Source organism: Talpa occidentalis, unplaced genomic scaffold (genome assembly GCF_014898055.3).
Source record: "Talpa occidentalis isolate TD23 unplaced genomic scaffold, MPIMG_talOcc4v2.1 talOcc4.3, whole genome shotgun sequence".
Lineage (NCBI taxonomy): Eukaryota > Metazoa > Chordata > Mammalia > Eulipotyphla > Talpidae > Talpa > Talpa occidentalis.
The window spans coordinates 54496937-54641115 of NW_023603184.1; the positions used below are offsets into that span (position 1 = coordinate 54496937).

The 144179-nt window shown below is 41.6% G+C and overlaps 2 protein-coding genes and 1 long non-coding RNA gene across 7 annotated transcripts; all 3 read right to left on the reverse strand.

Annotated features, from left to right (window-relative positions):
* Window positions 1-9189: 9189 nt before the first annotated feature.
* On the reverse strand, window positions 9190-46437 carry LOC119255709 (igE-binding protein-like). 2 transcript variants are annotated; one of them, XM_054699608.1, is made up of 5 exons: window positions 41292-46437; window positions 41043-41178; window positions 12843-12915; window positions 12328-12439; window positions 9190-10627 (listed from the first exon to the last, which is right to left on the reverse strand). In XM_054699608.1, the coding sequence occupies exons 2-5, from the start codon at window positions 41068-41070 to the stop codon at window positions 10361-10363; spliced, it is 480 nt and encodes a 159-aa protein (XP_054555583.1). In that variant the 5' UTR covers window positions 41071-41178; window positions 41292-46437; the 3' UTR covers window positions 9190-10360. The 2 variants fall into 2 exon arrangements, with proteins under 2 accessions (XP_054555583.1, XP_054555582.1); XM_054699607.1 differs by having other exon boundaries at window positions 9190-12439.
* Window positions 46438-48447: 2010 nt separating this feature from the next.
* IWS1 (interacts with SUPT6H, CTD assembly factor 1) lies at window positions 48448-99281 on the reverse strand. Of its 3 annotated transcripts, none has more exons than XM_037523127.2 (14): window positions 99192-99281; window positions 97501-97616; window positions 73962-75099; window positions 72189-72381; window positions 71656-71713; window positions 67278-67375; window positions 66012-66162; window positions 64898-64980; window positions 63155-63284; window positions 62190-62307; window positions 60567-60678; window positions 59978-60034; window positions 56423-56534; window positions 48448-51837 (listed from the first exon to the last, which is right to left on the reverse strand). In XM_037523127.2, the coding sequence occupies exons 1-14, from the start codon at window positions 99223-99225 to the stop codon at window positions 51706-51708; spliced, it is 2532 nt and encodes an 843-aa protein (XP_037379024.1). In that variant the 5' UTR covers window positions 99226-99281; the 3' UTR covers window positions 48448-51705. The 3 variants fall into 3 exon arrangements, with proteins under 3 accessions (XP_037379024.1, XP_054555577.1, XP_054555578.1); XM_054699602.1 differs by having other exon boundaries at window positions 97501-97619; XM_054699603.1 differs by lacking the exon at window positions 48448-51837 and adding an exon at window positions 53918-55985.
* A 21613-nt stretch (window positions 99282-120894) lies between these two features.
* LOC119254717 (uncharacterized) lies at window positions 120895-125684 on the reverse strand. Of its 2 annotated transcripts, none has more exons than XR_008553519.1 (4): window positions 125559-125684; window positions 122884-122979; window positions 121980-122055; window positions 120895-121881 (listed from the first exon to the last, which is right to left on the reverse strand). It is a non-coding gene; the product is annotated as an uncharacterized LOC119254717 (long non-coding RNA). The 2 variants fall into 2 exon arrangements; XR_005127326.2 differs by having other exon boundaries at window positions 121980-122209.
* Between the last annotated feature and the right edge of the window lie 18495 nt (window positions 125685-144179).

Below are 144179 nucleotides of genomic sequence, written 5' to 3' on the forward strand. Positions count from 1 at the left end.
GCCATATGCCTGGTGAACCCCAATAAAAGACCTGCAAAAAACCACTAAGGACTCTGATTCCTCCTTTACCCGGTCTGCATGGGATCAGAAAACCTGCACTGGTCCAGTCCTGGCCCTTACAGTTGGTTATACTTTCCTGTTTCTTTGCCTGTCCTGTAATCCTATTTACATAAAGGAAGCATAGCAACTGAGGATTGTATTTTTTTTCCTGTCAGAAAATGTTTCCCCTTTCTGGTTTAATCAAAAACTAATTTTGGACAAAAATGAACTGCAGCTTTAGTTGGAATTAGAGTCCCTCTATTTTCAAATGTTTGATGGGGAGTGTAGGGTAAGGAAAAATGTCAGGTTTTTCTGCCCTCCCGCCATCAGGTTAGATGATGGATCCTTGCGGTCCTGAATGCATGCCTGATGGCAGCACCTGGAATAGGGTGTGGGCATAAGTAGATGGGATTCACCTGGGCTAAGACTGTGCTTTTTAAGGGCGGCGTCACAGGGACGCCAGCAGCAGCAGAAGCCGAAAGAGAAGCCGAGAGAGAAACAGAGAAGAAGCAGAGAAGAAGCAGCAGAAGCAGAGAAGAAGCAGCAGAAGCAGAGAACGCCAGAGAGCCCAGATAGAGTGAGGATTTGCTGGGGGCTGGGAGGACTGCCAGCTTCCCGGCCCCCCAGTACCCCTGCCTGCCGTATGCCTGGTGAACCCCAATAAAAGACCTGCAAAAACCCACTAAGGACTCTGACTTCTTTACTCGGTCTGCATGGGATCCTAGAAAACCTGCACTGGTCCAGTCCTGCCCCTACAATTGGCGTAAGTCGGCAAGATGATCCATGTAGACGGGTATTGGAACCCTTCGAAGACCTGGAGGGACTAAGGAGTAACAGACTGTGTGAGCCTATGATGATGCTGGAGGCGCCATGGCGGCACAGAAGGTGGACACCGTCTGGGAGTTGCGGGATGAGACCTCAGCTGGAGGAGGAGATGCCTGAGAGGACCAGCCAATGACCCCTGAGGCAGCAGAATCATCGGGGAAAGAGGACCATGATTCGGAGCTCGCCAGTGCTGATGCAGGGAGAGGCCTGATGGACTTGGACCAATGAACTTGGACTGACAATCCCACCAGAAGGTGGAGGACCTTGGCAGGTGTAGGGTAAAGAAAATGTCAGACTTTTCTGCCCTTCCGCCATCAGGATAGATGATGGATCCTTGTCCTGAATGCATGCCTGATGGCGGGCACCTGGAATAGGGTGTGGGCATAGGTAGATGGGATTCAGCTGAGCTAAGACTGTGCTTTTAAGGGCGGCGTCACGGGGACACCAGCAGCAGCAGCAGAAGCCGAAGCAGAAGCCGAAAGAGAAGCCGAGAAGCAGCAGAATGAACGCTAGAGAACCCAGATAGAGTGAAGACTTGCTGGGGGCTGGGAGAATTGCCAGACTGCCAGCCCCCCAGCCAGCACCCCTGCCTGCCATATGCCTGGTGAACCCCAATAAAAAACCTGCAAAACTACTGAGGACTCTGACTCCTCCTTTACCCGGTCTGCATGGGATCAGAAAACCTGCACTGTGGCCATTCCTGACTTTACAGCAGGTTATGTTTTTTTTGAGAATCTGGGGGTGGCCAGTGGGCCTTGATGGTCAAAAGCAGCCTGTGTATGCCCAGCAGCCAGGCAGAGGAGAAAAGCCAACTGAGAAGGCAAAAGCTGGTGCTGATGCTAAGTTGAGAAGCCCTGAGCGGCTGTTAAGCAGCCTGAGTATGCTGAAGCCCTGTGAGTCTCGTAAAATCACCTGTGGGGGATGCCCTGCTCATTCTTGAGTGAGGGTGAGGAGCTGAGGAACCCGTCCTTGGGGGACGGGTGGGGAACGTGGCTTGGGGTGGAGCCCAAGCCGAATGTAGAGTTTGGATCCCCGACCCAGGTGCTTGTGCAGTGGGTTGGCCTGAGTGCAGGGGTCTGCAAATGGCATGGGTGGCTATGAAGGCCGAGTGTTGGAGCGACTGCAGACAGAAACCCTGAGGGTTGGCGATTACCCCCAACAGAAGAGAATCACCAATCCCAGAGTGAGTGCATCCTGGGGGTGGATGCGGTGTGTGGCTTGTAGCCGAGACTACAGCCAGAGAAGGCCAGGAAGCCTGATGGCTCCTGGTGTGTTACAGTAGATGCCGTGAGTGGTTCCCCTCCCTCATATGAAAAGTGCCTTCGGCAGCAGATTTGGTGGCTCATCTGCTGGTACCAATAATTGTCTTTTGCACTAGGTTGAGGCCATGCCTGGACTTACTTGTGTTCTGTTGTATTTTGTTATATTGTGATGTATTTGCTTTTGTGGGCCATGGCTGCATTGTTTATGTCGCTAAGAAAATTGTATGTATATATGTATATTATATGGCAGAAAACCCTGAGGGGGTGGACTGTAGGGTAAGGAAAAATGTCAGGCTTTTCTGCCCTCCCGCCATCAGGATAGATGATGGATCCCTGCGATCCTGAATGCATGCCTAATGGCGGGCACCTGGAGTAGGGTGTGGGCAAAGGTAGATGGGATTCCCCTGGGCTAAGACTGTGCTTTTAAGGGCAGCGTCACGGGGACTCCAGCAGCAGCAGAAGCCGAAAGAGAAGCCGAGAGAGAAGCAGAGAAGAAGCAGCAGAAGCAGAGAACGCCAGAGAGCCCAGATAGAGTGAGGATTTGCTGGGGGCTGGGAGGACTGCCAGCCTCCCAGCACCCCTGCCTGCCATATGCCTGGTGAGCCCCAATAAAAGACCTGCAAAAACCCACTAAGGACTCTGACTCCTCCTTTACTCTGTCTGCATGGGATCCTAGAAAACCTGCTCAGTGGTCAGTCCTGACTCTTACAGGGAGACACTCTGAGTTCTGGACTGAGAGAGCCTGACAGGTCTGCTTTGTCCACCCCAAAGATGCAGGAAATTGTTTTTCATCCTTTTACAGTTTAAATTTTGCTCTTCAGCATAAGGAGATGGAAGCATACCCCATGTTCATGGATGGGGGAAATGAATATAATAAAAATAACTGTCTTTCCTAAAATGATAAACAAATTCAACACAATTCCTATAAAAATTGTAACAATATTTTTCAAAGAAATTGAACAAAAATGTTGAAATTTATATGGAATCACAAAAGGCTTCAAATTGCAAAGCAACCTTAAGAAAAAAGGAGAGGAATGGGAAGATCATGTTACCTGACTTCAAACTTTACCATAAAGCAACAGTATTAAAACCAGCATGGTATTGGCATAAAAACAGACACAGGCACCAAAGGAACATAATCAAAAGTCCAGGAGTAAATTCTGTGCATATAGTAGCACCGAATCTGAAACACCATACAAAAAAGTAAATTCCAAATGGGTTAAAGACTGAATTATAAGACCTATAACAACAATAAAATACATAGAAAAAAACACTAGTGATACAATCCATGATTCAAATAATAAAGGGTTCTTTTTTTTTTTAAGTGACTCACCCCCCTAAGGGAAAGGAATTAAAAGAGTAATAAACAACTGGAATTATCTCAAGTTAAGGAATCTCCTCTGATACCATCTTGGCACTGTCCTCCCTTCTTTTTCTAATTTCCTTGGTAGAAGCTAGATTGATTTTAGATCTTTATTTTTGAATATATGCATTCAGTGCTCTAAATTTCCCTTTGATACTATTTTCACAACATCCACAAATTTTGTTAAGTGGTGTTTTTATTTTCATTTATTTTTTAAATTTCTCAAGACAGTTTCATTGACCTATGTGCTATTTAGAAACATTTTGTTTAATTTCCAAATATTGCAGGGGTTTCCAGCAGCTAGCTTTCTACTATTTATTTCTTGTTTAATTCTATCATGGTCTGAAGGCTTGCTTTATATGGTTTCTATTATTTTAAACTTTTGTTAAAATGTTTTATCTCCAAGAATGTGGTCTATCATGGCATATGTTCTATGTGAGCTTGGGAATAATGTATATTCTGCTGTCATTGTATGAATGACTCTATAAAGGTCAATTAGGTTTAGTTGATTAATGGTACTGTTCATTTCATTTGTGTCCTTACCAATTCATTGGCTGTTGGTTCTGTCAGATAATGATAGAAGGCTACTGAAATGTCCAATCATAATAGTGGATTCTTCTCTTTCCCTTTGCATTTCTATCCATTTTGCCCCACATACTTTGATGTTCTATTGTTTTGTGCATGTTAGATGTTCTTAGGAATCCCTTAATCATTATATAATGTTTCTCTTTATCCCTGATAATTGTCCTTGCTCTGAAGTCTGCTTTATCTGAAAGTAATGTTTAATTTCAACTCTTTTTTTAAAGATTTATTTATTTATACAAGCACTGGGTACAGTCAGAAGCACGGGAGGGTGAGAGAATTCACCAGAGCCAGAGCAGGGAACCGAACAGGCAGACTGACAAAGTACACTGCTGAGGGGAGAAGTAGGCGGGAGGAGAGGTCTGTGCGCCATGTAGGACCCTTGCCCGGCGGCAGGGGATCGAACCGGCGCTGCAGAGGCTGCGGGCAGCTTTGCAACCCAGCGCTCAACCGCTGTGCCACCGGGGAGGCCCACTGTTTATTTTAAATCTATATCTTTGTAGTTAAGTTAGATTTCTTCAAATCACATCATGGACTTGGCTGAATAGGTTGCAAGCCAGCAGCCCTACCCTCTAAAGAATAACCAGACATCACCTACAAATCAAACAGAAACATTACCATCTCATAGCTTGTGTTGCCTGAGAGGGTCAATGCATCTGTGGACCTGCAGGTCATTGGCTGTGGCTTATTGAGTTGGAGAAGCAGGGAGAGGCAAGAGTTGCAGTGGTAGCCATTGATGTTGTTGACCAAGCTGGGGGAGGACAGAGACTGTAAAGACATATAATCCTGACATCAATGAAATCTTGAATGGGGGTAGAATACTACTCTTCAGGAAGAAACTAAGAGCTGAGAGAAAATGCTGAGTCCTGGTAGGTTAGGCTGTTGGGAGCAAGTGTGACAAGTCCTCAGTTTCTTTCCCCAGGGGATTTGAGAACTTCAGAGATTGGAGTTTTGTTGGAGGCAGAATCTGGGAATACAGGTTTTTTGTATGGATAGGGACATGGTCTGGCCATAGAGACAGTGTGGAACTCTACTTGGGATTGTAGCACAAGAGTGTGATTGATATTGTCCTTCTCCTTGTTCCCTTCCCTCCGTAGCCATATAAACAAAAGAGAATCCCAACAAAAAGCCATAACATCACCTAGGGGAAAACAAATGTAGTTAACTCAAATGCAGAAGCATGAAACATGAACAGGAAAGCATTTAAAAATAACAAAAAGATGAAAATTCTTACAAAGAATCTCCAGAAATCTAACTTTTTTATCTTCAAAGATTTATTTATTTATGCATACAATAACTGGGCTCTAGGCTAGAGGATTCACCAGAGACAGAGTGGGGAGCAGAACAGGTGGACTTAACTGAAATACACTGCTGAGGGGAGCAGTGGGCCAGACAGGAGAGGTCTGCTGTGCCATTATGTGGGTTAGCTCCCTGGCCAGGGATCAAACTCATGCTGCAGTAGCTAATGATAGGTTGATAGCACTGAGACTTAACCCCTGCACCACCATGTATGCCCCAGAAATCTAATTTTTTAAAAAAGATTTAGTTATTTATTTATAAAAGAACTGGGCCAGATTCGTGGGAGGGTGAGAGGATTCGCCAGAGACAGAGCGGGGAACAGAACAGGCAGACTGATGAAATACACTGCTGAGGGGAGCAGCGGGCGCGACAGGATAGGTTTGCCATGCCATGTGGGACCCTCGCCGGCAGGCCGGGATTGAAACAGCGCTGCAGAGGCTGTGGACAGCTTCAGAGCACTGCGCTCAACCACCTGGCTACCAGGAGAGGCCCAGAAATCTAACTTTTCAAAGCACAGATTTGGAAGCTATAACAGACACAGAATTCAGAATTATAACTGAACTTAACAAAATTAAGGGATTTTAACTAAACACAGAAAAGTAGGTCTATATGCTCAGAAAAGGGGAAAGAGATACAAAAATCAAAGGAATTCTTCACCAAAGAGATCAAAGCTATAAGCATATTTCAATCAGAGATGCTGCATATGAAGAGCATCATTTATCATTTCATTCATTAAATAAAATGCTACAATGGAAAGTGTAAGAAGTAGACTCAATCTTGCAGGGGGGAAGAATTAGTGAAGATGGAGATAAAATTACAGAATGACTGAAGTGGAAGAGGAAAAAGAATTAAGATTTAGAGGGGAAAACTATGAGAAATATAAGGCTCCCACATAGTGGGTATCTCACAGAGTGAAGAAAGAGAGGGAAGCAAAGACTCTATTCAAAGAAATAACTGGGAATTTCCCAACCCAGGAAAGAACATGAATGTCCAGGAAGCTCACACAACACCCAAAATTATAAATGCAAAATACCTACAACAAAACACATTGTTAAATTATCAAAAGCACTGGTGAAGAAGAAATATTAAATGCTGCTAAGGGTGGGGGGGGAGCATATAACATACAAAGTATATATAGCATATAACATACACCTTTCATCATACTTCTCAGCAGATACTCTACAGGCAAGGAGAGCATGGAATGGAACAGTCACAGTACTAAAAGACAAAAACTACAATGTAATTCAAATATGATGGAGAAATAAAGGCTTCCCAAACAAAAACTAATATAATTTACTACCACCAGACCTGCCCTACAAGAAGGAATGATGAATGCTCTTCTACATAAAAAGGCAAATGAACACAAAACTTTGAGCAAGTAGTAATATATAATAAAAAGCATATAAAAGAGTAACATGGGCAACAAAAAAATATTAAAGAGAGAAAGAAAAGGGTGGAATCTTTAGAGTGAAGTGACAGTAACCTGATAGCAGCATAAGACTATCTTACAGATGAAAAGTTTGATACAACCCTCATAGCCGACCATGAAACAAAAATTTGGAGCAGAGATATTTAGAAGAAGAAATGAAGAACCTAAGAAAACCATGAGGGAAATCTATCCAAATGAAATGGTAGATAGAAACACATGGAAAATGAAACAACAGTAAGAAAAAACAACCAGAAAACAAAAGATTGAATGGCAGCAGTTAAACCCCAAATATCAATAATTACCCTAAATGTGAATGGTCTAAACCCTGAACAATCAAAAGACAAGTGGAAAGTTGGATAAAAAAGCACAATCCATCTATAATATGCATACAGGAGTCTTACTTCAGGTCTAAAAGACAAATATAGACTTGAAGTGAAAGGCTGGAGAAAGGGGTTTTAACACATCAACAGAGAAGAAAAAGTAGGAACTGCTGTATTTATATTTGATAATTAGATTTTAAGCCCAAAAAAGGGAATGAGTGACAAAGATGAGCACTACATAAGGATCACAGGGACAATCCATTAAGAAGATATAATTGTCATTAATATCTATGTACCCAACACACCTAAATATATAAAACAACTATTAACAGACCTAAATAAAGTAATGGATCAGATGGACTTCATAGACATATATAGAACTTTCTGTCTAAAAGAAATGAATACACATTCTTATCCAGCACACATAGACCGACCACATACTGAGAGGCAAAATCAGCCTCAATACATATATAAGAATTGAAATCATACCAAGCATCTTTTCTGAACACAATGGTAGGAAGGTAGAAATGAAACACACACACAGAGAGGAAACTGAAAAAAATCTAAATATGTGGAGACTAAACAAAACACTTCTAAATAATACTTGGGTCAATAAAGAAATCAAAGGAGTAATAAAATATCGTCTGGAAACCAATGAAAATGAATAGAGGAGGGCCTCCCTAGTGGCTCAAGTGGTTAAGATGCAACCTATGAAGCTTTCGGCAACTATTGCAGCATGAGTTCAATCCTCACCCAGGGAGTTACCCACATGGCATGGCAGACCTCTTCCTGACTCGCCCCGCTGCTCCCCTCAGTGTTATAGAGCAACCCCGATATTAAACGGGTTCCTGGCTGTGGGTCCTCACCCGCGCGCTTTAAAGGGACTTATGAATACTCTACTACAGACACACGCAAAAGGGTTAATAAAAGGTTTATTTACAAGAGAAAAAGAAATAAGGAAAATGTACAACTCAGGGAGAAAATAGGGAAATAAAGTCTTTAATGCGTCCTACCCGATCCGACGACCTGGAAACCCCAAAGTCACTCTCAGAGCTAGACGGACGCCGCGAGCTGGCCGAGGGCCCCAAAATGGAGAGACCCCCAAAGCCCACGTGTCTGCCTTTTGTATCCACCTGGCTGCTTAACCCCACCCTCAGGTCCCAGCCACCTTCCCTTTGGTGGTGATGGGATTTGGAGTTCCCAGTGTCTTTGGCTTTGACCTGGGGTGGGGGTGGAGTCCACAAAGCCTGTATGGAATTTGCTTTGGGGCAGCCTTTTCCCCCTAACACTGGGGTGGGGGTGGAGTCCACAAAGCCTGTATGGAATTAGCTTTGGGACTGCCTTTTCCCCCTAACAATTCCCCCCTTTCACTTTTTGCCACCATTTCCATGGTCTAATTGTTGCTTCTCTTACACACATTGTAACCCTGAAAAAAGACTGTCTCCTAAGATTGCACCATGACATCTGTGCCACCATAGATATGGTGGAATAAAAATTAAAAGGGGGGATTGTAACAGGGTGGTCCCCAGGAAAGGGGGAGGTTCCAGGTTCCCTGCCCCACCCAAGGGAGGGTGGAGCTGAGCAGGAAGAGGGGAAGCTGCAGAAGAGACTGAGGAAGGAAGGAGCAGGATGGAGCCAGAAGACCTGGAGGAGGTGCATGGAGCCTAGAGACACGTGAAGAAACTGCGCTTGTCTTTTGGTCATGGACTAGGTGACACAGATGTGGGTGAGACCCGTGGGGAGGTGACAATGGCAGCTTTTATCTTGATGTTGATTTTGCTCTTTTCCTTCCGGGCTTGTCTGGTTGTTTGTGACCCTTTTCTGTGGGTCCCCACTGGAAGATGCTTTAGACTTGTGGCAGGCTTTGGGGCCTTGCTCTGCGCCATTCCCATATGGATGGACTTTTACCCACGAGGGGACGGGTAACTTTGGGTGCTTAATTTAGAAACTAGATTCTTTGCCTTTCCTGTATTGTTTCCTAGTTTTATTAAAGTTCCTTCCCATTAAAGTCTCATATGTTTTGTGTTGATGCGGCGGATGGCAGAACCCATTTAGAATAGGCAGGTTTGCGGGGTTTGGGCTGCCCCTCTCCCTGTCCTATAACATCAGCAGTGTATTTCAGTCAGTCTGTTTGTTCTGTTCCCCACTCTGTCTCTGGTGAGTCCTCTCACCCCCTACACCTCTGGCCTGTACACCAGAGGTACATATTATGTATGCATAAATAAATAAATCTTTTAAAAAAGGATTTTTTAAAAAAGAAAATAAATAGAGTAACTACCAGACCGTGAAATGCAACAAATGTGCTATTAAGAGGGAGGTTTGTAGCAATACAGGCCCACATCAATAAACAAGAAAGTTTCAGTAAACATCTAAGCTTACACCTGAAGAAACTAGAAACATCCAGCCAAGTATCAGTAGAATGAAGGTAATGATGAAAATTTGAGCATAAATATAGAAAAAAAAAAAAGACACAAAAGTTAATGAAAACAAGAGTGGTTGTCTCTCTCTCTCTCTCTCTCTCTCTCTCTCAGAAAGCCTGCGCATGCGCTTTACGTGATTTGCAACATCCAGTTACTGTTGCATCAGCCTCAGCTTTGGGCGGAAGTGACTCATCTTTGGGCGGAAGCGACCACCACCCCAGGTCCCCCTGCTGGTGTAAGCCTGGTACTGACATCTCCCCCGTTTTTACTTTAGTGATGGGGGGGGACACACACTGGGCCTGTCTTAGGTTGTGGCAGTCGTACTCACGTGCTTACCCGTCATAGCCACCCACTACCAGGGTCCTAGGTAAGGTAGTGGAGCTGTGTTAGGTTGCTACATGTACACCACCATCTTACCCATCATTGGCCTACAGGTGGTCAAGGGCAATGTTTATCCACACCCTGGGATTTTCAGTGGGCTGTAATGGAGAAAAGTGCACGTTTTGGAGAGCTACTTGCAGATTTTTCGTCTATTCCACTGGCACCACAGGATGTAGAAAATGATTTCCAGGCAGAAGAGGATTGTACCTAGGAGTGATATTGCTTCCCCCAAGGATTTTGTACTGAAGCATGGATGTTGTTAATGGTTAGAATTTGATTAGCCAATTGTGCAGTAAATTGAGTAAGTTTGGTTCCACGGGCCGCGCAGGTAGGCATTAAGGGTAAGAACTTGAAAGGAATAGTTGAAAAGGATGGCAGTTGTAACACACATGAAGGCATAGGTAGGAATACAAGGGACATGAGCAGTTAAAGTCAGTAAGTCAATTTCTTCCTGTATTAAGGAAACTTGTGGATTCAGCTGGAGTAGTCCGACTGCGAGATGGTTGTTGATGGAATTTTGTGTGAGAAAGGTGCTGGAGACTCTGGAGTAGTCCGACTGCGAGATGGCTGTTGATATCTGCGTTGAGTACAAAGTTGGATAGATCTAGGCCGCCGACCACCATGGCTGCAGCTGCCAGCGTCGAGAAGATGGAGATCAAGGCGCCAACAACCAATGCCGGACCTGCTTGTCGATTTCGGATGATTACCTGAGAAGTAGACTCAAACACATTGACAGGCATAATAATGACCTTAGGGAAACGCATGACAACAAAGGAATTGCTGAGGGTTCTGGACCAACAAGAGGAAAGGTGACAGGTACAATTGAGGGAGGATTGATTGTTGAACGATAGATTGAAAAACACTATAGAAGGGAGTCCAGTGGTGGAATTGATAGACAAGAATGACAGGAGAATACCCCCCTTTCTGGAAACTGGCAGAAGGAAAGGGGGATTATTAACTATTGTCCAATGAATCATGTTGCAAAGGAGGGGGGGTGCTGGGCTGATGGCTGCAGAGCCGCCGCCATGATGGTGCCTGTAACGGTAGCCCCGTCAATATCCTTACACAAGCGTATGTACCCAGAAATATCCTGCTTATCCTTCCATGGGCGAATGGCCTCCTGGCACCATTTGTTAGCATTTTCAAATACCAATTGTTTGACTAGCATAGAGGTAGGCTCGCCCTCACCCATAATTCTAGAGGCTGCTGTTAGAAGGCGAGCTACAAAGTCAGCAAATGGCTCTGAGGGGCCCTGAAGGATTTTTGTAAGGGATTGGTGAGGCTGTCCCCTGGATCCCAGTGCCTTTCAAGCTGATTTTACAGCCAAGGCTACTTGTGCAAAAACAACAGGATTATATAAACATTGTTGCTGATTAGTACTATCATTGGGACCCTCCCCGGTTAACATTTCTTTAGTTTGTTGGGGAAAACCTCTTTGAATATTGGTTTGAGCATACTGGTCACAGAGTTCTGTAAACTGACCCTTCCACAAAAGATAATCCCCCGGGCTCAAAACCGCACGGAAAGTGTCCTTCCAGTCATTGGGTGTCATAATAAAGGTTTCAAAGGTGTCTAACATTTGGTGAACAAAAGGGCTCTGAAGTCCATAGTCTTTGATAGATTCTTTTAAGTGCTTGAGGTCTCGGAAAGGCAGTGCCGAATGTTGCCGGACCTGCTGTCCCTGATCATTTTGAACAACTGAGACCGGGCAGGCCAGAAGGGATTCCCGAGAATTTTCAGAGTTGGAGGGTACAAATCTTGAAAGAACAGAAGTTAGGGACTGTATAAGCCCAGGAAGGTCTGGGTCAGAGCCATGGGAGTTAAGTGGAGGGGCATAGGGGAGAGTGGTGGGGGAGGGATGCCACCGATTTTTGGTTGATGCATTTTTGGGTGATGGGGGTGGTCTATCATAGGGAGGTGGATAGTTTGTATTGTCCTCCACATTCCCCTCGTCTGAAGAGGAATCTACCCCGGGATTTGAGGATTGAGAAGGGGGGGTTTCTGTGGCTGAGCTTGCTGCAGCCGAGTATGTGGCAGGCTTTTTGCTTTCGGACTGAGCTGCAGAGTGCAATACCTCAGCCACTAGTTCATAAGCAGCTGCTCCCCCATCACTAAGGGCATCATGTACTAGCTGCCACACAGAAAAAATACAGGGGGGGATAGTTTGGGGTCCATAAAGGTCCCTGTAAAGAAGGAAGTCTGCTTTGACCTTTTCCCAGTTTCTTACTGAGACGGTGTCCTGCTGAAAGAACCATTTGCTGGTATTTGCGAGGACTGAGACTAGATTATGAAGGGTCTGAACCTTAATGGGAGTTCCATAATGTTTAAGGAGAAGTTGCAGGGCTCTAACAAGTTGGCCCTTGGACATGGTATTGCCCATGATGCCGATCACTTACCTAATCCTTACCTTACTGATTGATCGGTCCCTCAGAGGATCCCTCGTACTCGTGTCCCACGTTCGGGCGCCACTCGCCGGTCCTGCCTGCAGGCCGACGGGGTTCAGGAACACGGCGGAGGGGCTGGGGATGAAAAGACGCGTGCACTCTCTTGGCTGGAAGCAGGAACTCTCTTTATTTTAGGGGAGGGGCTATATCTCAGAAAGCCTGCGCATGCGCTTTACGTGGATTTGCAACATCCAGTTACTGTTGCATCAGCCTCCGCTTTGGGCGGAAGTGACTCATCTTTGGGCGGAAGCGACCACCACCCCAGGTCCCCCTGCTGGTGTAAGCCTGGTACTGACAAAACCCTAATCAAAAGGATCAGAAATGGGCCCTCCCTGGTGGCCTAGGGGTTGAGTCTCAGCGCTGTCACTGCTGTGGCTTGAGTTCAATCCCAGGCCGGGGAGCAAATCCACATAGGGCAGAACAGACCTTTCCTGTCTCGTCCACTGCTCCCCTCAGCAGTGTATTTCAGTAAATCCACCTGTTCTGCTTCCAACTCTGTCTCTGGTGAATGCTCTCATGCCCCAGGACCTCGTGTCTACGTCCCAGTTCTTCTACCAAAAAAAAAAAAAAAAAAATCAGAAATGAGACAGGTAATGCAGAAATACAAAGGATCAGAAGAGTTTGCAATTCCAAAGAGCACCTGCACCCCTATGTTTATAGCAGCACTGTTTATAATTGCTAAGCTTTGGAAACAACCCAAATGCCCAAAAATAGATGACTGGATCAAGAAGATGTGGTACATATATACCATGGAATATTACTCAGCATTCAAAAAAGATAAACACATGCAATTTGCAGCAACATGGATGGCGCTGGAAGGGATCATGCTCAGCGAAATAAGCCAGAAAGAAAAAGAAAAATACCAGATGGTCTCACTCATAGCAGGAATCTAGAAAACTTAAATAAGGGACCAGGAAAATGAATAACTACAAGAAAGTGAAAATCAAAATCAACAAAAAACTATGAACCAGAGACACTCTATGGGGGATGGGGGGGCGGGGAAGGGAGGGATTGGGGTCAAAATCAGGTGGTTGCAATTGTATGGGGAACATAAAAATAAAATTTATTAAAAAAATAAATAAATAAATATGTATTGCTTTCAGCAATAATAGCTCATTAACGTAATTTTACAAATGTTCTGAATATCTTTCAGAAAGAAAACTTTTTCAATGTAAATGTTTCTAAGCAGCAAAATAAAAACAATCTCATAATTTAACATTTAATATATAAAAATCATTGTAGATACTCAGTGAGGTCTTATAAGCAGAGAAAAAACAAATAAGAAAATTAACCATTAGAAAGTTTTGTTATGTCTATGTAAAAAGATAAAAGAATAAATGTAAAGCAATGAAAAATAATTTATGAAAAAAAAAGAAGAGTTTTCTATGAACAACTGTCTGTGAACAAACTGGACAGCCTAGAAGAAATGGATATGCTGTGCTATGTGAAAATGAGCAGAGGTAAATAGGACTTTATTTGATGTTTTTTGTATCTGGCTACAGATTAGGATGTTTTCTGGTTTATTGTTTACTGTGTGTGTCAGAGCACAAAATTTCCTCTGGGGGCCTTGTTTTTGTCTTTCCTGTCTTTGGGTTTCTCTAGGACATTCTTAAGTTAGATCTGAGATACATAGTTTTTCCATTGTATTGTCCTGTTGGTGTGCAGAAGCCTGACTGGTGTGGCTGTAAGGTGTTTGTCCTGTGTCACAAGCACTTTTCAGTTGCTTTTTCGCTTTTAGGTGATCTAGGAAGGTCAGAGGAAACAACTGTTGTGTATTTTCCTCCTCCCACAAAGAAGACTATAAGAGGTTGGAGCTTATAAGGCATTTCCTTCTGCCAGATCAGTCAGGCTGATCATAGCAAACACGATGCATCACCACAGTCGCTTGTGCTCTCCCCTACCCTGTTTGACTCCTCTCCCACCCACTCACCTGCTGGATGCCTCAGATCTATGGTCAGCTTGCAGGTTTTTCTATAGTCATCATACAAGTGAAACTATCTGATATTTCCTGTTTTCCTTCTGACTTATTTCACAGAGCACAATCTTTTCCAGCTCCATCCATGTTGCTGTAAATGGCATGAGCTTGTCTGTTTTTATTGCAGAGTGGTATTGCATTGTGTAAATATGGTCCTTCTTGACCCATTCACCTGTTTTGGGGTATTTGTGTTGTTTCCATATCTCAGCTATTGTAAATAGTGCTACAATAAATATAGAGTGCAGGTTTCTTTCTGAGTCTGTGTTTAAGTGTTCTTTGGGTAGATTCCTAGGTGTGGGGTTGCTGGATTATATGGTAGATCCATTTTTAGTGTTTTGAGGAATCTGCACACAGCTTTTCACAGTGGCTAGTCCAGTTTTCATTCCCCCAGTGGTGTAAGAGGATTTCTTTTTCACCACATCCTCACCAGCATTTCTTGTTTCAAGTTGTTTTTTTTTTTAAAAAAAATGGGCCATTCACATTGTGGTTTTCATTTGCATTTCCCTGATAATAAGTGATGAACATTTATTCATATGCCCGTTGGCCATTTGTATTTCTTTTTTGGAGAATTGTCTTTTTAGCTCTTCTGCCCATTTCTGATTGAGTTGTGCAAGCTCCTTGTAGATCTTTGATGTCAGCTCCTTATCCATTGAGTTGCACAGTGTGCAAATATATTCTCCAACTTAGCAGGGAGTCACTTCTCTATGGTCGATCCCTTGCTGTTGAGTCTCATGTGGCCCCAGCTTTTAGCATTCTCCTTTGTTTTCCTTGATCCCGGATATGAGTCCTCGGAAGGCTTATGTCATGGCGTGTTTTATCTACGTTTTCTTCCAGATATTTTAGGGTTTCAGGGCTTACATTCACCTCTTTTATCCATTTTGAGTTATTATGTGTGATGTGAAATAGTAGTTTCATTCTTCTGGATGTGGCAGTTCAGCTAATCCAGCACCATTTTTTTAAGATTTATTTTATTTATTTATGCATATAAGAGCTGGGGTGCAGGTCAGTGGTGCAGGGGGTGAGAGGATTCACCAGAGACAGTGAGGAGCAGAACAGGCAGATCTACTGAAATACACTGCTGAGGGGAGCAGCAGAAGAGGCAGGAGAGGTCTGCTCTGCCATGTGGGTCAGCTCCCTGGTCAGGGATGAAACTCGTGCTGCAGTGGCTGCCAATAGCTTCATAGTGCTGAGACTTAACCCCTTGAGCCACCAGGGAGGCCTCAAGGCACCATTTACTGAAGAGGCATTCCTTGTTCCAGTTCTTTGCTCTTTTGTTATAGATTAGTTGACCATATATATGTAGTTTTATTTCTGGACTCTTAATTTTATTCCATTGGTCTGTATATCTGTTTTTGCTCCAGCACCATGCTGTTTTTATTATTATGACTTTGAAGTATAGTTTGAAGTCTGGGTGTATGATTTTCCCCTTTTTTAGTCAAGAGAGTTTTAGCTAGTCAGGTTTTTGTGTGTGTGTGACACCATATGAATTTCAGCAATATTTGTTCCATTTCTTTTAAGAATGCCATTGAGTTTTTTTTGTAGGAATTGCATTGAATCTGTAAATTGCTTTGGGTTGGTTGGCCATTTTTATAATATTGATTCTTCTGATCCACAAGCAGAGAGTGTCTTTCCATTTTGTTGTGTCTTCTATTTCTTTTTTTTTTTTAAAGATTTATTTATTTATACAAGCACTGGGTACAGTCAGAAGCGCCGGAGGGTGAGAGAATTCACCAGAGCCAGAGCGGGGAGCAGAGCAGGCAGAAGGACCGAAGTACACTGCTGAGGGGAGCAGCGGGCGGCAGGAGAGGTCTGCGCGCCATGTGGGACCCTCCTCCGGTGGCCAGGGAGCAGCCAGGGATCGAACTGGCGCCGCAGAGGCCGCAGGCAGCTTCGCAACCCAGCGCTCAACCGCCGCACCACCGGGGAGGCCCGTCTTCTATTTCTTTTAATAATGTTTTATTAAAATTTCCTTGTATAGGTATTTCACCTTTGTAGGTTTATTCCCACGTATTTAAATTTTTTTTTTACAATCGTAAATGGGGTGCTTTTCTTAATTTCTTCCTCTTCAGACTGTTTGCATGTAGGAGAGCTACTGATCTTTATGTATTGACTTTGTAACCTGCTACTTTACTGGTTTATTGTTTTAATTAGCTTTTCTGGGGATAGTTTAGTGTTCTTTATACATACTATTATATCATCTGCAAATAATGATAACTTTACTACTTTCCCAATTTGGATTACTTTTATGTATTTCTCTTGCCTAATTTATCTAGTAAGGACTTCCAGTATTATATTGAAAAGCAGTGGTGAGAGTGGACTTCCTTGTGTTGTTTCGGATCTTAATAGAAAGGCTTTCAGTTTTTTGCTATTGAGAATGATGTTATCTGTGGATTGTCATATATGGCTTTTATTATGTTAAGATATATTCCTTTTAATCCAAGTTTTTCATGGGACTACATAATAAATAGATGTTGAACTTTATCAAATGCTTTCTTGGCATCTATTGGTATGATACTATATGTTTTCTATTTTTCTTTTTGTTGGTGTGAATTATGTCAATTGATTTTTGGATTTTTGAATCATCCCTATGTTCCTGAAATAAATCCCACTTGGTCATGGTGTATAATCCTTTTGATGCATTGTTGGATTTGATTTGCTAAGATATTTTTTTAAGATTTATTTATTCATTTTTACACTAGACCTTAATAAATTGAGAGATATGCTATGTTCATATTTCTGAAGCCTTGCTTTTTTTAAAATTTTTTTTAAAGATTTATTTATGCAAGAACCAGGGTACAGGCCAGATGTGCAGGAGGGTGAGAGGATTCACCAGAGACAGAGTGGGGAACAGAACAGGCAGATTGATGAAATACACTGCTGAGGGGAGCAGCGGGCACAACAGGAGAGGTCTGCCGTGCCATGTGGGTATCTTCCTGGCTGGCCAGGAATGGAACCCGAGCTGCAGAGGCTGCGGACAGCTTCACAGTGCTGCATTCAACCGGCTGCACAACCGGGGAGGCCCCTGATTTGCTAAGATTTTAATGAGGATTTTAGCATCTGTTTTATTTAGGGAGACTTGTCTGTAGTTTTCTTCTTTGTGTGTTGTCCTTCTTTAGTTTTGGTATTTGTGTGATGTTGGTTTTGTAAAATGTATTTGGTAGTATTCCTTCTTTCTCTACTTTTTGAGAGAGTTTTAGCAGGATAGGTATTAGTTCATCTCTGAATGTTTGTTAGACCTTGCTTGTAAAACCATCTGGCCCTGGGCTTTTGTGTTTTGGTAGGGTTTTGACTACTGTTTCAATTTCCATGCTTATAATTAAGATTATTCAAGTTTTCTATTTCTTCTTTGTTCAGCCTTGGGTAACTGTATAACAATTTGTTCTTCTCATCTAGATTACTGAACTTGGTTGCATATAAATGTTCATAGTAATGTCTAATTCTTCTCTGTATTCCTGCCATGTCTGTTTAATTTCTTCTCTTTAAATTATGATCCCATGTTTCTGAGTTTTCCCCCTCTTTTACTTGTGAGCCTGGCTAGAGTTTTGTCTCTTTTGTTTATTTCTTCAAATAACCAACTTTTGGGCTTATTGATCTTTCGTAGTGTCTTTATTTCTATTTCATTTATTTCTGCTTTAATTTTTATTATTTTCTTTCTTCTACTGGCTTCTGTTTTTTGTTCTTATTTTTCTAGTTACTCAAGTTGAGAGATTAGATTTTTTGGGGGGTTCTTATTTCTTAATGTGGGCTTGTATTGCTATATACTTTCCTCTTAATATTGCCTTTGTTGTGTTCTATACATTCTAGAAGGTTGTGTCCTCATTATCATTTGTTGTATTCTTTGATTTCATCTTTGATTTCTCATTGACCCAGTGATCTTTCAGTAGTGTGTTGTTCAGTTACCACATAATGGGGAATCTCTTTGCTTTCTTTTTGTAGTTAATTTCTAATTTGATACCTCTGAAGCAGAGAAGAAGATATTTGGTATTCCAATCTTCATGTACTTGATGTTTGCGACGCAATTTCGGGTCAATCCCGGAGAAAGAGCCATGTGCACTTGAGAAAAATGTGTATTCTGTTTATTGGGGGTGCAGTGTCCTATAGATGTCTGTCAGGCCCTAATCTTTGTTTAGGGCTATTGTGTCTTTATTTATTTTCTGTCTCATTGAGCTGTCCATTGGTGACAGTGAGATGTTGAATTCTCCTACTCTTATGTATTTTCTCTAATGCTGTTTTCAGAGATGATAGTAATTGTCTGATGTATTTTGGTACTTCCTCATTTGGTAAGTATATAATGATGAGTGTCATGTCTTCCTGGTGTATTGCTCCCTTTATCATTATATAGCAACCATTGCCACCTTTTTTTTTATTTTTTTTCTGGAAGTCTATTTTAGATGAAAAAAGTATGGCTGTCCCTATGTTCTTTTGGGTGCCATTTGCTTGTATAATAGTTTTCCAACCCTTTACTTTCAACCTATGTTTATCTCTGGAACTTAATTGTGTTTCCTGGAAGCAGCAGAAGGTAGGATTCTGTTTTCTAATACAACATGCCACTCTGTATCTTTTTATTGGTGAGTTTAGTCCACTAATGTTTCGGGTGATTATTGGTAGTGGAAGTCTGTTACTGCCATTTTATTCATATTATATGGTTCTATTTAATTCCTTATTGAGCACTTCGTGTTCATTCCTCTGTTGGTTCAGATCCTAAGGCTTCTTGTAGTATTAGTTGGAGTGGGGGTTTAGTTGTAGCAAATTCCTGATGATTTTATTTGTCTGAGAAGGTCTTCATTTTTCTTTGCAGGATAAGGTATTAATAGCTAGCATTTTTTTCCATCAGAGTTTTTTTTTAATTAATAAATTTTATTTTATATTCCCCATACAATTGCAATCCCCCCATTCTGACCCCAATCCCTCCCCTCCCGACCCCCCCCAAAAAAAAGTGTCTCTGGTTCATAGTTTTTTGTTGATTTTGATTTTCACTTTCTTATAGTTATTCATTTTCCTGGTCCCTTATTTAAGTTTCCTAGATTCCTGCTATGAGTGAGACCATCCGGTATTTTTCTTTTTCTTTTTGGCTTATTTCACTGAGCATGATCCCTTCCAGCGCCATCCATGTTGCTGCAAATTGCATGTGTTTATCTTTTTTGAATGCTGAGTAATATTCCATGGTATATATGTACCACATCTTCTTGATCCAGTCATCTATTTTTGGGCATTTGGGCTGTTTCCAAAGCTTAGCTATTGTAAATAGTGCTGCTATAAACATAGGGGTGCAGGTGTTCTTTGGAATTGATGTTTCTGTGTCCTTTGGGTAAATTCCTAGGAGTGGAATTGCTGGATCCTGTGGAAGCTCTATGTTTAGTAGGTCCAGAAATCTCCACACAGCTCTCCATAGTGGTTGGACCAGTTTGCACTCCCACCAACAGTGCAGAAGAGTTCCTTTTTCTCTACACCCTCGCCAGCATTTGTTGTTGCTAGATTTTTTAATATGTGCCATTCTCACTGGTGTAAGATGGTATCTCATGGTAGTTTTGATTTGCATTTCCCTGATTGCAAGTGATGTTGAACATTTTTTCATATGCCTGTTGGCCATTCGCATTTCCTCTTCAGAGAAGTTTCTTTTTAGCTCTTCTGCCCATTTTTTGACTGGATTATTCTCTTTGTTGTTGTTGAGTCTAATCAGCTCTTTGCAGATTTTTGTGATCAGTCCTTTATCATTAGTGTTGGGTGAAAAAATGTTCTCCCAGTTGGTGGGGTTTCTCTTTGTTTTTGTTATTGTCTCTTTTGCTGTGCAGAAGCTCTTTAATTTGATGTAGTCCCAGCTGCTGATCTTTGCCTTCACTATCACTGCTTTGGGTGATGTGTCTGTAAAGATGTCTTTGATGTGCAAATCACGTAGTGTTTCGCCTATATTTCCTTCTATGTATTTTATGGTTTCAGGTCTTATGTCTAGTTCTTTAATCCATTTTGAGTTGATTTTTGTGTATGGTGTGAGGTAGTGGTCAAGCTTCATTCTTTTGCATGTAGCAACCCAGTTTTCCCAGCACCATTTATTGAACAAACTTTCTTTGCTCCAATGCATAGTCTTTGCTCCTTTGTCAAAGATTAGTTGACCATAAATCTGTGGGTTTATTTCTGGATTTTCTATTCGATTCCATTGGTCTGTATGTCTGTTCTTGTTCCAATACCATGCAGTTTTGATGATTATGGCTTTGTAGTAGAGTTTGAAGTCTGGGAGTGTGAGGCCTCCATTCCCTTCTTTTTTTTCAGGAGAGCTTTGGCTATTTGGGGTTTTTGGTGATTCCATATGAATTTCATCAATAATTGTTCTATTTCTTTGAAGAATGACATTGAAATTTTGATTGGAATAGCATTGAATCTGTATATTGCTTTTGGTAGGATGGCCATTTTAATAATGTTTATTCTCCCAATCCATGAGCAGGGGATGTTTTTCCATTTCTTTGTGTCTTCTTCTATTTCTTTTAACAGTGTTTTATAGTTTTCTTTGTATAGGTCCTTTACCTCTTTTGTTAGATTTATTCCCAAATATTTGATTTTTTTGTTTCAATAATAAAAGGGATTTTTTTTTGATTTCTTCTTCTTCAGATTTATTGTTTGTGTATAGGAAGGCTACTGACTTTTGTGTGTTGATTTTGTATCCTGCCACTTTACTGAACTGATTGATGAGTTGAATTAGTTTTTCTGTGGAGTTTTTGGGGTTCTCTATGTATATTATCATATCATCTGCAAATAGTGATAGTTTGACTTCTTCTTTTCCTATTTGGATTCCTTGGATGTCTTTCTCTTGTCTTATTGCTCTGGCTAGGACTTCCAGTATTATATTGAAAAGCAGTGATGAGAGTGGGCATCCTTGTCTTGTTCCAGATCTTAATGGAATTGCTTTCAGCTTTTCACCATTGAGAATTATACTGGCTGTTGGCTTGTCATAGATGGCCTTTATGATGTTGAGGTATGTTCCTTGTATCCCAAGAATTTCAAGGGCTTTTATCATGAATGGGTGTTGCACTTTGTCAAAAGCTTTCTCAGCATCTATTGATATTATCATATGGTTTTTATATTTCTTTTTGTTGATGTGTTGGATAACGTTGACTGATTTTCGGATGTTAAACCGTCCTTGTGTCCCTGGAATGAATCCTACTTGGTCGTGGTGAATTATCTTATGGATCCATTGTTGGATTCTGATAGCTAAAATTTTATTGAGGATTTTTGCATCAGTGTTCATTAGGGAGATTGGCCTGTAGTTTTCCTTTTTTGTGTTGTCCTTGTTCGGTTTTGGTATTAGTGTAATGTTGGCTTCATAGAACGTGTTTGGTATTGTCCCTTCCTTCTCAATTTTTTGGAAGAGTTTGTGAAGGACAGGCACTAATTCGTCTCTGAATGTTTGGTAGAATTCATTTATAAATCCATCAGGTCTTGGGCTTTTGTTTTGGGGGAGGTTTTTGATTACCATTTCAGTTTCGCTGCTTGTAAATTGGTCTGTTTAGGTGTTCTATTTCTTCTTTATCTAGCTTTGGGTGATTGTAGAGTTGTAGGAATTTGTCCATCTCCTCTAGATTGTTGAACTTGTTTCCATATAACTGTTCATAGTAGTTACTGATTATTCTTTTGATTTCTGCTGTGTCCGTTGTGATTTCTCCTCTTTCATTTATGATCCTGTATATTTGTGCTTTCTCCCTTTTTTCCTTTGTGAGCCTGGCTAGGGGTTTGTCTATTTTATTGATTTTTTTTTCAAAGAACCAGCTCTTGGTTTCATTGATCTTTTGGATTGTTTTTTAGTTTCAATTTCATTTATTTCTGCTTTGGTTTTTATTATTTCTTTTCTTCTACTGGTTTTGGGGTTTGTTTGTTGTTCTTTTTCTAGATTTTTGAGCTTCGAGATTAGGTTGTTTCTTTGAGTTCTTTCTTGTTTCTTGATGTGAGCTTCTATTGCTATATATTTTCCTCTTATTACTGCTTTTGCTGCATCCCATACATTTAGGATATTGGTGTCCTCCTTGTCGTTCAATTCAAAGAATTTTTTAATTTCTTCTTTGATCTCCTCATTAGTCCAGTGGTCTTCCAGTAGTGTGATTTTTAATCTCCATGAGGTAGGAAAGTTCCTTGCCTTCTTTTTATGGTTTATTTCTAGTTTGATGCCTTCATGGTCAGAAAAGATGGTTGGTATGATTTCAATCTTGGTGTATCTGTTGATATTTGTCTTGTGCCCCAGTATGTGATCGATCCTGGAGAATGATCCATGTGCGCTTGAGAAAAATGTGTACTCCGTTTTTTTGGGGGTTTAGTGTTCTATAGATGTCTGTTAAGCCCAAATGCTCTAGGTCCTTATTTAGAGCTTTAGTTTCTTTACTTATTTTTTGTCTTGTTGATCTATCCATTGTTGATAGTGGTGTGTTGAAGTCTCCCACTACGTATGTGTTTTCTCTGATGTCTGTTTTCAGAGAGGACAACAATTGTCTGATATATTTTGGTGCTCCTTCGTTTGGTGAGTATATGTTAATGAGTGTTATTTCTTCTTGAAGTATTGTCCCCTTGATCATAATGTAGTGACCATTGGGGTCTCTTTTTATTTTTTTGAGTTTGAAGTCTGTTTTATCTGATATAAGTATAGCTGTTCCTGCTTTCTTTTTTGGTCCATTTGCTTGTAGGATTGTTTTCCATCCTTTAACTTTGAGCCTATTTTTATCTTTTGTAGCTAAATGTGTTTCCTGGAGACAGCAAAAGGTTGGGTTTTGTTTCTTAATCCAGGCTGCAACTCTGTGTCTTTTTATTGAAGAGTTTAGTCCATTTACATTTAGAGTTAATATTGATATGTTAGTATCTGTATTTGCCATTGTGTTTGTCTTTCTTTGATTTTATTTATTTATTCTTTTAATAACTTTTTTTTTTTGGCCTTCTTTCGTTGTTATTTGTCCCTCTGAGGTTCTGGCTTTAGGGTTCCTTATAGTATTTTTTGGAGTGGGGGTCTAGTCGTAATGAAATTCCAGAGTTTCTGTTTGTCTGGGAAGGTCTTTATTCTTTCTTCATAGAGGAAGGAGAGCTTTGCGGGATAGAGTATTCTTGGTTGGCATCTGTTTTCTTGGAGTCTATTGACTATGTCCCTCCACTCTCTCCTTGCCCGTAGTGTTTCTTCAGAGAAGTCTGATGTCAGCCTGATTGGTTTTCCTTTGAATGTTATCTGTTTCTTCCCTCTTGTCAGCTTCATTATTTTTTCCTTGTCCTGGATTCTTGGGAGCTTTACTATTATGTGTCTTGCTGTATTTTTCCTTTCATCGTGGAAGTTTGGTGTTCTTCTTGCTTCTTGTATATCAATTTTCAGCTCCTTCTTTGCGTTTGGGAAGTTCTCTTCAATTATCTCCTGGAATATTTTCTCTGTTCCTACATCTCTCTCCTCTCCTTCTGGAATTCCTATAACTCTTATATTTCCTCTCCTCATGGAGTCAGATAGTTCCCAAAGTCTTTCTTCATTCTTTTTCCTTCGTACTTCTCTTTCCTTTTCTGTTTTGTTTCTTTTTATTTCTGTGTCTTCTAGAGTACTTACTCGTTCTTCCATTTCATCTATTCTGCTTTCATTGCTTTTCCCAGAGTTCTTTAGTTCTTCCATTAATTCTTTGATCTCCTGCGTTTCTTTTACTTCCCTCTTTAGGGACTCAATTTCATTCTTCTGACCATTGTTTTCCCTCTTTAGGGACTCAGTTTCCTTCTTCTGATCATTGTTTTCCTTTATGAGTTCTGTCATTTTTTTAATCACAGCAATTTTAAATTCTCTTTCTGGAAGGCTCAGAAGTTCTTCCAAGTTACTGTCGTTGCAATCTGGGGGGTGGTTTTCTTTTTGTGGTGTGCTTTTTTCCTGAGGAGTTGTTAGGTTGCTTGTGGTTCTTCTACTCCCTACTGTCTGTTTTCTAATTTGTAGTATGCATTGGGACACTGGCCGGCATCTTGGGTGAGCTTCTCTGCTCCCCTCTAGCTCCTCCAGGAGCCATCTGTCACTTTCAAGCAGTCTTTGCTGAAGAAAGGTCCCTGTTCTAAAATGCCAATGTGGGGACACACACCCCTGTGCGCTTGGTCTGCCCCGGCGGTGGGTTCCCGCTCCCCCTCTGGGTTTGGACTGCAGGCCAGAAGTGGCCTGGCGTGGGCGAGCTTCCCCACTCACCCCTGGCTCCTGTGGGAGCCTTCTGCAGGCAGCCTTTCCTGAAGAAATATCCCTGTTCTAAAATGGTGATGCGGGACGCACTCCCTGTGCGTCCGGTCTCAGGCACACTCTTCTGCGCGCCCAGTCTGCCCTGGCTGTGGGTGCCCGCTCCCCCTGTTTGCTCAGACTGCTGGTCTGAAGGGGCCTGGGGTGGGCTAACTTCCCAGCTGGCCAGGGGTTCCTTCAGGACCCTTCTGCAGGTTTCAAGAAAGGTCCCTGGGTGTTAGTGATTTTTTTTCTGGTCGCTAGGTGGCGCCAGAGATCTCTCCTAGTTCATGGGGGGCTGTTTTTCTTCACCCCATGGGACAGGGAACAGAGCAGGAATGGTAGGGGAAACCTCAATGGCTTTGGGGTGCTGTGTCTGCCTTGTGCCCCACCGATGTGGAGGACCCACGCTCCGAATTTCGTGTCCCGGGTCTCAGTTCCAAAGCCCTCAGGTCCAGGACGCGGGCTGTAGCCCAGTTCAGTGACTGCAGCAATGGCGCCTTTTGCACCCCGCTCCTGTGTCTGGGCGCCTGGTTCCTGCTTACTCAGTGAGGGACTTTCACCTCAGTGAGGGCCTCCGTGCGTCTCCCTGTAAGCCTAGGTCGCAGGCGCGGGGACCTGGGCAGCCGCGATCCTGATCCGCGTTTGCTTTTCAAGCGTGCCAAGCGCGCTGCTTTTCCGCACAAGCTTACCGGCCGGCCCGGGCTGTGTGCACGTCTCTGTCTCCAGAGTCTCTTTGTTCTTCTCTAATGGTGCCCGGAGCTGTTCGCTCACCGCCGCGGCGAATCCTGCAGGGTTCTCCACAGCTCACGTTCACGGGGTGTGGTGGCTGCAATAGTTCCTTTTCACTCACAGTCCCGCTTGCTGCGTAGTTTGTTCTTGTTGGTTGTTTTAGTTTGTTGTTTCCCTCCTCTCTGTTGGTCGGAGAGTGCCGACTCTGTGGGTGGGGGAGGGGAGCAGGGTTCTGCGCTTTCCTCCCTTCTAGTCCTCTTTTATGGCAACTTTCTTCTTCAGGTAGTTTGCTGGAGTCGTCCGTTTATCTTCCCTGTCCCAGTTCTCACTGGGACCTGCCGCTTTTCCTCCCTATTAACTTTTTTTAATGGGAGATCTTACTCGCAGCGTCTCCTCACCGCCATGTTGCTCCGCCCTCTCCATCAGAGTTTTTTTGAATTTGTCACTCCATTTTCTTTTGCCAATAATGTTTCTTCAGAGAAGTCTGATGTTCTTAGTCAGTGATCCTTTATATTTATCTGTTTCTTCTTCATCAGATTCATTATTTTTTTTTCTTTGTCTTAGACTCTTGGAGGCTGTGGGTCTTGCTATAGGTTTCCTTTCTTTCTTTCTTGTTTTAAAAAGATTTATTTTATTTATTTATGCATAGAAGAACTGGGGTATAGGCCAGAGGTGCAGGGGGTGGGAGGATTCACTAGACACAGAGTGGGGAGAAGAACAGGCAGATCTACTGAAATACACTGTGATGGAGTAGCAGGTGAGACAGGAGAAGTCTGCTGTTCCATATGTGGGTTAGCTCCCCAGCCAGGAATTGAACTCAGGCCGCAGCGGTGGTAGCACTGAGATTTAACCCATAGACCACCAGGGAGGCCCCTGTAGTTTTCCTTTCATTAAAATAATTTTGGGTCCCTTTAGCTCCCTGTATGTCTATTTTCAATTCCTTCTGCAAGTTGGGGAAGTTTCCTTCAGTTATTTCCTTGAATAGATTTTCAGTTCTCTGCTCACTCTCTCTTCTCCTTCTGGCATTACTATGACTGACATTTCCTTTCCTCCTGGGATTAGATCATTCTTGAAGTGTTTCTTCATTCTTTTTCTTCATATCTCTCTTTTTTCTTTCTTGGTTCTTTTCAATCTTTTCAATCTTAACTGATACATTCTTCCATATCTTTTATTCTATTTCCACTGCTTTTTCCAGAATTTTTAACTTCTCCATTGATCTTTTTACATCCTCCAGTTCCTTTACTTTCTTATTTAAAGTGTCACTCTTGACCTTCTGTTTGTTGGTTATGTTTCTTATAGCATTCTTTTCCTTTTCTGCAATTTCTTGTATGTCTCTGGGTATGTTTTTTCTGAGTTTTGCTTGTGTTGTTCAAATTCTTTTACTTTCTTAATTATGGTAATTTTGAATTCTTCATCTGACAAGAGTAATTCTTCCATGTTTTCTTTCTTCTCCTCACTTGCTTTCAGGTTTGCTCTGCTATAGATGGGGCTTCTGCTGGGCATGAGTTTGCCTTTCCCTCCATTCTGGGTGCTTACCAGGCTGCTACAGAGGACTTCCAGGCCGCTGGTCTGAGTGTGGGTCAACAAGTTCTCTCATGGAAAGTTGCAAGTTCTCTGGGTGCTCTGACTCCCTTCCTGAGGTCAATATTGCAACAAATTTATAGAAGAATTAGGGGGATAATTGGTATCTTAAAAATAGCAAGGCTGGGTCTCCCTGGTGGCGCAGGAGACTGAGGGCAGTGCTGTGAAGCTGTCCGCAGCCTCTGCAGCGCTGTTTTAATCCCGGCCAGCCAGCAAGAATCCCACATGGCGCGGCAGACCTCTCATGTCTCGTCCGCTGCTCCCCTCAGCAGTGTGTTTCATCAGTCTGCCTGTTCTGTTCCCCGCTCTGTCTCTGGTGAATCCTCTCACCCTCCCACGAATCTGGCCTGTACCCTGGTTCTTGCATAAATAAATAAATCTTAAAAAAAATTTAAAAAAAAGCAAGGCTTCAGAAACATGAACATAGCATATCTCTCAATTTATTAAGGTCTTATTTAGTGTTTCTCAGCAGGGTCTCCATCTGCTGTTACCTGGCTGTGGTTCCCCCGGGTGGACGTCTGGGCTGCTGGAGCCAGTCAGTGTGTCTCCAGGTGAGCTGCTGCTTGGGTCTTACAGGTGGTTGTGTGGCCTCTGGCTACTCCCTGATGTGAGTCCAGGGCCTCATGAGTCTGTGCAAGTGCCAGTAGGGACCTCATGGGAAGTCACAGGCTTTTGTAGGTTCAAGCAGGCCTTGATGGGGGCCTGTACTGGTTCACAAGGCTTCTGCTGATCTGGATAGGTGCTATCTGGGTCCTTTTTGTCCAGGCTGGGGCTGGCAAGGTTTTGTGGACCCTCTGCTGCTCTGAGTGGGGCCTGTGAGTTCTCTCATGGAAAGTTGAAAAGTCTCTGGGTGCTCTGGCTCCCTTTCTGAGGTCAGCATTGCAACAAATTTATAGATCAATTAGGGGGATAATTGGTATCTTAAAAGTAGTGAGGTTTCTGAAACATGAACATAGCATATCGCTCAATTTATTAAGGTCTTATTTAGTTTCTCCCAGCAGTTTAAATTTCAATGTATAAGACTTACTCATCTTTTCATAAACACTAAATAATTTCAATGCTGTCTTTAAGATGCATTTCTTGGGCCTCCCCGGTGGCGCAGCGGTTGAGCGCTGGGTTGCGAAGCTGCCCACAGCCTCTGCAGCGCCAGTTCGATCCCCGGCTGCTCCCCGGCCACCGGAGGAGGGTCCCACATGGCGCGCAGACCTCTCCTGCCGCCCGCTGCTCCCCTCGGCAGTGTACTTCGGTCCTTCTGCCTGTTCTGCTCCCCGCTCTGGCTCTGGTGAATTCTCTCACCCTCCCGCGCTTCTGACTGTACCCAATGCTTGTATAAATAATAAATAAATAAATAAATAAATCTTTAAAAAAAAAATTCTCCTAAGCTTTAAAAAAAAAATAATAATAAAATAAAATGCATTTCTTAAAATTCCATTTTTAATTGTTTATTCCTAAAAAGGCAGGGGGGCTTCCCTGGTGGCACGAAGGGTTAAGTGTCAGCACTATGAAGCTATCATCAGCCACTGAAGCATGAGTTCCATCCCCGGCCGACCTCTCCTGTCTCGCCCGCTGCTCCCCTTAGCAGTGTATTTCAGTCAGTCTGCCTGTTCTGCTCCCCACTCTGTCTCTGGTGAATCCTCTCACCGCCACCCCCCCTCTGGCCTACACCCCAGCTCTTATATGCATAAATAAATAAAAATAATTTTTAAAAAGGCATAATTTTGATATTATATCTTGCAATTATATTAAACTCACTAGTTCTGAAAGCTCTTCTATAGAGTCTATAAAATTTCCTACATAATTTTATTATTCTTTTCCAAGCCCTGTGACAAAAATTTTATAAATCTTATTTTGCTGACTGGCACCTTTAGCAGAATGTTGAACAGAAGTGATAAAACAGGTATCTTTGCCATGTTGTCGATCTCAGGGGAAAGCATTCAGTCTTTCATCCTTAAGTAGGATGTCAGCTATATGTATTTGATTGTCTATCAGCTTGAGGATGTTGTCTTCTTTTTCCTGATTGCTTAGAGTTTCCACTGGGAATGGGTGCTAAATTTTGTCAGATGCTTCTCAGCACCCATGAGAATATCACATAGCTGTTTTATTTCAGTCTATTAATTCAGTGATTTACATTGATTTTGAAAGGCTAGCACTTCCACTTCTGGGATGAATTCCACTTGGTCATGATGTAATATCCTCTTATACATTGTTAGAATCAATTTGTTAATATTTTTATATGAAATTTTGCATTTAGTTAATGAAGGGTGATGTTTAGTTTTTTTTTTTCAAGTTTTCTTTTATGCTTTTGGTATTAGCACAATGCTGTCTCAAATGAGTTTGCAAGTGTTCCTTCCTCTTTGATTTTCTGATAGTTTGTGGAGAACTGAGATTTCTCCCTTAATGTTCAGGAAAATTCACTTGCAAAAATGTCTTGGCATGGAATTTTCTTGTGGAAAGATTTTTAGCTGCAATTCAATTTTTAAAATAGCTATAGGACCATTCAGGTTATGAGTTAGCTTGCTAGTTTGTGTTTTTTAAGGAATTTGTATAAGTTGTCAAATTTATTGGCATCAAATTGTTCATATTTCCTTCATCTCCTTTTAGTATCTATAAAACAGTGCTATTTCTTTTTTCATTTCTGATATGGTTGCTTTGTGTCTTTTTTCTGTTTCCTGACCAGGCTACTCCATATAGTTGAGCCACAGACAGCTTCTGTATTGACCCTGTATAATTTACTTCTTCAGAGAAAACTGGGACCTGTTAGCTAAAAAGCCTGTTGGTATCAAACTCAGATTTTATAGTTCAAATGAAATATAGTTCAAATAATGATTATGGCTTTGTAGTAGAGTTTGAAGTCTGGGAGTGTGATGCCTCCATTCCCTTCTTTTTTTTTCAGGAGAGCTTTGGCTATTCGGGGTTTTTTGTGATTCCATATGAATTTCATCAATAATTGTTCTATTTCTTTGAAGAATGACATTGAAATTTTGATTGGAATAGCATTGAATCTGTATATTGCTTTTGGAAGGATGGCCATTTTAATAATGTTTATTCTTCCAATCCATGAGCAGGGGATGTCTCTCCATTTCTTTGTGTCTTCTTCTATTTCTTTTAACAGTGTTTTATAGTTTTCTGTGTATAGGTCCTTTACCTCTTTTGTTAGATTTATTCCCAAATATTTGATTTTTTTTGTTTCAATAACGAAAGGGATGGTTTTTTTGATTTCTTCTTCTTCAGATTTATTGTTTGTGTATAGGAAGGCTACTGACTTTTGCGTGTTGATTTTGTATCCTGCCACTTTACTGAACTGATTGATGAGTTGAATTAGCTTTTCTGTGGAGTTTTTGGGGTTCTCTATGTATAATATCATATCGTCTGCAAATAGTGATAGTTTGACTTCTTCTTTTCCTATTTGGATTCCTTGGATGTCTTTCTCTTGCAATGGAATCGAATAGAAAATCCAGAAATAAACCCACAGATTTATGGTCAACTAATCTTTGACAAAGGAGCAAAAACTATGCATTGGAGCAAAGAAAGTTTGTTCAATAAATGGTGCTGGGAAAACTGGGTCGCTACATGCAAAAGAATGAAGCTTGACCACTACCTCACACCATACACAAAAATCAACTCAAAATGGATTAAAGAACTAGACATAAGACCTGAAACCATAAAATATATAGAAGGAAATATAGGCGAAACACTACGTGATTTGCACATCAAAGACATCTTTACAGACACATCACCCAAAGCAGTGATAGTGAAGGCGAAGATAAATAGATGGGACTACATCAAATTAAAGAGCTTCTGCACAGCAAAAGAGACAATAACAAAAACAAAGAGAAACCCCACCAACTGGGAGAACATTTTTGCACCCAACACTAATGATAAAGGACTGATCACAAAAATCTGCAAAGAGCTGATTAGACTCAACAACAACAAAGAAAACAATCCAGTCAAAAAATGGGCAGAAGAGCTAAAAAGAAACTTCTCAGAAGAGGAAATGCAAATGGCCAACAGGCATATGAAAAAATGTTCAACATCACTTGTCATCAGGGAAATGCAAATCAAAACTACCATGAGATACCATCTTACACCAGTGAGAATGGCACATATTAAAAAAACTAGCAACAAAAAATGTTGGCGAGGGTGTGGAGAAAAAGGAACTCTTCTGCACTGTTGGTGGGAGTGCAAACTGGTTCAACCACTGTGGAAAGCTGTGTGGAGATTTCTGGACCGACTAAACCTAGAGCTTCCATATGATCCAGCAATTCCACTCCTAGGAATTTACCCAAAGGACACAGAAACATCAATTCCAAAGAACACCTGCACCCCTATGTTTATAGCAGCACTGTTTACAATAGCTAAGCTTTGGAAACAACCCAAATGCCCAAAAATAGATGACTGGATCAAGAAGATGTGGTACATATATACCATGGAATATTACTCAGCATTCAAAAAAGATAAACACATGCAATTTGCAGCAACATGGATGGCGCTGGAAGGGATCATGCTCAGTGAAATAAGCCAAAAAGAAAAAGAAAAATACCGGATGGTCTCACTCATAGCAGGAATCTAGAAAACTTAAATAAGGGACCAGGAAAATGAATAACTATAAGAAAGTGAAAATCAAAATCAACAAAAAACTATGAACCAGAGACACTTTTAGGGGGGCGGGGGCGGGAGGGGAGGGATTGGGGTCAGAATGGGGGGCTGCAATTGTATGGGGAATATAACAATAAAATTTATTATCTAATAAAAAAAAAGAAAAAAAAAAGAAATATAGTTCAAATAAATATATTTTTAGACATTCAGAGCCAATCTGCTTTGCGTAAACAAGGAAATTGTATATTTCATCTGTTAGCCATATAAAAGATAATACAAGTGCCCTTTGGAAACCTCTGATTCAGGGACTCAACAAGCACTTCAATCCTTCTTTCCCTTGGAACTTTCTTTCTTTTCTCCCTTTCTGGGATGCTGTGTGGGATTTCTGCATACTCCCCTGTCACGTTGCTGTTCAAGTAAGGTGCTTGTGCTGCCTCTCCACGGCCATACTTTTTCTTCATCAGTTCCCAAATTCAAATTCCTCAACCTCAGTACAAACAATGATGAAGAAAGGGAGGATTTTGCAAATGATGAAGAAATTGGTAATCAGTAGGACAATCAATCAGTAGGACAATTGTCAAAATAATTTAGGATAGTGTCTCAAAATTTGGAACATCCCCTTTCAGTTTGATGTGGCGTAGTTCTATGCTCTACTGCACGGTAATTTGGTGGTCTCTCACAATGCCTCACTAGCTTGCAAAAATGTACCACAAGTATGTGAGTGATCTGAAACGAATGGAAGTGACTTCAGGTGCCAGAAGCACAAAGCTGCTCCAAAAGCGATGTCAGTCTGTACACCTGTTCTGCGACTAGGTAGGTGCCACACAATATAAGATTTCTGGGTCTGGTAGGAAAAAAAATGAATGATTTCCTCTAGAAAGAGGGTGAATGCTTCTGGCTCCATTATAGGCCATAGCAAGAGGAAATCCCTATAGCCAAGCTGGCGATTTAGGGAATTCTTGAGATGGGAAGCAGATAAATGAGCTGATGAGTCATGTCTGTTCATGCACAGTTAGGGGAGAGGCCTTTGTCTAAAGATCCAGCATGTCTCTGCTCCTGGAATCTGTGGTGTGCAACTCTTGGGCCCAGCCAGTTAAAAAATCATTTAAAGTGATTAATGCAAGAAAGTTTATATTCCTGCTCCTTGTAAGACTCCAAAAAAGTTGGGTGTCCTACTGAGCAGGTGCTCCAAACTGCAAGATGAACCCTTTATTGGCTTTTTGTGCCGTCCTCTCCCTTCCTCTCACCAGCATGCTCTTCAGGAGTGGGACGTCAGAACCGTGAACTCCCAAGAGAGACAAGACCTAGCAGAGGGCTCTGGGGAAGTGGATGGGTGCCCCGTAGAGGATAAGGCAGGGCAGTAACACATGATGGTCCCAAGAAGGGTTCTGCTCTGAAGTAAAGGAGTCAACTATGAAGGGTAGATTAAGGCATTAGTGGAGATGTTGGGAACTCAGCTAGGTCCTCCCCATTCTGGTGTTCCCAGAGTAAAGGCTAACTCTTGCCTCATGGCTCTAAAGCAAACCTGCCAGTCAACAAACTGCCAATGCATTCTTATTACCTCTTTCTTAAGTTTAAAAATAACTGAACCCGGTACTTACAGGAACATGAATGCATGGTGTTAAAATTATTTTTTAAAGAAACAATTATAATTAATCAAGACAGTGACTAGCAGGTTTGGGAGGGAAATTAGTGTATTATGATAGACAACAAGCTTCTGGCGGTGCTGGCAATATATCATTTCTTCTAGACAAAAATTCATTTAGATGAATATTTGTGGGTTTTTAATTTTTTTTTTTTGGTGGAGGTGTATGTGTTATTTATTTTCCATAATAAGTTTTTTTTTTTTAAATATGAATTAAGTCTCACTGGGTATTTGAAGAAAATCCTTGATAAGAAAAAAAATAGGGGGCCTCCCTGGAGGCGCGGGTGGTTGAGCACCGTACTGTGAAGCTGCCCGCAGCCTCTGCAGCGCAGGTTTGATCCTTGCCAGCCAGCGAGGGTCCCACATGGTGCGCAGACCTCTCCTGCCGCCCGCTGCTCCCCTCAGCAGTGTACTACGTCCATCTGCCTGTTCTGCTCCCCACTCTGTCTCTGGTGAATTCTCTCACCCTCCTGCACATCTGGCCTGTACCCCGGTTCTTGTATAAAAATAAATAAATCTTTAAAAAGAAAAAAGAAAAAAAAATAGGGCCTCCCTGGTTGCGCAGAGGTTAAGTCTCAGTGCTATTAAACTATCACCAGTCACTGTAGCATGAATTCTATCTCCAGCCAGGGAGCTGACCCACATGGCACAGCAGACCTCTCCTGTCTCGCCCACTGCTTCCCTCAGCAGTGTATTTCATCAATCTGCGTGTTCTGTTCCCCACTCTGTCTCTGGCGATTCTTCTCAGCCCCACACACACCCCCACCCCCGGCCTACATCCCAGTTCTTGTATGCGAAAATAAATAAAATACATAAATAAAATAAAACATAGCAATTCTGATGCTGCTGTGCATGTATACTGGAATCAAGCCATATATGGATGGCAGAGGGTAGAAGCCAGGTTTCTCACTGCTGGAGTGGGATTGTACAAATAAACAAGGAAAAGAGGCTAAATAATCCATATGGTAATAGATTAGAGTTGAAAATATCACATTAATGTTTAGCTTAACATAGATACAGATAGTTACATGTAGAAATAATGGGTTAGTACACACACGTCTGTGTCAGCTGAGAGGGCCTAGATGCAGTAACACTGGTAGCAACAAGCACACCCAGTACCCAAACCCACTGTTCAATAAAAGGAACCAGGGCTCCCCAAAGAAATGGCTGATTCTAGGACTAAGGCAGCAAATAAATATGATATTGGAGTCATGTTCTACAGTGTTCATAGCAACATTATTTATAATAATTATAAATAATAGCTAGGAAAAGAAAGCAGGGCAGGGTGAAGGGCACCCCAAAACCCCAAACCTGCCCTCTCTAAATGGGTTCTGCCATCTGCCACATCAAGACAAAACATACTCTAGTGCATAAAACCTTTAACAGAAAGGAACTTTAATACAATCAGTGTGAAATGAAGAGATGAGAAGGGAAAGATAAAGAACATAGTTTCCAAATCAAGCACCCAAAGTTACCCATTCCCTCGTGGGTAAATGCCCATGAGGCATTTGGGCCAACATGGTTGGCCTGCTGGTGGGGACGATAGGAAAGGGGCAGAAGGGGCCCAGCATGTCTGGGACAGAAGGAGCAAAATCAAAATCAAGACAAAAGCTGCCATCGTCACCTCCCCATGGGTCTCCCCCACATCTGTGTCACCCCATCCAGGACCAAGAAGCAAGCACATCTTCTTATGTCTCTCTGCTCCACGTGCTCCTCCAGGTCTCCTTGTTGCCCCCCATCTCTTTTCCTTCCTTCTCCCAGTCTCCTCTCCTGCTTCTTCCTCCTCCCTGGTCAGCTCCACCCTCCCATGGGTGGGGCAGGGAGCCTCCCCTTTTCCTGGGGACCACCCTGTTCTATTAGGTCTTTAACATATGAATTTGGAGGGGGACATAGCTCCAGCCCATAGCCCCCAGATAACCATGAGTGCAAGGTCCTCTCCTCCTTTCTGCTTTCTGCCCCCCTCCTATATTCCTCTCTTCTCTCCTCCCTCTCTTCACCCTCCAAAAGAAACCTAACAACTACTGGTGGCTGAGCAAGTGAAAAGAAAGTGATTTTAAAGTGAGAGCTGGCAAACACAAAGGTCAGGGTGCACGTGGCATTTAAGAATCTGAGGAGTTCCAAGGGCCTTGGGCAAGTCTCAACTACCATGTGTCTCTCTGTGCAGAGCGATTCCTGAAAGTCATCCCCTCAGTGAGCTTCACTGGAAGTCTCTGGGGAGTAGGAGGAGAAAGGTGGTGAATAACTTGCATGCTGGGCCATATCTACTTTTCTAAAAGGGGGTCATATACTGCTTCATGTGTTCAAGTGAGACAATGGAAACCATGATTGCTTCTGTGTGGCAAGAGGAGCTTTCACTAAGCCTTTGAGCTGTTTCTTTTTTAACCAAGGGCAGGTTGTGCTTTCCAATTAAAAAGTAAATAGTGCAAAACCACATAGGGGAGGAATAGGGGCTGAACGAAATGATGCCCCAGAAGCTGTGTGATCTTTCCCATCCCCTGTATGTCAGGTGCTGTCCTAACTGCAGGAAGGTCTCTTCTGGATATATCTTCATAAGTTACTAGAAATACACTGTTTTTGAGCAGAAAAGTAATAATTGTGGTCCAACAGCCACGTCAATCAGATTGGCTTTGAAGAACTCGTTCATCCTCCAAATCTGCTTTCTTTTCTTTCAAGTTTCTTACCATTATAGATATTGAGAGGCCTATGAAAATTATCTTAAGGTTTGTCAAATATTTCAGGCAGGGGTAAGTGTTCATTGTTAGGATAAGTACCTATAATAAATACTTGTACCGAGTAGTTCTCATGCATGATCAAATCTTTTTTGTAACAATATGTCTACAATAGGGGTGCCATTGTTATCTACACAGGGACCCATTAGGAAAACTACTTTTGTAAAGTTAAAAGGTTAACGAATGAGATGGTAAAGCCAGGATTTGAGACGAAGTTTGATGAAACTCTAGAATTCTAGAGCATAATCCTCATGTCACTACTGACGGAAGGAAAGGGCTACAAAGTCACACAACACCTAATCCAGGACTCAATTAAGTGGCTAGATTGACAACGCACAGATGAGTGGGGAATAATCACAATAAGGTCGCCCAAATTCTTAAGTCTCTACTGTGTGCTGGGCATTCTTCTCCCATCCGCTCTCTGCACTAGGCATGGAATTCCTTCTCAAGAAAATAACAAAGACTTAGAAGAGTGCAGTGACTTTCGCTCTAGACCACATAGCTGACAGGTGGCAGAAAATGGAGTAAGACCTTGGGAGTCACATGACCACCAAAGCACCCTGTCTTGCCACTTCCATTCTTCACTGTAAGTGGTCCCAGTTCCCTGATGGTCACCATGGATGATGGTCACCACGCAGAGTGGCCAATTCTCTTCTTCACTACAACCACGCTGTGGCCCAAGACTATCTGAGCAGGAATGGGACCTGGGGTAAATATATAGTCTTTCCCCCGCCTGCCCAACCAGAACCTATGATGGGGCTGACCAAAGACGGGTTAATAAAGATTGTGAGTGGTCAGGATGCTCCATCTTACCTTGATCCTGGCTCCTAGTTTCTCCTGTGTATAGGAAAAACCTACTCTTTGTAGACACAGATATTTGGCAAAGGTCAACAAACAAGATCCTTGCCAACAGCATGCTGTGGGAAAGGCACCATTCTGAGAGCACAGGGTCCCTGCAAGGGCAACAGTTAGGTGGCACTGGCTGGGTTCCCCCAGGACACTGAGTCCCTCATGAGTATGGGAGCTAAGAAAAGGCTCGGCGGAAATGAGTCAGTACTCAAGTTTCCAGTTACACTTCGTGGATAATGCAAGCCACAGAGGCTGTGATTCTATGGAAACTACTAGGAAATAAAGGATCAGCTGGGTCAGGGGTGACAGAGACCCCTGCATTACTTCTAATTTGCCATTTTGAAACCATGCAAAGCCCACAGCTCGTGGGTCCTCAACTGTGAGCTTACAATTGTAAGGCATAACTCAGGCTCAGGGTGCAACAACAATGGGGTTTATTTACCATGGGGAAAATGAGAAAAAGGATAAGATTTCTAAGGCCAAAATGGCCATTTGTCCTACTCCAGATAGTGTCCACAATGTCCAGCAGTCCAAACCAAAGACTGCATTTGCAAGATGCTGTCATCTCTTAGACAGCAAGCGCATGTGCTGGTGGCACATTGATACATGGTAGACCAGAACCCAACTCTCAGTGGCAGTTGGAGGTAGTCTCAGGTGATACCTCTGTAGCACCACAGTAGGGCAGCAGAAATCTGAAGGCCAGGCTGGGCAGCACCAGATGCAATAGCACCAGGAGGTGGTGTCCTATGTGCTGGCAGTAGGGGCAGTGGTCAGGCAGTGGTGCTAGAGAGTCAGAAGTGGTGGACAGCCCTAGGGGTGGCTAGGCACAGGCCAGCAGGGCCGGTCAGGTCAGCAGTGCTGGTAGGCGCTGGTAAGCAGGTGGTGAGATCAGCCACCAGTGTTACAGCTCTTAGAGATGCACCATGCACAGACGAATGGTGCCAGTAAGCAGATGATATCAGAGACAGGTTGGAGGCAGGAGCAGTGGTCAGGCAGTGGTTTGAGGCAGAGATCAGATGTGAAGGTCTCAAAGGTCTGTCAGGAGGGTTGGACGAGAGTCAGAGGTCTGAGATGAAGCTTTCAAAGGTCCACCAAAGTCTCAAAGAGACTTTGAGACTGGATGAGTGAGAGTCTGGATGAGTGTGTGTTTGAAGCCACCTAAAACCCTGTTTATATCCCCTTCAGGGTACCCATCTTTTAAACCTGATGGGTCCATTTCCAAATGGCTTCAAAACCAAAACCCCCATCAGCAGGTGAAATCCGACCTGCACTGAGTTCCTGAGGATTCATACCTCTGCTGGGAAGGCAGGCTCTGCTGTATCTGAATGGAGCAGGGCAGGTTCAAACCTGGTTGGCATATCTCCAAAACTGGAGTAGGATCCATACTCCAAACCCAACCTGCACTGAGGTGAGTATACTCTCGCCAGTGGTGAGCCCTGCAGTGTTGTGGGGGTGTAGGTCAAAGCAGCCAAAGCACAGGCTGCCATGATGCTGGTCATCATCCAGGCTGATGCCACTGGACCAGGCACTGCCACCGCCATTGGAGCCCACCAAGCTGGCCTGCAGGCTGCCCACAAGGCTGCATGTTGAGCTTGGGGGTCTCAACATGCCAGGGGGTCTCTCACCCCATGGTTCGTACAAGGGTGTAGCGGAGTCAGGCAATTTACACTGCACCAGAGAACCAGGAGCCTGGGGCAGGGAGGCAGTGGGGAGGGGTCAGGAGGGGAGCACGGGGAATTTGGCTCAGACATCTACAGAAGAAAACACCACAAGGAGACCTCTTGGCCCCAGGTAGTTTTTTAAACTAAGAACATTGCACAACATCCTCTGGTTTAGATATCTATTTATCAGTTATTTGTACAACAAATGATCTGTAAACAGACTAATACACATTCAAAGATGTGAGTACGAGATCTCTAGCTTTCTACAGCTGGTCTTCCCAAAGGTTCTAGCCACTTCCATTGCTTATCTTTCTCGACAATAACTTAAAGAAATACCCAGTAGCTGATGTTGTCAGTTATGTGTCTCCAACCAGAGCTCTAGCCTCACACATCCAAACCAGGACTGGCATCACCCTCACTCAGTGAGTCACACATATTTCAAACAGGCCTTCTTCTTCATCTTCTCCACTTCTTTAGGGAGTCTCTTGCAGGCCCTGTCCCTGTCCATTATTCCACTAACGCCCTGTTCAGACTCCTCCTCTTCAACATTAACAGTCCAATAGGGACCACGTTCTAGCAGTTCTGTCTCTCAGGATCTTACCTGCTGTTTCTCCTCTCACTCAGACCCTCTCCTATCTGGGCTATCACAACCACGTGGCCCAACCTACTACTTCAATCATGGAATTTTTACTTCATATCCAAGCATATTCAGATGCTTAATTATAATAAAAACAAGCAAACTACTCTGGAAGGAGGAAAGAGAAAGAAATCAGGAGGCACAGGTATGAAAACTATGGCCTATAAGGCTACCTTCTAAATGAAGTACACTATTTTTTTCCTAGAATTTCTACCCTGTCTTGAAACACACTATGGAGTTTGAATCCTTAGAATCCATTGTTTCTTCGGCTTACTATGTCTCCTCTCCTCCCAGCACATGGTCACAAAATTTGAGATAAAGAACCAGAAAGAACCAAGTTTGCTCTGAGTTCCACCAAGACACCTCTATGACTTTGGTCCTTTTTGAGCCAGTGTCCTTTCTTAAGATAAAGGAGGTATCAGCACTTAACAATACTAACAGCATTAAATGATACTATCTGTAGGTTGTTTAACAGCATTCAATAAATGTTAACAATTGTAATCATCCTCAGCCTTCATGAGTCAATGCAATACTGCCTCCTCCATGAAGCTTTCCTTGGTTTCCTCCAGGGCACTCCCAATGAGACCCCCACACTGCATTTATAGTTAGGTTTGCTTTTCTGTGACCTTCCTCACATTGTGACCTACTTAAGAGCACAAGTGATCTTCATCTTTGGCTCTGCTATTAACAGTACCTGGTACCTAGTACAGCCAAGTGTTTGTTGAATGAATGAATGAATAAAAAAAGAAGTGCGAGTTTTTATAAAAGCACTGGGTACAGTCAGAAGCGCGGGAGGGTGAAAGAATTCACCAGAGACAGAGCGGGGAGCAGAGCAGGCAGAAGGACCGAAGTGCACTGCTGAGGGGAGCAGCGGGCGGCAGGAGAGGTCTGCGCCCCATGTGGGACCCTCCTCCGGTGGCCGGGGAGCAGCCAGGGATTGAACCAGCGCTGCAGAGGCTGCGGGCAGCTTCGCAACCCAGTGCTCAACCACTGGGCCACCGGGGAGGCCCTCATTCTTCAGCCCAATTTATTGAGTGTGTACTACGTAACATTGTTCTGGCTGCTGGGGATACATAACTGAATAAAACAGGAAGTTTCTGTCCTCATGGAACCTCTAATGAGGAAGATTCACTCAATAAACAAACAAGTAAATACACAGCAGCACTTCAAGAGAAAGAGCATAAAGCAAGAAGTGGGTGTTGCTTTCTTATATAAGCAGCCACTGGTATTGGCCTTCCCAGTGTCCTGAAGGCGGCAGGAAAAGCCTCACGGATAAGGTGATGTTTGGACAGAGGCCAGAAGGAAGCAAAGGAGGTGAGTGTGTGGGGCATCTGAGGAAACAGGGCTTGGGCGTGTGCTCCAGATTGAGGGACGGGCCAAACCCAGGATACCCGAGGAGAGAACATGCTGTGTGGGCGCGAGGAACAGAGAGGCGGCCGGTGGGCACAGTGATGTGGAAAGCAGTGGCGCGCAGACTATGGGCCATGCGCAACCATTCCTTAATGACAACGCAAGCACTCACTGCTTGCTTTCTTTATAGCGCGTCTTAAAAATCCCGTCCATTTACCTATTTCACAATGGAGCAGAAAGGAAAACTTGCCTGGTCTTAAGTCGGTCATGAGTATAAATTAAGTTTTTTTATCTTAATATCTGCATGTCATGGCTTTGAGTCATCACCTGCAAAAAATCTTTCCCAAGTATTTTTAGGGATCTTCAAGGTGTGCACATGACCCTAAATGGGCTGCTCTGGTTGCTGAAGCTTTTGCAACTTCAAGCCCTCACAGTTCCACAGACCAGCCCCCAGGCCAGGAGGTCCACTTCTGTCACCACTCTTGAGGCTCTCTGGTCAGCGGAGCTGCAACTCCAGGGTTCTAGAGGCCATGCCAGTGGATCCGGGCCACCACTGTGCTTCAATGCTGGACACTTATGCTTGTGAGGTGAGAACAGTCCTTCTGGGTGCAGATGTGTGGGACTCAATTCCACCGTTACAGCATCTACTGACACAGCTTTCGGTTCACAAATACAACTCTCTTTTCCCCCAAGGTGCAACCTACCTCCAACTTGGCTGGGTCAGGACATACCTGAGACTAGTTTGCCTCCAACATTCATCTACTTGGGAAGATGGGGCTTGCTCTGTCAGACTGGTCATTCTCTTAAGGTGAATTTTCTTTCCAGGCTCCCATAATCTCTGCAAGTTGGCCCCTCCAGTCCATCGTCCTATTAATAATCAAACCCAACAATGGACAAAGTTCAAGACTTTTCACCAGAATCCTTAGCCCTGACAAAAATCAATGCATGTGATATCTGAAGGTCATCACCACACTATTTACCAGTTCGGCTGCACCTTATCTCTTACTCAGCATGACCCACTGAGGCTCTTCACTAGAATATTAGCTTGATCAATGTCCTGAAGTCTTCCATTTATTATTCAAGGTGTGGCTGTCAAGCTGTGTCAGCACAGTCTGGAAAAGAAGGGACACAGATGTTCATTTCAGATGGTATAAGTTTAACAAAGTAACAACTTTAACAGCAGCTACAGATGATACAAAAACTAAGCATGTGATTTCTCTCAGGAAACTCTATAGCATAACTGAAAGCTTTGGAGGCAGAACCTACTTCAGGTACCCGATGGCTTCCTATTAACTGAGTGACTTTGAGCAGTTGTCTAAATGAGAACACATCCTTTGTTATTGAGGGGTGACGATGTGATAGACTAGACACTGGGGCCTTAGCTCCCTTTCCCATCTGGCAACATGACAGGTGAAAAAGCTGAGGAGGCAGCTGCTGAAGTGAAGAAACCCGAAGCCAAGAGAGCTGATGCCGGTGGCGAGGGTAAGAAGCCCAAGAAGGACACCGTAGCCGAAAGCCCGTCCCAGGGAGAGGACTCTGCAGATATTCCCGACTTGTCATAGACCCCACACAGGTCAGGGACAAGCAGCTAAATCCAGGATTGAAAAGAAAAATGAGAAAGTTCTTGCTACTGTCGCAAGACCAGCTGGCGGCAAGAATGGCCGTGCACAGGCGGCTGAGCTTGGCAGAACGCCTGACCTTCTCCACTGACGATGTAGCTCGAGAGCTGCTGAGACTCGGGGACAAGCCCCTCGTGAGAAGATCGTGAGGTGCATCACTCCCGGGACCATCCTGGCTGTCCTAGCCCGGCAGCGCAGAGGCACAAGGGTAATTTTCTTGGAGCAGCAGGGCAGCGGCTTGCTACCTGTGGCTGGACCACTGTCCCTCCGTCGAGTGTGTCTGCTTAGGGCACACTAGAAATTGTCATCGCCACCTCCACCAAAATTCATATCCCTGGTATGAAAATGCCAAAATGTCACTGATGCTTACTTCAAGCAGCAGCAGCGTCAGCCCCGGTGCCAAGAAGGCGAGATCTACCACAGAGCAGCGCAAGGCAGACCGGAAAGCTGCGGACCCAAATTCTGTGCAAAACCAAAGCTGTTCCGTAGCTCCAGGACCACCGCCACTGTGTGCGCTCACCAATGGAATTTACTCTTACAAGTTGGTGTTCCCACTTTCCTACAAAGAGTCTAATTAAATAATGAGCTGCTAAAAGAAAGGTAATGATGATTTTCTGTAAAACTTAAACAGGATCATTAACCTAATTAATCTAGTAGGCACAGAGCCACTCCTAGCCTTGTTTTTTGGTAGAGAATGTATAGAACAGTCCTTATAATGCCATCTGTGCTGTGCGATTGACTTACAAAGTTTAGTATTTTTACTTTAAAATGCTTTTAAAAAGAAAATTGGCTGACATGAGATCAATTTTGTTGAATTGATTCTGCTCTGAGCTTACTAGGATTATGCTAAAATTCTATTGTATTTGTATTGTAGTGTATTTGATGACCCTTTAAATTTCAGATTGAACATTATTTCTCAAGAAACCCTTTTTAATGGCATTACCCACCTCATGGTTTTCTAATTTCCTCAATAAAAAACAGAATAGCACTAATTAGAAACACTCAGAAAATAAAAGCCAATGCATGATAAGCCATCACAATAAAAAGCCATCGCACATTTCCTATGGAAAACTGATAAGGTGGGCGCAAAAGCACACAGGATCTGGAACTTGTACACCTGAACTTGAATTCTGGCTCTGCCAGTCAGAAGGTAGGTGGCACCTTATTTTCTTTGTGCCATTTTCTTCTTCTTTAAAAAAGGGGAAATATTATCTCAGAATTAAGTACTATCAATGTAAAAATGTGAAGTGCATGTATCAGTTCAGCTCAAGCTGAACAGAGACAGCCCGATGGGCCTGATCCCTGGCCCCTGGGAGCTGACAGCCCATTTGAGCTACACCTCCTCCTGACATGGGTTTCAGAAGAGGCCAACTTGGAAGGGCTACAGGACTGCATTGGTTAATTACTATGTAAACTCCTCAAAAGAAGAATGTGTCCTGACCTCTGCCAGTCTCGCATAGAGCTGGTCTGGGAAAACACCTCTAGACAAAATAATGTAACTTCCTGCTCAAAAAGCATGTAAGAAGAATTACACCTCTCCAGGTGTCTTTATACTGCCTCTTAAACCTGCCATTATCATAAAAAATTCATTCACTGTTTTACTTAGAGCCCTCACTCTTTAGTCACATAGGCCCAAGAACTATGACTCTCCTTTCTTGCATTCTTAACTGCAGTTACATCATGGGAAGAACTAGGTCCCCACCCTCAGGTTTAAGGACAGAGCTAGCCTTTGGGAATAGATTCTAACTGCCCCAGTTTAACTAGTTGCTCCTGCCACAGTTTACAATCCATGTACACAGCCTGTTTTACCCTCCAGTCTTAAATTGTAATCAAATAACCTCCAGTGAGAACAGAGGCCAATTACTACCCTTCCTTGTAATAAAAATTAACAACTAAGGAGAGTAAACACACCCTGCAGCCAGCCCCTCTTGTGAGGGCCGGTGCCTCTCAGTGGGGGTGGCCACAATCTTGGGGGTAAATCACCACTTCAGTCCCAGCCAGCAGCTACTCTTGAGCAAGAGTACTTGATGGTTTCAGCTACTGACATAAGGCACGCGCCACACAGGCTGCAGTCATGGCATTGATCTGCACCATGGCCAGCTCTCACATAAAGGCCTCAAAGTTGTCAGCAATGTCCTTGTTGATGTCCACCCCATACCGCGTGCCTCCTTGGGCATGCCAAATCTGCAGCTTGTGATATCAAAGCCAGCATAGTCATGGAGCCGGAATGGGATCATTTCCAAGACCGCAGAATGCCACAACCAACAGCTGCTGTTTCCCTGGAGTAGTCCTTGAATAATCCCACAGGTACGTAGGGAGCTGCACCTCAGTGGCCTCACCGCCAGTCACTCTACTTGACGCCATCATGCATGGCCAGTTCTTTCCTCCATAGGTTGATGATGCAAGTCTGCAGTCAGTGAATTAACTGCACCTCTTGCCTCTTGGGTTTCTTCAAAGACCTGGCAGTGGCAAGGCACCTCTGCTAACAGTATTCACACTGGTCTGGATTGAACCTCTACATGTCATAATTATTGTCTTCAGATCCTTCAGCACAGAACATGTCCCTGTCAGCAAAGTACTGGGTGGCCATAACCCTAAGGGGAGTTTGGATAAGACCAGCAGGCTTCAAAATGATACATCTACTCTAACTTGTCATAATGTACCTTAATAATAATAATGTATCAATAATCCTTGACTATGTGGACTCGGTCTTCAGCTTTATCTTTCTCAGTTTGAACTTAATATTAAAAGGGTAACCATTGGATTATTGTACTTTTGGGGGTTGCAATTCAAACCCAGTGTATTAAAGTCTTTTTGAATGTGATGCCAGCTACCAGCTACCTCAAAGATTCCACCTTGCACTTTCTTGATTTTAATAGTTTTAAGCTTCAGCAAATCAACCATATGACTGCATCCACTAGCATCTTAGCAATTGTTTTCTGCTAGGAAATCAGCTTGGAGCTCAGCGCAGTCGTGGCACACTTTTCCAGTAGCTTTCTCTGCTTTGTCTTCCTTCAGTCACAGCAACTGCTTTGATCTTGTTAAATGCCAACTGGGTGGCAGCGCACAAAGTTTGGAGGTTGTGGGTTTAAACTTTCCTGCTCATGTTTCCACCTGCTTCAGAAATTCTGCAGACAGTAGTCACTGAGGTGGTGCCATCACTGACCTCCACATTTGGGATTTGTCAGTGTTTCCTGAGGTCTTTGCTGCAGGATGGATGACATCAAAGGAGTTTCAAAATTGAAAATTAGAAATTAGAAACCGCTGCTTTACCTCTGCCATTCACAAAGAGCTTGCCCATGCCATGGGGGCCCAGCACAGTTCTTATAGCCTTAGTAGTCAAATTCTGCTTTAAAGCTCCAAGAATGTTTAAAAAAAAAACAAAACAAAACTACTACATGGTAAACTCTGTTAAAAACGATTACCTCCAAATTTTGGTTAAATATTCACATTTATGTGTTGAACAAGACATTAAGGAAATTCTGTGACATAGCCCATCTTTGAAATTGATGAACATAGAAGTATACGTCTATAGCATAATGGTACCAAAGTAAGCCAATCCAAGACAACTCTACAGGAATCCATGCATTTTTGCAACATTTCTAGCTCATGACTATACTAGGCAATTCTCTTTGGGCTTCTCTAGTATCTCAGCGATCCTTTCACACACAGGTAACATGCATTCACACGACTCCAGACCGCACAGTGACTGTCGCTGATACGTCTAAAGACGCAACATGGAGCTTGATTTCACAATTTCTTCTGCCTGAGAGAACAGTAGCATGTAGGTGGGCAAGGAAAATATTTGAAAGCAGTGGTTCATCTAATGCCCTCCAAAATTATATAGTACTTTACTTTTTTCCCTCTGCTCTAGGACGCTAATCTCAGCAGAAACCTTGCAAGCCAGAAGGCAGTGGGAGTATATATTTTAAGTAATGCAAGAAAAAAAAAATACCACCTATCACCCAACAACACATCACCCAACAAGAGCAGAATACATATTTTTCTCAAGTATACATAGAACATTCTTTGGGTTGAACCATACCTAAGATCGCAAAAAGTCTTAATAAATTAAAAAAGATCAAAATCACGTATCTTTCTGATCACAATGGAATGAAACTAGAAATTGATAGCGCAAGCTGGAAAATTCACAAATATGCAGAAATTATATATAGCACATTCTTAAATAACCAATGCATCCAAGAAGAAAAAACAAGGGAATTTAGAAAGTACCCTGACACAAATGAAAACATAACAAAATGTATGGAATGCAACAACCAGTTCTGAAATTTATACCTGTAAACACATTTCTAAAAGCTCTCATATCAACAATCTAACTTTATATCTTTTAAGGAACTACAAAAAGAACAAACTGAAAGCCAGAGCTAGCAGAAAAATGATGAGAGCAGAAATAAACAGAAAAAAAGCAACTGTTGGTTCATCAAGAAGATGAACAAAACTGATGAACATTTAGATTAAGAAAAAGAGAATAATTGTACTAAAATGATGAAAGGAATACTACTAATCTTAAAGAAATATAAAGGATTATGAGTACTATGAACACCAGTATGATAAAAAAAATTGGGTAACTTAGATAAAATAGACAAATCCCTAGAAACACAATCTACTAAGAAAGAGAAATAACAGCTAGAGTAAGATTAGGTCAGCAGTCAAACCCACCCACACCCAACAAAGTAAAGTTCAGGGCCAGATGCCTTCACTGAAGTCTACCAAACATGAAAAGAATTATCATTAATTATCCTCGAATAATCCCAAAACTCAGTGAGGGGAACATCTAAAACATTTTGAGGCCAGCATTGCCCTAATACTATAAACAAACTACGAATAGATGGAACTACATTAACATCATAAAGTCCATGTGTGAAAAGCTGTTAATATGATACTCAATAAAAGATAAAGCTTTTACTCTAAGACCAGAAATTAGATGCCCATTTTTGACACTTCCAGTCAACACAGTGCTAGAAATTCTATACAGAGCAACTGGGCAAGAAAAAGACATGTCTAAAGAAGGGAATGGAGGCATCAGACTCCCAGACTTCAAACTATACTACAAAGCCATAATCATCAAAACTGCATGGTATTGGAACAAGAACAGACATACAGACCAATGGAATCGAATAGAAAATCCAGAAATAAACCCACAGATTTATGGTCAACTAATCTTTGACAAAGGAGCAAAGAATATGCATTGGAGCAAAGAAAGTTTGTTCAATAAATGGTGCTGGGAAAACTGGGTCGCTACATGCAAAAGAATGAAGCTTGACCACCACCTCACACCATACACAAAAATCAACTCAAAATGGATTAAAGAACTAGACATAAGACCTGAAACCATAAAATATATAGAAGGAAATGTAGGCGAAACACTACGTGATTTGCATATCAAAGACATCTTTATAGACACATCACCCAAAGCAGTGATAGTGAAGGCAAAGATAAACAGCTGGGACTACATCAAATTAAAGAGCTTTTGCACAGCAAAAGAGACAATAACAAAAACAAAGAGAAACCCCACCAACTGGGAGAACATTTTTGCACCCAACACTAATGATAAAGGACTGATCACAAAAATCTGCAAAGAGCTGATGAGACTCAACAACAACAAAGAAAATAATCCAGTCAAAAAATGGGCAGAAGAGCTTAAAAGAAACTTCTCTGAAGAGGAAATGCAAATGGCCAACAGGCATATGAAAAAATGTTCAACATCACTTGTCATCAGGGAAATGCAAATCAAAACTACCATGAGATACCATCTTACACCAGTGAGAATGGCACATATTAAAAAAACTAGCAACAAAAAATGTTGGCGAGGGTGTGGAGAAAAAGGAACTCTTCTGCACTGTTGGTGGGAGTGCAAACTGGTCCAACCACTGTGGAAAGCTGTATGGAGATTTCTGGACCTACTAAACATAGAGCTTCCATATGATCCAGCAATTCCACTCCTAGGTATTTACCCAAAGGACACAGAAACATCAATTCCAAAGAACACCTGCACCCCTATGTTTATAGCAGCACTGTTTACAATAGCTAAGCTTTGGAAACAACCCAAATGCCCAAAAATAGATGACTGGATCAAGAAGATGTGGTACATATATACCATGGAATATTACTCAGCATTCAAAAAAGATAAACACATGCAATTTGCAGCAACATGGATGGCGCTGGAAGGGATCATGCTCAGCGAAATAAGCCAGAAAGAAAAAGAAAAATACCGGATGGTCTCACTCATAGCAGGAATCTAGAAAACTTAAATAAGGGACCAGGAAAATGAATAACTATAAGAAAGTGAAAATCAAAATCAACAAAAAACTATGAACCAGAGACACTTTTAGGGGGGCGGGGGTGGGAGGGGAGGGATTGGGGTCAGAATGGGGGGGCTGCAATTGTATGGGGAATATAACAATAAAATTTATTAAAAAAAAATAAAATAAATTAGGTAATAATCAGAAAAAAAAAAAAAAGGAAAAAAAAAAAAAAAAAAGACATGTCATCCAAATTGAAAAGGAATAGGTGTGACCTTGTATATAAAATGCCCAAAGATCTCCCACCACACACACACACCGCTTGTAAGAATTCAGCAAAGTCAATACTACGAATAATAAAAATATATTTGGAAATAAACTTAACCAAGGAGGTGAAAGACTGTATCCTGAAAAATGACAAAATGTTGGAACTAAAGGTATCATCTGTGCTCATGAGTTAAGATGTCAATACTACCCAAAATGAGCTAGATTCACTGCTATCCGTATCAAAATTCCAACATGTATCTATTGCAAAAAGAATCATCCATCCAAAAATTGATATAAAATCTCAAGGGCCCTCCCAAATTAGCCTAAAGAACAAAGTTGGAAGACTCATTTTCTGATTTCAAAATTTGCTATACAAATTTTTACCACATCATCAAAAATTTTACTACAGTAGTCAAACTAGTGTTGTATAGACACAAAAATCAATGGAATGGAGTCCAGAAATGAAACCAGGCATATATGGTCAAGTGATTTTTGACAAAGTTGCCAAGACCATTCAGTGATGAAGTTTTTTCAAGAAAGTGCTGGGAAAATTGGATATCCACATGCAAGAAAAATGAGTTCAACAGTTGATTCACAAAGTAAATGGATCAAAGATGTACAAGAGTTAAAGCTATAAAACTCTTAGAAGAAAACACTGGGGGAATCTTCATGACAGTGGAAATGGCATGGATACAAAACATACATACATGCAGTAGAGTTATTCCTTCAGCTTTAAAATGGGAGGAAATTCTTATACATACAACAAATATGAAGCCTGAGAATGTTATGAAGTGGAAAAAGCCAGTCCAAAAAAAAATGAGTTCACATGAGACACCTGTTAACAGTACAAATCAGATTAAAAAAATAGGTGGTTGTCAGGGTTGGGAGGAGAGGGGAAGGTAGTTTGTGTTTACTGGGTACTTTCAATTTTGCATAATGAAGACACCTGGAGATGGAGGGTTGCGATGGCTGCACAACTGAATGTCATTTGCTGTGGAAAAGATGGCAACTTTTATGTATTTTACATATTTATAATTCAAAATAAAAGTAAGTTGCAATTCAAAATGTTTTGAAACTGAAAAGGTGAGCTTGCATCACTCTACCCCAGTGGTCAAAGTTAATATCACCATGGAATAAAGCTGTTTTTGGGGGAAATATGCTTAATATGATCAAGAGGTAACTTGGCAGCAAATTACTCATGTGATAAAATGTGGCAAAATGGTAACATTTGGTAAATACAGATGAAGAGTACAGGGCTTTTCACTATTGTTAACTTGGAAATATTTTCGAAAAATTTGTGAAAGTTGATTTGGCTGGCCAAGTTTTAGACTTTCTAAATAAGCCATACAACCAGGATTGCTTATACTTTTTTCTTAAGGAAAATCTAATTTTGAATTCCTCAGGTACAATTATCACCTTATTACTTGGCACCACCAAGTAATAGGTTAAATTTTCAGATAACTGGAGCATATCTCATTAAATGCCAAAATGTTATTAGTTAACTTTAATGCTTTAAAAAGCACTTTCTTACCTTTCTTCAGAATTTTTAATTATCAGTCACCATCAGCTGCTTTTATAAATGGCTTATTTTTTTGTTGTTCTCACAAGTGGCTGTGATGGCATTTCTATGGAGCAGGACAGTGCAGGGAAGTTGCTGTGCCATCTCCCTCAAGCAGTTAGTGATCACCTGATGCGCTAACGGGCCTGAGTGTCACATTTGTGCTTTTAAGTTTGTTGAAAGTAAATGTGAAAAGATTCTAAGATCATGAATAAAAACAGCAGGAGTGAACGTCATGCTATCTTGGTTGTTCAAAAGCTTTTATGGGCAGTAAGATTCATTTTTTTTTTTTGAAAATCAAGGTTGCCAGATCTCTATCCAAATACGTATCAGGGGATTCTACATTGAAAAGTACTATGAAATTTTCTTGCATTTAGTCATTTTGACTAATCAGATTGTTCACAATTAAATCTGCAAATTAATTAGAAAGCATCACAAAAATAGTACAATGTAGCTGTAAGCCATAATTCTTATCTCTACTCCAACTGCTCTAAACTGGTATAGTGATTTTCAACTCTATTCCTATCTCCTTTAAGACAACATTTCTCAACCTTCTTTTCATTATAGCACCCACCAAAGAGAAAACTTTATTCAAATCAAATGGAGTTTTCCTAACAAGAGAAATACTAGGATTTTGCTGGTATCTGGTCTTAACCTCAACTAGAATACTGTGATTCAATTCTGCCACCAACCACCACAAATTCAGAGACTCCACAAGTTTAAGGGCTGGGTCTTCCATTAGGCAGGCCACACTTTTGGATGCCAGCCTCACGTGGTAAGCTCAAACTCCCACTTTTGACTGACAGGCTACAAATTCGAGAGTTTCCTCAGGTTTCAGAATTCACTAAATTGACTCACAGAATTCAGGAGAGCACTATATTTAGGGTTAGTTTTATTATAAAGGACTCAAAGTAGGACTCACAACCAAGTGAAGAGACACACAGGGCAAAGGTGTGGGGCAAGCTCACGAGCTACCACACCCTCTGTGGAATCAAGGCATGTCACCCTGGTTAGCATGTTTGTTCACCAATCAGGAGTTCCACCAAACTTCAGTGTTCAGAGTTTTTAATTTGGGCCTGCCCACTCGTGTCAATGATTAAACCACTGGTGGCACAACTGAGTAACTTCCAAGATTTCCCGCTCCCACAGGTCAGGACTGCCCCAAGTCTTAACCTTATGTGGTAGGTCTTTCTGGTCACTAATGCCCTACTAAAGCTACGCAGGGAGGGGTCTAGCATGAGACTTCATTAGCATCACAAAAACAATACTGTCGTCCAGGAAGTCAAAAAGGATTTTAGAAGCTCCATGTCCAAAACCTAGGACAGAGCCCAAATTTTGTATACCAGTTGAGTAGGATTAAAAACAGAAGGGTCATAAACCATTGCAATTTCTAAGTTTTTTCTTTTCACTCAGACAGTTTTCACCCTTTCCAAGACAATGAAGAGACAGCCCCCCAAAACCAGAACGGAATTTTATTGTGTAAAGTTTATAGAAGTATGACTAGTATTCCTCTGTACAAAGTACACAACAAACGGTTTTAAATACCACTGAGAGAAATCCAAGTCCTATGACAACATCTGATACAAGCATAAACATTTACAGATACACTAAAAATTTTTTTAAAATATCTTCTTTCTCCAGAGTCCATTGCGCATTTCTGAGAGACAGGGACATAACCCAGGCAAGGTCACAACGGCATTTTATTGCCCTCGATGCTGATTTTCACTGCGTGTGCAGATCTGCTTTTTTTCCTGATATCTGTGAACTTTCTCATCTGTTTATCCAGTCGACTGATGCCCTTCTTGGAGGTCCCCTGAAACTAAGAGTGGGGTAAAAATTAAAGAGCAAATTATTGAAATAATAAATGTAGCTTTGTCTTCATCTTCTTTTTATCTGAAAGTCAGCAGTTGGAAGAGTTCCTACCTCTAGGAACCAGAATATGCTTTGGTGACCTCAGGAACAACAAAGCAAGCATATACCACAGCATTAAAATACATATTAAACTTTCCCCATGAAGAATACTTTTTTTGTTGTCTGTGCTTTGTTTTAAAATTCTGCCTCAATAGATGGAAATCTCCCAGATAAGAGAAAGGGAGAAAAATAGTAACTATTATTCCCCCTCCCCCATCAGATCACATTTTAACTATGCTTTTCCCCCTCAAAGATCAAACATGGAGCTCGCCACTAGAAATAAACACCTTCAAACATAAAGAATAATGTTCTTCTAAGGCAAGAAAAGTCATCTGAGAAAAAGCTGCAGCATAGTGAACAAGCTTAGAGGGTTAGTAAAGCAAATCCATCAAGGGCTGGGGTTCCAGTTTTACACTTGGGGTGGGTGAACCCTGCCTGCTCCGCCTCAGCTGGCTCTGTAACCCAGGTGAATCGCATCCCTGCTCTGGACTCCCCTTAAGACTGGTAGGAGACGTGAAATAATGTCAAATACAAGCACAAATACAAGTCAAAGTTTAAAATAAATACCAGTTATTACTATGACTACTTAGCAGTCATTAGTTTGTGTTAAAAAAGAACACGTGACACAGAAAGAAAAGAATTAAATCTTGTGATGTAAAGGACTTACTACTACTGGCATCTCTTCCTTCTTGCCTTTCCTGTTTAAAGATTTGTTGTTAAATTATCTCTTCTACATTTACTGTAAAAAAGACTGCATGTCTTGAAGGGATGTTGTCTCCAGGAAATCAAAACTTTTTAAGAAAAGCTGAAAAGGGTCAATTCTTTTGCCTCACTGGGTTGCTAACAATTCTGATCTTTAAAAATGCTGAGTGGGGGAAAAAAGATGGATTTTCTAATTCTTCTCTGATATTTATTACTGAATCACCTGTGAAACTCAATTCAAAGAATGTTAAAATGAGATAGAGTCTAGGAGACTCTCTGGTTGGTACTAGTGTACAGTTCTTTGGGTGGGGAGCCTCCCAAGTCTTCTCTCTCCTCTAAACTCCACATCCACCTCATATAGAGCAACGAACTCAAGTCGTTTTTGAACAAGAACTATGTTGATCATCTTTAATTTTCTAGTAACAGCTCAATTCCAAATATTATTCTATATCAATTTTAATCCTTAGCACTAATATTCTGAATTTGCATAAAATTACACTATCAGGAGGAAAGAGCTATGGTACCACCACCCTATTATATATCCCAGATTTCCTGGTCAGTCCCAAACATCTGACTTCCTTTCAGACAATGTAGCTTGATTTTCAGTAATTGCATTTAGTCACCTACAGATCTCTGCAGTCACCCAACTCCCAGTAACTCTACACACCAATTTGAACTACTACTTGCACACTCCTCCAGGATTTTCCATGACAGCTGGAGCTCTACCAGCTCCATCTAGCCTCAACAACTCGCATACTCCCTGGCCAGCGCCATCTACTCCTCTTGACAGCTTACAAGGTTGTAGCTGGCAGATGCCTTGTGACATACAGAGACATACCTTAAGACATACCAAACTGAATGACCTCTTTTATGATTCATCAACTCTATATCATTATCTTAGGACAGTAACAATGTATGTAGCACTGTTTTATCAGTAAAAAAAAAAGTCCTAAAAACCAAAAAACAAGAGCAGCTTAAAACATGAACAGGATGGATTTGTTTAATAACATTATAGTATAACTGTACCATGATACAACGTTTAGTCACTGAAGCATGTTGGTATGAGTTTTTATCATGTTAATGAAAAACAAATCCAAAAAGGTGTAAAATATGATCACAATTTTGTTGAAAAATTAAAAACAAAATAAAAAACATTTATGTTGTGTACATATATAAAAAGAACTAAAAAGAAATAATATTAAAGTGTGGTTGGGGTTACAAGTGACATTAATTTTACTTGAAAATTTTGTATTAAAACATTAATTTATCTTTGTTATTTTAAAAGCACTCTGGAAAACATTAACATGAGCAAAATTAAACAGTTTCACTATGTTAAAGTATCAGTTGAAAAAAAGAGACAAAAAAATGTATCGGGCCTCCCTGGTGGCGCAGCAGTTGAGCGCTGGGTTGGGAAGCTGCCCGTAGCCTCTGCAGCGCCGGTTCGATCCCCGGCCACAGGCAAGGGTCCCACGTGGCGCACAGACCTCTCCTGCCGCCTGCTGCTCCCCTCAGCAGTGTACTTTGGTCCTTCTGCATGTTCTGCTCCCCGCTCTGGCTCTGGAGAATTCTCTCATCCTCCCGCGCTTCTGACTGTACCCAGTGCTTGTATGTATAAATAAATAAATAAATCTTTAAAAAAAAAAATCGATTGCTTTTAAATGGTAGGTGATTTCCCTCTTCACAATTTCAAACTCTCCCACAATTATAAACAGGAAAAAACTGAGTTTAAAGTATTACTGAAAATATATTTCACACATCAAATTGTTAAGTTAGAAAAGCAGGACTTTGGGGAGAGGGTTACTCTAGTTTCATATTTACTTGAGTAATTTCAAAAATAAAAATGACATTTAAAATAAAAAGAATTTCCTTGGAAATTCATTCCAATTTCCTTCTTAAATATGTTTTCCAATAACACTTAGTTTGTGCATTGTGGAATGAGTGAATATTCAACCTTCCTGAATAAGCAGTATCACAAAGTTTATGAACAATATTGTAACAAAGGACCACCAGCCCCTCAAACATGGGGTTTTTTTTTGGACACAGTTGGACAAGCCAGATTCAGGAGTAGAATAATACCAACACATTATGATATTGGGAGTATTGGGAATGAAGTGCTGGGAACTCTACTTGCATTTCCTTCCCCTCATGCTGGTCACTGGTGTGCTCTAGCAAGTGAATGGGCCACCTCTTCTCACCTACCCATCAACTAAAGGGAGGGTAGGATCAGAAGCAGCAACACCCACAGTCAGGCAAATGCCCCTGAGGACATAAGGTGTGTTTCCAAAGTAGACTGGCCACTAAGATGTATTATATTTTTTTTGTGATATTGTAGACCTCAATTCTCAGACATAAATGTGCTGAGGAAGAAAAGTATTATGAAAAACGGGTAAAAAGACAAAATAGACAGGGGAAAAATGGTGGTGGTAGGGGAGAAGGTTATCAAGGGATATGGATAAAAGAAAAAGGAAAGGAACTAAACTAGTGCTCTTCTACTTTATTTATGCTCAGTAAATAAGAATCAGTAATAAAGTATGCTTTGTTTTGAGACAGTAGCTGAACAGTAAAATGAACTGGCAGAAGGTGAATGCAGTCTGTGGAACTAGCTGCCAAAGCATGGGTCATGGTCATGGGTAAGTCAAAATATGAAGGCAATACACTCTTTTGTCAAGAGTACAGTGCAAAAAGGCACTATTATTAATCTTAGAGCACAGCAGGTAGCGACTCTGGCTTTGCCCTAAGTCTTCATTTCCAACCTGTATTGAATATGTATTAATCAAATTTATCTCCTAAATATTCAGTGTCAGGTTTTATACAGTTAAGTCCTCACATGCATGTTGGTAAGCCACTCACCACAGGTAAAGAAATCACCTCTCTTCTACCATGAAGTGACTAATTCATACAAGGTAGACCACAATGATTACGGGCCTTAATAAAAATGGCTACCAGTCAGGAAGACCAAAATGCTTCTCAGGTAAGTAGTTCTCTATTATTCCCTAGGGTTCTCTGATACAGACTTCCGAATCACTTTCTAAGTAGCCGAGAGTACTTGAATTGGTCATGAAATGCTTGTCAGGGCCATTATTTCAGAAACCAGAAGTGGGCCTGATCTTCTCTAGTTCAGAAACACACACGCACTGTTTTCACTCTAGCTGCTTACAACTCAAGCCCATGCATAAGCATGCTTCCTTGGGGATACCTCTCAGATACACTCTGGTAGGGCCAGGCCTACAAGGGCATCCTGTTGCCTTCAATGCTGAACTTGACAGCACGGTGCACTTTGCTGAGTCGTTTCTGTTCTGCAAATCGCCTTTTATGCTTTTCCAATCGGCTTAGGCCCTTTTTAAGAATACCAGGCTAGGAACAGTAGTTTGAATGGAGAATAAGAAAAGATTACTGAGAAACAATGAAGATCACGCAACAGTACTTACAATGACAGAGAGTGTTTAGTCTACTTCACAACAGTATTACTTAAAATAGTTGAAAAAATACGGAGGGGGCTGACGATAAATGCTGCTGAATTCTGTATGTCATGATTCTCAAAAGATGACTATTACCAAAACCGCTAGGCTTTAAGAGTCTGTTGAAACAAAGGAACTAGAAGAAACTTCCTGAATTTATAATGCAAGTCTGAGTAGTTCATGAGCAATCAATGACCTGGCTACTTAAGACTAGAAAGCAACTCTCTTCAAATCAGATAAACTTTAAGGGATGTTAAGGGCAATTAAACATGAAGTAAAAAACAAAATAGTAATTTGTATCTGACATTCACCTTACTCTCCCCATTTGCTTACCCTGGATGACTCCATTTCCACATTCCACTTTGGCCTGACAACATAGTCCTTGTTTGAGGGCATTGGGACCCTTGCACGGGCACAAAATCCAGGATCTCCAGGTCGAAGAGCTCTGAGGATGGGAAGAGAACGCTACTGTTTTTGTAGCCAACCCCAGCATCCCATTCATCAGCCCACCTTTCTGAAATCATCTCTACCCTCCCGTTTTCTGTCTTAGCTGAGCCTCATCATCAAATCACTATGAGTTCCTCAACTTTCCTCCCCAAGCCAACTGCCTCTGCATTTTTAGGATTCCTTTACAACTCTATTCCGCTTCAAATGTATTCATGCTTCTCTCACCTCAAGACTGGTTTCTCTATCAGATTCTGGAGCCCAATTTATTTCTAGTGGAGTCCTGACTCATGGGTTCACTTATGAGGAAACACTAGGTAGTCAAAATGAGTCCCCCAAACTGAGTATGCCCACAAAGCAGTTTATGGTTTGGTACATGGAACTCGTAACACTTTTGGCCCTTGCTTATAAAGATATAGATTGAGATATAGATTCACAGGCACTTGGTAAAAAATACTACAAAGAGATCCAGTACAACAAACACAGTACAGTACCACAACCAGGACACTGATTTTGATATAATCCGTAGATATTTGTAAGTACAATTTTACTTGCATTTGTTATGTGCGCATTTAATTCTATGTAATTTTATCACTGTGTAGTTTTGTGTGTCCACAAGGATCCCTTCTACTGTCCTTCTATAAATAAACCCACCTCCCTTATTCACGCAGTCCCACTGCGCAGGGACCATGAATATCAGTACCTTTGGCTCCACAATCCTGTCATTTCAAAAAGGTTATATAAATGGAATATACAATGTAACCTTTACAAGTGGGTAAGAAATTAGCCTTTGCTGCATCCATCAATACTTGTTCATTTTAATTGCTCAGTTACATTCAATGGTATGAATGTACCATAGTTTTTCCATTCACTTGGAAGGACATCTGGTTTATTCCAATTTGGGGCCATTATAAACAAAGCTGTACATTTATATACAGGTTTCGCACCAACATAAATTTTTTGTTTCTTTGGGACAAATGCCCTAGAGTGGTGGAATGGTGGTTGCATGGTTAATTTTATAAGAAACTGTGAAACTTTTCCATAGTAGCTGTACCATTTCATCCACAGCAATGTATTAATTATCTCTTTCTCTGCATCCTTACAGGCATTTGTTGGTGTCAAACACAGTATCTTTTATATAGCAGGTCTTTAAATAATATTTTTATGTTGATGAGGAAAAAAAGATATGATTTCTGGTTGGGGACACTGTCTGGATGGAGTTTGCAAGTTCTCCCTAAGTCTATGTGTCTTATTTGAACAAACCAGTTTCTTTCCACATCCCAAAGATGGAATTCATCGGCATGTCAAAATTTTCCCAGTCTGCGTAAGTGAATGAGTATGTCTGGGAGTGAAGAGTATGTTCTGTGATGGAATGGCATCCTGTTCAGAGCTGGTTCCAGCTGTGTGCTCAAGTTGCTAGGTTAGGCTCTGTCCACACTTGACCCTGAACAGGAACAAGTGGGCTAGAATATAAATGCCTGAATGAATACAAGTTATTGCTTAATATCAGAAGTGTCTGGGCCTTTATTCAAAAGTTTGGTAATGTTTCTGTGACCAGAAATATGCTGTAGGAACTTAACTCTTTTTATGGTAAAGCTGGTTTCTGTTTACACCATTGCATTGTCGGTTTCTAAGAACTTACTGAAAATGTTTAAGGGAGGACTTACTGTGCACATTTGAGAACTACCAAACAGACCAAAGTGAGACTATCATCCTTCAAAAGCAAAGCCTATTTGCAGATGTCTGGACATTCAAATCATTCAACTTTCAGGTAACTAATCTTCTAATGGTAAATGGGGAGCGGGTGTATGTGGAGGGGTGGAGAAAGAGCAAAAGAGGAAGATACAAAGGTCTGAATTGTTTGCATTTCCTTGTATACTTTATTCTATTCTTAACAACAAACTCCTATAACCCTCATGTACGTGAACAGACTTAATGGTTAACCAAAGAAAATCTCTTATGGCTCTTATTTTCTCCTGGATGTCACAGCTTCATCATCAAACTTAACAAACTACACTCGCTCCCTCTAGCTCATCTCCCATCCTCTTGAAATCTGGATGCTGCCTGATTGCCAACATTCACTATCAATCCCTCTGCAACTGTTTACAGCTTCTGTCACTGCCCACCTCTAGCAGTCTCACTCTCCTTTAGGTTCTCCTCCAACACCAAACAGCAGCTCACCTGCCAGCACTAGCTACTCTGCCTGGCTACACCCACTTTCCAAGATGTTTTGTTTATTTGTTACACTATACTTTATTTTTCTATGGAGATTAACTGTCAACCATGTCTCTAACCCAAATTCCAAGTTCTAGGCTTATGATATTTAGAGGCTAGTTCATTAAACATCTCACAATTAATAAGCTCAAAACAAATCACCTCTATCCTAAATCTACTCCCGTTCTTTATTTCAGTGAACGGTAATACCTGGATCTCAGTTATGTAGGTTAAAATTTTGGTTGGAGGGCCTCCCTGGTGGCGCAGGCAATTGAGCGCTGCACTGTGAAGCTGTCCGCAGCCTCTGCAGCGCAGGTTCGATCCCGGCTGGCCAGGGAGCAACCCACATGGCGAGCGCACCTCTCCTGTCTCGCCCGCTGCTCCCCTCAGCAGTGTATTTCGTCAGTCTGCCTGTTCTGTTCCTCGCTCTGTCTCTGGTGAATCCTCTCACCTTCCCACGCATCTGGCCTGTAGCAGGGTTCTTGTATAAATAAATCAATCTTTAAAAAAACTTTTTTTTTGGTTGGAATCTGCAAGTCCAGGCAATTCCTTACCTACTATATCACCAAGTCCTGGCAGTGTGGTTCATGAAAAGTCAACTTTCTGCTTCTTCTCTATTATAGCCTCAGTTTAACTGTATCACTGCCTTCATTTCCTCTGACCTCTAACCTGTCCTACACCAACCTGGCCACCAGCTTCAGTGTTCCAAATCATACCTGATGACTTCACGTCCGTGCTCAAAAGTTTCTGTAGAATCATAAAGTGAAAATTCCTCACCTTGATTTACACTCCTTCAAAATTTGGAGCACAGCTACGTTTCCAACTTTTTCTTCTATCATCATCTCAGGCACCAGACTACTGCCTTCTGTCTATCCGCTAGTCCTAAGAGGCCTTGCCCACTAACCCTTCACATCTTTGCTTAAGCACTCTCTGTTAATTATCACTCTAAAAGTTTTTTGGATTACTTTGATTTTTGTTCCTAGAGCTTCATACTTCCTAGTACTTCGCAAGTAGCAACAAAATAATTACTGAATTAACTATTTTTCAATCTTCTGTATATCCTCCTGAGCACCCAATATAATGCCGTGTGGACAGCCAACAAATGTAAAGCTTAAATTATCCCCCACCAACGAGAATCTAACATCACTTTACCTACTACTTCTCTTAGAGCAAAGCAGCAGGCAGAACATTTTCTATAAAGTTCAGGAAAAATGAACACAAGAACCTTACTTCTCCTCTCCTGTCAGCACCTTCTCCAGGTCTCTCCGGGGAGTCTGACCACCAGTGCTGGGGAAAAAGCAATCAGCAAGACACTAGGAATGTTAGAAACCTTATAACTAAGAGAAAAAGTAACAAAGTGAAATATCACCAACATAACTAGGTCCTTTTTACTGCATTAGAGAAATAACTTCAACATTTTAAAAGTAGTACTTATTTTAGTGATCATTTGTACATTGAGTTTTCACCAATGACCCTGCCATCCCGGATGCAACTGGTTAAAACCAGTAACATCACTTCTCCTCCTAAGATTTGTAAAAGGATTCGAAGAAAGTATTTTCTACAAGAAGACAAGTTGTTTCAGAAGTTTCCAGAACTGTGGCAGAGGACACATTCCACCAGAAGGAAAAGTCTGGGAGGCGATGTGGGTCTTCATTATAGAGTAATTACTTTTAAATTGAAAGGGCTTATGAACTACACAAACATATCAAGCTGACAGGTAAAACAAAACATTGTCATTTCTCAAAGATCTTTCTTACTAAAAAAATGATTTATTACAACATTAATATTACGCCACTTATTCCTACCTGTTCCCTCATACCTGCTCATTCTTCGTCTTTGAGGCATTTGTTCTAAATCTCTCTGCTCCCTTTCTTCTCTTGTCATTCCTTTGTAGTTTGAGGTAAGACCAAATATAGGGCGAGACCACTCATCTGTAACAAAAAAAAATCAACTATGAATTTAGTTCACAAAGTAGCAATTTCCCCATCATTCCTTAAAATCATCACACACCAGTGTGAGGTCTTATTTCAGGCATGCAGAATATTCTTTCTTTGAAGATATTATTTCAGGATCATTTATAGGATGAACACAGGCTAACAACACAAGGACTTTAACTAGCCCAGTTAATTCAGAAAATTCAGTGTAAAAATATCTTCAAACCTGCAATCACTACAGGAATTAAGAGAGTAACATCAGACTCTGTTAGATAGTCACCAATCAGCTGTGCTGGTATTTCATAAAGACAATCAAATTTCTGAATTTACTCTACTGAAAGTAGGAAAGATTGAAATTCTTCTATTTTCTTATTGTGACAAAAAAGTCACCATGCTTAACTGTCAAAATAGTCTGTATCTTTACACATCACATTTTAATAGTGCAGATACAGAGGATGTACTCTGTACTTCCTTAAGCCTAAGCAAGTTGTTAGAGTGAAAACAAGTATTGCATGTTCAGTGTTTCATCAGTACCAGTCCAGAGGTGCCAACAAATGATTTTGTTCTGAAACATAATGGAGCTTTTACAGCTACATTTAATACATGATAAAAATGAGAAAGTACCTGTATAAACAGAACATAGAGGTTGCACTAAAACAGAATCAAGGAGTCTTGAGGGTCTATATGCCTTTGAAAACTGACCCACCGGCTTTGCCTCAGATTCAGAATCACTGTTGTTATTAAGTCATGGGCATGAGTGAGAATATTCTGCTTCTCTCAGTCCAGGGCAAAAAAGAAGGTCTAGAACCATTGCATAAAAGCATCCAAAGTTATCATTGTAAAGCAGTAGCTGGCAGGTTATTAAAAAGTTTAATGATGTACTACTTCTCCAGTTTATGAAAAAATTCTACACTTTTCTAAGTTTTTGATAATCTTAAAATTTCAATAGGAAATTTTAAAATTGAAGGATTTCATAAATAATATGGCAACTGATGTGTGACAATCATAGATAGCATCAGAGGCTAACATTTCTTGAGGAGTTACTATGTGCTAGGTACTGTGTTTTGTATACGTCCTCTCATTTAATCATTATGATAACCCAAAGTCAAAACACAATTCTCCGTTTTACAGAGGAAGAAACCAAGGTCTGGAGCTTAAATCACTAACCCAAAGATATGTAGTAAGGCAGGTGGTGTGATCAGGGTTTGAATCCAGGTGACTGACTCTAGGACCTGAACTCTAATCCCTTTCTCTCTACATGCTCTTGATCCATTATTAGAAATGGATGATTTTAGTTGCTATATTTAAGACTGGATAGCATACTTAAATATACACAGAAGCATTCCAAGTCTGAGGGAAAAAGTCAATACCTACAGGAAGTTATTAAAATGTTTTCTATTTACTTTGCTGACTCATTTAAAATGAATACTAGTAAAATATTAGCTTTTATACATACATTGTCTCGCTATATACATAAACACAACAAACAAAAAGCAAAATGTACATACTGATTAATTTCCCTGCCATGTCCTTGTTGGACCTTGATTCCTTGGGATGTTTATAGAGATACATCACTGCTCGTCCAATCCCACTATGTTTCAGGGTCTCCTGGCTCACACTAGGTAGCTGGGGAACATAAACACACACAGATATATTAATCACTCAGAGGCTGGGAGTTCTGCCAATCTGTTCTACAGGGCCTCTAAGACCTGGTTCACTTATAACAGAACAAATTAACAACTCAATTTTCAGGACCTATAGACCTTGAACACAAATAGAGTTCAGTATTACCACTGAGTTAAAGCAAACTTGAGAATGTGAGAAAATTTCAACTAAACATACTCATAGGTTAGCAGTTTTATGTAAGAGTAGACCAAATCCTCAGACTCTAACAGATCAAGGTCTGAACCCAAACACAGCCATCTGCTAGTTCTATGACCTTGGACAAGTCATTTAACTTCTCTGTGCCCTAATTTCCTCATCTGTAAAATGGAGACAATACACCTACCTTGAAGATTTGTTGTGAGGAATAAATGAACCAATACAAATGCTAAACACCTAGCACATAGCAGGTTCCTCAGAAATTCCTTCAGAAGTTAAGCAGCTTGCCCAAGGTGTAACAGCCACATAAAGGTGGCCCAACCAAGATTCAAATGCAGGTGTATCTGATTCTAAGGTTGGTACTCCTTCTACTTCAAATACTTCCCCAGCACCTGGCCTCTACAAAAATACTCTTTTTAAATAAATTGTCACTACTTCCAAGATCTTTTTCCTTCAATACTAAAGTTACATGAAACTTTACAAGGTTTCTTACATGGTATGTTCTTAATTAACACACTTAAGGTTTTACCTCCTCTGGCACTCTCTGGTAGAAAAAAAGGTATAAATATATGGTAAGATATAGAGGTTGCGATAATACAAACCACATCAGATAACTAATGAAGAGCAAACAGTCAGATCATCTGCCTCTAACCTCTTGCAGAATCTTCAACAGCTCCTCTCGAATCTTTAATGCTGGCAAACTCCTATCTGGTAGAGGTGAAAGCCATTCTTTGATGGCAGACATCACACCACTGTCAATAAATGTTTCTTTTAGGTCCTGCCTATAGTAATAATAATAAAAAAAAGGGTCAAATCTATGAACCTTAGTTTCTATTACAACTTCCTCTGAATTTTCTGACATATTTAGCAGTTTCCAAAAATTGTTTTTAAATAGTTACTCCTAATACATTATTTACCGACAACTATTCATAGGTTTCAAAAGCAATATGAAATTTAGTGCTTGTTTTTAAAAAACATTTAATAGGCAAAGATAATTTCTTAAAAATAAATCCAAATTACAGAAGGCAGGTTAATGCTGACATGAATGGTACAGACAGTAAGAATGAGTTCCAATTAATAAATAAAACTAAAAAATAATATTTAATCTGTCAGAATACTGATTCTCAAACTATTTCAGGTGAGAGATCCCAGAACTGTGCCAGTCCTTGCAGGACACCAAGGAGAATTCTGTATCTTCTACCAGGAAAAAACCCCAATTTAAATTCCTTTTTATGTACTAGAATCAATTATATTAACAGAAAACATGACAATATTACAGCTAAGACAGAGGCAGCAATTTTCTAATAGAAAGTCCTAAACCATGCTGTTAGCTCATTGGTGTACTAATGTATTTCTTTAGCTATAAGAATGTGTTAACAAGGCTATCAAGAAAAGGTCATTCTAGGGGCCTTCTTAGTGGCACAGGGTGTGAAGACGCAGCACTATGAAGCTATTTGCAGCCACTGTAACACAAGTTCAATTCTCCAGCCAGCCAGGGAGAAGACCCACATGGTGAAGCAGACCTCTCATCTTGCCTGCTGTTCCCCTTAGCAGTGTATTTCAGTAGATCCGTCTGTTCTCCCCACTCTGTTTCTGGTGAATCCGCTCACCGCCCCCCATCTCTGGCCTGCACCTCAGCTCTTGTAATTTTACTTTAAAGATTTAAATAAATCTTTAAAAAGAAATCAGTCTTCTAAAAAAAATTTAAAAGGGGTCATTCTTCTAGAAGAACCAATGACATAATTCATTATATAACAGGCCATTGTAAGCCTTATACAATATGTACAAATAAGTTTGTAATACATGTATCAGGATTTGCTCTGTTCTTGATAACATTTGGAAAATACAGAAAAATTTAATTGTCTTATAAAGAACAAAAAGTGGTTTCCAAGTTATTCTTTCACTAATATCAGTTGCATAAGGCTTCAAAGGTTTAAGAAATATTTATTGAGGAAGTAATATAATTTGGAAATTTAAAAAAATTTTTATTTTATTTAATTATTTTTTGTGAAGCACAACTGGGGTGTAGGCCAGAGGTACAGGGGGTGAAAGGATTCACCAGAGAGAGAGTGAGGAGCAGAACAGGTGAATTTACTGAAATACATGAAGGGAAGCAATGGGTGAGAGAGGAGAGGTCTGCTGTTCCATATGTGGGTTAGCTCCCTAGCAAGGAATGGAACTCAGGCAGTAGTGGTGATGGTGCTGAGACTTACCCCGCTAGGCCACCAGGGAGGCCTTAATTTGGAAAGTTTTACTTTTTGTTTTTTTGGGTGAAAAAAAAAAATAACCATGATTAATAACAATCATTCCTTAATATCTCCAGACCTCCACTGTATAATCCGAATATTAATTCATTAAAAGGGGCAAAACTTCTTTAAAAAAACAGAATACTTACTTCTTAAGATGCATGACCACAGTAGGTAACAATGTTAATTTTTTCAGTGCTGGTTTTTTTTGATTATTCAACTGTCTGTCTTCCTATCCAGGATGAAAAAGATTAAAAAGGAAGAAGCACCACAACAGTGACTGTTAATATTTATAATCACCATTACTCTAAACTTAAAACAAAACATTCATTTTTTTGAGAAACTTCAATTTTCCTATAAGAAAGACTAAATAGTGGACTTTTTATAGAGTCCCAAATTCTGTACCTACGTTGACCAAAACTCACAACACTATTAGCTTTCATAGTCATCAGCTGAGAGGAGCAACTTTAAAACATTGACATTTCAATGCTTTGAAAGAGTTTATGATACATATTTATATCTGAGAAAACCTGGCTTAGTATCAGGAATAACTTTCCACTTGTGAGATTTTTATGGTATGTTACTAAAGAAGAGTTTCAGGACTTCCCCATATTTATTAATTACAGAAAATTTCAAATTCTACCAAATAACTCATGTCATACACATTTAAACAATTAAACACCACTATGATTCATCTTATTTTAGCTATTTTCTCCAGCTACTGTTCTCTCTCCCCACCTTGAATTATTTTGAAACAAATTCTAGATACCTATCTGTAAACACTTCAGTAAATATCTTTAAAAGATCAGAATTTGTTTTTAAACATAATGGTTGGCCAATTTTCACAATTTGGGAAGTACTTTAAAATGCAAGAAGTTAAATACAACTCTTGATCACAGACAAAAGTGACATGTCAGTTTATAACACAATAAAAACATAAGTTTGTAACCTTTTATATCTGAAGAAACATCAAGTTTGCCTAACCTAATGGAAAAATCATTTCCCCATAAAACAAGCAATGTAATTTTACTTAACACTTAAGTTTTTTCCCCCTAAATATGTTACTTTAAAAAAAGCAACTTATTTCCATGCCTAAGATTTAGGCCAGTAAGTGCTTTAGTATAAAAGCCAAAGTATCTTAAATGTAATTTAAGGGTTAAACCAAAAAATAAACAAAAATAAAGGGCCACACTACCACTCTACCAGCTAAATGGGAAAGAAGTGGGAAAAAGCAAAGATGCAGTGGGAAATGACTCATCTCACCTCAGCAGCTTCATTCATCCTGACAATCATGGCGCTCACAACATCGTCGGCGTCACTAATGAAAGTGCCTCCGTCACGGTTGCGTCTGCGTTTGCCACTCATGCTCTTTTTCCGCTGTAGCATCATCTCAAAATCTGACAGGAAGTCCATACTAAGCAGTAACACAAAATTAAAAGAAATACAAATTCCCTTTTAATACACATTTTCTTATATAACTTAACAACCACCAACTTCCTTAATTCTGACTCAATAAATACCTTCTTTTAAAGTGCAAGTACTCCTAACTTCCTTTTAAAAGAACAGGTGATCCTAGATTTTATGTTCAACTTTTATACTAACCCACCCAAACTCTTCATATATTATATCAACACTTGCCCATTTCAGCTTTAAGAAGGAACATTTCAAATGTCCAGTTCTTATTTTTCGGTAGTGCCCACGGTTCAGTTTTAGTGACAGTATCTTTTCTTTCATGTTCAATTATTTGAATACTTTTGTCTTAACACAGTATAAGTAGGGGGGAAAAAAGAATTTGCTGCATTTCAGTGACAGGAAGGTCAACTCTCAAACATAATCTGATTGAGGCAAAGACAGAAACCTAAAGACCTGCCAAGAGCCTCAAAAACTTTAGTTTCCCCCAATCATACTTAGAGGGCGCTCACTTGCTCTTTTTGCCACTATCATATAAATGAGATCTGATTTATATAGTTTCCAAAGGTAGTGCCAAACATCTTCAGTTTAATTCTTGCATGTCAGTAGGAATTAAAAAGAAAAATGCATTTCAAAGCTTTATATTTACAACTGTAACAGTAAATTATTCTGTTTAGCCCCTTTTGAGATTCCAGATTTTTCTGAACACAAATTGCAACAATCTCAACAAAAGAATGTGAAATACAATCAAGTGATATTTTAGTTAAGACTTTAGTCTTATTTCCCTTTGAGCATCTCCAAATCAGCTTTTCTCTTAAAAAAAAAAAAAGGTATTTTAAATTGTTATTTTTCAGAAGTGCTTACTTGTTGAGGTATAAATTAAGAGCCTAGCACCATATAACTCCACATATTAAGACAGATGAACATAGGGCTAATGAAAAAAACATAACAAGAGGAAATAATTTTCCATAGCACTATATAGGGAAGTATGAGGGTGAAAAATGGAACAGATTCTTCCTACACTTAATCAGGAAACAAAATAAGATAAAAAAAAATTCGACAGTCTGTTTTCATTTTAAGAATTCTTCAACAAATTCTTTAAAAACAAAGCAAACTCACTGTTTCCCTCTTTTTATATTATCATCAGAATCTGAATCTTCTGCTTCTTTCACATGTGTTTCACTTTTCTCTTCTTCCAAATCTTCTTGGTTAAAACCCTAAAGGAAGAATAAGTTAGCCATTATGACAACTTACTTACAGATTTTATTCTGCGTAACTGCTCTTAACTGTTTCCATCTTTAAATTAATATATTCACAAAGAAAAAAACTTAGAGTATCAAAAGGTATAGAGATAAAAGCTCCCTGTTATCCTAGTAGCCATTAGTGATACTAGTTATTTCTACATGTATACATGCACTCCTATCCATATATATACTATTCCCCCTACATTAGTATATAAATAGCAGCTTACTATAGATGCTGGGTATAGTATACTGTCCTGAACGTTCCATATTTAATGACAGAATCCGGAGACCCATTCATGTTAGCTTCAAGTATCCTTATTCTTTTTAGATTTTAGACTAGTTCACCATAACTTCATTCATTTTATTCATTCATTTCCCTGGTGACATTCAGTACTTGAAATTCTGAGAAACATCTGCCATTTAGTGAGGTTTTCCAATTAACTTTTTTTAGCAAAGCATGTGTGCACCTCTTTCCACACTTTCTCATTACTACAGCAGGTTATTAATGACTTATAGTCATCAATCTCTGGACTGGAAAACAAAAGGCATTTCTGTAGCTCTCTTTGCATTCTCTTATTATGAGTAAGGTTTGACCTTTTTTTCATGTTCAGAAGTCATGTATAATTCTTTCTATCAACTCTCAAAAGCCTATGCCCATTTTTTTGTGTTGGATCTTTGTCCATATTATCAGTATAGAAAATCTCTCTTCTAAAATGAGGGAAATTAGCCCTCTCTAAATGACAGAAACTGTACAACCTTCCCATTTAGTTTGATTTTTATAGTAATGTTTCCCATGCATAATTTTAATTAACCAAAATGGTCTTATACCTTCTAACTTTTCTATCACACTTAGGAGGGCCTTCGCAATGGTTCACCAGGTATGTTGTTTCTCACCGTCCTGAGCCTCTGGTCAAGTTAATGCTAATTCTCAAATTAGAGAAATGTATTATTCTTGCAAAGTATTGCTTAACTGAGAGTTAATTCCATGAAGGCAATGTCCAAACAGTCTCTAGCATAGAGACTCTCAAATATTTGTTGAACAAATTCTTCCTATTTTCCTATTATCTTGAATCAGACTTTAAATTCAAGAGTACTATCACCTTCTTGCTTTAGATTACTAAAGCACTGATTTCTTCTTAAACAAAAAGCTATTTAACAAGAAAGTTTTCAATTTCTGCATGGCAAGAGTTTTGTTGGATAATTTTATTAATGTTGTTCTGTATCACATTCAGAACACTGTCTAAACTTTGCATTTTTGATAAAAGCTAGGTTTGAAATTTATATGGAAATGCAAAGAACCAAGAAAATCAAGGCAACTTTAATGAGTAACTTAGAAACATAACCCAAGTATCAAGATTTATATGTTAAAGGTACATGAAGAAACCAATAGAACAGAAAAGACAATGCAGAAATAGACTGCAAAATGTATCAGACACTCGATTTATGACAAAGATGGCACTACAAAGTAGTGGGAAAGGATGATCTGGGTTGACTGGATATTCGCAAATGTGGTGGGGAGAAATCTCAACTTCTATCTCATATATACCATATACAAAAACCCATTCCAATGGATGGTACAACTAAATATGAAATATCAATTATATCAAGCTTCTAGGGGTAACTCAGGAGACTATTTTCATGACCTGGAGGATAGGCAAAAATTTCTTAGAATTAAAAGACCTTCACCATTAGGGGAAAGATTGGTAAAGCTGATTTACATTAAAATTAAGAAATTTTGTTCCTCAAAAGTCCATTAAAAACAGTCAAAAGGCAAGACACAAAAATAGAAGGTATTTTTAATTTATAGCTATAAGAGTGCCCGATTATATAGACTCTTCTGTGGTTTCTGGTCTGCTTGTTCTATTTATCACATTCCACTTATAGATTTATGCATTTCTCTTAACATTTCAGTCAATCTTTGCTTTGTACATACATATTTAAAGCTATGTTACTATGTTACTAAGCTAAATCTCAGTTGATATAAACTCTTTATCGCAGCAATGTTATTTTGCTGTAGTCTATCTCTTTGATATTGGTACAGCTATACCAACTTTCTTTTAGTTAGTAGTATTCACATGGAGTATCATTTTTCCTTCCTTTTATTTTCAACTTTAGCCTCTGTTTCAGATGAATCGTGAAATTGGTATATGGTTGATTTTTAAAATCTATTCTAACATTTTTGTCTTTATAATCTACTTTAACCATCTTTAATGGGAACACTGAATAAATTTCAATTTATAGTAATTTGTGTTATGCTCAAAGTTTTAAATCTGCTCTCTGGTTATATATTGCTTTCTAATTATCTCCCTGTTTTGTATTTCTTTTTTCCCTTTTCTTGTCTTCTTTTGGATTTTTCACTATTTCATTTTCCCTGTTAGGCTGAAAGTTACACATTCCAATAGCGCCCCCCCGCACCCTCCCCCCGACTGATTACTTTAGGGATTACAACGTACATCCCAAATTATAAAGTCTACTGAAGTACTTTTACATTCATTTACAAAAGCTTACAAACACACTGATTCCATGTATATTGTCAATGTATAACTGCTGCCATGTGTTGCAACTCTAGATACACATTTTAAACCACACCAGAAAGGACGTTATTTTGTATAGTAATACCCATTTAGATTTATCCATACTTGTTTCTCCTTTTCTCCTCCTAATTTCCTAACTTTCCACCTGAAATTTTCTTTCTGCGTTTAGCATTTCTTTCAGTTAGCATATTGAAGAGGGGTCTCTTTATTCTTGCAACTATTTTTGTTGAGTGTTACAGAATTCTGAGTTTGCAGTTATTAAATTTACTGTTTCTGTTGAGAAGTATAATCATTACCCCTCTAAATATAATCCCATCCCCCGTCGCTGCTTTTAAGAAGTCCCTATTTTCTCGCGATTTTACAAGCATGCATTTAGATGCAGAGTTGGTTGTATTTACCTGACTTTTAAGTTACAAGACTTCTAGAATCTATGACTTTATGTAACATTTCTTTAAATACTACTTTTGCTATGTATTTTTTCCTTCTTTTGGGATACCAATTCACTATGTTAAACCTTCTCTTATATAATTTGTTTTATTCTTTTGTTTTCCATAATAATGGATTTCATCAATGCTTCCTTCTAAATAGTTTCTTCTAATTCACCTTCCAGTTCACTCATTTCCTTTTTCAAATCTGCTGTCAAATTTAATTTGTTGTTAAGCTCAACAAGTTTAAAAATTTCACTTACTATATTTTTACAGTCCTATTATTTCAATTTGGTTCTTTTCCAAATCTGCTTTATTTTTTAAACAACTTTTTGCTCTGACAAAATTTTTAACCATTCATCTCTGTGAAAATAAAATTTTTAAAGTGGTATCAAAAAGTCCTATATCTAGACCCCTTACATCTATTTCTGTTGTCTTCTGTTATTGTTTTGCTCTAATGTCCTCGAAGATCAATTATCATACTATGTATTGGAAAACTACAGAAATGATTTGAAGTCTATGATGCTACCTTTGTACTGAAAGGATTCTGCCTGCATAAGCCATGTGCTTGAGAGCTTAAGTCAAAGGGTTAAGAACCATTACAATCAAATTTCTGAGACTGACATTCTCTGCAGGCTGCTAGATGACTCAAAGCTTGCCTTAACATCTCATCATAGTCTATTTTACTTCTAGTTTACCCTTAATTCTAGGAATCCCAATCTGAAGCATGGAGTTTTCACTGCCCCTCTCAACTCAACAGGCATGGACTTCTTGCTTTTGCCTCTGAAGTTCTGAGGCTATCAAAAATACAATAAGTCTCTTAGCCTGAAGATCCCAGAAAAGGCAATTCAAAATGCCTACATTAACTCTAGGTTTTGTCTTTTGTTGATTTTTGGCTTAGTAATACTTTGCTGCATTGTTTCTCTGCTGATGAGCAGGTAGGTTTTTAACATTCTGCCTAGTTTTTCTAATTGTATTTAGCAGATGAGTTGGTCCAATTACCTAACCTGCTATTGCCAGAAGCAAATGTTTCCTAATTGTGAATCTTACTCCATAACACAATAAACACCTGTCATTATCTCCTAATGTGTTCCCTCCCCGCTTAATTCAATTTTGCCTGTTATTACCCTTTAACTGCTTAATACACCCTTTCATTTCACTTTCTGAATACCCTTTCTACATTTTTCTAATGAGTGCATTATAGTTGTCTGTTTCTTCTTATTGGAATCTCCCACTAGAGAACCAAGAATAAAAAATAAAGGTCAAAGAGGAAATATTTCCATCTTATGCTTACTGTAAATTCTTCTTCCTCTTCATCACCAGATTCTCCAAATATGTCTGCAATAAGATTTCTACAACAAACATAAAAGAAATTTCATTTCATTTTTTCATTTGCATAGAAACCACAAAATCTTTTTTAATAAGGTATTTTACATATAGATCTCAAAATGTCTATTTCAAAGGTTTCTTACAAAAGTACACACTCCTGTAACCACTGCCCTAATCAAGATATAGAACAATTCCACCTTCCCATAAAGTTGCCTTGTAGTCCCACATATCAGCAGCACAGAGGTAACAATCACTGTGATTTCTATCATCAGTTTTACCTGAGTCCTCTTTATTTCTCCACTTAAGATGGTATTTTTGAGATTCATCCATTTCATAGTGCATAACAATATTTCAGGAACTCAATCCTGATATCCCCCTAGCCATGCAACTAGGCAACACATACCCCAACACAAAATTTTAATACAAGTTTAAAAAACTCAGAAACAAATCCTTTTTACCACCTTATATGAACCCTTGAAAACTCATACTGTCACTTACTCTTCTTCATTCCCGGACTCACTATCACTCCCAAACAGATCCTTCTCTTCATTTTTCTTATCAGACAACTCTTCTTTCCCTGCATCGTCTTCACTGTCAGAAGCCACAGTCTTCTCTCTTTTGCCTGATTTGTCTGATGTAACATCGCTGTCAGAGTCATCTGCATCAGAAACAACGCGACTCTTCTTTGCCACTGTTGAAAAATAAAAAGTCATTAATCTTTTTCTGTCATGGTTATTGTATTGCTAAATATGACATGTGCATTCAAACAGCAAAACTCTAAGGCCTTCTGATAATTCAGAATAATAACCAAAAGGTTCATTCAAGTCATCTTAAAATTATGTTGTTTAGAAAATAGTCAAAAGATGAAGAATGAAATCACAATCATAGAAGTGGGCATTAATAGCTACCTTTTCCTTAAAAAAAAAAAAAAAAGATTTATTTATTTATGCATACAAGAGCAGGGATGCAGGCCAGAGGTACGGAGGATGGAGGGGTGGTGAGAGGATTCACCAGAGACAGAGTGGGGAGCAGAACAGGCGGACTGACTGAAATACATTGCTGAGGGGAGCAGTGGGCAGACAGGAGAGGTCTACTGCGCCATATGTAGGTCAGCTCCCTGGCTGGGGACCGAACTTATGCTGCAGTGGCTGCCGATAGCTTCTTAGTGCTGAGACTTAACTCTTGCACCACCAGGGAAGCACCCTACCTTTCCTTTTGGGGAATACAAGAAATAAGTAGGGGCCTCACTGGTGGTGCAGAAGGCTAAGTCTCAGCACTATGAAGCTACAGGCAGCTACTGCAGCACGAGTTCAGGGAGCTGACTCACATGGCGCAGCAGACCTCTACTGTCTTGCCCGCTGCTCCCCTCAGCAGTGTATTTCAGTATTTCTGCCTATTCTGTTCCCCACTCTGTCTCTGGTGAATCCTCTTACTCCCCACACCTCTGGTCTTCACCCCAGTTCTTGTGTGCATCAATAAAAAATAAATCTTAAAAAAAAAATGAGGTAGACTGATGTGCAGAATTAGAATCCCTTCTATGTTACCTACTACCACCAGAGCTAAAAAGGCTTGGCTACTCTTCTGAATCCCCAGGTTCCTTAATCACTGCTAATGAGTTTGGAATCTCTTGCTCCCTTAGTAAATTGGCATGTGTGTGGTACACCTTTTCCTTCTCCTATAATAACTGTTTGTAATGGAATGTCTTTTTCATAAAAGGCAAGTTTCATAATAAAGCAATCAAGTAAAAATTGTTATACATGGAAACAAAGTTCAGGTAGCAAAGAATATTCTGCAGAGACATGAAGTCTGTAAATAAGAGCCCCCTTCATCCATTTCTTGTATTTGGGTATTTAACAATGCTAAAGAGAGGTGATGGTGGGGGTCCAGCCACTGTTTGGATGTTTATGTAATACATGAGCTGTCAAGCAGATTCACAGCCAATCTGGTATAGCCAGGTTTTCATGTAAACTTTCTTTGAAACACTCCCCTCCTCCTCCTCTCCCCACAAATCCAATGAAACTAGGTCTAGTTTATATTCTGACACGGAACTTAATAAATGCTGCTGGAACTAAAAGAAAATGTAGGTTAGTCAATGAAAATCAGTTTCCTAGATCAAATATAGATCAAGCTGAATGAAACAGAAAAAACAAACATCATCTATCATACCAGAAAAAACAAAAATACAAAAAAACTTCATAATTGTAAGCATAGACATTGAGTAAAGCTTAACAGATATTTACATATGAAGTAAAGTCCCAAGTACTTCCTTACATGCTTTCTCATCTTCACTATCAGAAAGCACGGCAGCTTTCCGCTTTGCTTTCTCCTCCTGCTCTTTTTCTTCATCTTCATCACTGTCAATTTTTGGCCTTTTGGGTTCTTCCTCTTCACTGTCAGAACTGTGAAATCTCTTCCTGTCTATGTGGGTATCTGAATGAAAGGAATCATTCTGCATTTCCGCATCCTCTCCCTTATTCTCCCCATCACTGTCATCTGACTCTGGTTTCTCTTTGTGTCTGGAGGTATCCTCAGTTTCTGAATCACTGGCAGGTCCTTTCTGAGGCTCCTCACTCTCAGAGTCGCTGACTCGGGGCTTGGGAAGCTCCTCATTTTCAGAATCACTGGCCTGGTTCCTTGGGGGGTCCTCACTTTCCGAATCACTAATCCTGGGTTTGGGAAGCTCCTCATTCTCAGAGTCACTGGCTTGGTGCCTCGGGGGATCCTCGCTTTCTGAGTCACTGATACGCGGTTTGGCAAGCTCTTCATTTTCTGAGTCACTAGGTTGATGCCGTGGGGGATCCTCACTTTCTGAGTCACTGATACGAGGCTTGGAAAGCTCCTCATTCTCAGAGTCACTGGCTTGGTGCCTTGGGGGATCCTCACTTTCTGAGTCACTGACACGGGGCTTGGGAAGCTCCTCACTTTCAGAATCACTAATTCGAGGTTTGGGAAGCTCTTCATTTTCAGAGTCACTGGCTTGGTGCCTTGGAGCTTCCTCACTCTCGGAGTCACTGATTCGAGGTTTCAGAGTATCCTCCGTTTCAGAGTCACTAGCAGGACTTTTGGGGAGCTCTTCAATCTCTGAATCACTGGCAGGATGCTTTCTAGCATCTTCATTTTCAGAGTCACTTGCATGACCATTAAGAAGTTCCTCATTTTCTGAGTCGCTGGCAGGTAATTTCCTGGGCTCCTCACTCTCAGAGTCACTCCCAGGCTGATTGGCATCCTCATTCTCGGAATCACTTGCAGGAGGCTCTGCGTGGTCTTCAGATTCAGAGTCACTGTCCTTCTGCCTATGCAGCTCCTCAATCTCAGAGTCACTGGCATTAAGATGTGCGGGGTCATCGTTGTCAGAGTCTGGCGCACGGCGCCTTTGGTTGAGGACATCTTCTCGATCACTTGGTTCGTTCTGAAAAATAAAGGGGAAAAAAATGAAGCACCAAAAAAGTTTGGTAGCAAAATGTGAGAATTTTTCAACAATGTTTTAAAATGTAGGAATATGCACATTTAAAAGTACAGTATCTTATTCAATACCTATACCGATCTTGTCCTACCCTGCTTTCAAGAAGGCCATCTCTCTGTGAGAAGACTGACTTAGATCCCAAAAAGGATATCCGGCCTTCACCAAAATAAATTTTGAAATCATTATCCAGATCACTATCTAGGAGATTTCCATTCTGAAGAGCTGGATTAAAAAAAAAAAAGGCGGGGGTGTTTTCAAACTACCTCCTGGGCAGGCCCAAACCATGCATGAAGATGTAATCCATAGCTATTTTTTCATGTATTTTTTAAAAAATGATGAAAAATTACTGCTTGTATATGTTACACAACAAACCAATCACATAGTCTTGCATATCTTGTAATATAATCTTTCTACAAGAGGTTTTCCTTCTAATTCACATACTCTTGTGCTAGGAAGGAAATGTATTAATGTTCTATCGTGGAGTTTTGGCCCTTTACGTGTTCTGATTTTATAGTTTGATAAAGCATATGAACAACTGTTGTGTGTTGTTGGTGATTCAACCTGAAAAATAAATTTCTTGTTACTATTCACGTCAAAGCTCTGAATAAGTCTAACAGAAGATGCAGAGGAAAAAAAAAGGGTTTCCATTTGTATTCATCAATGCACATCACTACTTTCCTAGCTATGTGCACATCAGCACAGAAATGAATGAAAACTACTGAGGTGAAAGTCTATAACTCTCTAGCTCTTAATTTCAAAATCAGGCTTATTAGGGTTTCACTGCATTAACAAACTGACACCAATATTAGTAAAACAGTCTATTAGAAAGTATAAAATTAAGCTTAAATGTTACCAAAACATAATTCAAAACTTTCAGACTGATTTTTAAATTGCAAACTTAAAATATGAAATAAGATTTTTAAATCAGATGAGTACAATAAATCAACAGTAGAAATTGCCGTTTAAATGCCATTTTCTTAATAACATAAGTAAAAAATTCCCTAATTAACTGTCAGAGAAACTGAGTACTGAGGGTCCAGAAATGTCTTATCATGTCCCATGTCACCCCACTCTTACACTCATTCACACTATAGTTAGGGCCACAATATATGTGGCACAGAGATGTCATTTTTTGAATTACAAAGTAAATAATAAAAATGCCATAAAACAAACATTTGCTTGTAAATTCCAAACTCATACATGAACATCAAATGAAATTCTTGTAAGAACTAAACAAATTCAGGACATTAGTTTTTCATCTACTAAGAGTCAAACTCAGCTGAATTTACATAATAACTTACCTTTAAAAATTGATAAAACAACTAACACCAAGTTACATAATAACTTCCTTGAGGAAATATATCTATTTTTTTTTTAAAGATTTATTTATTTATACAAGCACTGGGTACAGTCAGAAGCGCGGGTGGGTGAGAGAATTCACCAGAGCCAGAGCAGGGAGCAGAGCAGGCAGAAGGACTGAAGTACACTGCTGAGGGGAGCAGCAGGTGGCAGGAGAGGTCTGCGCGCCATATGGGACCCTCGCCGGTGGCTGGGGATTGAACCGGTGCTGCAGAGGCTGTGGGCAGCTTAGCAACCCAGCGCTCAACCGCTGCGCCACCAGGGAGGCCCAGGAAATATATCTATTGAAGCTTTTTCAAATACATGTTTCAATGGGCCTTAGTTCCAGAAGATGTGAAATCCTCATCTTGGATTATGTTAATACATACCACCTTAATCAGTATATGAAAGCCTGAGAAATTAATCAATAAAGTTATACAACACTATCGAGTGTAGTTCCTGGGGTGCTGCATGCTTTGACCTTGAGGAACTCCAATTTTAGCAAAAGCATGCACATAATAAAGGGAAGCTGGGCCTCCCCTGGTGATGCAGTGGTTCAGCACAGTGCTGTGAAGCTGTCCGCAGCCTCTGCAACACCAGTTTGATCCTGGCCAGCCAGCGAGGGTCCCACATGATGCGGCAGACCTCTCCTGTCTCACCAGCTGCTCCCCTTAGCAGTGTACTTCGTCAGTCTGCCTGCTCTGCTCCACGCACTGTGACTGGTGAATCCTGTCACCCACCCGCGTACCTGACCTGTACCCCAGTTCTTGTATAAATAAATAAATCTTTAAAAATAATGAATAAATAAACAAAGGGAAGCTATATACCAGAGTGTCCTTTGTCAAGAGCTGATTGATTTTAAGATCAGAAGAAAAACAAATGCATTCCTGTAAGTACAGGAGAAAAGAAAATTCTACACAAAGATTAAGAGTTTATAATAATGAAGCAGACTCATGCCTACCTGTCCAGACTCATCTCTGCCCTCTCACCAACATCAACCCTACATATGTACTCCAACTTTATTGTGGTAAGAATCACTGGGGGGAAGCTTCTGAAGAAAAGGTCAAAAAATCTGCAGTTTGACATCCAATCCAAGAGATTCTGACTGTACTTTAGAAATTCTACTCCTGATACACGGAACTAACTTCATTGTGGTACTCCATGCCTTTACAAATGTATTCCCTCGGTTTAGAATATCTTTCCCTCACACTGTCTTTTTTATACCTCAAAACTGGGCAAAAATACCATTTCACTGAAGTTGCTTTCATCTTTCTCTTTAATAGAATGGACTTTATACAAGATAATGTGACAGTTAAGAACATGGACTTCAGAGTCAAAAAGATTTGCTAGACTACTTTTCTACTGTGTGAACGAGGGAAATCCCTAAGTCTAAGTCTCAATGCCCTCAACCTGACAGAGTTAGGAATAGTAGCTATACCTTAGAGGGTTATTCTGAGGATCAGATGAATGAAAAACACAGTACCCATGACTATTCAATAAATGTTATTAACCATACAAAATATCTCATTAATTACCCATCACAAAATATTGACCTTTCAAGATTCAGCTCAAATATATCATATGTAAAGACTGAATTGGTTACGTACTCCTCCCTCCTTCATATCCCCAAAGCATCTTGTACCTTGACCTCACTGAAAGGTGAGTTTACACATTTATCACCATAACATGCTGACCATTAAACAGAAAGAGTACCCTTCACCTTTAGTATAAAGAAGACACTCAAAATAAATAAACCAAAATGAAACAGAAACCCCACAATACTCAACAGAAAGAACCAATGCAAAACAATGGTTTTTTTTTTTCCTCCTCAATTTGGTAGATTCAAAGACACAAAGAAAAATATAGATGGAATCATAAGTACTGATAAGAAACAGGATAAAAAGCAATGGCCACAAAGGATATTCCAGCTATTTTAAAGTTGGAATATAAGGAATGCTGTCCTTACATTCGGCATAAACTCTTTGGAAAGAGGGCCTTCCTGGTGGCGCAGCGGGTTCAGCGCTGGCACGGGGCCCACATGGCACGGTGCAGACCTCTCCTCCCTTGCCCACCCGCTGCTCCCCTCAGCAGTGTCTTCGGTGGTCTGCCTGTTCTGCTCCCTGCTCTCTCTGGTGAATCCTCTCACCCTCCCATGCCACTGACCTGTACCCCAGTTCTTGTATAAATAAATTAAAAAAAAATTAAAAAAAAAAAAAAAACTCTTTGGGAAGATCCAAAGGAGAGCTGATTGCCATCTTCACTCAATTCAAAGTGAAGCTGAAGTGAATGGGGACTGTCACCAATGTCAGCAGTGGATGTGTGCTTGGGTTCCCACTGTTATAGGGCAGGGAGAGGGGCAGCCCAGACCCTGAAAACCTGCCTGCTCTAAATGGGTTCTGCCATCCGCCACGTCAACACAAAACATATGAGACTTTACTGGGAAGAAACTTTAATACAATTAGGAAACAATACAGGAAAGGCAAAGAATCTAGTTTCTAAATCAAGCACCCAAAGTTACCCGTCCCCTCATGGGTAAAAGTCCACCTAAGCAGGATTGGCCCAGAGCAAGGCCCCAAAGCCTGTCATAAGTCCAAAGCATCTTCCAGTGGGGACCCACAGAAAAGGGTCAGAAACAACCAGATAAGCCCGGAAGGAAAAGAGAAAAATCAAAATCAAGATAAAAGCTGCCATGGCCACCTCTCCACGGGTCTCCCCCACATCTGTGTCACCCCGTCCACGACCAAAAAGACAAGCGCAGTTTCTTCACGTGTCTCTAGGCTCCATGCGCCTCCTTTAGGTCTCCTTCTTGCTCTCCATCCTTCTTTCTTCCTTCCTCAGTCTCCTCTGCAGCTTCTTCTCTCCCTGCTCAGCTCCACCCTCCCTTGGGTGGGGCAGGGAACCTGGAACCTCCCCCTTTCCTGGTGACCACCCTGTTACACCACTGTGCTTTGCCTACAGACAGAAGATAAGAAGAATCAATGCTTCATTTCCAAGCAACCTCTCCCTCAATGGTTCTACATAATATTTTTTTCTGAGACCTTCAGAAGGGGTATGGCCTACTTTCCTATACAGACAAGATTCACAGGCTTCTGGATTTTTAAAAATATGTAACTCTCTTTTTTGGTTTTATTTATTTATTTATTTATACAAGCACTGGGCACAGTCAGAGCCGCGGGAGGGCGAAAGAATTCACCAGAGCCAGAGCGGGGAGCAGGACAGGCAGGGGGACCGAGGCACACTGCTGAGGGGAACAGTGGACGTGGCAGGAGAGGTCTGCGTGCCATGTGGGACCCTCGCCGGCGGCCGGGGATTGAAACGGCACCGTGGAGGCTGCTGGCAGCTTCGCAGCCCAGCGCTCAACCACTGTGCCACCGGGGAGGCCCAATATATAACTCTTTCAATTTGTTTTTCATGGAACAGAAACTGCTGACCACAAACCACACAACTAATTTCATGCTGTTCAAGAAAAAATCCAAGTAAAATAACAAAAATTAGAACTACAAACGAGTTATAACTAGATCACATTTGTGCTCAAACTGCTGTATTAAAAAACTGTGTTTTCACCTTTCTGCCATGTGAGAACACAGGGAGAAAGAAAGTGATTATTTATGAACCAGTAAATGGATCCTAATCAAACAATGAACCTGCTGGTTGAAACAGGACAGTATCTGGGCAAGCTATAAAATGTGTGGCTATCTTTTTTTTGAGACCTGCAAACGAATCTGCATTGTTATTAATACTCTGATTCATGGAAGTTATTTTTTAACAAAATAGAGGATGTCCTCACTTTTGAATGTTGCAATTTTCTGAGTAGACCTCAAAGGGGATTTTTTTCTATGTCAGCTGTTCAAGCAGTGAAGAGAGCAATGAAGAGAATGCATAGCTGAATAAACTGCAGGCATTACAGGAAAAAAAAGAATGGAGAAGAAAAAGTGTAGGGTAAGGAAAAAGTCAGGCTTTTCTGCCCTCCCGCCATCAGGATAGATGATGGAACCCTGCTGTCTTGAATGCATGCCTGATGGCGGGCACCTGGAATAGGGTGTGGGTATAGGTAGATGGGATTCACCTGGGCTGAGACTGGGCTTTTAAGGGCAGCGTCACGGGGATGCCAGCAGAAGCCAAGAAGCCAGGAACAAACAGAAGCTAAGAGAAGAGGAGGAGAAGCAGAGAGAACGCCAGAGTGAGGATTTGCTGGGGGCTGGGAGGACTGCCAGCCTCCTGGCCCCCCAGCACCCCTGCCTGCCATTTGCCTGGTAAATCCCAATAAAAAGTCTGTAAAAGCCACTGGAGGACTCTGACTCCTCCTTTACCCGGTCTGCTGGGTCAGAAAACCTGCCCTGTGGTCTTCCTGACCCTTACAAAAAGCAAAGTGCAAAGAAAAAAAAAAAAAAATCAAGTTTGAAGAAGAATTTCAAACCAAAAAATGAAAAATTTCAGAAGAAAAAAGTCAAAAAAGGGGAAATATGTCACAAAAATGACAAAAGGAAAAGCATTCTTCCAACCAATAGTTCTAGAATCTCTACAGAGTAACAAACTTTGGCCTACACCATTAAATTTGGGTTTGAAATTTTTCTGACCTTCTTTCAAATTTACTGTATGATTATGCTTTGCAATAAATCACAGCCTTTTCCACATAAATTTTTATTTAAAAAACTGTTTCCAGTGATGACTATTCAAAGACTTCAAAATTTTTCCTCCTTTTCCCTATCTTCCCTACCACAAAAGGTCAGTGAAGATTGTGAGTTCACAAACATACTTGATGAAAATCCCACTTATATCCTTTTAGCAACCCAGGTAAAAAGTGACCTAAAAACAAATAGCTTAAACAAGTAATCAACCTATTATTGCAATTGTTTACACATAGGTTTCTTTTTAAAAACCAGTCTAAGCTCAACAATATCACTTTTAAATTTTATTTCATATGGCATATCTCTTTTGCTTTAAAAGAATGTGGTCTCATGAAATTAACTCTGGACTAGCCTCCTAAGAAATAGTTTCTGCTCTGGTTACTACAAAAGATAATTGTAAAGTGACTAACAGAAACCAGAATGAAACCCCAAAATATGTCCTTGTGACAAAAAAATTATTTTGAGCTGAAGGCAATTAAAAACAAGAAAAGATCTCTCTACCCTCCCCCTCTTTTTTGCCTAAAAGCTGAGTGTAGGGTAAGGTAAAAGTATCAGGCTTTTCTGCCCTCCCGCCATTAGGATAGATGAGGGAACCCTGTGATCCTGAAAGCATGCCTGATGGCGGGCACCTGGAGCGGGTACACTTGGGCTGAGAGACTTAGTTTATAAGGGCAGCATCACAGGGACGCCAGCAGAAGCCAAGAACGAACGGAAGCAGAGAAACAGAAGCAGAACCACGAGAAAGAACGCGAGAGAAGACCAGAGAGCCCAGACAGAGTGAAGACTTGCTGGGGGCTGGGAGGCCTGCCAGCCTCCCGGCCCCCCAGCACCCCTACCTGCCATGTACCCAGTAAATCCCAATAAAAGCCTGCAAAGCCACTGAGGGCTCCAGGACTCCTTTACCCAGTCTGCTGGAGCATAGAAAATCTGCTCCGTGTCCATTCCTGCCCCTACACTGACTAAATTATCCTTTTACTGGGGACAGAATGTTACAAGGGATATCACTGCAGGAATCTGCAAACAAACTTTACGCCATTCATTCCTTCCAATCTAATTACCTTCCCACATGCTTAAAGGCTACCAAGGTACAGTATAATTACCTTCCCCAAATCTGCTGCCCTTTGACACCTAAAACTGTTTTCCCTTGTCCTGTAATTTCTCCACAAATTATCCCATGTTGAGGACGCTTAAAAACTGGAATTCTAAGCAACCACTTTTAAGTTATTCTTAAGTTTCTCCTGTAATGTGTGCTGCACATGTTAACAAACTTGTTTTTCTCTTGTTAAAGAGTTTCAGCTGAAAATTCAAGATGGCATTTCCCTCCCCCACAAAATATAATGGGCATTAATTTTCTTTTTTTTTTTTTTAAAGATTTATTTACACAAGAACTGGGGTACAGTCAGAGGTGCGGGAGGGTGAGAGAATTCACCAAAGCCAGAGTGGGGAGCAGAACAGGCAGACTGACGAAGTACACTGCTGAGGGGAGCAGCGGGCAGCAGGAGAGGTCTGCTGTGCCATGTGGGTCACCTCCCTGGCCAGCAGAGAATCGAGCCCGCACTGCAGAGGCTGCCCGGGGGGACAGCTCCACAGAGCAGCGCTCAACCCGCTGCGCCACCAGGGAGGTTCCTATGGGTATTAATTTTCAAAACCCTTACAAACATTTTTATTTATTCTCAACAATATCTTTTTTTAAAAAGCCTGTTGTCAAGATGGTGAAGCTGAGGCTCAGAGAGATGAAATCACTTTTTCAGAGGCTGACAGTTACTAAGTAGCAACACCCAGGTTTAAAGATACACTCTGGCAATCACATGACACTGCCTCTCACTTTAAAGAGATGTGGAAGTATAAAGCAGTATCATCATCACTCAATTCAGATCTGCTATTACACCATCTAGCCCAAACTTAATTCTTCATTTTCATCTTCCATTAAGCTACTCCATTTCCAGCCACAAAAATTATTCTTGAAATAAAACAGAACAAGTCCCTCCCAATTCCAGGCTCTGAACCTCACTTCTCCATCTGACGATGTCACATTTATTCCTCAGACATGGCTGAGATTTATCTATTTACCCCACACTCCCACAGAACATTGTATGTGCCCTTTATATAATTTTTAATACACTTAAAAATTATTTGATGCATGCTCATAAAAATGAATATCACATAAAAGTGATGGTGCATTCTCTATAATTATTGTCCCTTTGGTTTATGCAAATACTGAAAAGTAAAAAGAAAATTAAAATCACCATTACAACACAACTCCAAAATCACCATCATTTACATTTGGATGCAAAGATTCTCTTTCCAATCTCTTTCCTTTGTGAATTTTAAAAAAGTAAAGTAGGATCTAGAGTCACAACTTAATACCTTGTTATCTTTTAAGAAACATGTGAAATTCTCCCATTTCATTAAATAGTCTCTGGAAGTATTTTAAATAGCTACACTGTTATTCTTATAAATACCCTATTTCTATTTTAATCACTCATTTTTTAATTTCATTAATATTTACTGCATCTTTATGTCCCCCAAGCCTCATTTATTCACTTCAGTGTTCTGAACCTAAAGGTGATTATGAATCTTAGAGACCATTTCTGGTTGTCAATGACTGGAGAGGATTGATTATTATGAAACCAAGACACTAAATACTCTATAATACATAGACCTGCCCCCAAATGCCCACTTACACAGAATCTCTTATTAAGGAAAGTAGCATCAGGCTGCTTTCTATGCAGGCCACAGACAGGAACCATCCACACACAGGCAGGAGACCCAGTAAGATGGACGAGTTCAAAGGACCCAAGAGAAAATGGAAGAGACTGCAGCAACAAATAAATAAGCATATTGAAACTTTCTGGGGAATTGTGGAATAGGGAGAGGTTCAATCAATTAGTAAAAGATATAAAAGAAGCCAAGTGAAGATTCCTTGTATGAAAGTATGAAATGATCCACTCCTCAGTGAAACTGGTCAACAGTACTTAGAAATAAACACTTAAAACATCTGGAAATGGTGCTAGTGGAATAAAGTCAACAAGTAAACATCTACCCAAGAAGATACACAAAGATTTTTTAAGTCTCTGGTATTTGAACCAAATAACTCCCCTTTTCAAATATCAATTCAGTGAGGACATTTACTTCAGAATGCTGCTGCCAAGAACTTAGGGTAATCTCCCCCTCCAGCTCTGAGGTGGAGAGCTTCCTTCCCAAGGACAGGACAACAGATTCTCAACCTGCCTCCAGCTACCTTCTGCTGAAGTTAACTTCCTAAGTGTGGTTGAGAGGAGGGACCTCCCAACCCATACCATGGGCACAGCACACTGAGAATACTAGTGTTATAGGACGGGGAGAGGGGCAGCCCAAGCCCCGCAAGCCAAATCTGTTATAGGACGGGGAGAGGGGCAGCCCAAGCCCCGCAAACCTGCCTATTCTAAATGGGTTCTGCCATCCGCCGCATCAACACAAAACATAGGAGACTTTAATGGGAAGGAACTTTAATAAAACTAGGAAACAATACAGGTAAGGCCAAGAGTCTAGTTTCTAAATGAAGCACCCAAAGTTACCCGTCCCCTCGTGGGTAAAAGTCCATCCATATGGGATCGGCCCAGAGCAAGGCCCCAAAGCCTGCCACAAGTCTAAAGTATCTTCCAGTGGGGACCCACAGAAAAGGATCAGAAACTACCAGACAAGCCCAGAAGGAAAAGAGCAAAATCAACATCAAGATAAAAGCTGCCATTGTCACCTCCCCACGGGTCTCACCCACATCTGTGTCACCCAGTCCACGACCAAAAGACAAGCGCAGTTTCTTCACGTGTCTCTAGGCTCCATGCGCCTCCTCCAGGTCTCCTTCTGGTTCCATCCTGCTTCCTTCCTCAGTCCCTTCTGCAGCTTCTCCTCTCCCTGCTCAGCTCCACCCTTGCTTGGGTGGGGCAGGGAGCCTCCCCCTTTCTTTGGGACCACCCTGTTACACTAGGGACCTGATCACCCTTGCCTCATATTGTGAGAGAATGGTTCTATGAAAGGACAGTCAAATTCAGATCACCCCAGGTTGCTACCTAGTTCCTACCCACAATGAGAGGTCTGGCTCTAGAGCTAGGGTATCACTCAGTGGGAAAACTTGCCATCATTCCCTACAACCAGTTCCTGATTCCCAGCTGATATTCTGCCTGAGAGAAAAGCATGCAGGAAACTGATTTTTTATTTTAACAATTTTTTAAATTTATGCATACAAGAACTGGGGTACAGGGCCTCCCGGTGGCACAGCGGTTAAGCGCTGGGCTGCGAACCTGCTCGTAGCCTCTGCAAGCACAGGTTCGATCCCTGGCCACTGGGGAGGGTCCCACATGGCGGGCAGACCTCTCCTGCCACCCGCTGCTCCCCTCAGCAGTGTATTTCGTCAGTGTGCCTGTTCTGTTCCTGGCTCTGGTGAATCCTCTCGCCCTTCCGCAGTTCTGACTGTACCCAGTGCTTGTACAAATAAATAAACAAATCTTTAAAAAAAAAACAAAGAACTGGTGTACAGGCCAGAGGGGTGTGCGCGCGTGTGAAAGAGAGAGAGAGAGAGAGAGAGAGAGAGAGAGGATTCACCAGAGTGTGGAGCAGAACAGGCAGAATGACTGAAATACACTGCTGAAGGGTTCAGCGGGCAAGACTGGAGATGTCTGCTGCGCCATGTGGGTTAGCTACCTGGCTGGAGATAGAACTCATGCTGCAGTGGTTGCAGACAGCCTCATAGGTTGCCTCTTAACCTCTTGTGCCACCAGGGAGGCCCAAAAGGAAAAAAAAAAAAAAAAAAGACTTAAAAGGAAATGAAAACTTCCTCAGACACCAAAAGGAAAAGGAAGTTCTTCAGGATAAAAGCAAACTCAGATGGTAACCTGAATCTACACAGAAAAAACACTGGATACCAAAAAAAATTAATGTAATTAGTAGAGAATGCCTATTTTCTCCTTTCTTATTTTAACATATTCAAGTTATAGTTGCATAAAGCAATTGTTGGGCCTATAATATGCAGAAATGTAATATATGTATAACATTTGCTAATGACAGTACAAAGGAGGTAGGTGGGAACTAAGCTGTTATTAGGCTAAAGAAATGACTTCAGGTAACAATAATTTTAACAATGTAATGTTGAATTTTTAACTAACAGATGTAAAATGTATAACTACAATAAACAATAAAAAGGAAAAGAAAATAAAGCAACATTTCTAGTATCATTAGAATTAAGCTACTGTAAATCTTAATCTAATTTCTATAAAATATGTTTGATAAACCCACCACCAAAAACAGTGTTCAAAAAAACCCGAAAATATTTAAAACATTAAAATGCACAAAAGTAATAAAAATAATTACAACTATCATTTGTCAGTGGACACAGATGTTAAAAAGATGTAAAGTGTGACACCTAAAACATAAAATGTGTGTGGGGAGAGTAAAAATGTAGAGCTCTAGTATGTGTCTGAAGTTGTTTTAAGTTTAAAATAGTCTGATAAATGCTCTAAGTAATCCTAGAAAACCACAATGCAAACACCTATAGTAAATACACAAAAGGCAAAAAAGGAAGGAATCTAAACATACTAGCACAAAAAAGATCATCAAATCACACAGGAAGAGCAAGAAAGGAACAAAGGAGTATAAAACAATCAGAAACAATGCCTGAAATTGGCAACATTATGTCCATATCTATCAAGAATTACTTTAAATGTAAATGAACTAATTTCCCAATCAAAAGACAGAGTGGCTGAAGAAACAAGACCTAACTACTGTCTAAAAAAGACACTTCAAGGACACACACAAACTGACAGTAAAGGGATGGAAAAATAAAATCCCATACAAAATGAAACTGAGAGAGAGCAGGACTAGTCGTACTTATGTAAGACAAAATACACTTTAAGCCAAAAACTATAATAAGAGTCAAAGGTCATTATAAAATAATAAAGGCACACCCAACAGGAGAACTAACACTTGCATATATTTATGCATCCAACATAGAAGTACTTAAATATATCAAACGTGTATTAACAAATCTGAAGGGACAAGTAAGACAGCAACACAAGCAATATATATATACTCTATTTTCGACTACGGATAATCATCCAGGAAGAAAATGAGCAAGGAAATTTTGAACTTAAAACAACATGTTAGACTAGTAGGTCTTAACAGGCATTTTACAGAACATAACATTCACTACAGAATATATATTCTTTTCAAGCACACACGAACATTCATTCTCCAGGAGAGATCATGTTAGGCCACAAACAATTCTTAATAAATTTAAGACTAAAATCATATCAAACATCTTCTCCAACCATGGTGGTATGAAATTAGAAATAAATTACAGTGAGAACACTTGAAAATTCACTAATATATGGAGATTATGGTCAAAGAAAAAAATAAATATTTGAGTCAAAAATGGAAAAACATAGTAAAACTTTTGGGATATATAGGAAACACAGCTGTAATAGCAAAAGTTCTAGAGAAAAATTATTTCGTTAAGAAAATAAAAGGATCTCAAATATATAACCAAACTTTAATACTCAAGGAACAAATAAAGTCCAAAGTTAGTAGAAAAAGGAAGATGAAGACCAGATGTGGAAAATAATTAAACAGATCAAAAGAACAGAAAAGACCAATGAAAATATAGCTGTTTTTAAAAAAGATAAAATACAAACCTTTAGCTAAACTTACCAAGAAAAAGAGAACTCAAAATTATAAATTCAACAGGAGACATTACAACTGCTACCACACGAATATAAAGGATCATAAAAGGATCCTTCATAGGATCATAAAAGATTAAGAACAATTACATGTCAACAAATTGGACAACCTAGAAGAAGTGGATAAATTACTAGAAACAAACACACAACCTACCAAGACTGAATCATGAAGAAATAAACAATCTGAGCAAACCAGTTAAGAGCAGTTAAGGAGACTGAATCTGTAATCAAACTGTCCAGCAAAAATTCTTTTAAGAAATGACTTCACTGAATTCTACCAAACACTCAAAGAATTAATAACAATTCTCAAACTCTTCCCAAAAACTGAACGGGAAGGAAAACTTCCAAACTCATAAACCAACATTACCCTGACAGCAAAATCAGACATGGACAATATAAGCAAACTGCAGACTAATATCCCTGATGAACACTAACAAAAATCCTCAACAAAATATCAGCAAACTGAATCCTATAGTACATTAAAAGGATCATACAATATATCAAATGGAATTTATCCAGGGATGTAAGGATGACTCAACATCCAAAAATCAATATACCATACCACATTAACAAAAAGATAAATACCATATGATCAACTCAACAGATTCAGAAAAAGCATTTGACAAAATCTAACAGCTATTCATGACACGAAAAAGAAAAGATTATACAACTGTTAGCAGGGATATAAAGAAAAGGGAATCATGGTACACTGTTAATGGGAAAGTAAATCGCTGTGGTCACTACAAAAAAAGTATACAAATTATTCCAAAAGTTAAAACTAGAACCACCTCATGACTCAGCAATCCCACTTCTGGGTATATATCTAAAGGAAATGAAAACAAAGAGGTATCTGCACTCCCATGTTTTTTGCAGGATTATTCACTATAGTCAAGATATGGAAATAACCTAAACAACTGCCAACAGATGAATGAATAAAGATGATGTGTACCCACAAGCACACAATGGAATAGTATTCAGTCATGAGAAAGAAGAAAATCCTGCCATGAATGACAACATGAATATATCTTAAGGGGATTATGCTAAGTTAAATAAACTGGACAGAGAAAGACAAATACTGCATGGTATCACTTATACGTGTAATCTTGAAAAATAGTTACCAGGTGTTGGGGGGAAAAAGAGAGAAGTTGGTAGATGTGCACAAAGTTTCATCTATAAAATGAGTAAGGTCTGGTGACTTCAGTTAAGTAACGCTGCTGTATTTTTTTTAAGATTTATTTTTATTTATAATTTATTAATGCATATAAGAACTGGGGTGCAGAGGAGTGAGAGTATTCACCAGAGACAGAGTGGGGAACAGAACAGGCAGATCTACTGAAATACACTGCTGAGGGGAGCAGCGGGCGAGACAGGAGAGGTCTGCTGTGCCATGTGGGTAGCTCCCTGGCCAGGGATCAAACTTGTGCTGCAATAGCTGACGATAGCTTCATAGTGCTGAGACTCTAAACCGAGTGTCACCAGGGAGGCCCAACATGGTTGTATTATTAAAATATGCTTAGACAGTAGAATTTAAATGTGTTCATCCCTCAAAAAAAAAAAAAAATGAGTATGCAAAATGGTGAATGTGTTCATTAACTGGCGGGAGGGAATCTTTCACAATGTATACATTTTAAGTATATTACAATTTTGTCAATTATACCTCAGTGAAGGGGTGGGGGGAGATCTATAGATGTGTTATGCCGCCCTCTCAAAAAAGATCTGAAATTGTAATAGAACTGGTTATCCCAAAGGACACAATGGCATGAGCTGATTGGCTTAATAAAGATTCAAAAACTAAGCTGCATTACTCTAATGTATCTAAAGTCTCTCATTTTGCAATAAAAAGAACTTAGACCTAAAAAAAAAGCAAAATCAGAAAACACAATGAAAAAAGGCGGTAAAAAGAGAGGAACAGAAAAAGTCATGAGACTTATAAAAAAAAAAAGCAAAACGACAGATTACAACTTGATCAGTAACATTAGGTGAAAATGAATTAAAAAGCCAAACAAGAGACAAGAGAAGATAAAAAAACATGATCCTGCTTTATGTTAACTACAGGAGACACATTTTAGATTCAAAAGGCAGAATATACACATTCTTCTCAAATTCATATTGAGCATCCTCCGAGATGGATCAGATGTTAGGCCATAAAGCAAACCTCCATAAATTTATTTTAAGATTTTTATTTATTTTTGCATAGAAAGGTAAAAAGGTGCAGCGGGTGAGAGGCTTCATTGGAGACAGAGTGGGAAGCAGAACAGTCAGAGCTACTGAAATACACCACTAAGGCGAGCAGGTGAAAGAGGAGAGGTCTGCTGCATCATGTGGATTAGCTCCCTGGCCAGGGATTGAATAGCTGTTGTGGGGGGCCGTTCGTGTGGTAGCGCTAATTCTTAACCCAAAGGCCACCAGGGAGGACCAGACCTCAATAAATTCACATAAGAAATACAATGTATGTTCTCAGATTGCAATGAAATAAATTAGAATAGTAGGAAAATGTATGGGAACAATACAACTATGAAATTAATAAAACAACTGCACTTACTAAACAACATTAAAGAGAATCACATATTTGGGAATAAATAACACAGAAGTGCAACACTATACACTTAAAACTACAAATAATTGAAAGAAATTTAAAAAGACCTAAATAAATAAAAAGACATTCCATATTCTTGGAACAGTCAGACTTCATATTGTCAAGATGACAATGGTCCCCAAACTGATATAGAGATTTAGTGCAGTCTACCAGGATTCCAATTAACTTCTTTGTGGACACTGACAAGCTGATTCTAAAACATACATGTAAGTAACTTCAAGGAACCCAGAACTGACAAAACAATCTTGGAAAAGAATACAGAAGGCCTCCTAATTTCTGATCTCTAGGTATGGGCACTAGGATAGACACAGATATCAATGGCTTGGGTCTCAAATTCCAGGGGACAAAACCCACATGCCCCATGGTCAACTGATCACAACAAGGGTGTCAAGACCATGCAATGGTCTTCTAAGTAAGTGGGACTGCTAGAACAACTACACAGTCACATGCAAAAGAATGAAACTGGACCCTTACCTCACAGTATACACAAAAATGAATTCAAAATGGATCAAAGACCTAAAGGTTAAGAGCACCAATGATAACTTAAAAGTTTAAAGCTTTAAAACTTAATAAACTGAAAACTCCTATAACATACAGGTAAATATTTATTACCTTGGCTTTAGCAAAGGAATCTTCGATATGGCACTAAAAGTACAAACAATAAAACAGTAGGTAAACTGGACTTTATTAAAATTAGAAATGTTTGTACTTCAAGGAGCACCAATGGAAAAAGACAATCATATAATGGGAGTAAATATGTGCAGGGTGGTCATGTATTACAGGACCTCAAGAACTCTTACAACTCAATAATGGAAAACACAAATAGCCCAATTAACACAAATAATTAAAAAATGAATGATCTGAACAGACATTTCTTCAAGGATAATATACAAGCAGCCGATAATAAAGATACACACTCACAGGGGAAATGCAAATCACACTCACTAAGATGTCTACAATCAAAAAAATTTGGCAAGAATATGCTGAAATCAGAATCTTTATAAACTGGTAGAGGAATGTAAAATGGTGCAGCCACTGTGGAAAGTATAGTCTGGCAGCAAATAAAACAAGCATAAAGTTTACCAATGACCCAGCAATTCCACTTCTCAGAATATACCCAAGAGAAATAAAAACCTGTTCAACAAAAATGTCTACATAAATGTTTATAGCAGCATGACTCATAAGAGATAAAAAGCAGAAACAAATGTCCATCAATTGAAAAGAGGATAATCAAAATATTTGCAATAGAATATTATTCACCATAAAAAGGAATGAAGTACTTACACAAGGTACAACATTGTATCATACATGATCACAAAAGACCACATATAATTCCATTTATATGAAATGGCCAGAATGGGATGGGAAAGGGAGACTGACAGGAAGTAATCACTAAAGACTAAAGAGTTCTGTATTTAGGTGATAAAAATATTCTAAAATTGACTATGGTGATGGTTGCACTTTTGTGAATATATTAAATACCACTAAATTGCATGTACATTTTACATGGGTGAACTGTATATGTAAATTTATCTCAATATAGGTTTATTTATTTATGCATACAAGAACTGGGGTACAACCCAGAGGTACCAGGGTTGAGAGGATTCACCAGAGATAGAGTGGGGAGCAGAACAGGCAGACTGACTGAAATACACTGCTGAGGTGAGCAGCGGGCGAGACAGGAGAGGTCTGGCATGCCAGTGGGTAGCTCCCTGGCCAGGGATGGAACTCTGCGCAGCAGTGGCTGCAACAGCTTCGGAGTGCTGTGACTTAACCCCTTGTACCACCAGGGAAGCCCCAATACAGTAGTTTTTAAAAGGCAGGTATGATCAAATATGATTCAGAATCCGTAATTAACAAATATCAAAAACCTTAAAAACAGATAAGTACTAATGATTTTTCCTTTTGCCTGAGGCACCAATGTGGACTAGTACAGCACAGCTGCAGATTCTGACTTTAAGATCTCAATGGTTTGCTCATATTTTCTGCATTTATTTTAAAATATCACCTTGGTTGAATGTTTTCAAAACTCTAAAAAAAAAAAAAATTAAGTCAAGAAGAAACAAGTGCCTAGACAGAATGATTTAGAATTCCTATATCTTGTGTATGTTTACAATAAATTCTCATTTTGGGCGTCCCTGGGGGTGCAGGGGTTAGTTAGTCCCAGGGAGCTACCCACATGGCGCAGACCTCTCCTGTCTTGCCCGCTGCTCCCCTCAGCAGTAGATTTCAGTAAACCCACCTGTTCCGCTCCCTACCCTATCTCTGGTGAATTCTCTCACCACCAGTATCTCTGGCTTACACCCCAGTTCTTGTATGCATAAATCAATAAAAATACATCTTTTCAATAAATAAATTCTCATTTTAAGATTGTCAGAGAGGGCCTCCCTGGTGGCGCAACAGTTGAGCGCTGGGCTGTGAAGCTGCCTGCAGCCTCTGCAGCGCGGGTTCAATCCCTGGCTGCCGGCAAGGGTCCCACAAGGCGCGCAGAACTCTCCTGCCGCCTGCTGCTCCCTTCAGCAGTGTACTTTGTCAATCTGCCGTTTCTGCTCTCTGCTCTAGCTCTGGTGAATTCTCTCACCCTCCTGCGCTTCTGACTGTACCCTAGTGCTTGTATAAATAAATAAATCTTTGGAAAAAAAAAAAAAAGATTGTCAGACAGAAGACTTGCTCTGTTATGTCAGATTTTTCAATAACTAAAGTATTAACAGTCTATATTAAAAGTAGTACAAAAATCTGCAAAAATTACTTGTCTCCAAATTTTATCAGCAATCCCAATATTGACCACTATCACAGAAAGTGTGGGGGGGGAAAGGAAGGAGGGTTTTATGTGTCTTCTTTAGAGATTTAAAGGCAGGCAGGCAGAATAAACACTACAGGTAAAATGAACCTTTAAAAACTAGCCTAAAGTCTAAAATGCAAATGAGAAAAAGTTTTTTCCCCAGTACTATTATTATTCAGAAAAAGATGCTATAAATACCATCTAGTAGTAGGCAAATAATGCCCTCCCTAAAGATGTCCATGTCATAATCCCTGGACCCTGTGAATGTTACTTTATATGGTAAAGGGACTATGCAAATATAACTAAGGATCTTGAGAGACAAAGAATATTCTGGATTTTTTAATAGGCCCAATGTAATTACAACAGCTTAATAGGAGGGAGCTAGGGAAGTCAGAGTAAGAGACAGAGATATGATGACAGGAGCAGAGGCCAGTGATTTGAAGATGCTTTGGTACTGGCAATGAGGTTCAGTGAAAGAAAGGGCCACAAGTCAAGGAAAGTAGTGGACTATAGAGTTGGAGAAGGCAAGGAAATAAATCCTCCCTCAAGAGAAGAAAAGAGGGTGGGCCTCCCGGGTGGCGCAGCGGTTGAACGCTGGGCTGCAAAGCTGCCCGCAGCCTCTGCAGTGCCGGTTCAATCCCCGGCCACCAGGCGAGGGTCCCACATGGCGCAGACCTCTCCTGCCACCCGCTGCTCCTCTCAGCAGTGTACTTCATCAGTCTGCTTGTTCTGCTCCCCACTCTGTCTCTGGTGAATCCTCTCACCCTCCCGCACTTCTGACTGTACCCAGTGCTTGTATAAATAAAGAAATAAATCCTAAAAAAGAGAGAGAAAAGGGGGGCTTCCCTGATGGAGCAGGGGGTTGAGTGAATGCAGTGCTGTGAGGCTGTCCAAGGGCTCTACAGCGCGAGTTCGATTCCCGGCCAGCCAGGAGCAACCCACATGGCGCAGCAGACCTCTCCTGTCTCACCCGCTGCTCCCCTCAGCAGTGTGTTTCGGTACATCTGCCTGTTCTGCTCCCAGCTCTCTGTGGTGAATCTTTCTACCTCCTGCAACTCTAGCCTGTACCCCACTTCTTTTTTTTTTTTTTTTTTAGAGGCATGTTTATTTTTATTTATTTATTTGTTTGTTTGTTTGTTCGTTTACACATGCACTGGGTATAGTCAGAAGCGTGGGAGGGTGAGAGAATTCACCAGAGTCAGAGCGGGGAGCAGAGCAGGCAGAAGGACCGAAGTACACTGCTGAGGGGAGCAGCGGGCGGCAGGAGAGGTCTGCGCGCCATGTGGGACCCTCCTCCTGTGGCCGGGGAGCAGCCAGGGATCGAACCGGCGTCGCAGAGGCTGCGGGCAGCTTCGCAACCCAGCGCTCAACCGCTGCGCCACCAGGGAGGCCCTGTACCCCACTTCTTTAAAAAAAAAAGGGAGAAGAAAAGGAACAGCCCTGGTAATACTTCAACTTTAACCCACTGAGACCCATTTTTAATTTCGGACTTGTGGAATTATAATAAACTTCTATGTAAATAAATTTGTGTCAAGTTATTGTGGGAGCAATAGGAAACTAATGTACATCTTTTAGGTTGTTGATCAATATGCATTCTTCATTTAATACAACTGTACTATTTAGTTTCTAAAGAATATTTTTAATGGGAAAACAATTCAAGAGCCCTCCTCAGAAGTAATTTTAAACAAAGAGGCATTAATGCACAACTCAACACTTTAAAAGGGCACTCTCAAACTACTAGCAGTTTAGGATAATCGTCCTGGATGGAAAAGCTATGAAAAGATTTAAAATGTCTTCACCCTTAATCCTGGTTAATTCTCTCAGATTTCTAAGGAAACCAAAAAAGGACAAATGTTCATATGTGCAAAAATAGCCACGGCAGGGCCTCCCCTGGTGGTACAGGCAGTTGAGCGCCACGCTGTGAAGCTGTCCATAGCCTCTGCACCACTGGTTTGATCCTGGCCGGCTGGCGAGGGTCCCACATGGCGCAGCAGACCTCTCCTGTCTCGCCCGCTGCTCCCCTCAGCAGTGTATTTCGTCGGTCTGCCTATTCTGTTCCCCACTCTGTCTCTGGTGAATCCTCTCACCCTCCCGCATATCTGACCTGTACCCCGGTTCTTGTATAAAATAAATAAATAAATCTTTAAAAAAAAAAAAAAAAAAAAACCCATGGCAGCTTCATTTATAATACCTAAATTTTCTAAATACCAACAATTAGGAAACTGTTTAAGCAATGATACATCCACATTATAAACTATTATGCAACCATTAAAAATTATGCTTAGAATTTTTAATGACATACAGTAATACTTAAGATATCATCTTAAGAGATAAAATTGCAGATAAAAAACACAGTAAAATTTCAAGTAACTTAAAATGTATATATATATGTCATATACATGAGGGAGAAAAAAACAGTCATTTCAGTGATAGGAATATGTTGATTTTATTTTTTTCTTTAAATTTTAATTTTCAAATATTCAACAACATGTACGTGTATTTATTTAGAATCCATTTCATTACCAAAAAGTAACTGCAGATGCTTAAAGGTAAGCCCACATGTTTATAACGGAATCATGAGGCCATGAGTCAATCTCCTGACTCTGTTTTCAAAAGCAGAGACTTAAGGTACTGCAACATTGAATATACTGTAACAATGTTTACATTCCAAGTAATCTCTACCCTTCAATCACATTAAATAGAATTTACTCTAAATGGTTAGTATACAAAAAACTGAGACATTAAAAAACCTAGGTCAGTTTTTCTCCCAGTCCATTCCGCCTCTCATCTCATCCACCCCCTACTCACTCCACACTGGCCCCACTGGCTCCTCAGTGTTCTTTGAAGACATCAGGCACACCTGACCTGGAATATATTTCTCCTACCTAGCCCACATGGCAATTCCCTCACTTCCTTCCACCATTTGATTCAAATATCACTTTCTTAATAATGCCTGCATGTGACCTTCCTATTTAACACCAAAACCCAATCTCCATCCAGGCACCCTTCACTCTGCTCTTTCTTCTTTCTCTACAGCATTTATCCTCTTTTTTAAAAAAGATGTATTTTATTTATTTATGCATACAAGAGCTAGGATATAAGCCAGAATTTGGGGGGTTGGGGAGTTTGAGAGAATTCACTAGAGACAGAGTGGGGAGCAGAACAGATGGACTGACTGAAGTACACTGCTGAGGGGAGCAGGGGGCAAGACAGGAGAGGTCTGCTGCACCATGTGGGTTAGCTCCCTGGCTGCGGATCGAAGTCGTGCTGCAACGGCTGCACATAGCTTCATAGTGCTGACACTTAAACCCCTTGTGCCACCAGGGAGACCCAGCGTTTATCATCTTTAACACAAAAATAATTTAAAAAATAATTCTACCCCTAATGGAAAATAAACCTAAGAAGGATTTCAATGGTAGTAAGACCTCATTTAAGTAACTTATACGGCAAAAGAACCTGACAGAGAGTAGATACTTAACAAATATTTGTTGGATATATGAATATACTAATGTCATGTCAAAAGACAATCTCTTAACAACTGTATCTATTACTTAAAATTGGATAATTGTCTGTGCACAAAACGTGCACTGTATGTTCTTAGAAGAAAATCTGGCCATCTTTATCATTCCTATGTGTGACTGCGTTTACCAAAGAATTAGAGCTCACTAACTGAAAAATGTCCCAATTTTATTTTGTTAACATTGTACAGTACAGTCTGCAAAACCAGGATGGCAAATTAACATTTTTTCCAAAAAATTTATGTTTTAGGTCAAATATGCTGAAATGCGGTTTCACAAGACCCAATACTACCCTGTGTTAAGGAAAAACAGTCTTTTAAATTACACTTGCTTTACTATTAGGAAACACTATACACATTGCAAGAGTTCAACTCGAGAAAGCCAAATCCAGACACAAATTCTGATAGGTGGTAATCTCTATTACTTTTCATTTCAATTGCTATCTTTTCAGATTGCTAATGCTCATTGCCCCAGTAAGATGACATTTTGAGACTGAGGAAATGTAGTTAAATACCAAAGGTCTGATCCAGTTTTCTAAATCAATATGCATAGTTGAAAACTGCTCCCCTCCCCCCATATATATGCTCATTTCCTTGTGATTTCATAAGATAACCATACCACACCAGCCCATCCAACCATCCACCCACCCACCCACCCAGTTCTCTACTAATTTACAAGCCCTTTGTTCCCAGGGTTGGAAGTATCTACCACTCCTAAATAAGACAGATCTTGTAGAATGCAAGGTCAATACCCAAAGGTGTCATTTAGCCAATACCTCTGAATGACGTTCTACACTTCCAGTGTCTGATCCGGAGTGCTGCTCATTTACATCATCCTCAACGTCTGACCCTGAATCCCGTTCATCCTGTACTGGGGTAGCACCACCATCATCTGCTTAAAAATAAAACAAGAACCCACTTAAGATGTAAGATGGATGACATTTACAGCTGAAATGGACACAATGAGTAAGAGCAAAGGTTACCGCTAATGAAGCATAAGGAATGATGCTAATGCTGTGAACAAGACAACAGTTACAATACTTACTTAAATACTAACAATCATAACAAGGATAATGACTTATGTAGCAGCAAAAAATATATCATAAAAAGGAACGTGCTTAAGAAACTTCACTAGGACCAAGTCAACAACCTTATATACCTAATACATATACCTAATAGTGTACTCTTTATTGAAAACCATCTATTGCCACAGCATGCATGGATCAATTTCTAATGCACTTAACTACATAATTTGGTTTAATATGGGTGTTTCCTCACTTGAATGAAAGTGCCAAAAGAACAGTGATTTTGACTCACTGCAGAATCCATGGAGTCCAGAATGCTGACTGATATGACATACAGTGTTTGTTTATGAAAGAAAACCACAAAGCAACTCCAGTTCAGAAACAGTGTAAATTCATTAAAACATATAGTATTACCAAAAGGTATTAAGAAAAAAAGAAAAGGAATTGTTACTTAGTTTTAACCCATACCTTAAAAATATAAAGCACATTGTAGGGAGAGAAATTTGCAATTGCTGGAGGCTATAGGAAGACTTGGTTGTAAGTTTAATACAAATTACAAAATGAGTAAGTCAACTAACTGCAGGAAAACCAATTTGAAAAAAATGAACTCACCTCATACTAATGAGCTACTCTACTTAAGAGTGAAAAATATTTACAGAGCCCTAATAAAAAAGGTTTTAATTGAAGAAACAATTATGCTGCAACAACATGGGGGAGGAGAAGGCACAGCAGAGGCTAAACCCTGCTGCAGCGGGAGACGATGCAACAGGAAAGAGCATAAATCGGGAATAAGGAGGTAAATATCCAAAAACAGCTGTAGGGTGGAAGGAAGATCGGGAAGCTGGTAACGGCCGGCGTCTTGGAGCGTCCACCGCAAACAGGTGCACCTCACACTCCCACTTGCGACCGCGAGCCGGGCGAGGCAGCGCGGCGGGGAGCTCCCCGCGCAGGCAGCGCATTCGCGGAGGAGATCCGCCATCGCCCCCGCGCGGGCCGGGCCCGGCCGGGCGCCGGCCCTAAGTGAACGCAGCCGAGGGCGATGTCTGCTCCCCGCCGGGGCGCGGCCCGCGGGGTCAGCCGCGGCCGACGCGCTCGCCCCCGGGGTGCCCGGACTTCCCGAGGGGGGCAGGAAGGCGGCAGGACCGCGCGCCCCGCTCCTCGCACCGGCGCGCCGTCCGGCACCCCGGGACACCCCGGCATCGGACGGCGTCACACGGCCGGCTCGGAGCGGGAGGTAGCCCCGGCCGCGGGCACGCCGGGGGGCCCTCCCTAGGCCCCGCGCGCGGCGGCGCCCAAAGCCGGAGGGGCGCCCGGTCCGCACAAAGCCCGGCCCATGCGCGCCGGCCCGGCCTGCGGTCGCCCCCGCGAGGCTCCCCGCGGCGGGCCCCGGCCCGCCCGCCGCTCCCGCCCGGCCCCCGGCCCCGCACCCCGCCCCGGCCCACCTGACTGGTCGCCGCCGTAGTACTCCGCGTCCATGGCAGGCGGCCTGTCCTCGCCCGCGCCGCCCGTCGCCTCCTCCCGGCGGGACCCGCGGCGGCGCGGCGGCGGCTCTGAGGCCCGACCCGGGCGGGGCGGCGGGGAAAGCGCGACAGCCGCGGCGCCTCCCGGCCCGGCAGGAAGGACGCACCGGCGGGCGTGCGGGCCGTCGCGCTGCTTCCCAGAGGCGCCTCCGGGGCCAAAATGGCGTCTGCCCGCGACCCTCAGAGGAAGGCCGCGCGCAGGCGCGGTCAACTGGCACCGGCCAATGAGGAGGCGCAACGGTGGTGACGCTTCGGGCAGAGAGCATTCTGGGAGCACTGGCGCGGCCGTCCGGCGTCAGTTAAGTGCGGTGTCTGGAGGGCGGCCGGGGCCCTGCGGAGGGGGTGTTACTTGGCCGCCGGCGCGGCAGCGCCCAGCTCGAGGAGCTTGTTAACCTCCCGAAAAATGAAGACCTGGGGAGTCTCATTTCCAACGTTCGGCTTTTTGCCTCGTTCCCGCCAGTCAGCGAGGCCGCTGATGCCCGCCCGGGGGCTGGGGCGGGGCTGTCCTCGGGCCCGGGGGCTCCCCCAGGGCCCCTGCTGGGGACTAGGGACCTCTTCTGGGACCTGCGGCGCCGCGCTCGGGCCCCGGACGGCACGGCTGGCTGCGTGGCCCGAACGCCCTTCTGGGCATTTTCCTTCCTCCTTTCTTTAAATGAACCCCTTAATTTCCATCTTGAGAAGCCGGTTGCAAGAAATACAGGGTTTGGTTCCATAAAGATGCTCCGGTGAAGCCTTGGGGCGCATGACATCGTTAGCGGAGAAACCTCCCGACCCGGTATTCTCAGAAAGGGTCGCCGCGAAGAACTCCGGTTCCGGAGACTTCTCGTGTGCCCGAAAGGCTTGCCGACCTCACCACCTCGTTTGTTTGTGACAGCTCGGGTCAAAGATCCTTTCCCATTTTTCCCGATTTTCTCAAAGGGGAGACCGAGATCTTGGAACTTCCTCCTGTCTCATGAATGATTCGGTGAGCTTAGAACTCTGCTCTTAGAACTCTTAGAACTCTGAAACTAGCTAAACATTTTCTGTTCGCCTAATTGAAATGTCTCCTGATTACAATCCAACCCCAACTATAAATTATTTTGTCTTCCTCCCTATGAAAGTCTAAGGCAAAGCCACCAGAGAGTCATGACCCTGATCATATCTGCAGTGGGCTTCCCATTGCAATACCCTGAATAAAATCCAATTTCTTCATTTTAGTCTTAGACAAAACGGGGAGTATTCTTGTAACAGGGTGGTCCCCAGGAAAGGGGGAGGTTCCCTGCCCCACCCAAGGGAGGGTGGAGCTGAGCAGGAAGAGAAGCTGCAGAAGAGACTGAGGAAGGAAGCAGGATGGAGCCAGGAGACCTGGAGGAGGTGCATGGAGCCTAGAGACATGTGAAGAAACTGCGCTTGTCTTTTGGTCGTGGACTGGGTGACACAGATGTGGGTGAGACCCGTGGGGAGGTGACCATGGCAGCTTTTATCTTGATGTTGATTTTGCTCTTTTCCTTCCGGGCTTGTCCAGTTGTTTGTGACCCTTTTCTGTGGGTCCCCACTGGAAGATGTTTTAGACTTGTGGTAGACTTTGGGGCCTTGTTCTGGGCCGATCCCATATGGATGGACTTTTACCCACGAGGGGATGGGTAACTTTGGGTGCTTCATTTAGAAACTAGACTCTTTGCCTTACCTGTATTGTTTCCTAGTTTAATTAAAGTTCCTTCCCATTAAAGTCTCCTATGTTTTGTGTTGATGCGGCGGATGGCAGAACCCATGTAGAATAGGCAGGTTTGCAGGGTTTGGGCTGACCCTCTCCCTGTCCTATAACAGATTTGGCGCCCAACGTGATTTAGGACAGAGCCATCCGTGGTTAGTCAGCCCCATGGGGAAATTGGGCTTCCCTGTGGCGCTGGCTACCATAAGCGCAAATGTGATTTTTGGTTTCTCCGGTGTGTTTGTTTCATATGTCAATTTGCTGTTGAAAAACTGGCTTGGGCTTTGTGAAGATCTGTGTGTCTGTATGTAATTTGTTTGTAGTGACTTGCTAAGACATTTGATTTTGTGGAAATTGTTCTGTGCCGGTTTTACTCAAAAGATTAGGCAGTACATTGGACCATGTGGCCAGATCAAAGATGGCGTCTGAGGCCACTTGGAACTTTTTTTTTCTTTCTTTTTGTAATCTCTGCTGTCTCATTAGCATTTCTAAAGGCAATAATGGTTCTTCAGTGGTATGTTGCTTTGTCTTTGGCTACTTCCTGCTCTCTGCCTGATGGATTTTGCAAGCCAATTGTGGAGCAGAGGTGTTTTAATTAGCAAATGTATGCCTGGGTGTTAAGGAAAGAGTAGCCTTATCAGTAACTGGTAATCGCTGGTATCCTTGATGGATTCTTGGAGATAACTTGAATTTTTGCAAAGTCTGGATCAGAAAAATTAACAAGATTTTGTCTGAGTCTTGAAGGATTTGCTATTGTGAATTTTGTCTACACAATTTGTTTTGGGCATGTTTGCCATTTTGAATACTGGATTTGTCCAATTGCTGGTGCAAGACAAGATTCTAAGTTTCTGCTTCCTACTGAGGAAGGTCTGTTGTGGAAAGCACTCTTTAGGGTGCATCATGTAACTGTACCAGGTTTTCATACCTGTGTTGTTGTTGCCCCTCCCTAGTGTGGGGGAGGTGTAATCTGTGCTTAGATGTTTAATCTGCTTTTTCAGCTTCTGTCCCAGAGTGGCTAACAGAAGTAAGGAGATGACTCCTTTTAATTGAAAGTTAATTACTGATAATTTGATTTTGCTTTTTCAGGTTCTATTCCAGGAAACCCAAGGAGTGCCTGCTTGGTGGCTAACAAGAGATGACTCCTTTTGCTTAAAAGTTAACTGTTATTTTTATTCTTTCAGCTGCTGTACAGAATACCCCAGGATTGACTTCTAACAAAAAGTCTTCAACACTGAAAACCCTAATGTGATAAACAAGGTCGTGTAACTCTTGTGATTAATAAAACTTTTCCTTCCTATTTCCAAAGTCTTAGGTTTGCAGGATGACAACCGGAAATTTTTCTGCCAGCAACACTCCACATTTTTTTTTGGACTTTGACATTTTTTTTCTGAGCCTATGGAGTAAAACTGCAGTTACATAACATTCTACGTGGCATAACTAAAAAAAAAAAAAACTGTCTTTGTCTATATGTTGTATGTCTGTATGTCCTTGTGTCTAACTGTCTTGACCTCCAGTGATTGACAAATTGGTATACATGGTGCCCATAGACATTGAAAAAAAAAAAAAAAAAGAGTCTCCAGTTATGTTAAAAACAAAAAAGTTATGGTTTGATTGTCAACATTGTGCTACTGAACTAAGCCGGTGCCTTCATAGAGATTGAATATTGTTGTTTCTGTTACTTTTCTGATATTTATGGCAAAGCTTCCCAGAAATCTAAATTCAAGTACAAATTTGGTGGCCTGTCATTTGACTGATGCAAGGAAATTTTGTGGAACCTCAGTAGAGCTCCTGAGACACTCCACGAAGTTTCTCCTTTTCCTCCTGGGAAGGCATTACATGAATTTGTTCTATTTGGCTTTTACCTAATGGAGTAAAACTGGAAGGGAAGCATTGTCACTTGGGAAAATGGTAAAACTTTGGTATGTCCAATATGTTAACAGTAGTATCGGGTATGTATGTAAATTGTCAGTGGTGATTGTCACCTTGTAATATTGTATAATTCAATTGTTTCACATCTACAGAAATTGTTTCTGGAAATATAGGGAGAAAAGGTCTCAATAGATTCCTATTGATGGAACTGTTGAGAGAAAAAAACTTTCCTACAAAGGACTGAATAGACCTGGAAATACACCTGACATTTACAAGTTTTCTTTGACATAATACTGGAACTTTTTTTTATGCATTCTGTCCTGAATCCACGAAATTTTTGTTTTGTTTTGTTTTGTTTTGACTAACCAGGATCTGCAGAAAGGTTGTAATTTTTTTCCAGCAAAGCTAACTTGTCACATTTTCTCTCCCCTTGATACCAACACAGCATACAAATAGTGGTAGTAATTTTTGCTACTTATTTCAGAGTCTGTTTTTGCATAACTTCCATAGGGATTTTGTCTGTTTTAACGAAAATTGGACGTGAGTTTGATTGTGTGGCTTTGTGTGGAGTTCTTCCAGAAAGTTGAAAAAGAGCTGAACCAAGAAGAGGAGAACCTGTTTGCCTTGTTTGTAGGGTTCCAGAGACCTCCAAAGAAGGTGGGGAAGCTTGCCTCCATTGGCAGGACTGGACAACCCGGCCAACGAAAAAGCCCTGGTACCCTCGAGAAGAGGAAAGCCCAGGTGGAGTCTGATGAGACCAACTTTATACCTGAAGCATACATCGACTGGATGCCACCGGTTCGCTCTGATCCTGTGTGGAGTATTTCAACAAAGCCAGCTAAAAATTGCTGTTAGTTATTTCTACCCTGTGATTTTATGCAAAAATAGGAAAAATGGTTTAAAAGTAGATTTAGTTTGCAAACTTTTGCTTTGCTGTTAAAAGTTTGGGATCAAGGTTGAGAAAATTTGTGTTTTTGCATAAGTTGAACCATTTTAACATTTTTTCCCTGTGATTTTGATATATTTTCTGTCTTGTTTTAGCTAACGCTCCAATTTTTTTTTTCTTTTGGCTTGGATAATGGACTATTTTCAAGTAATGAAAAACTGTCATACTGGACATTCATGGACAATGCTGCTGACTAATTGTTGCTTCTCTTACACACATTGTAACCCTAAAAAAAGACTGTCTCCTAAGACTATACCCTAACATTTGTGCCACCATAGATATGGTGGAATAAAAATTAAAAGGGGGGATTGTAACAGGGTGGTCCCCAGGAAAGGGGGAGGTTCCCTGCCCCACCCAAGGGAGGGTGGAGCTGAGCAGGAAGAGAAGCTGCAGAAGAGACTGAGGAAGGAAGCAGGATGGAGCCAGGAGACCTGGAGGAGGTGCATGGAGCCTAGAGACATGTGAAGAAACTGCGCTTGTCTTTTGGTCGTGGACTGGGTGACACAGATGTGGGTGAGACCCGTGGGGAGGTGACCATGGCAGCTTTTATCTTGATGTTGATTTTGCTCTTTTCCTTCCGGGCTTGTCCAGTTGTTTGTGACCCTTTTCTGTGGGTCCCCACTGGAAGATGTTTTAGACTTGTGGTAGACTTTGGGGCCTTGTTCTGGGCCGATCCCATATGGATGGACTTTTACCCACGAGGGGATGGGTAACTTTGGGTGCTTCATTTAGAAACTAGACTCTTTGCCTTACCTGTATTGTTTCCTAGTTTAATTAAAGTTCCTTCCCATTAAAGTCTCCTATGTTTTGTGTTGATGCGGCGGATGGCAGAACCCATGTAGAATAGGCAGGTTTGCAGGGTTTGGGCTGACCCTCTCCCTGTCCTATAACATTCTTGCTTTTGATTGGAGAAAGGCGTGTGCAGGTATAAGGAAAGATTCCCCATAGGGCCTTGTTACTTAGCAAGATACACAGTCTTGAGCTGGATTTCTGAGCATGCCTCCCTGCTGTAAGGACCCACGTGATGGCCTGAAAGGTCGATCTCCTACATTGGAGTTGAGAGAGGTGGATTCTCTGATGCCAGCTCTGCTTTCAATTCTCAGAGTGCCTTAGTCAAGTCTCATTCCAACTTCAGTCATCTTTGAGCCTCTTGTTAGCCACTCAAAATGTGGCAGAATCCAATTCTAGGCTTCAGAAAAGGACATGGAAAAGGATGGAAGGGAAAGGGATAGTTTCCCTCTGGAAATTGTAATTTTCTTGTAAGCAGTTTCATGAGCATTCCTTCCCCTGTATGGTGGAAACAACTCTGAAATCCAAATTTACCCCTTCAGTTATGGGAATTACACCTTCACAAGCTGTTGAAAGAATCAAAAGACCAAGGAATTGACAATGTCTGGAACTAAAGTCTCAAAATCAAAATACAGTTTACTTGACCAACATGGAAGTTGGGGCTGCTAACCCCCACCCATTCAGTCAAAAATTAACTACAAATAGCTTGCTGTTATCTGGAAATCTTACAGATAACGTAAACAGTCTACAAATGTTGCCCAAGAAGCCAGGTCTTGCTGCCTGTACCTACAGAAAGTCAAGGAGCAGAAACAGGAATTGAATCTATAAGCACTTTTATTTTTCAGATCCCTGGTCATTGATCTGAGAGAATGGCAGGTATTGCACCCTGAGAAACCATTCTGACATGGCCACTGGTCTGAGAAAACAGTAGGCATGGCACCCTGAAGAGACTATTCTGCCATCTCATCTCTAGTAGACTTTTTATAGTGAGTTGAACAAAAGCAGTCAAAAGTGAGTTTATTAGAACATCCCATCACAATTGATGTTCCTGAAATTCCCAGAACTTGTTACCAGCTTCCCAGTTATCTTGATCCTGATACATCTCATAGTGTCAATGTCCAGCACGCCTTCTGACATCATCAAGGCAGGATTCTCAGTTTAAAGCAAGAGTTTTAGCTTAAAGAAAACATCACTTTGGTTGGGAAAACTGGTAACTCTCTCCTGAGGGGAGAAATCCTGTATTGTAAAAAACTAAAAGAGGATGGCCCAGAGCAAGGCCCCAAAGCCTGCCATGAGTCTAAAGCACCTTCCAGTGGGGACCCACAGCAAAGGGTCAGAAACAATCAGACAAGCCCAGAAGGAAAAGAGCAAAATCAACATCAAGATAAAAGCTGCCATTGTCACCTCCCCACGGGTCTCACCCACATCTGTGTCACCCAGTCCACGACCAAAGTGTTATAGGACAGGGAGAGGGGCAGCCCAAACCCCGCAAACCTGCCTATTCTAAATGGGTTCTGCCATCCACCGCATCAACACAAAACATAGGAGACTTTAATGGGAAGGAACTTTAATAAAACTAGGAAACAATAGAGGTGAGGCAAAGAGTCTAGTTTCTAAATGAAGCACCCAAAGTTACCCATCCCCTCGTGGGTAAAACTTCATCCATATGGGGTCGGCCCAGAGCAAGGCCCCAAAGCCTGCCACAAGTCTAAAACATTTTCCAGTGGGGACCCACAGAAAAGGGTCACAAACAACCGGACAAGCCCGGAAGGAAAAGAGCAAAATCAACATCCAGATAAAAGCTGCCATTGTCACCTCCCCACGGGTCTCACCCACATCTGTGTCACCCCGTCCACGATTGTAACAGGGTGGTCCCCAGGAAAGGGGGAGGTTCCCTGCCCCACCCAAGGGAGGGTGGAGCTGAGCAGGAAGAGGAGAAGCTGAAGAAGAGACTGAGGAAGGAAGCAGGATGGAGCCAAGAGACCTGGAGGAGGCGCATGGAGCCTAGAGACACGTGAAGAAACTGCGCTTGTCTTTTGGTCGTAGACTGGGTGACACAGATGTGGGTGAGGTGACAATGGCAGTTTTTATCTTGATGTTTTTGCTCTTTTCCTTCCGGGCTTGTCTGGTTATTTCTGATCCTTTGCTGTGGGTCCCCACTGGAAGATGCTTTAGACTTGTGGCAGGCTTTGGGGCTTTGCTCTGGGCCAATCCCATTTGGATGGACTTTTACCCACGAGGGGACGGGTAACTTTGGGTGCTTCATTTAGAAACTAGACTCTTTGCCTTACCTGTATTGTTTCCTAGTTTTATTAAAGTTCCTTTCCATTAAAGTCTCCTATGTTTTGTGTTGATGCGGCGGATGGCAGAACCCATTTAGAATAGGCAGGTTTGTGGGGGTTTGGGCTGACCCTCTCCCTGTCCTATAACAGATTTGGCGTCCAACGTGATTTAGGACAGAGCCATCCGTGGTTAGTCAGCCCCATGGGAAATTGGGCTTCCCTATGGCACTGGCTACCATAAGCGCAAATGTGATTTTTGGTTTCTCCAGTGTGTTTGTTTCATATGCCGATTTGCTGTTTAAAAACTGGCTTGGACTTTGTGAAGATCTGTGTGTCTGTATGTAATTTGTTTGTAGTGACTTTCTAAGACATTTCATTTTGTGGAAATTGTTCTGTGCCAGTTTTACTCAAAAGATTAGGCAGTACATTGGACCATGTGTTTGTGGGGGTTTGGGCTGACCCTCTCCCTGTCCTATAACACGACCACAAGACAAGCGCAGTTTCTTCACGTGTCTCTAGGCTCCATGCGCCTCCTCCAGGTCTCCTGGCTCCATCCTGCTTCCTTCCTCCTCAGTCTCTTCTTCTGCTTCTCCTCTTCCTGCTCAGCTCCACCCTTCCTTGGGTAGGGCAGGGAAGCTGGAACCTCCCCCTTTCCTGGGGACCACCCTGTTACAAAAGGACAAGCGCAGTTTCTTCACATGTCTCTAGGTTCCATGCGCCTCCTCCAGGTCTCCTGGCTCCATCCTGCTTCCTTCCTCAGTCTCTTCTGCAGCTTCTCCTCTTCCTGCTCAGCTCCACCCTCCCTTGGGAGGGGCAGGGAACCTCCCCCTTTCCTGGGGACCACCCTGTTACAAGGTGACCACAGTTGGCACTGCTTGAGGCAGCACTGGAGGCAGTGTTGATCAGCAGCCGGAGCTCATGGGAGGCATCTCTGGAGAGGCAGGCAGTGCAGAAGGCAGGAACCAAAGATTGGCCCCCAAGTGGGTCTGCTGCCCTGGCTTTAAAAGTTTTCAGTGTTGCTGCACCTCCCCCTGTGTTACCGAACGCCGGCCTCAGTTTCCCTCAGCCAATAAAAGGAAACTAAGTTTGAGGAAAAGGAAAGCGGTTTTATTTGTCGACAAATGAGGAGGGAGGCAGACTCATGTCCGAAAAACCACCGTCCTGCTCTTTGGCAGTGGGCAGGGGTATTTATACAGGGGGAGATGGGTAGGCATCCGCGAAGGGGAGGGGGAAGGGGTCTGCACAGAGACAAGTGGGCGCCAGCTCAACAGGGAGATGGATGGGTGTCAGCTCATTCATCTTAAGGGAAGGGGAAGGTGTCAAGGCACAGAGACGGTGATCGCCAACTTGGAAGGGTCTACAGGGAAACCGGTGGGCGCCAGCTTTATTTTTTTCTTCCCAAGGGGAGGGGAAGCTGCAACAAATGGGAAAGACAAGTCATCAATCCTGTTAATGCTAGATAAGGGGAATTGCAAAAAATGGGGGAAAGACAAACTTGTTAACTGTATCATAATCCCCACTCTCAGTTATGACCTTCCATTTCTATGGGAAAAGGGGCGTCGTATCATCTGGCTGCTTCCTGCTGAACAGGGTCGTCGTGGTGGGGGGTTTACTATGGAAGGCCTGCACTTATTGGTGCCATAGTTCCCGACATAATGTTAAGGTCTTGGTGCTGGTGTGGCAGCGACAAGATATACAACACAGCGTAGTCCTAAATGTAAGAGGGATTACTTTTTTCTTCCTCAAGATGATGACATTAAGGCTATAGCCCTCACTGGAGAGGACCAGAAAATAATATAGTTACGGAAACATAATTTTTCTCTACCCTCATCCCAATTCTGTAAAATAGTAAACCAAATCTAATTTTAACAATTTTCCCTATATTTGCATAAACTTATAGGGCAGAGTAAACAAGTAGAGTGTTGTTGGCTTTGTTGAAAATTCCACAGGCCTTAGCGTGAGCTTTTTAACATCCAGTCCATGCCGGCTTTATCAAAGTCACAGTCTCACCAATCTTCACCTGAGATTTCCTCTTCTCAAGGTTCCCAGGACTTTTTCCAGGGTTTTCCTCAGTCCTGTCCATGGAGGCAGCTTCCTCATTTTTCATGGAGGTCTCTGGAACCCAGTAAGCAAGGTGACAGGATCTTCTTGGCTCGCTCTTCTCAGCTCAGCACGGTTTATTCCCAGAAGAATTTCAATCAAAGCCTTTTAACAAAACATGTTTAATTTACCAGGTTAAGGAGAAATAAATAAAATTCCCTATTGAGATTATGCAAAGATAGACATTGTCCTGAGAAGTACAAATATTGCTTATAAATTTTTGGGATGAGACAAGAGAAAAGCAAATGCTTCAGTTTGTTCATAAAAAGATGCAAATTGTCATTGTTAAGATCATAGCCCAGCTTAAAGACAAGGTTTCTGGAGACCCAAAAAACCAAAACATTAAAAACTAATTTTTTTTTAAAGTCATGAAATATTATTCAAATCTTCCTCAGTGTACTTTCCATATATTAAGTCTCCATCTTCTGTTGGTAATTTTCATAAATCAAATTTTTATAGGCTCAGTAGGTCTTTTCAGTTCCAAAACATATCTATATTGTCAGTCTCTTTTTGTGAGTTTTTTTTTTTAAAGACAAAGCTCAGCAAATAAACTTTAGAAAGAACAAAAACTCGAAAATGACCATACCTAAAATCATGGCTTAAGGTAAAAGACAAGGATGTTTGCTCAGTTTTGTGACAAACATACACATACATATTTCAGTATAATCAGAACCATCCAATAATATTATACCAGAACATACTAGGTTTTAAAAATCGCATATATTTTAGAACACTTTAATCAATTTTATATATGCTGAAAAGGTATAACTTTTTTCCTCAATGACAATTTTTATGAAGTTTTAACATTTCTAGATTGGTCCAATGTGTTTTAGCATTTTGCTATAAGGAAAATAATTTATTAAGAGTCCTAAGATGCATCAAATAATTTTACTTGATTCAAAAAAGAACTTTACCATTTTTGAAATTTGACTCCAAGAAAAGTTTCTTCACAGGCTTAATAATATATACAGATTTTTATAAAACAACACTAAGGTACCCAGAGTGATAACTAGAGGTTTTTAAAAGTAGATATATTTTCACAGTGCTCAACAATGCTGACAGGACTATATTTTTCAGTTTACCAAGTCCAAGGGTAAAAGAGAACCAAGATTTCAGATTACCTAAACAGTTTTTAATTTGTCATCAAGAACTAGTAAAAGCAGTTTAAGAATACTTGAGCCTTTACTGAAGATGGAAAAGAAATTAAATTTTGGTTTTACGTAAGTACACCACTGATAATAAATTTGAATATTCCTAAAGCAAGTCATTCTAGCACATAGCATTTTACTAAGATACCTCTCTCAGATCTGCAAAGCTTTAACACCTTTTTTTTTTCAAGATAGCTATTTTGTTTTGACACTAAATTTTTCAGACCTTTAGCATATTTTTTTACATACATATCTTAACACAATCTCGCTTTATTTGCATTTAGAGTTACAACATTTTAGTTTTTAATTTTTAGATTGTAAGACTGTTATAGAAGACTTTTGTCTTTATTTATGCCCACAGGCCCAGAGATCTTTTTCCAAAGTTCAAGCCCCAGCAATTAGGCAATAGAGCATCCATTGCCCCAGCAGAGGCACATTCGCACTTTAAAGCAAGCAGGGAGTACTGAAGCTGGAGACTCCCAAGAGGTCATCTGGGGCACACAAGTCAGGCGCCTGGCCAGAGAAAGTCCATCAGTCACTCCCTGAAACTTTTAGTCCACTCAGGCCTTGTCCCAACAAAACTTCAGCTAATTAACAGGCAAGCCTCACATTTTTTACTTTAAGACATTGTTAGAGCTGTTATGCTATTATTCCTTTGTACTGGATAACTCATACATAAACACATGTTTTATTTTTTCCTGGATGATAACAATAAAGTTTTGTTTTCCTACTATAAGAAGCAAAAATACACCAAAAGCTCATCAAGCAGTCAACAAACTTTCGTTATTAAACTTAGTAAATCCTTAGTTTTATAGGAAAAATATACCACCATTTAAATAATGATAAGAAGAACAGAGATACCAACTGTAGCTCTAGTTTTTCTTAGGATACGAAGTTCAAATTGCAGAGTTATAAATGAAACAAATTTATATACCAGAGGTTTTTCTTTTTTTTTTTTCCTTGGCTAGGACAAGGGAAGGAAAAATCAATTAAGCTGCTTACCTGGGGAACAAAGGTATTTCTTTCAAGGTAAATAAATAGCGGGCCAGTCTTTTTAGAAGAGAATTTTATCAAAAAGAAGTCCAGCTATAAACAAAATCACACTTATCTCTGTTAACATAGACCAGGTCAATATTTTTTCTTTTTTTCTTTTTTTTTGACCACTCCAAATTTTTTAAAACACATTTAACATACAATAAAACTTTTAACTCCCAACATTATAAATCTAAGACATATGTGCTTTAATTAAACCATTACATTTTGAACTAGTTTTTGCTTACCAAAAATTTTAGATGGCGATCTCAAAATTTGGGTTCTTTTCTATTAGAATTTATATAGGCGCCATTTAAAATGATTTTTAACACAGTAACCCTTCAGAGACAGAAAAACACAAAGGCAAAGACATAGACACAGAGATCTCTTTCATTTAGAATTTTGGCCATTTGCACTAATTTTTAGAGATAGTTATTTTACCAATATTTCTGACAACACTGACAACAATTATTAATTTGCTTTTTAATATCTTTTCTAACTAACTCCTTCAGATAAGAAAACATTTCTCAAGTTATATTTGTAAGAATACCTCTTAGGTCCTAAAGAAAGTGGGGCATAAAATTCCCTATCAGTTTTCTAAGGCCACATATTCCTTTAAATTCCTAGAAGAGATATTGGATGGGTAGACAGTTTCACCAAAACTATATCCCTTTCAATACAAAGATAGACTAATTCCTAAAACAACTTAAGTTTTCAAGTTAAGTTGATATAGCCATCTAAGTTCTGTTGTGTTTTTTTTTTTTTTGGTTTTTGTTTTTGTTTTTAATCAAGGAGGTTTCCAATAAGAGAGATGGAAGTTAAAGTCCTTACATGTTCTAATAAGCATCCCATTTTAATCACTTTAAAACCTCTAGAACCCAAGATTGGAACCATTTTTAAAGACAAGCATAGGAAACTCAAATTGCTTCACGGAGTCCTAGTTTCTGTTTGACCTCATGGATGAGGCCTGGTCCTAAGAAAGATAGAACATGGGCCATGAGATATACATGGGCCACGAGAAGGACAGCAGAAGAGGCAAATTAAGATCTTAACTTGGCAGCTTATTTGTTCTTAGATTCTTACTAGAAATTTGATAAGGAATATTATTTACAGAAACCTACTATGTAGTTTGATTAGTAAATTGATTATTTTAAGAGACTTAGATTTTCAAGGAAACCTAAAATTTTATGGTCAATAAGTTTAGAAATTTTCCAACCAACTAGCAAGCTTCCTTTATAGCTAACTAGAAATGTTATAGGACAGGGAAAGGGACAGCCCAAACCCCCGCAAACCTGCCTATTCTAAATGGGTTCTGCCATCCGCCGCATCAACACAAAACATAGGAGACTTTAATGGGAAGGAACTTTAATTAAACTAGAAAACAATACAGGTAAGGCAAAGAGTCTAGTTTCTAAATGAAGCACCCAAAGTTACCCATCCCCTCGTGGGTAAAACTCCATCCATATGGGGTCGGCCCAGAGCAAGGCCCCAAAGCCTGCCACAAGTCTAAAACATCTTCCAGTGGGGACCCACAGAAAAGGGTCACAAACAACCGGACAAGCCCGGAAGGAAAAGAGCAAAATCAACATCAAGATAAAAGCTGCCATTGTCACCTCCCCACGAGTCTCACCCACATCTGTGTCACCCAGTCCACGACCAAAAGACAAGCGCAGTTTCTTCACATGTCTCTAGGCTCCATGTGCCTACTCCAGGTCTCCTTGCTCCATTCTGCTTCCTTCCTCAGTCTCTTCTGCAGCTTCTCCTCTTCCTGCTCAGCTCCACCCTCCCTTGGGTGGGGCAGGGAACCTCCCCCTTTCCTGGGGACCACCCTGTTACAGAAAGTCCAAAGTAATCTTGATAAAACCATCTGAGCCTGATCCCAGAAGTCTCAGCACGTGATCAGAAAAAGCCTGCAAATTTAGAGGAAGAAAACACCTCCTTAAAGTGGAGAACACTCTCTTCAGCTTACTTTACATCCAATTATTACAGTGACTGGTAAATACTGAGTTAGGTATCTGACTAAAACATAAAAAGCAGAAAAAATACCAAATTTTTAAATTATCCAAGACCTGATTCCAGATACTTGCTTGAATTCCTTACACAGGCACAAAGATCAGATTCACAAATCTATTTGCATAAAATGGGGAAAAGGTAAGGTAAGACAAGAATAGAAAAACTGAAAAAGAGGTGTCCACAAGACCAAAAACCTGGCTCACAAAATGCCAAGAGCTGGAGGCCTGGGTAGAAGGGATTAGCATAGCCATTGACACAGCTATGGAAACCAAGATCCTCAGTCTCCAATGCCTAGATTACAAAGCATAACACCCAAGCAGGTATAAAGATATGGAGATTGGGCCTATTGCAGAATTGGGCCTATTGTAGAATCTCTGGTCACTTTCAGATTCTACATAATTATCCAGAATCAGCAACTAACCCGAAAGGCTCACAAGGGGCGAATCCCTCCCAAACAGAAGACAACTATATCCGTTCAATCTCTGCACAGGCTCTGGAGAGCACTCCGTCTGCCCACCTGTGCCTAAGTAGCTTCCTCTTTTCACCAACCCTCTCCCTCTGCAGGGCAGCAGCCTCCCTGCCTGCCCATGACCTGTCTCTCTGGGGCCTCTCCTCACTGACCTCCCTCAGCGGAGGTCACTCTCCTCAAAGCCACCCACCTGCAACCACGCAGGCCTCTCTCAGCAAACCTGTCCCTCCTGGGGCAGCTGTTCCTGCCAGCTTGTGTCTCCTTTACTTTCCTTGTCCCCTTTCCCTAATAAACCTGCCCTTTCAATATAACTAATGTCTCTGTCTCGTGGAGAAACTGGCCTGGGAAGCTTGCTGCAGGTCCCTGAAACAGGAGCTCTGGCAACACCTTTCCCATAGTGAACCCAAAGACCCCGCACTCCAGACCCACTAACTCCAAAAACAACATCAAGTAGAAGTCCTGGTCCAAGCCCAGTTTTCTCTCTGGAACAATTACAGTCCTTCCAGCCATCTGCCAATGTCCTAGAAGAGTCAGAATAATCTTAGGTTGCCTAAAGCCAAAGCATCTGGACTGACACTGAATGTCAGGGTAAGATTTTAGCAGAGCATAGATAAAAGGAGCTCACAGGTGAGCCAGCCAAAGTGGAAAAGGAGAGTATATTGCCTGGCTCTTGTGCTAAAAAAAAAAATCAGTCTGTTCCCCACAATCAGTTTTTCCTGGGCTCCTGCAGGGAAACCGTGATAGGGGTTGCTTCTTAGACATAGGTTTGTAGCTACAGGTCGACCACTTAGTTAATATTTTCCCCAAGGGGCTTTTAGATGGAACAAATACGGCACCTCTCATAAGTTTAACTAAATCCCTGGCTTCCAAAAACAAACGGGAAACTCCAAATACCAAATAGATATCAAGTGACAAAAACACCAAATGTTTCCCAATTCCCACTCAACCGGGCCTAACACACCAAAGAGCGCTCCAAATTGAGGGAGACTCATAGACTCCCTCCCAAATGAGGAGACCTGAACTCCCTCCGCGAGGGGACTCAGATTCCTCCCGAATGTGTGAAGGCCAAGGTCTTGGCGTGCACGCCAGGGGAACTTACACCAAACGCCAGGGGACCGCGGTTTTCCATCCAGTTTCCATCTCCTCAAAGGTAAATCCAGGGTGCAGAGAAGAGCTGTGCCTCTCCCGAGGAGGACTTGGGAAGTTCCCCGGAGGAAAAAGAACTCCGGCAGCTGCTGGGACTCTCCCTCATCCTCCTGGAGAGAGGGCGCTCCCTCTCAGCAGGAGGGTCAGGATGCCACCCTGGATGCCCAGGCCCCTCTCTGACAGCACAGACCAGCATAGATAGGTGAGCCCTGGTGCGCAGCAGCAGGCAACAGCTCCGTCAGTTGGAAGTCAGAGTTGGGGTTGGGAGAGCCAAAGTGGCATCCACCTCCTGGCTGGCTCGCCAAAATTGTTACCGAACGCCGGCCTCAGTTTCCCTCAGCCAATAAAAGGAAACTAAGTTTGAGGAAAAGGAAAGCGGTTTTATTTGTCGACAAATGAGGAGGGAGGCAGACTCATGTCCGAAAAACCACCGTCCTGCTCTTTGGCAGTGGGCAGGGGTATTTATACAGGGGGAGATGGGTAGGCATCCGCGAAGGGGAGGGGGAAGGGGTCTGCACAGAGACAAGTGGGCGCCAGCTCAACAGGGAGATGGATGGGTGTCAGCTCATTCATCTTAAGGGAAGGGGAAGGTGTCAAGGCACAGAGACGGTGATCGCCAACTTGTTTTCCTTAGGGCGAGGGGGAAGGGTCTACAGGGAAACCGGTGGGCGCCAGCTTTTTTTTTTTCTTCCCAAGGGGAGGGGAAGCTGCAACAAATGGGAAAGACAAGTCATCAATCCTGTTAATGCTAGATAAGGGGAATTGCAAAAAATGGGGGAAAGACAAACTTGTTAACTGTATCACCTGCAGTGACCTTTAGGGCTAACCGGCCCTAGGTCCGGCTGGGCAACCAGCGCGCAGGGGAAGAACAGCAAAACCCTACCTGCTGCACCTCCCCCCGCAGTGATCTTTAGGAATGGCTTTCGCCACGGTCCCTAGATCCGGCTGGGCAACCAGCGCGCGAGGGGGGGAGGGGGGAGAACAGCCTGAAGCAGAGGAAGTGCAGCGGAAGTTCCCTGAAAAGGCAGAAGCTTATCAAAAGATAACGACCACCAAGAACCACTACAAGAATGCTAAAAATCTTATCCCGTCTTTCTAGAACTACTTTAATCCCTTATTTGTCTTTCTAAACTTCCTTCCTTCTTCTATAATGGTCATTGCTTGTTATGTAGATCACCTCCCTGATGGTGATAGACTGAGCCCATGAGCAAGCTAATTTCATTGATATTCATTCCTGTGCTTTTGGAAAACATATATATACTGGTCACAAACTTAAAGAAAATTACACTCAGATTTTCACTCTTGAAGTGTGTCTGTTTGTCATTTCTTTCGCCGACGCCCTGACCACCCTGCACGCTTCTCTCAACCCTGAGGTGGCCTCATCGTCTACTGTCTACTGCTGTACTGGTCCGCGGCACAGTGTCCCTCCACTGCTCCCTTGCTCCCAACAGTCCCCACTCAGGAAGGGGTTTGAGGCTTCATCTCCTAAGGGCAAGCGCTTGGAAGAACCGCTTTGCAGGGGTGGTCCAGGAGCCAGGGTTGGTGCCACTTGGCCAACAGAGCTCGTTTGGCTATGTACAAGCAGGGGACAGTAGAGCCAGGTGAAGCCACAGATGCTACCCAGCAGGGTGGGAGGTAGGAGATGAGCTGCAGCAAGCCAGGCCACAAGGTGGATGCTCAGTTCCACCACACCTCAATCCAGTTCCTGACAGCACCACTGAATCCAAACTACAGTGTGTCTCGGGTCCCAGTGCTCTTCTTATAACTTCCCCACTTTCACTTTCTGTCACCATTTCTGTGGCAATAAAGGTCAGCTGTCTAGATACCAGGCTGCAACCACAAAAGACAGTTTAGAGGGTTGGTGAAAAGCTGCAATCACAGAATTCAAATGTGTTCTAAGCCTGCTGAATGGACCACTTATCCAAGACCTGATGGAGGCCTGGGCTCAGAGTAGCAGTGAGGGAGGCAGCACAGGAGGCCCAAGCAGTACATGTGCTGTCTCTGGATGAGATCAGAGTCATCCAAAACACCAAAGAGTACTCAGAGCACCCACTGTTGTCCTGAGACCTGGACTCAAGTCTGCTCCTCAAACCCTCCATGGAACATAAACAAGAGAGACTCTACCATCTGCCAGAGCCATGGCAGCTTCTCATGCTCCAACACTCACTGTTTCAGTCTTCTACATGAGCCCCATCGTCCCAGTCCATTGGCACCATCTGCCTGGGATCTCAGCAGTATGGGGTCTTTTCCAGCTAATTGTTTTTTCCTGAAACAATTTCAGTAAATGCCAAAGCTCTGTGTGTCAAAGTTCTGACTAGACTCCACCACCAGCACAGCACTGACAGTCAGTGTTAGTTATTTCTATTCTGTATATCCAATGGGCCAGACCATTTCTCCTACAGTAGGACTTGGTAAGCTCTACTCTGCCAGGTCTTGAGTAAGACCTGATCACTATTACCTAAAAGTGATTCATCTGGAGGCCAAGACGTCCTAGAGAGTACAAAGTTATTAATTACACCTAAAATCTCCTGGATATCTTTTGTGTACAGTTGATCCTTCATTCTTATTTTATGCTTAGTGTGGTGTTCAAAATTGAAGTCTGGGGCCTCCTTGGTGGTGCAAGGTGTTAGGACACAACCTGTGAAGTTGTCCGCAGCCACTGCAGCATGAGTTCCATCACCAGCCAGGGAGCTACCCACATGGCATGGCAGACCTCTCCTGACTCACCTGCTGCTCCTCTCAGCAGTGTGTTTCAATCGATCTGCCTGTTCTGCTCCCCACTCTGTCTCTGGCGAATTCTCTCACCCTCCATACCTCCGGCTTGTACCCCAGCTCTTATATGGATAAATAAATAAATCTTTTTTAAAAATTAAAAAAAATTGAAGTCTGGAATGGTCTTCCAAAGACAATTTCAAAGGGACTTACACATAGACCACTTCTAGGAGACACTCATGTCCAAAGGAGGGTGATAGACAATACCTAATCCTGATGCAAATGGGCTTCTTGACATTGATTTGCCAGGGTCTTTTTCAGGGTATGGCTCATTTTGTTAAAACTAACAGTAGATTACCATCTGTAGGCAATATGTCACTTCCAAGTAATCTTTAAGTCAGTACTTACATTATGAATGACTTCTGAGACAAATGCAGGTCCATTATCAGTATGAATATATTTTCGCAACCCAAAGCAAAGAATTGTTTCTTTCAGCCAATGTTTGGCAAACTTTTAAGACTTCTCTGTCCTGGGGGAGGAATGCTTCCACTGATCCTGAGAAGGTATCTACAAAAATCAGCAGATGCTTATAGTTGCCAGTGGTTCTGGGCTTTGGAGTGAAGTTCACTTGCCAGTCTTCAAATGGGCACTTGCCCCAATATTGAATCCCAGTAGTTTTAGAGTATAATTCAGTCTTGGGGTTATTCTTGGCATGTAATGACAATCTTAGTTGATTCATTGAGCCACTGTTCAAACAGAAGACCTTTGAATATGGACACAAAGACCCCAGCAAGTCATCTCTCCACTGTGGGCTCCCTCCTGTACATGTTTCACCACCAGGTAGACTAGGGCCTCTGGGCGTAGTGTTATACGGTGTATGTTATATGCTGTTGTACTAATGAAGTCAAAACTTGAAGTGGCACAGACACAGTGATGGCTGTAACTAGTGTCACTATTTCTGCTTCATGCAGGATGTCACAAGTGGCAGCTACAGCCAGCTAACACGGTGGTCATCCTTAGTGGTATGGTCCAGATGTTTAGACAGGTATACAATGGGCTACACTTCTGGTCCTAATGATTGGATTAGCAGTCCCAGCCAAACTCCCAGTATTTCCTCCACATTGAGTTTGAAAGCCCTGAAGCTGGTATTTCAATCAACCTTCTCTATTTCATCAAAGGCTCATTGGCACTTAGGAGTCCAAACAAAGGTTTGGAGTCCAGAGCTTCGAGAGCTTCAAAAAGTTTTGCTATGACCCAAAATTGGGTTTCCAAGTTCTACATAACCCAGCTTTCCTCAAAAATCCATAAAATTGCTTTTGATTGCTGGGGACATGAGTTAAATCACCTGTTGTCTCCCAGTTGTGCAGCTTCATTTGCCTTTCTTAACTTAAAATCCCAAGTATGTTACTTTTTCCTTGCAAATCTTTGCCTTTTGGGATGACAACTTGTGGCCATACTCTGCTAAGTGTTTCAAAAACAACATAGTATTCCCCAGACAAGATTGATAGTTAGGGCTGGCAATTCATAGTTCATCACTTACTGTACAAGGACACCCTATTTTAGTTGAATTTTTCTGATATTCCTATTATTTCCCCTAAAACAGCCAGAGAATTCTGCAGAAGCACAGCCCAGCGGTATTGTAGAATGCTCTTGAACTCAGGGTGCTACAATTAGCAGGCAAAAAGCTGCTGATACTGAGCATCTACTGGAATGCTGGAAAAAACCATCCTTTAAATACATTATAGAGAACAAGCCAAAACTCCCAGGTATGACATTTAGCAAGGTATGAGGATTTGGTGTAGTTGGATGTATGTCCTGGACAATTTCATCAATGACTCTCAAGTGGTACTCATTTGTGTGGGGTTGATTTAATGGTAAATTCCCAAGTGTTGGCAGTGGGGAGTGGGGTGCGGGGAGGGGACAACATGGCCAAATAAGGCCAGATTGGAGAAACTTCTGTAATACTGGCCGCATTTCCCTCAAGGTCTTGTTTTTTTAGTGGCTACTGCTTTCTCCTTGGGGTTCTTCTTCCTTCCAACAATTTTATTTTTACTGAGTCTGCATTTTTGGCATGTCCTGGAGTCCCATCAGCCCAAACCATTTTATTTACCTTCCATAGATTTCTAGAAACAGCACTTCACCTTTCAGTGGAGCACCTGAGTGAGAGCCATGTGGCATTGCAAGGCATGTTCTAGGAGTACATGTAAGTGCAGCCTCTGATCTTGGGGTGAGAAAATAATCTGTGCCTTCAGTTTGCTAAGGAGATCATGTCCAAGGGGGGAAATTGAACATTCTTCCATGTGGAATACTATACCAGAGGTTTGTATTACCAAATTGGCATTCCAGAGTTTGTAGGAAAGCTTTTTGTTGTGGCCTTCCCTTAACCCTAGTGATTGGTACCAATCTCTTGGTGACCCAAGCTAATTTAGAATTTAGAACCAAATGGACACTCCAGTCCACCAAAAAGTCAACCAAGAGATCTCCCCACATTAAGGGTTACCTGGGCCTCCAAGAGGTTTATCATAATGGGTTTTTTCAGTTTGGGGGCCCTTGGCCCCCACTATTCCTCATCTGGACCCTCATTCTGGACTACCAATTGCCTTCACTCCTCCCTCTTTGTTTCTTCATTCCTTTCACTTTACCCGTATTCTACCCTGAAATGCTTGCCCAAATCCTCATTCTATAATGGCATCTGCTTCCTTTTCTTTCTTTCCACATTATCACCCCTTCTCCCTGTTCTTGCTCCCAGCCTGGGATACCTGTCATTCCAATGTCTTTATCCTTATACTATCCACACTGATTCTTCCTTAAAGGTTTTCTTCTCCTGCTTTTTCTCCATGTTCCTTCTCCCTTCTGTCTAAATAAACCTTATTGTGTCTTCTCTCCCTGCAAATACCATTGCAAGCCTAGATCTCCTTTCTTCTCTTGCATTATAAGCCCTAAAAGCTATATCCACTAATAGGGAAGGACTCATCTCTACAGCACCTTCTACTTTGGTTAATTTCCTTCTTACCCAGGGTACTCTGCTTAGGAATGTTATGTTAATCATTTTCTGGACTATCAAGATTCACATCTGTGTAGGAACTAAAAGTTTGGACAATCTTTTCAAGAAATTCAGAGGAATCATCATTGGCCTATTTGCTCCAGTATCTTTCGAAAACATTTTTTTCTTAGAAATTTTCGTCCTCAGTCATACTAATAAATACCTCTTGTGATGTTCTAACCTTTCCATTCCCCTATCATTGGGGTTCCAGTTAGGGTTTACCTTTGGAATGGCTTCTTTTGGTTCTGGAGTTTCTAGATCCTCCTGGTAGAAATGATGAACCTCTTCACTACCTTCCCTAAAAACTATTCCTTGTCATTGGACATTAATAATGCATTTAATATGGATTGTATATCTTCCCAAGTAGTGCAATGGAAGATTAAAAAAAAAAGAGCCAAGATCCTGCCAGTACAAAGACACAGAATTTTTCTAATTAGGTAGCTTCCTGGTGGAAAAGAAACTGTATGAACAATAATATCCAGCAGGCTGGCCCTATTTGTTCAATCCACCTATAGGAAATTGGTGAAAAGGGAACTGTCCTACCCCAGGGTTGCTCCTGTGGTCAAATTAGGTGCCCTGGTTGGTACAAGAAGGAGAAATCATTCCAGTCCTATTCAGGGGGAGAGAGAAGGCAAGGCCGATACAGCCTTCCCAGAAGGGATGCTGCCCTCTCAGAAGGGATTCTCCCCTGATGGATTCAAGATCACCAGTAAATATTGGTCACCCTCTCTCTGTGCCTCCTTGCTACAACTATCAGGGTGAGGGGAAGGTTGATCCCCTTTGCTTTGTGTCATCCAATGGCCCTCTGCCTATTCTAAATCTAATTTATGGAAGGCAGCCAGAATTTGTTCTTGCAGACTCTCAATTAAAGTAAAAGCTCAACAACCCTGGAATCAAAAAGGAAACTATAGAAAATACACACACACACACACACACACCCAAAACCCTCCAGAAGTAAAAATCCTAAATTAGAGTCTGTAAAACCAGGCACAAATGAATACCTACAGAATATTAAAAACAAAAATGAACTTGGATACACCAGACCTTATCAGATCCACAAAACCAAAACCTAGAACAAAACAGAAGGAAGAGGAGGAGAAAGAGAAGCAGAAGAAGTAGAGCCTCCTAAACTGAGGGCTGAACCCAAGTCTAACTCATAAATAACCCTAAATTAGAGACTAAAAAATCCTGCTATGTGTCCAACAGTTGCAGTGTACTTCCAGTGGTCGGCACAAGTTGCGGAGCCTTGGGATGTTCCTGGTCAGCCACAGGGCTTTGGTCCCTCACTGAGTACCAGGCTGAAATCCGGCAAATGTGGGCGAGTGTCACAGAAGATGGGTCCTCACCTGCACACTTACAATCTCAGGACACACCTAAACACCAAGGGTAACAAAAAAAAAACAGGATTTATTTACAGGGAAGAAATTGGGGGTGGGGGAGGAGAGAGAGATTCTAAGGAAGCAAGTCTTACCCCAGATAGTGTCCATATAGCAAAGTTCCAACTAAAAGTTGCTCACAAACAATGGTGTTGTCCCTGCAATGAAAGCCTGCAGCAAAAGCGATGAATCAGGAAATCAGGACATAATTTATGGCAGCAGGAGGTGATCACAGCAGCTCAAATCCAGGCAGGCAGCCCCAGAGACGACAGCAGCGTATGAAGAGATGAGTAGGAGATCAGAAGCAGGAACCCAAGTTTGTCCCCTGAATAAATGTCTGAGTGAGTCTGCTGCTCCGGCTCTTAAGTTTTTAGCATTCCCCCCACTCCTCCCCTTGCTCCCAATAACCCCTGCTCAGAAAAGGGGTCAAAGGTCTATTCTGTGAGTAGGCACCTGGCAGCACCACTTGGCAAGGAGGTTAGGGTTCTAGAACCAGGCATGTTTGGAGTGGGGAGGGGGCACAAAGGAACAGGCAGCAAGCCAGGCTGCAGGTGCATATGAGGCTTTGCCGCACACAAATCAAATTCCTGCCAGCACCACAGAGCCAGGAGTGGCAGCATGGCTTGGGCTGCTGCCTGCTCTTCTTACACTGGGTGTAAGAGGTCAACACTGATGGTGGGAAGGCTGCAGAGCCCTGGGTTCTGGACTTAATCCTGGGTTTATTGTGCTTGGTGAGCTGGGGCAAGCTGTCAGCCTGTTAAGATTCTCGGTTTCCCCATGTACGAAAGGAAGGGATTGAATTAAGGCCATTTCACTATGTCACAGAAGCCAGGTCTCCAAGTCTTACTCTTCTTCCTGTTCTGAACCACTAGGGGGCCCTGCCAGTGAAGAAACAAGTACATTCTAAGCTGCTCACCCTAGTTGTGAGACCCACAACTCACTAGGACAAACCATATTTGTCCCACCAAGTTGCTTGTAATACTGAAAACTGTGACTCACCTGAAAGTCCACTTTTAGTGGATGATGAATCACTGGACATCAGCACCATGGTGCAGCACACAGTCACTTTAACTCTCACATGGAAGGATGTGGAGACTATACAGTGAAGTGAAAGAAATAGTCACAGAATACTATAAAATGATATGACATTATTTATGTGAACAACCAAAACAGCAAACAAAAGTCCAAACTAAGAATTTCTTAATAACTATGGAGGGAAAGAACTTTTCACCAGTAAATGAAAAACCAAAAGCCATAAAGGAGAAGAGTGCAAAATTTAGCTGTCTGAAAATGAAAACAAAAATAATAAAAATTAAAATGTATGCTTGGCAAAAACCATTAGCAAAGTCAAAAGATAAATGACTAGGAAATCTAAAACCAACTTTCAACACATATTAAGAACCAAGAGCTGGAGAGGGCGGAGCAACATGGCGGCGAGGAGACGCTGCGAGTAAGATCTCCCATTAAAAAAAGTTAATAGGGAGGAAAAGCAGCAGGTCCCAGTGAGAACTGGGACACGGAAGATAAACGGACGACTCCAGCAAACTACCCGAAGAAGAAAGTGGCCATAAAAGAGGACCAGAAGGGAGGAAAGCGCAGAACCCTGCTCCCCTCCCCCACCCACAGAGGCGGCACTCTCCGACCAGCAGAGAGGAGGAAAACAACAAACTAAAACAACCAACAAGAACAAACTACGCAGCAAGCGGGACTGTGAGTGGAAAGGAACTGGAGCTGTGGAGAACTGGAGCTGTGGAGAACCCTGCAGGATTTGCCCGGCAGTGAGCGAACGGCTCCAGGCGCCATTAGAGAACAAAGAGACTCTGGAGACCCGCACACAGCCCTGGGCCCGCCGGTAAGCTTGCGCGGAAAAGTGGCACGCTTGAAAAGCAAACGCGGATGGCGGCTGCCCAGGTCCTCGCGCCTGTGACCTAGGCTTGTGGGGAGACGCGCGGGGGCCCTCACTGAGGTGAAAGCCCCTCACTGAGTAATCAGGAACCAGGTACCCAGGCACGGGAGCGGGGTGCAAAAGACTCCATCTTTGCGGACACTGAACTGGGCTACAGCCCGTGTCCTGGACCTGAGGGCTTTGGAACTGAGACCCGGGGCATGAAATTCAGGGCGTGGGTTCTCCACGATGGTGGGGCACAAGGCAGACACAGCACCCCAAAGCCGTTGAGGTTTACCCTACCATTCCCGCTCTGTTCCCTGTCCCACAGGGTGGAAAAAATCAGCTCCCCAAGGGCTCCAGGAGAGATCTCTGGCGCCACCTAGGGACTTGAAACCAGCAGAGGCTCCTGGAGAACCCAGTGGCCAGCTGGGAAGTTAGCCCACACCAGGCCCCTTCCGACCAGTAGTCTGAGCCCACAGGGGGAGCGGGCACCCACAGCCAGGGCAGACCGGGCACGCAGAAGAGTGTGTCCAAGACGGACGCGCAGGGAGTGCGCCCCCCATCGCCATTTTAGAACAGGGACATTTCTTCAGTAAAGACTGCCTGCAGAAGGCTTCCTCAGGAGCCAGAGGTGAGCGGGGAAGCTCGCCCACGCCAGGCCCCTTCTGGCCTGCAGTCCAAGCCCAGAGGGGGAGCGGGAACCAACCGCTGGGGCAGACCAAGCACACAGGGGAGTGTGTCCCCACATAGGCATTTTAGAACAGGGACCTTTCTTCAGTAAAGACCCCTTGAAATAGACAGATGGCCCCTGGAGGAGCCAGAGGGGAGCGGAGAAGCTCACCCAAGATGCCGGCCAGTCCCAGCAACACAGTGTCCCAATGCATACGACAAATTAGAAAACAGACAGCAGGGAGTAGAAGAACCACACGCAACCTAACAACTCCTCAGGAAAAAAGCGCACCACAAAAAGAAAACCACCCCCCAGATTGCAACGACAGTAACTTGGAAGAACTTCTGAGCCTTCCAGAAAGAGAATTTAAAATTGCCATGATTAAAAAAATGACAGAACTCATAAAGGAAAACAATGATCTGAAAAAGGAAATTGAGTCCCTAAAGAGGGAAGCAAAAGAAACGCAGGAGATCAAAGAATTAATGGAGGAACTAAAGAACTCTGGGAAAAGCAATGAAAGCAGAATAGATGAAATGGAAGAACGAATAAGTACTCTTGAAGACACAGAGCGAGACGGGAGAGGGACAGAACTGCACAACAGCGGTTCCTTATTTCTCAGAATTCAGCGTATTTCTGGCACACCTTCTCAGTGAGGTTCTGCGTTATCAAACTGTCCTTTTCTCACGCTGTCGCTGGCACAAGAAAGACCACCCTGGTCTGTGCTGCGCGGGCCGCCCCCCGGCCCGGCTGGCCCGTCGTGGAGCCCGGGCCGGTCTCCCCGCCGCGCCCCTCGAGTTCTCTCGTCTCAGCTTTCCTCGCCTTCCTCTCTCAGAGATTTTTGACAAGTCCAGTCACCTTTCAGCCATACGACTTGTCGACAGAACCACATGCAAAGCCCAATCTATCTCCGCAGCTGCAGCTGTGGAGATTTCACACACACAGCACTCTCTCTCACACACACACCCCAAAGGTTATAACCATCCCTCCCTTTGTGGGAGTTCCAAGGTTCCCTACCAAAACCAAAATGAGACCCTCAAGGTCTCCCTGAGAGGTGACCAGCCTCTCCTTCTGCCTCTCTGGGTAGGCCACATGGCAGCCAGGGTCCCGGGACCTCACCTGATCCGACATCGGCACCAAGTCCTGGCCTCACTCAGCCCTTTGGAAGCCAGGCCTGGAAGGCATCGTGGGGGCTGGGCAGGAGCAACCAAGCAAGAGATCCTGAAAGTCCTCAGCGGAGCTCCTGGCTCTCCTTGCCCTCCCCCACCACGCATCCTCCTAAGCCCATGGCTCAAGGGGCCAACGCGCTTGTTGTTCCCGGCCCACGCACCAAAATGTTGTAGAAATAAATTCTACTTTTTACCCAGGCAGAGGAAGAACAAGCGGTACTTCAGGAATGGTGAGGGCAGGAAAAAGTTTAATTACATGTGCATGAGGCCCCAGACCTGGGGAGCCCCGTCAGCTTTAAACTGAGCACCAGTTTAAAGACCAAGAGCACCTCTTATACACAACTGTGTCCATGGATAACATGGATAACATGCTACATGGATAACATCGTTTTCCAGCAGGCACAACCATTTGCGGCAAAGTCCCCAGACAAGGCAGCAAGGCAAGGGGGGAAAGATGCAGGCATTCGGGAATGGCCTTGGAGAGACAAACCAGCTTGGCTGGCTGCCCGACCTTGTAGATAAGGGTGCTGAGGCCCTGGCCATGAATCTTGACAGGAAGGAGCTGTAAGGAAGCAAATTTGTTGATGATGTCTGCAATGGAGTGTTCATTGCACCTGGGCTGGAAGTTCTGCTGGAATCTTTATTATTTCATTTGCTCAATAATATATTTTTGCTTCATAATGAATTGCCACATAGTTAAGTTTTGCTTTCATTTTTCACTACTGTAACCTTCCCAGAACAATCAAATTAGTCACCAGGATGCCATCAATGATGATTCCAGAGCAGAGGTTCCCTGTTTATGACCAGTGTTGTAGGTTTAAATGCCAGGGCCAAAGACAGATTTACTCACTGAATTGCCCACAGTAATCCAGAGAGTAGAAAGTGGCTCTTATATTTTGTGTCCCTATTTTCCCCTCCTGTTGCTTTGGAAGAGCCTCTAGGTGGGTTCAAATTGATTATAGTTAGAAAGCATAATGAGAAGTGAGTCATTTTCTTCTGGGCTGAGATGACGGATACCTTCCTGGACCTCGAGGACTTTGGATCCGAGCTCCACCCAGTCTAAAAATGTCCATCTCGAGGTTGCTGAACAGGGAGGGTGAATGACTGATGACACATTTATCTCCTTGGTACATCATAACCAAGATCTTTGCGGGAGCCGAGGTCCAATATTCCCTCCCTGCACCCTCCAGATCATCCTGCCATTCAGGTGCAGGGTTACCTCTTTGGGGAGAGGTTCTGGTCTTTGCTGACCTTCTTTTTCTGAAGTTCCAATAGCCCTTTGCCTGTTGAATGATACATAGTTTCTTATGGGGAGTGATTTTGACCCCAGGTGACACTGGCAGTATCTACAGGCATTTCAGCTGTCAGTCCTGGGACAGTGCATCTCGTAGGTGGAGGCCTGGGGTACTGCTGAACATCCTACAAGCTGACCCCCTGGCAAAGAAGAATCTATTCCAAAATGGCAATAGAACCAAGACTGAAAAATCCTGAATGTCACAGGCAGAATGTACCCTGTGAGTTTCACTTCTGTATGTGCATAGTTGTGCTTCCAGGGAAGTATTTAAGTCCTGTTTCCTCTGAGACAGTCCTCTGCCCTCATACCTCAGAGACCACAGAAATGCAAGCATGAGACCCTTGAAAACCCTGGGTTAGGCTGAGTAAGCCCCTTCCCTTTAACTCTCCAAACAATAGCAGGTGTCCTCCACCCTTGGGGCTGGAGGAAAAGCGAGTCCAGGTTTGTATGAGGCTTGTGCTGTGAGCGCTGCCTTGGGCTCAGATAGGCCTCCATTCCAATCCTGCTCCTGTCACTTTTCGCTGTTGCTTTAAGCAAGTGTCTTAACCTCTTTGCTAGTAACTTCCTTACTATGAAATGAGAACAAACATCCCCAACTAGGGTTCTGCCAAAGAACCAAAGAGGGCCAAAGAAGCTGACATGTATGGAGGGCACTCGTGGAAAGAATTCACGAAACGCTGGTTCCCCTTGAGACTGAGAATTCTAAAATCCTCCAGAGTAGATCAGGCACAGAGATCTATACTAACAGCTGTGCTGTTTTATAACATTAGAGGAAAACTTGACTGCTGTAGGCTAGACGGGAAGATGAGGCCCACCAGGAAGCAGCCGCCTCAGTGGGCTCTCTAACGTGTTGGCAGAGCTGAAACAAAATGTGTGTCACATTTGGCTCTAGTTCCTATGAGGTGAGGCCACAGTGGGCCCTATCAATGGATAGGAATTGACAGAAAACAGGCTGTCCTATAGAGGCGTTTTGACTCGACTCAGAAACATGTTATTTTTTTTTTTAAAAAAATTATTCTTAAAGTAACCTGGTTTAGAACAGTGTATGTGATTTAGGGAATAGGTTCACACCTCCCCAGATGTTTGTCACCACAGCACACGCTGCAGCAAAACACCTCTAGCTCTTCACCACAGACCCATGGACCCCTCCCCAGTTTGTCCCCAGTCCCTTCTTCCCCCTCTAGTAGCCTCAATTCTGTAGTCATATTTCTGAGTTTGTGTTGATTTGGTTTTGTCTTTGTTTTGTTTTGTATCTCTGTATTCTATGTGTGAGTGAAATCAATCAGTATTTGTCTTTCTCCTTCTGTCTTATTTAATTTAGCATAATCCTCTCCAGTTCCATCCTTTGTTTCAAATGGCAATATTTCACTTACTTTTATTTTTTTTTAAAGATCCATAAGTTTTTTTTTTAAAGATTTATTAATTTATGCATACAAGAACCGGGATACAGGCCAGATGTGCAGGGCAGGGGAGTGAGAGGACTCACCAGAGACAGAGTAGGGAACAGAACAGGCAGACTGACAAAATACACTCCTGAGGGGAGCAGCAGGTGAGTCAGGAGAGGTCTGCTGCTCCCTGTGGGTAGCTCCCTGGCCGGCTGGGCATCAAACCTGTGCTGCAGAGACTGCAGATTACTTCCTAGTGCATTGCTTAACCCCTCGTGCCACCAGGGAGTCCCTTCACTTACTTTTATAACTGAGTACTATTTCATCATATACCACATCTTCTAAACCCACTCACTTGTCACTGGGTATTTATGGGATGTTTCCCTGGCCTGGCTGTTATGAATAGTGCTGCAACAAACTTAGTGAAACAGAGCAGGTCTGGACAAGAGAGCAGCCAGAAGGCAGAAGCCAAGGGCCATCGGGCTACAGCAATACCTGCACAATAGGGGTTATAGTCAATGAAAGGACAGTGCCCAATTGAGGACAGGTCACTGTCTATGGATTCTCACCTGCATGCACAAATGCAACATACCTCAGCCTCAGGGAACAACAATGGGATTTATTTTACAAACTGGGCAAATAAAGAGCTAATTGTAGCCACAAGTGGCCGGCTATCTCACCCCAGATAGCGTCCACCACGAGTACAGACATAAGCAGAGTGCCGGTCACCTATCAACAGACCTGGCTATCACTGGCCAGTAGTGATGGTCACTACTTGTCCCCCAGAGGCAGTGTCAGGGAAACCCCATGTTCACAGCTCCTTGTGAGTTGTTGGCCTACACCAACAACAAACAGCTCTTTGCAATACTAGCCTCAGGGCCTGTGCTGCTCCTTTCAGGCAACGTCAGAACCAGACAAGAGCCCAGTCTCTGATGGAGGTCTTCAGCTTCTCTTCCTTCCCTGGAGATTGCTGCTGGATGCTTCTGTTTTTTCTCCTTTCAAGGTTGGCGGCTGGTGGAGGATACTGAGACATAGGGCAAGTTAGGGTAATTAGGCAGTTTTAGGGACATTGCAGGAGGGGACCTCTGAAGAGTTTCGGAAGGCTTCAGAGAGAAGGACAACTAGAGGAATGTAATTCCACTGGGAATAATAAACATCCCAGGACCAAGGACAACATTGTTAACACTGGCCTTGGTTTCCCTCAGGTGATAAAGGGAGGTGGAATTTGGGGAAAAGTGGTAGTCCGATCTGTAGATTGCAGAGGACCAGAAATTAAGTTACCAAAACATATGCTTTGTCCTACACAGACCAATGGAACCAAATAGAAAACCCAGAAATAAACGCACAGATTTATGGTCAACTAATCTTTGACAAAGGAGCAAAGAATATGCATTGAAGTAAAGAAAGTTTGTTCAATAAATGGTGCTGGGAAAACTGGGTCGCTACATGCAAAAGAATGAAGCTCGACTACTACCTCACACCATGCACAAAAAACAACTCAAAATGGATTAAAGAACTAGACATAAGACCTGAAACCATAAAATACATAGAAGGAAATATAGGTGAAACACTACGTGATATGCACATAAAACACATCTTTACAGACACATCACCCAAAGCAGTGATAGTGAAGGCAAAGATCAACAGCTGGGACTACATCAAATAAAAGAGCTTCTGCTCAGCAAAAGAGACAATAACAAAAACAAAGAGAAACCCCACCGACTGGGAAAAAATTTTTGCACCCAACACTAATGATAAAGGACTGATCACAAAAATCTACAAAGAGCTGATGAGACTCAGCAAAAACAAAGAAAATAATCCAGTCAAAAATTGGGCAGAAGAAGAAGGCTCCCTCAGGAGCCAGAGGTGAGCGGGGGAAGTTCGCCCATGCCAGACCCTCTGGCCTGCAGTCCAAGCCCAGAGGGGGAGTGGGAACCAACCGCCGGAGCAGACCAGGCACACAGGGGAGTGTGTCCCCACATTGGCATTTTAGAACAGGGACCTTTCTTCAGTAAAGACTGCTTGAAACTGACAGATGGCTCCTGGAGGAGCTAGAGGGGAGCAGAGAAGCTCACCCAAGATGCCGGCCAGTCCCAGCAACACAGTGTCCCAATGCATACTACAAATTAGAAAACAGACAGTAGGGAGTAGAAGAACCACACGCAACCTAGCAACTCCTCAGGGAAAAAGCACACCACAAAAATAAAACCAGCCCCCAGATTGCAACGACAGTAACTTGGAAGAACTTCTGAGCCTTCCAGAAAGAGAATTTAAAATTGCCATGATTAAAAAAGTGACAGAAGTCATAAAGGAAAACAATGATCAGAAGAAGGAAATTGAGTCCCTAAAGAGGGAAAACAATGGTCAGAAGAATGAAATTGAGTCCCTAAAGAGGAAAGTAAAAGAAATGCAGGAGATCAAAGAATTAATGGAGGAACTAAAGAACTCTGGGAAAAGCAATGAAAGCAGAATAGATGAAATGAAAGAACGAATAAGTACTCTTGAAGACACAGAAATAAAAAGAACCAAAACAGAAAAGGAAAGAGAAGTACGAAGGAAGAAGAACAAAGAAAGACTTCGGGAACTATCTGACTCCATGAGGAAAGGAAATATAAGAGTTATAGGAATACCAGAAGGAGAGGAGAGAGATGTAGGAACAGAGAAAATATTCAAAGAGATAATTGAAGAGAACTTCCCAAATGTGAAGAAGGAGCTGAAAATTGATATACAAGAAGCAAGAAGAACACCAAAATTCCACAACGAAAGGAAAAATACAGCAAGACACATAATAGTAAAGCTCCCAAGAATCCAGGACAAGGAAAAAATAATGAAGCTGATAAGAGGGAAGAAACAGATAACATTCAAAGGAAAGCCAATCAGGCTGACATCAGACTTCTCTGAAGAAACACTACGGGCAAGGAGAGAGTGGAAGGACATAGTCAACAGACTCCAAGAAAACAGATGCCAACCAAGAATACTCTATCCCGCAAAGCTCTCCTTCCTCTATGAAGAAAGAATAAGGACCTTCCCAGACAAACAGAAACTCCGGAATTTCATTACAACTAAACCCCCAAAAAATACTACAAGGAGTCCTAAAGCCAGAACCTCAGAGGGACGAATAACAACGAAAGAAGGCCAAAAAAAAAAAGTTATTAAAAGAATAAATAAATAAAATCAAAGGAAAGACAAACACAATGGCAAATACAGATGCTAACATATCAATATTAACTCTAAATGTAAATGGACTAAACTCTTCAATAAAAAGACACAGAGTTGCAGCCTGGATTAAGAAACAAAACCCAACCTTTTGCTGTCTCCAGGAAACACATTTAGCTACAAAAGATAAAAATAGGCTCAAAGTTAAAGGATGGAAAACAATCCTACAAGCAAATGGACCAAAAAAGAAAGCAGGAACAGCTATACTTATATCAGATAAAACAGACTTCAAACTCAAAAAAATAAAAAGAGACATTATGATCAAGGGGACAATACTTCAAGAAGAAATAACACTCATTAACATATACTCACCAAACGAAGGAGCACCAAAATATATCAGACAACTGATGTCCTCTCTGAAAACAGACATCAGAGAAAACACATAAGTAGTGGGAGACTTCAACACACCACTATCGACAATGGATAGATCAACAAGACAAAAAATAAGTAAAGAAACCAAAGCTCTAAATAAGGACCTAGAGCATTTGGGCTTAACAGACATCTATAGAACACTAAACCCCAAAAAAACGGAGTACACATTTTTCTCAAGCACACACGGATCATTCTCCAGAATCGATCACATACTGGGGCACAAGACAAACATCAACAGATACACCAAGATTGAAATCATATCAACCATCTTTTCTGACCATGAAGGCATCAAACTAGAAATAAACCATAAAAAGAAGGCAAGGAACTTTCCTACCTCATGGAGATTAAAAACCACACTACTGGAAGACCACTGGACTAATGAGGAGATCAAAGAAGAAATTAAAAAATTCTTTGAATTGAATGACTAGGAGGACACCAATATCCTAAATGTATGGGATGCAGCAAAAGCAGTAATAAGAGGAAAATATATAGCAATAGAAGCTCACATCAAGAAACAAGAAAGAACTCAAAGAAACAACCTAATCTCGAAGCTCCAAGATCTAGAAAAAGAACAACAAAAAAACCCCAAAACCAGTAGAAGAAAAGAAATAATAAAAACCAAAGCAGAAATAAATGAAATTGAAACTAAAAAAAAACAATCCCAGGGCCTCCCCGGTGGCTTAGCGGTTGAGCGCTGGGTTGCGAAGCTGCCCACAGCCTCTGCAGCGCTGGTTCGATCCCCGGCTGCTCCCCAGACATCGGAGGAGGGTCCCACATGGCGCACAGACCTCTCCTGCCACCCGCTGCTCCTCTCAGCAGTGTACTTCGATCCTTCTGCCTGCTCTGCTCCCCGCTCTGGCTCTGGTGGATTCTCTCACCCTCCCGCGCTTCTGACTGTACCCAGTGCTTGTATAAATAAATAAAAATAAATCTTAAAAAAAAAAAAAAAAAAAAACAAAAAAAAAAAAACAATCCCAAAGATCAATGAAACCAAGAGCTGGTTCTTTGAAAAAATCAATAAAATAGATAAACCCCTAGCCAGGCTCACAAAGGAAAAAAGGGAGAAAGCACAAATATACAGGATCACAAATGAAAGAGGAGAAATCACAACGGACACAGCAGAAATCAAAAGAATAATCAGTAACTACTATGAACAGTTATATGGAAACAAGTTCAACAATCTAGAGGAGATGGACAAATTCCTACAACTCTACAATCACCCAAAGATAGATAAAGAAGAAATAGAACACCTAAACAGACCAATTACAAGCAGCGAAATTGAAATGGTAATCAAAAACCTCCCCAAAAATAAAAGCCCAGGACCTGATGGATTTACAAATGAATTCTACCAAACATTCAGAGACGAATCAGTGCCTATCCTTCACAAACTCTTCCAAAAAATTGAGAAGGAAGGGACAATACCAAACACGTTCTATGAAGCCAACATTACACTAATACCAAAACCGAACAAGGACAACACAAAAAAGGAAAACTAAAGGCCAATCTCCCTAATGAACACTGATGCAAAAATCCTCAATAAAATTTTAGCTATCAGAATCCAACAATGTATCCATAAGATAATTCACCACGACCAAGTAGGATTCATTCCAGGGACACAGGATGGTTTAACATCCGAAAATCAATCAACGTTATCCAACACATCAACAAAAAGAAATATAAAAACCATATGATAATATCAATAGATGCTGAGAAAGCTTTCGACAAAGTGCAACACCCATTCATGATAAAAGCCCTTGAAATTCTTGGGATACAAGGAACATACCTCAACATCATAAAGGCCATCTATGACAAGCCAACAGCCAGTATCATTCTCAATGGTGAAAAGCTGAAAGCAATTCCATTAAGATCTGGAACAAGACAAGGATGTCCACTCTCACCACTGCTTTTCAATATAATACTGGAAGTCCTAGCCAGAGCAATAAGACAAGAGAAAGACATACAAGTAATCCAAATAGGAAAAGAAGAAGTCAAACTGTCACTATTTGCAGATGATATGATAATATATATAGAGAACCCCAAAAACTCCACAGAAAAACTAATTCAACTAATCAATCAGTTCAGTAAAGTGGCAGGATACAAAATCAACACGCAAAAGTCAGTAGCCTCCCTATACACAAACAATAAATCTGAAGAAGAAGAAATCAAAAAAGCCATCCCTTTTATTATTGAAACAAAAAAAATCAAATACTTGGGAATAAATCTAACAAAAGAGGTAAAGGACCTATACAAAGAAAACTATAAAACACTGTTAAAAGAAATAGAAGAAGACACAAAGAAATGGAAAGACATCCCCTGCTCATGGATTGGAAGAATAAACATTATTAAAATGGCCATCCTACCAAAAGCAATCTACAGATTCAATGCTATTCCAATCAAAATTTCAATGTCATTCTTCAAAGAAATAGAACAATTATTGATGAAATTCATATGGAATCACCAAAAACCCCGAATAGCCAAAGCTCTCCTGAAAAAAAGAGAAGGGAATGGAGGCATCACACTCCCAGACTTCAAACTATACTACAAAGCCATAATCATCAAAACTGCATGGTATTGGAACAAGAACAGATACACAGACCAATGGAATCGAATAGAAAATCCAGAAATAGGGCCTCCCTGGTGGCGCAGCAGTTGAGCGCCGGGTTGCAAAGCTGCCCGCAGCCTCTGCAGCGCGGGTTTGATCCCCGGCTGCTCCCAGGCCACCAGAGGAGGGTCCCACATGGCGCGCAGACCTCTCCTGCTGCCCGCTGGTCCTCTCAGCAGTGTGCTTCGGTCCTTCTGCCTGCTCTGCTCCCTGCTCTGGCTCTGGTGAATCCTCTCACCCTCCCGCGCTTCTGACTGTACCCAGTGCTTGTATAAATAAATAAATAAATAAATCTTAAAAAAAAAAGAAAATCCAGAAATAAACCCACAGATTTATGGTCAACTAATCTTTGACAAAGGAGCAAAGACTATGCATTGGAGCAAAGAAAGTTTGTTCAATAAATGGTGCTGGGAAAACTGGGTCACTACATGCAAAAGAATGAAGCTTGACCACTACCTCACACCATACACAAAAATCAACTCAAAATGGATTAAAGAACTAGACATAAGACCTGAAACCATAAAATATATAGAAGGAAATATAGGCGAAACACTACGTGATTTGCACATCAAAGACATCTTTACAGACACATCACCCAAAGCAGTGACAGTGAAGGCAAAGATAAACAAATGGGACTACATCAAATTAAAGAGCTTCTGTACAGCAAAAGAGACAATAACAAAAACAAAGAGAAACCCCACCAACTGGGAGAACATTTTTTCACCCAACACTAATGATAAAGGACTGATCACAAAAATCTGCAAAGAGCTGATGAGACTCAACAACAACAAAGAAAATAACCCAGACAAAAAATGGGCAGAAGAGCTAAAAAGAAACTTCTCTGAACAGGAAATGCAAATCGCAAACAGGCATATGAAAAAATGTTCAACATCACTTGTAATCAGGGAAATGCAAATCAAAACTACCATGAGATACCATCTCACACCAGTGAGAATGGCACATATTAAAAAAACTAGCAACAACAAATGTTGGCGAGGATGTGGAGACAAAGGAACTCTCCTGCACTGCTGGTGGGAGTGCAAACTGGTCCAACCACTATGGAGAGCTGTGTGGAGATTTCTGGACGTACTAAAGATAGAGCTTCCATATGATCCAGCAATTCCACTCCTAGGTATTTACCCAAAGGACACAGAAACATCAATTCCAAAGAACACCTGCACCCCTATGTTTATAGCAGCACTGTTTACAATAGGTAAGCTTTGGAAACAGCCTAAATGCCCCAAAATAGATGACTGGATCAAGAAGATGTGGTACATATATACCATGGAATATTACTCAGCATTCAAAAAAGATAAACACATGCAATTTGCAGCAACATGGATGGCGCTGGAAGGGATCACGCTCAGCGAAATAAGCCAAAAAGAAAAAGAAAAGTACCGGATGGTCTCACTCATAGCAGGAATCTAGAAAACTTAAATAAGGGACCAGGAAAATGAATAACTATAAGAAAGTGAAAATCAAAATCAACAAAAAACTATGAACCAGAGACACTTTTTGGGGGGTGGGGGGCAGGAGGGGAGGGATTGGGGTCAGAATGGGGGGTTGCAATTGTATGGGGAATATAAAAATAAAATTTATTATTTAAAATAAATAAATAAATAAAACAAAAAAATATATTAAAAAAAACAATATTAAACCCATAATGCCATGAAACTGTATTTTCAAAAACAGAAACATTTAGTAAGAAAAGTATAAATATGCTTTTATTTTTGCAAATCTTTTCAATACCTGACTTAGTACAAGAAAACTAGTCTTAAACCTGTTTCTGCATTCAATTTGCTCTGGTATATTTTATGAAGAAAATTCAGCCTCAGAAAGATACACAGTTAGAAAAGGGAGGAAAATTTTAATAGTCCTTTTGGATAATTGTGATTATTCTACAATATTACTCCAAAACTCAACAATTGTCAGTTTCTTAAACAATATTTGCAATATGGCAGCTGGAACTATATCAATGAACTTTCTCTGTTCTCCATACTATACCAATATATTAAAATCAATTGGTTTGTTTCACACTTTGAAAAAAAAAATGGGCAGAAGAGCTAAAAAGACACTTCTCTGAAGAGGAAATGCAAATGGCCAACAGGCATATGAAAAAATGTTCAACATCACTTGTAATCAGGGAAATGCAAATCAAAACTACAATGAGATACCATCTCACATCAGTGAGGATGACACATATTAAAAAACTAGCAACAACAAATGTTGGCGAGGATGTGGAGACAAAGGAACTCTCCTGCACTGCTGGTGGGAGTGCAAACTGGTCCAACCACTATGGAGAGCTGTGTGGAGATTCCTCAACCTACTAAAGATAGAGCTTCCATATGATCCAGCAATTCCACTCCTAGGGATTTACCCAAAGGACACAGAAACAGTAATTCCAAAGAGCACCTGCACCCCTATGTTTATAGCAGCACTATTTACAATAGCTAAGCTTTGGAAACAACCCAAATGCCCAAAAATAGATGACTGGATCAAGAAGATGTGGTACATATACACAATGGAATATTACTCAGCAATCAAAAAAGATAAACTCATGCAATTTGCAGCAACATGGATGGAGCTGGAAGGGATCATATCAGCGAAATAAGCCAGAAAGAAAAAGGAAAATATCGGATGGTCTCACTCATAGCCGGAATCTAGAAAACCTAAATAGGAGACCAGGAAAAAGAATAACTGTAAGAAAGGAAAAATCAAAATCAACAAACAACTATGAACCAGAGACACACTAATGGGGGGGGGGGGAATTGGGGTCAAAATAAGGGGGGTGCAATTGCATGGGGGATATAAAAATAAAATTTAAAAAACAAAACAAACAAACAAACAAAAATATGCTTTGTCCTGCAAATAGACAGGTTTTTCCTTGGGCAGCAGTAAGCAGATTTAATGTCCTTTGATTTTGTTAAGGCCATTTTTATATTTTGTGAGGAAGGAAAGTGTAGTGGCAGGAATGGGCACAGTGCAGGTTTTCTATTATTCGAGCAGATGGGTGAAGGAGGAATCCTGGAAACCTCAGTGGCTTTTCAGGATTTTATTGGTGTTTTACTGGGTACACAGCAGACAGAGGTACCAGGGGGCCAGGAGGCCTGTCAGCCTTACAGGACTGATGCTTCTGAACACTTGGGATTGTCCTCATCCTGGGGCTGGAAAAAGGTCCGATGCCATCTTTTCTAAATACCAGCTCTGCCTCAACATTGGAGGATAGAAAACCTTGGAGTCATCATAGATTTTACTCTGGTAAAATCTTAACATTTTAAAGTGGACTGCGGTCCCTCACTCTACTTAACTTTAAAGCTCACCTAACTTTTCTGAGATTCTGACTAGCCTCACAGTGATCATGCTCATGACACTTGGTGCCCCTACCAAGCAAAACCTAATAGTTTTTGATGTTGTCTTGTGGAGTTCGTGGGGTCCTTGCATTCACTCTGGGAAAGGTATCCCCAGAGGTGCCATTTCAGCAGCAAGTGGTGAGTTCCCCAGGCACGTTTCTCCACGAGACAGAGACATTAGTTATATTTAAAGAGCAGGTTTATTAGGAAAAGGGAAGGGACAGGTTTTGCTGAGAGAGGCCTGCATGGTTGTAGGCAGGCAGCCTTGACAGATCACAGGCAGGCAGGAGGCTGCTGCCCTGCAGCGGGAGAGAGCTGGTGAAAAGAGGCACCTGTATCGTCACGGGTAGGCAGTGGGATGGCTGCCCCAAGCCTGTATGGAGACTGCATTGATATAGTCTTTTCTCTTTGGGAGGGTCACTCCTCCATGGAGTGGCCTGTTTGTGCTGATGTTGGATAACTAGGCAAAACCAGGAAGGGACCAGAGATTCCAGGGTGGGCCCAATCTCTGTATCTTTACCCTCAAGCCTCTGCTCCACTCCCTGTAGCATCTGATCCTGCTTGGGTCTCCTGCCTTGTGATAAGGCCCTGGTGCCTGAAGGTCCCAACCACTATAGCTGGGTTAAGGTCATGTTATTCCCCTCGACCCCCACCTCCTTGTGTGAGTCAGGTTTTAGTCTTGTGAGGCCTCCTTTCCAGTTTTTCTATTCTTGTCCTCCATCAGTTTTCACTGGGCTTGCTACTTTACACACATAGCAAGTCAACACTCCTGCTGAGTCTGTGGCTATATGCCTTACTGCAGCACCTCAGGGCTCCTCTGGTGTGTTGGCCTTAACAAGGGACACATGGGATTTAAAACAGCTCGTCTGCTAGGAACAAACTTCCCACTGACATTCCTTCTAGTCTAGCAATACTCTAAAAATGGGTTGTTTCCCTGGTAAAATTTATTCCCATGTCACAACCCTATAATTTGCTAAGTGTTTTACTGCTGCTTATCTTGTTAGTAAACCTCACATTCAATGGCTGGCCCCAAAGACTGTCCATGTTACTGAGGGCCCTTAGCCGTTGCTATACTTCTCTCTCTCCTCTTAAAACCTTAACATACACAATCTCCTAATTGTGGAACCAATCTTAGCCGAGGTTTCGCCATTTTGTATATCCTCCACCTTGATATGTTAGTCCTTGTACAGCCGCATTCCAGAGATAGTTTCAACAGTCACAACCCTCACTCTACTTGGTGATGAAAAAGCAGACCACCCCCAGACGCCAGTGAGGGCAGTCCTATCCGTAAATGGGACAGAGTCTCTAACCATCCAATCCATTTGAAACTGTAACTGCGCACGCCAAAATGCCTTTGTAGTAGCCAATGAGTAATTGCCAGCTTGTTTCAAAATTCGTGCCTGCTTGTGACCCTATTTAAGACCTCTGCTTCCTCTGTTTGGGGCTCTCGATATCTGCCACTGCGTTGGTAGGTGCCGTGAGCCCGGACTCGAGTCTGTAATAAACTCCCTTTTGTGTTTGCATCGGCTGTCTTTGGATTCTTGGAGGCTATGCTCACCGAGTCTGCTGATCTTGGGCACAACATTTTGGGGGCTTGTCCAGGGTCAGCTAGCACAGACCCCAACTACCAAACAGCTGAAGAGAGCCATTAAAGCGTGCATGACAGGTGAGTGTCAACACTCGCCCAGGTAAGATTTGTTTCTGTTCTGCAGACCTGTATTTGTACTGAGTACCTGTATCTTTTGTACTCTGTACCTGTAGAAGCTATTTGTACTCAGTACCTGTGGAAGCTGTAATTGTTTGCAAACCTGAGAATCTGTTTGATAGCCGGGAGGCTTAAGTGGACATACTGTCAAGCCTCTGGCATGGACAGCAGGAGATGTCCCCAGGCCACCTGATAGGAAGCCCTCACTCTTTGTGGGGGAGCAGATTCCCCTTTGTGGGGCCTTTTGAAAAATTTGTTTTTGGTTGTTTCTTGTGTTTGTTATTCTTAAAACTTTGGTGTTTGTCTTTACCCAGGGACCTCTGATTGGTTATCCGTAACCCCTGTGGGGCAGCGCTGGGGGCAGTTTCCCCCTTTGTTTTGTTCCTGGTGTCTGTTGTCCTTGTTGCGTTTGTGTTCATAATCATGGGTCAGGCAATGCCTACTCCACTGTCTTGGGTCACAGTCAAGGCAAAAAGTAAAATGCTGGGGACTAAAAAGTAAAGGAGCCACTACAGCTGGTTGGTGAGGAACTGCCTCCTGTCTCAACAAGCAGCTGCCTGGACTTTTTCTCCAGTGTTGAGATCATTGGTATGTCTCTGCTGCCTTCCAGCTGTGGGGGAATTAGACTCTCCCTTTGTCCACCTTAAAAAAAAAAAAAAAAAACTGCTGAGTTACTTTGCACTTGCTAACTGAAAGATTCAGCGTGGTAAAGAAAAGGAAAGCCAGGCTGAATTTCTCAAGGGAGAGGAAAATTTATTGCACTCAGGCAGACCTCATGGACCCATGGTGGGGGTTAGTGAAGCCCCGTATGGCGGCAAAAAGTTTATAGGGTGGAGGGAGTTTGTTTGTCTGAACAACAACAAAAAAAAATTGGTAGGGAGGGGGAAGGTTCATTGTCTGAATCCTGTAGGCAGGCTTCCGCATTCCTGTTCCCAGGTGGAATTCCTGGAAGACTTTTGCATTCTGGCCTCCTGCATGGACCTTTCACTAACGAGCTATAAAAGGTGTTTTTTGGTTGAGTAAAAACTTCTAAATTGCTTATTGGACCTGTAAAAGTTTAGTTTCTTATTAAGACTAATTTCTGACAAGAGTCTGAAAACAGGCAAACTGTAAAGGAAGATCTTATTCTTCCTCTTCTCCTGTCCTCCCCATACAAGGTTCTGAAAAGAAAAAAAAAATGTCTTTTGTCTTAAAAATGTGCTTGGTCTCAGTGAGACAGAACTAAAACAATGTAAAGCGAAATAATAATTACTTAAAAATACAAACTCAAAATGTTTTTCTTATCTAAGAAAGTTAGTACAAACTGCTTAACTTTGAAATTATGGTCTTTGTTGGACCCTAGGTTTTAAATAGGGTTAAAATTGAATACTTGTTCTATGCAAGGATTCTAACTTCTATGTTATTAAAAACCTGCTTGATATAAAAAGGATATTAAAAACTTGCCTAAATGGATGTGTCAAACTTTTAAAAAATTGTTATTAAAGAACTGGAGTTTACTAAATTATAGTTTCTCAGTGTTTTTGCAAATATTGGTAAAAATAACTGTTTTTTAAAATTGGTGCACGTGGTCAAAAATTTTAAAAGGAAATTAAGAGATCTCTTTGTTCTTTTTGCCTCTGGAGGATTAATTATAAATGGCACCTATAGAAAATCCAAAATTTTGAGATCACTATCTAAAATTGTGGTAAAGAAAAACTAATTCAAAATTTAATGGTTTAGAGCATACATGCCTTAAGGTTTGAGTGTTAAAAAATTGGTGCTTTGCTTTGTTTAAATATGTTTACTTGTGCTGTACGAGGAAAATAATAATTACCACCTGGCCTATGCTAACAAACAAACTTACTTCTAGGCTTTACTTATCTTGATAAGGTCTCGTTCCAGGAAGATTGATCTACTTGTCTTTTTCCCTTGGAGAAAAAAATATATTCTTCCAGTAAATGAATAGATTTCTTTACAAAATTCAAGGTAACATCTAAAGCCATATGGACAAGTTACTGGAAAAATGTATATGGTATTAGATGTCTATTTTTTTTTCTTGCTTTTGTCAATCTATCTGTAACATGGTGGTCCCCAGGAAAGGGGGAGGTTCCAGGTTCCCTGCCCCACCCAAGGGAGAGAGACTGAGAAAGGAAGACAGCAAAATGGAGAGCCAAGAGGCCTGGAGGAGGCACATGGAGTAGAGAAAAATGTTGCCTTTTGGTAGTGGACTGGGTGACACAGATGTGGGGGAGACCCGTGGGGCGGTGACAATGGCAACTTTTATCTTGATGTTGATTTTGCTCTTTTCCTTCCTGGCTTGTCTGGTTGTTTCTAACCCTGTTCTGTGGGTCCCCACTGGAAGATGCTTTAGACTTGTGGCAAGCTTTGGGGCCTTGCTCTGGGCCAATCCCATTTGGATGGCGTTTTATCCATGAGGGGATGGGTAACTTTGGGTGCTTAATTTAGAAACTATATTCTTTGCCTTTCCTGTATTGTTTCCTAATTGTATTAAAGTTCCTTCCCATTAAAGTCTCATATGTTTTGTGTTGATGCGGCTGATGGCAGAACCTATTTATAACAGGCAGGTTTGCATGATCTGGGCTGCCCCTCTCCCTGCCCTATTACATATCTAGTGCTTGCCTAAGAAAAAACTTGGTATATAAAATTGTTACAGTGGCAACTCTGAAGTTGACTTAAAATTCCAGTTCTAAGGAAAAACTAAAACTAAACTAAGGTTTTGCTAAGTTTAGTAATAAAAATTTGTTAACCATTTACGGAACTTTCAGGTTTACATTTTGTTCCTTATTGTAAGGAAACTAAGTTTAATGTCATCTCAACTAAAAAAAAATTTAAAAATGTGTCTAAATTGTGTAGTCTAAACAGATGATAATGTAACAGCTATTACGGTGTCTTAGAATGCAGAGGTTAGAAACTAGGATGTAATAATTCTGGATACAAGTAAAGGTAGTGCCTTATACTATTGTGTGTGTTTTAAATTCTTTTCCCAGGAGTCCTGTATCTCTGTATCTTCATTTTGGCCTTTAAAGAGTTTTTTTCTAAATATCATTTAATTTAAATATTTATATGTAATTTTTTTCAATTTGTGTTTTGCTTAATTTCATTATTTTGGCCTTGACTCTATAAAGTGTATAATGTTCTGATTGTTTTTAATAGTCTGGACTCTGGTTAAAAATTAGTATAAAAATTTTAGCTTCTTAAGTAAATGTAAAAGTTTCAGTTTTGTATTTTATGAAATCCCTTGCCTTTTTGGTAATGCATTGCTGGATTTTGGCAATTGCCTATTCATTGATTGGTTAAAAAAAAACAAACAACTATTTTATCCCATGTGCCCCTGGCAAAGAGGTGTTATATGCAAAAGTGTGTATGTGGGAAATGGTAGCATTTTAGACACAGGATAGATGAACAAGATAAAGTAAAATAATTTATACCAAACACTTGTTTTATAATTAATGACAGAAATGGTGGAAAACTCGTTAGCTTCTTCACAAAAGAGGCAGCACGATAACTTTTGTGATTCCTGTATTTTTCTCTCCAGTATTATATGTAAACACTATGTGAGAAAAATGTTATAATGTTTAATTGTTCAGAATTGGGAGAATATTATTCATTGTTTTGGTGTCACTTAATATCTAAGTGGTCTCTAATCTCTATTTTATAGAGACTGTATAAAACCTATAAAAATGTATAATTAAAATATGTATCTTTTAGCCAGCCTTGTTCTGACATCAGGTGCAGTCTCCGGAGACTAAATCAAGGACCTGAAAATCCTTTTAACACTTTTAGACACGGCCTTCAAGGCCTACAGTAATATGGAGGGAACTGGCTAGACAAAAAGAGAGGGGAAAAGGCAAGAAAAAGGCCCAATAAATGGCAGTGGCCATCACAGTACACTGCCACCTCAGATTCACCCAAGGCCCCATGTGCCCTAGGGCATTCGGGACCTCAACCTCTCAATGGGCTGCCAGCTTGCTTCCACTACCAGCAACCAGGACACCTCAGCTGCAAGAAGCTCTCCCCAGGGCCTTGCCTTCAGTGCCATCACACAGGGCACCGAAAAGAGGGACTGTCCCACTCTCCAGAGAGGGAGGGGGCCACCCAAACCACGGGCCAGGATGGGAGGACAGGCTTGACCATCAGCTGCCTCTGATGAAGAACCCAATGCAGGAGAAGACCTTCTCTGAAGAAGCCCAGAGGTGAGACAGGCTCCCCTGTTTACTGTTTATATGGATAAGCCTCGGGTGACCCTAGAAGTGGCAGACAAAAAGATCATCTTTTTGGTAAATAAGGGGCCACTTGCGCTGCCTTACTCCAATTCTTTGGATTGACCTACTGGTCAATTGTCCCCCTCACTAGTACAGATGGCCAGCCTGAGCCAGGACACTTTACAATACTGCTACTTTGCTTGCTAACTTCCACTAGCTGCTGCTACCAAAAAAATAAATAAATAAATAAAAGATAGCTTTGTATTTTTTGTCATTGGCAAAATTGTACCAAAAATGTTTATGAAAGTATATCTTTAAGACCGTTTTATAAAACATAAAAATATAATTGTGAAGAATTTTTGTTTGCATGATCATGGTTGGCCAGGTCTCGTCATGCATTGATGTTGAGCATCAGTTCAAAGGAACTGTTCACTGCAGATTTTGG

Excerpts from the sequence above, each read along its gene's own strand:
- LOC119255709 (XM_054699607.1), bottom strand. The coding sequence starts at position 12,300 with ATGGGCAATACCATGTCCAAGGGCCAACTTGTTAGAGCCCTGCAACTT.
- IWS1 (XM_054699602.1), bottom strand. The coding sequence starts at position 99,225 with ATGGACGCGGAGTACTACGGCGGCGACCAGTCAG. Across the intron at positions 72,382-73,961 it reads TAGTGAAGATGAGAAAGCAT|TGGCAAAGAAGAGTCGCGTT; the intron begins GTAAGGAAGTAC and ends ATTTTTCAACAG. Across the intron at positions 63,285-64,897 it reads GTGGTCATGCATCTTAAGAA|GCAGGACCTAAAAGAAACAT; the intron begins GTAAGTATTCTG and ends TTATTACTATAG.